The sequence below is a fragment of the Ascaphus truei genome, chromosome 1 (assembly GCF_040206685.1).
Source record: "Ascaphus truei isolate aAscTru1 chromosome 1, aAscTru1.hap1, whole genome shotgun sequence".
Lineage (NCBI taxonomy): Eukaryota > Metazoa > Chordata > Amphibia > Anura > Ascaphidae > Ascaphus > Ascaphus truei.
Window position 1 is genome coordinate 86,353,853 of NC_134483.1, and position 141,526 is coordinate 86,495,378.

General features: G+C 42.6%; 1 protein-coding gene across 1 annotated transcript; it reads left to right on the plus strand.

The window, feature by feature from the left end:
- The first annotated feature begins 51,625 nt into the window (after nucleotides 1-51,625).
- TBCA (tubulin folding cofactor A) lies at nucleotides 51,626-116,507 on the plus strand. The gene is made up of 4 exons (XM_075591072.1): nucleotides 51,626-51,788; nucleotides 103,341-103,446; nucleotides 114,335-114,421; nucleotides 116,262-116,507. Exons 1-4 carry the CDS (start codon nucleotides 51,736-51,738, stop codon nucleotides 116,340-116,342), a joined length of 327 nt encoding a protein of 108 aa, XP_075447187.1. The 5' UTR covers nucleotides 51,626-51,735; the 3' UTR covers nucleotides 116,343-116,507.
- Nucleotides 116,508-141,526: the final 25,019 nt, after the last annotated feature.

The window sequence follows — 141,526 nt, forward strand, 5'->3', positions numbered from 1 at the left end:
TTCAAGTTTTTGCTGCATTTTCACAATAGTTCACATTGCTCAGAATTTCACCAATTTCGACAGAATTTCACCAATGTTGCCAGACATTCATTAGAATTTTGCAGAAATTGTAGTAAATCGTAGAATATAAAGTACCAGGTGATCTTGCACATTGGATTTCCATTTTTGTGTGCAGCTTGCCGATTTTCACGTAATTGTTTGCACATAAAAAAAACACACACATTTCGCCTGGTTGGTGAAATTCAGCAACAAGCCTGCCAATGTCTAGGTTAGTGCACATTAGTGAAAATATATTAATGGTATTGTGCTTTAAAGTGCCAGTCCACATGTAGTGAGTACTTGCTTTCCTCTTTTCCTCCTGTGAAATGATTCCTCCGTGTTTGGAGAAATATTGATGTCAAACATTGTTTGTACTACAAAAGAGAGGGGGAAAAAAGCACCTGAGCAGATTTGCCACAATGTTGACTTTAGCTCCAGATTATTTCCCCCTTTGGTATCTTCAACTGGATTCATTGTTTGCGCTCTTGCCATTTTGGCTCTACCCAGTGTTTAAACATTTTACACAGTAATGATTTTGGCATGAACTAATGTACAAAGGACAAAATCAGCCCAACAAAAATAAAACGTCAATCAGTAGTTAACTGAGTTCCCAACATTGTACATATGTATTTTGTGAATGACCTTTCACGTATTGATGTAGCATATTGTATTCCAGTTTATTCATGCTGAGGTCCTTGAAAATATCTTCTTGAATTATCCTGGTGCTTTGTCCAGTAACAGTTATCCCTTACCCAGCCCTCCTCTTCCTTATCTGCCACCTCTAAACCACAAAACTAAGAGCATGATGCCTTATGCATAAAGCAAAAGCCATAATTCTCACAGAAACATGGCTAACCCCTAAAACTCCCGATGCAAATATCGCCATTCAGGGATGCTCAATTTCTAGGACAGATAGGTCAAAGAGAGGAGGAGGGGTGTTATTTTATATTGCAGACACCTTACAATTTACACTGTTAAATTGCCCCCCCAAGTCCACCCTCTTTTGAAATGCTAGTTGGCAGAATCTGCCACCCCTTTTCTAAGCCCATCTTGCTTGCTGGCATCTACCGCCCCCCTAAAGTCCCTCTTCAATCCCTGACTGATATCACCCAATTTCTTGGCTCCATTTTCTCTCTGAATGAGAAGAGTGAGCTGCTAGTTCAATTGGCTTGACCCTAAAAAACACAAAATCCAGATACAAATCTTAACCTATCGCAACTCATTTCCCAATCCACACGGACAAAACTGAAATCGCGCAACCATTCCTTACTAGACTGGATACTCTCCTCAAATCCCAGCAGAATCCAATCCTCTGGCATCCTTCCTAACATTCTCAGTGACCATGCAATAGTGTACTGTGTAAGGAAAATTAAACCTCCCCAATCAAGCCCTAAAGTTCTCCTCACTAGAAAATGTAGAAACTTTAACCCACAACAGTTTCTGGATGACCTTACCAACTGCCCTTGGCACAGATTCGATTTAATTCCCGACCCTGATTCTGCGCTTGACTATTTTCAATCCGAGTTCTTAAAACTCTGTCATACCCATGCTCCACTGCGCAGAATAAAGGTAAGAGGGGCCCACCTTCCATGGGTTACACCTGACCTTATAGCACTCTACCAGTTCAGGGATGCCTTGTGGAAAAGCTACAAAGTAACTGGCACTACCAAGGATCTCAATCACTACAGATGCCTGCGGAACATGTGCAAAAGGCAAACAAGGCATGCAAAAGCACAATATTACTCTGACAATCTCGTCCAGAATACATCAAACCCAGCTAACTTCTGGAAGGTTATCAACAATATATTCCAGCCTTCTAACCATCAACAACCAAGTTATATCACAAAGGGGGATATTACTCTGACAAACCCCACTGACATTGCAAATGCATTCAATGATTAATTTGTGGGGTGTGCTACTAACTTATTAGTGAAACGCAACCCAAACCACAAACATGAATCTCATCCTGGGAGTACCCATATAGCCCCACCCCATCCCAAACCTGCAAACAATTTTCAATTTGGCCCAGTATCAGAAGAGGAGATTACACAAGCGCTCCTCAAATTAAAACTAAGCAGCCAATGTGGACCTGACTTACTACAATCTAAGTTCCTAAGACTTGGTGCCCCCGCCATTGCCAAACCAATTGTTTCCACAGTCAACTCTATCCTGTCTGCAGGCCATATCCCCAAGACATGGAAAACTGCCAGAGTTGTCCCAATCTTCAAAAGTGGGGAAAAAAAACACTGTCTCAAACTACAGACCAATCTCTCTTCTCCGAATACTATCCAAAGTCATGGAAAAATGTGTCCACTCCCAATTAAGCGATTACTATACCAAGACAAATTTCCCTAGCCAATTCCAATCTGGCTTCCGCCCCAAACACTCCACCGTAACTACCCTGCTAAACGTTTGCAATGAAATCCAGTGTGGAATCGGGACAACTCACTGGTGCAGTATTCCTAGATTTTGCAAAGGCTTTTGATACTGTTGATCATGCTATCTTGCTTAACAAACTCCAGAACTCTGGAATAGGGAAGCATGCTTTAAACTGGTTTCAGTCCTACCTATCAGGTAGATCTCAACATGTGTCCATCTCAGGCTCTATCTCCAACCCCTTGGATATCACCTGTGGTGTCCAGCAAGGCTCTGTTCTGGGGCCCCTACTCTTCTCAGTGTTCATCAATGATCTTCCCACAGCTTGTAAGGAAGCTTCTATACACATGTATGCAGATGACACAATCCTATATGCACACAGCCATAGCCTCTCCGACCTTCTACACATACTTCAGTCTGACTTTTTGAGACTCGAAAACTGGATTTCCCAAAACAAACTGTTTTTAAACACTGACAAGACTGTAACAATGGTATTTGGGACCAAGACTACATTTTTAAAGCTTCCAGTGACTGAGCTCCATATCAGAACCAACGCTAACACCACCCTAACACCTGTTACTAGTTTTAAATACCTGGGCATATGGTTTGACTCCCACTTAACATTCGGGATACACATTGATACCCGACATCCAAAACCTATGCCAAACTAGATGTACTTTACAGGAACAAATCCTCCCTAAGTCTGCTGGTCAGAACGCGTATCGCACAGCAGATGCTAATGCCAATTATCGACTATGGAGACATAGTATATGGATCGGCACCCCAAACCCACCTTAGCAAACTTGACACCCTCTACAATTCAATATGCTGTTTTGTTCTCCAATGCAACTACAACACACACCACAGCGAAATGCTCAAAGAACTAGATTGGTCAACACTAGAGTCTAGGCGCAAAGTTCACCTTTCCTGTCTTGCCTTCAAATACTTTCTGGGCAAACTGCCCATCTATCTGAACAAGCTCCTCACCCCTACCACATGCAGCACTTATCATCTGAGATCAGACTCCAAAAGACTGTTCATGGTCCCAAGGCTCAACAAAGTATCCGTCCATTCCTCCTTCTTTTACTGTGCACCACAAAACTGGAACAACCTACTGGAGACTCTCACATCCACCACCAGTTTAAGTTCTTTCAAAACCAAGGCTGTCTCACATTTTAATCTGGTCTGTAACTGTTACATACACCTATTATATATTTTTTCTTTAACTGTGCATGCAATGTCTTGTATATAATGTATACACTGTTCACTTAATTAGATTGTAAGCTCCTCGGAGTAGGGACTCCTCTTAATGTTACTTTCATGTCTGAAGCACTTATTACCATGACCTGTTATTTATTTTATTTGTTATTTATATGATTACAACATGTATTACTACTGTGAAGCGCTATGTACATTTATGGCGCTATATAAATAAAGACATACAATACAATACTTATGTAACTGTATTTGTAACCATGTATTATTTGTCTTAACTCTATGCCCAGGACATACTTGAAAACGAGAGGTAACTCTCAATGTATTACTTCCTTGTAAAATATTTTATAAATAAATAACAGTTGACTGGGATTTAACTGCACTTGTCTTCTCTATTGCCCACATAGCATTCCCTCTGGACAATCATCTGAGGTCATTGGCTTCTCTCCATTTAGGCCTCCCAAAATATCATATTTACTGACCTTAGCAAGATTGGCAAAAGGCTAGTTAATTCATGTTCCAAAAAGGTTTACCCTGCCTGTGGACTATTTGCTTTCAAACAAAATCTACTAAGAATGTGAGGTCTACTATTGTTCATAGTTATCAACATCTACTGAATATCTCTCAGAGTTGTCAGAATGGGAATCATTTACATTCTTTGTTTTAATTACTCTTTATTTGTACTTTTGTAATATAACAGTCGTTTGAAACCTAAACCGTGGTACAGGATTACACAGTAGAGATGCAAAAGGTAACACAAGTCAAACTCATCATAAATGAAAACACAGCTAACAATAATCAGAGTTAAATAAAAGAATAAAAAGGGGTGGGGGAAGGGGGCAAAGGGGCATGTTATGAGATTGCGTTTGACTGGCAGCTATAGTTAGAGGTTATACTAATTATGGCAAGATAAATATATAATTAAGAGAAGGCATCTTTAGAGAAAGTAATTTCAAGACATTATTGGCGACCTGAAGTGCAAGACCAAAGGCTCCCCCCATACAGTATGTCTATAAATCTATTTTTTCTTCTTCTAGATAAACAAAGAGATTTACATCTTAATGAGAAGTTCACTATTATAGTAGCTGGATTTGTAGGGGCACCTGGTTGTAGGTTGTTGTGATACCATTTATAGAGTCAACTTAAGAAATTTTTCATAGCTGAATTTATACTGTACAGAGTTTATCATACCTCACTAGCCTCTTCTTCGTGTGTTCCCCCCTCCAAAAAATACATGATAAAAGTTTAGAACGGAACCAGGTTCTAAAATAATAATTTGTTTTAATACCCAAACCACTAAAGAGTTTGCTTGCCTTTGACATAGCATCAGACAGTTTTCTCCTCCTTCCTATGGAATATACTTGATAAGATGTTAATGATGTGTGAAGGTGGGCTGCAGTGTCTAATATAGGGTGCACCACATCCATTTATGACTGAAATCACTGGGGTTTGCATTGCAAGCAATTTGTCAGGTTTCTTGACAACATGTCTATGGTTCAAAAAAGGTAGCAATCCTGAGTATGAAAGTTTTCCTATGTGTCCCGGTGAAGATGTATTGAGATACCAAAACGTTGACACGCTAATAAAGTTTGGATTTTGTTTTAAGACTAGTGTGTGATACCCTTTACTCATATATTCTGCATTTCCTACATGCGAATGGTGTCTCTCCCTTTCATACTGTAGCACAGGTCCCTTGGTTATTTGTAGTTGTCCACCCAAACTATTTACTTTGATTGCGACTTCAGCAACTGCAGTTTCTTCCACCTGAACAGCAGATGAAGCAGCTTAAAATAATAACAAATGTCCCATTATTATTTTCTTCATTTTAATTGTAGGTTTTGTATTTTAAAAAAAATTCTATTTGCCCTTTTCAGCCTAAACACGTACCTCCAGTAGTTTTCTATTGTATAGAGATACATACTTGAGACATTTTATTCTGGGCCCAAAATGTGTTTTTCTTAAAACAGGTTATCATCAAGACACTGTAAAATGCTGTTACAGTATATTCTTTGATTAGTATACTAGCCCCTAATGTAAGCAACAGTTCCTGTGACCCATATGACTAAACTGTTATAAAACGCTTTATGCCTTTCACGTGAATGGACTGTAAGGTGACATACAGCTTAGAAAATATGGATTTTCATTCTTTGTGACATTTTGTGACATTTGTCGTTTTTTGGCAGTCAAGAGTGTGAGCCCAAAGTTGAGCAGTACAATCATGAAGCAACTGTTACAATGGTGGAGAAGGTTGGGTCCAGTGCTTGTATAGCCAATACATTTTGCTAATTGACACTCAGGATTCAAAATTGCCTCTCAAAAGAATTGCTTCCCTTGTATAAAAGGACTATGCTGCTTACTTGCATTTTGCTGAGTACCACTGCTTTATTTGAATAGAGCTTTGCCAATGTATCTGCTGAGATCAATGACATACAAAAAACCCCAATAGAATAAAGTGTCTGGGGAAGAATGACACAACTCCATCCTATATCAGAAAAATATAGTGCAGCCTAAACATAATTTATTTTAAAAGATGTGTATTTGGACTCCCTTTATACCACTGTAATTGTCAGCAGTCAATTATTTACTCCTTTCATTCAGAACTTTGCTCAGAGGTCAATCAATTAATTAAAAGAATAATAATATTTGTCATGAAACTAAAATATCCACAACTATGCAGAGTTATATGAAATTAAACTGTGGAAAGTAGAATGGTAAAGTAAAATATTTACATAATATATATGCAAATATATATTATTATATTATTATATATAATGTAAATATAAATATATATAATATATTTGCAAAACAAGGAAGAAAAAAATAAATAATTAAATATTAAGGTAGTACTATTCAGCTGAAACTAAACAACATTGAGACTAAAAAGACTAAAAAAAAAAAGATTATTCCAAATGTGTTGCAAACATGTGTGTGTGTGGGGGGGGGGGAGGAGGGGGGGCATCAAGGAGCCTTTGTGATATCCTAAATTCTTTAACCCTTTCCCTGGTTAATGAACATGTAATATATGCCACAGACTAAAAGTTCAGATAATAAAGGCATGACAATACAAAAGCATGGATGAGTGACCCAGAAGAGGATGGGTCAAGAATGTGACAGATGTGGCTTGTGTCATGGAGATGTGTTGTCTTCTAATAGGACCTCACTAGTGTCAAACGAGATAATTGAGGAGCAATGAAACTAGAAAGGGTGCTCTCATCTTTACTTGCACAGTGTTTCGCCTTAATTCTTAATTAGAATACATAAATATGAATGATCTGTTGTCTAAAGCTCACTATCTGTAAAAGCTGCTTATTGAGTAGTAAATAAGAGATCTCTGAAAGGCATCCTTTCATCATAATGATTTCTTAATGCCATCAAATAACGAATGTCTTTTTATGACACTCCACTTAAATGTTCTTGTAGTGTAGACATATTTAGTAAACAAGGAACATAGCAATGACAAGTGAGAATGAGTATAAACTGACAATAACCGAGGCTACTGATCTGTCCTCGTATCCTTTTCATTTTCTAGTAGGAGTGCAAACTTTCAAAGGGAGTGTTTTAAGCCTTATATTATTATTATATAGGTTATATATATTTTTATATATATTTAGGTTCAGTAAAATCTGGTTATCACTGGAAGGTTTCAGCTATATATATCTTTGGCATTACTTGGAGATAACCGAAAACCTATTTTTAAAACATTCTTTGACAAAATAAATATATATATATATAGAATGTTTTAAAAATAGTTTTTTGGTTATCTCCAAGTAACATCAAAGTGATAACACCAAACGACAGAGAAGCCCAATGCTACGTCCAATATGACAAAAATACACAGTAAAATACTTATATTTTCTCTTGAAAAAGGGTCATTTAGTTTAATCCTTTGGCCAAAGCGTTGTAAGCTTGCGAGCCACGTCAAGGCAGACACCTGTTCGCAAGTCCTAACACTACCAGACCAGATATAATACTAATATATCTCTATTAGGATTAAAATTCTCATTTACCTCTATTAGGCGGGAGAAAGACCACCATTGGATCTGTATCCAGTAGAATGAAAGGACCTACTCACTTGGGAAGTGGGGAGGGGCGGGCTTAAAACCTGGGAAGTAGGAGCCACTAACCTCCAACAGCTGAGACAGCTGAAAATATAATACAATTCTCATTTACCTCTATTAGGAGGGAGAAAGACCACCATTGGATCTGTATCCAGTAATTGAGGTAAATGAGAATTTTAATCTTAATAGAGATATATTAGTATTTTATCTGGTAGTGTTAGGACTTGCGAACAGGTGTCTGCCTTGTCGTGGCTCGCAAGCTTACAACGCTTTGGCCAAAGGGTTAAACTAGATGACCCTTTTTCAAGAGAATATATAAGTATTTTACTGTGTATTATTGTCATATTGGACGTAGCATTGGGCTTCTCTGTCATTTGTTGTATACATATGCCACGCTCAATAGCTCTCCTTTTTGACACTTATATACATATATATTTTGTGGGGGCTCAGGGGTTTCCAAAAAGAGCTTGCTGGGGTTTTGTGTACCTTCCAGTGATAACCAAATTTTACCGAACCTAAAGTCTCTAATTATACAGATGCAGCGGCCGTTATTCGAACATTTCACGGAGCCGTTTTCGTGAACTCTGCTGTATTCCATGTGACATTTACTCATTATTCTTCTGTGAATGCCGCCAATCACACAAGTCACACCTGTGTTTACCGTTGTTGATTTCTTTGAATTACCTGGATTCTGATTTCTTTGGGTGCAGTTCTTCGCATATCGGCCAGATGGCAAAAATGAATTCCCTTTGCACTCTCCAGTGGATAGTACTGTACAGTTATGTACTGTACTACGGTGTCAATTTGCAGGTGTTTAAAAACCAGATAAAAACCAAGTCTACCACAGTGATCCATTGTGAATCGACCTTGGTCGTTGAAGACGCTGAAGACATTATCAAATGTAGGCGTTTCATTATAAAAAGCTCTAAAACACAATGCTGTGGGCTTTTTCTACATTGTTACCCCTGCACAATTGCTGACTGGACACCATGTCAACTCCGTACATGTATACCAAACTGTAGTTATGCATTTTTAATATTTTCTGCAACTAATGCTGGAACAGATAAGAAGGCTACTTTAGCAGAAATATCTGAATATTTCATTTGGAACTATGATTTTTTCAAATTTTCACCGACCGTTCGTGGGTGGAAGCATTCTGTAAAGCAAACCTTAACTAATGAGGATTGCTTTTTTCGCACTGCCCCTCCTCCGGGAGATAGAAGAGGGTATTGGTCTGTGATCCCACTTTTTGACAGTATATTTGCTCATGGCTACTACAAAAGGAGAATGGTCAGGTTTAATCCATTTAACATTTGTCTTTGTACCAAAGCAATGTACCAGCTCCGGCTTACAATAACAGTCCAACCGTCAGTGAAAACCTGGTGAACCACAATCCTTGCTACCTGGCCCTGCCAGATTACCAGAAAGATTTCCAGCCTGATTCCCAACATGATTACCAGCTTCAGCCGTTTCAGCAGGCACCTGTCAACTATAATGCAGACTACAGGAGTGACCCCAGCTTGTACGCACAATACACCTCTGACATTGGCTCATCTCCACACGTTTGGCAAAGTTTATAATGAAGTTAAATATAATGTACTACAGAATACTGTATTACACTATAGAGTGCAGTATTAACTTTAATTCCAAATGACACTACAGTAGTGTTTGCCTGCCATACAGTATCATTGCTTGTACTGTACTCATGCACACTACAGCGCAACTTGACGCATGCGCAATACCGGAAATAATAACATAATTTTTCCCCCCAGAACATAAACTTTGACATTGAGCGTCAAAAGATAAGGAGGAAGTTCGTTGGAACTCTAATATCGCTTTTTTAAAACTTTGCTTTTTTTTACTTTTATACAGTCAGTATTACCAGCTTCACGATTTTAAAACTTTGCCACACTATTATTTTGGACAACATACTATGCACTGTACAGTACTGTACATGATCAATTCAATTACGTCATAACCTGTACTAAAATTTCACGAGACGTTTCTTGTTTACACACAGTGTAGTGTAGGAACTGCATTTTTGGTTATACCTTGACGTTTGGTATGCAGGCTTATGACGCTTTGGCCAAAGGGTTAAACTAAATAACCAAGTTATTATTATTATTATTGAAGTATTTAAACTTTATACTATTTACCATATATGTTTTGTCAATTGGATGGAGCATTGGTCACCCCTGTCTTTTGTTGTATACATTTGCCACGCCCAGTAGCACTCTTTTTGACATAAATATATATTCATGATGTGGTGGGTGTAGAAGTTTGAGCTAGCTGGGAATGTGTGTTAATCAATTTCTGACTAGTAACAGTTGTAATGGAGGAAGGTGGCACCTCCCCCCAGAGCTCACTCCTCCTCACCTTTTTAACTTGGGAGGTCTTTCACTCTGCTGCAAGAACAGGACTTACTATGGTTCTTTCCCCTCATACAGAGGTAAAAGGAAGGGTTCACAGTGTAGTGTAGGACCTGCATTTTTGGTTATACCTTGACGTTTGGTATGCAGGCTTACGATGCTTTGGCCAAAGGGTTAAACTTAATAACCAAGTTATTATTATTATTATTGAAGTATTTAAACTTTATACTATTGACCATATATGTTTTGTCAATTGAACGGAGCATTGGGCACCCCTGTCTTTTGTTGTATTAACTCTATTACATTCTAAAACAGTTCCATGGATTCAAGGACGCACACATTAGACAAAGATGGACTAATTTAGTTGCAAAAGACATTCGAGTCGTTATCCTTAACTCCCCCGGGCCATGTGAGCTTCCTTAAATAACAAAAACACATTATCTTTGAGCCTAGGTTATTGGCTGAGTAATTACTTTGCCTGCTTTGACACGCATGCGCATCACAGCATTACACCCAGACTGGCAAAGTTGCACCTTTCCCCCTCACAAAACCTAGCAAAAGGGCATTCAACTGCTTATCGACACCTCCCCCAGAGCGACACAGGAGATTCACACATTCTCATTCTTTTTCAGGCTGCATTGCATTCTGTAGTTCTTTTGTCATTGAGAGAGGGGGGATTAGGACAAACTATTGACTGTTATTATGCACACATTACAATACATTTGGACACCCCCCCCCTTCCTGTAGTGCTGCATCTCTCTGCTGTGAAATAATTTTTTTTTCATCAGGATTAGTGCATTGAAGGCCTTGACTGTTTAACAATATTGGACTAGAATTACTGTATAACTATATATACTGTAACTGTATAACTATATACAGTATATAATGATATAACTCTAATAGGTAAGACAGAACACACGTCTAATACAAATGTACTGTACATACTGTATATAATATATAGAAAGTGGAGAGTAAGCGCAGACATAAAACGGTTATTTTGCGTGCCATACTTACCTGTACTATACTTACTGTACCTACGTTACTACAGTACAGTGCAGTACCTTACTACATTCCGGTGGCACTCCCATTACGCTGTAAAATAACAGGCAACACTCTGGCAATATTGTCTATATAGTTGTTGCATCTGTGTACTGTGAGTATGTCGTTCCAGAAACTAATTATTCCTTGTATTAATTCCTAATTTTTGAATGGTTTCACGACCTTTCGTATATGATCCTTCATCACATGCTATACCAGTTCTATGAGATTCAAATCTGGTGATCTGGAATGGGAGGTGGGAAAAATGGCAAATTAGTTGAACATATAAAAACAGTTTAAAACAATGAGAAAAAGGTTCATGTACAGTACCGTAAACTGGAGAACTTTCTCCGGTGGCGTCTTAACCCAGTTGATCCTGCTCGCAAAAATATAGGCAAGAAAGGGGGTATGTTTAGGTTCACTGTCCTGGAAGAAACGGTGACCACCAGATGGGAAATCATGCCTAATGTATTCAACAATATGGGTGACAATTTGCTCTTGGAAAAATACTTTATCCATGATTCCTGGAACAATAGAAGAAAAATTTAACATTAGGGTTCAAAATACACTACAGTTGTATAGTGCATAAGGCTACAGCATGTAACTTTGTACATTATTATACCCTCAAAGATGATTATGCATCCTGGTCCACGTCTAGAGATTGCACCCCACACATGCATCTTCAGTGGGTGCTTGGGCCGCGTCTTCAGAGATAGGCGTCCTTTTTTGTGGAATGCAAAAGTGGCAAATCTCTCAAGAGCTACAGTTGTCTCATCAGAAAAGATGACATCCTGAAAAGTCTCACCACTTTCGATCCATGCCCGTGCTTGGTCCACTCTTTTGATCTTGTTGGCCTCCCTTATCATAGGATATGCTCTGTAATGAGAAGGAAGAATTTTACAGGTACAATAAAACCACACGTTTACCTACTGTACAGTACATTATTGTACTGTACAACACTTTACCTGTACTGTCCTAACTACGGCACATTGCTCTGCATATAGTACTATTGCAATATACAGAACTTTATTACTATACTGTACTATAAAGTATTCGCAGGGGTATACTGTATACTGTACTTTATTTAGTACTATATGTAATATACAGTACTGTACTTTGTTACAGTAAGACACTTACTTTACTTGTCCATATTTCCATCCCAATTGGCGTCTCATCACCCTGATGCTGGTCTTAGATGCTGTGATATTGTGACTGTTCTCTAGAACAGTCTTGACTTTTGCTGCCCAGCGCTCATCATTAGCCCCGCTGATTTCGTCCAACAGACGCTTTGTCGTACTACAGTGTAAAGGGAAAGTGAAAAATGTGTTACAGTAGGCCCAAAATTAAGTCAACACAAATACATGACACAGTACAGTACTGCATACAGTATACTGTATACAGTATTCTACATTACTGTATAAGCATTAAGAGCCCAAAAATACATTTTATATTTTCTTCTAAAAGTAGTACAGTAATTTTTTGCCTCTAAAATACTTGCAAAGAAATCAAGTAAACATACAAATGCATTTGAATAGGCAACAAGCTTATACACCTAACACAGTAATTACATACAGTAATGAAAACAAAAATACAGGCGGTCCTCGGTTATCCGACGCAATGCATTACTCAAAATGGCGTCGGATAGCGAAGCGTCGTAAAGCGAAACCCGTTTTCCCATAGGAACACTGTTTAAATTAAACGTTCCGTTCTTGAAGGCATTTTTAATGCTAAAATACACAGAAAATGTTACTCAAGCAATAAGATATGCAGCACACACATAGATTATGATGGAAACATTATATTTATTGATTCCAGAACTGTAAAATAAAACTATAAAAATAAAACTATGCTGTATTCTGTACAGAAATGTACATGAGCAAAAAAAAAAACACATCAGTTATTGTAGGAAGATGATTGGGGGTGGGGGGTGGGGGGTGGGTCTTCAACAGACAACAGACTTTTTGGAGGTGATGTAGGTGGAGTTGAATGTTTCGGCCTCTTGAAGAACCTCTTCATTGAAGTCTGGACAGATCCTTTCCTTTTCTGCGTGTAGATCTCTCTATAGCAGCTGATTTGGTTAGACACCCCACGACTGACTGTTGAACTCCGTTCAATGTTAGGGTCATTGTCCTCAAATATGGCCAGTACGCTATCAATGTGCTTGAATGTCGCAGCCAACATTTTGCTTGACAATGATTTACATGGCTGTGGCTGTGCCACATCAGAAGATTGGTGGGCCTCCTCTTCAGCAATTTTGTGCTCTTCTAATTGCATGAGGTCTTCATTGCTCAACTCGTTAGAATGTGAGGCGAGCAACTCCTCAATATCCTCGGTTTCCACCTCCAAGTTGAGATCTCTGGCCATTTGCACAACAGTTTCTGTAACTTCTGCAACAGTCTCTGTAAGGCCTTGGACATCAGACACAAAATCCGGGCACAAATTATGCCAAACTCCATTTAAATTGGATTGTTTCACCTCATTCCATGCCTCTCCGATGTTTCTCACTGCATGGAGAATGTTATAACCCTTCCAAAATTCTTTTAAGGTTGGACCACCTTCCACACCGGTTGCTCTGATGGCCTGGGCAAATGTTCGCCTAAGATAGTAGGCCTTGAAGGAAGCGATAACCCCTGGTCCATCGGCTGTATCAGTGAGGTGGTGTTGGGGGGCATGAACACAACCATGATGTTTGGATGATGGTCATCCAGGTACACGGGATGGCCAGGAGCATTGTCCAGGAGCAGTAATGCTTTGAAATCGAGGTTCTGGTTCATGCAATATAATTGCACAGCTGGAATAAATTGATGCTGGAACCTGTCCTCAAAAAGGCTCCCTGTTACCCATGCCTTACGGTTGGACTTCCAAATCACTGGAAGTGTGCTCTTTGCATAACCCTTGAATGCCCTAGGGTTTTCTGCATGATAAACAAGCAAAGGTTTTAGCTTGAAATCACCTGCAGCATTTGATCCAAGCAGAAGAGTCAGCCTGTCCTTTGCAACTTTAAACCCGGGCATAGATTTTTCCTCTTTTGCAATGTATCTTCTACTGGGCATTTTCTTCCAGTAGAGCCCAGTCTCATCAACATTGAACACTTGACATGCGCAATAGCCACCGTCCTCTATAATTTTGGCCAATGTAACAGGGAAGGTTTTAGCTGACTCCTCATCCGCACTAGCAGCTTCCCCGGTCACTTTAATGTTATGCAAGTTTGCCCTCTCTTTAAACCGCATAAACCAGCCCTTACTTGCAGTGAACGTTTCCTCAGTGGTCCCTTCTCCATGCTGTTGCTTAATGTCCTCATACAGACTCAAAGCCTTGGCCTGAATTAAGGCTAAACTAATGGGCACATGATGCTGGGATTGATCTTCCAGCCATATGATGAGGAGTTTTTCCACCTCAGCAATATGCCCAGCACGTTGCCTTATTGTTGTACCTTGTATAGGTGCTGAGCCCTTGATCTGTTCCAGGATTCTTGCCTTGTCTTTGATTATTGTCACAATAGTTGTGCGAGGTATATCCAAGGCATGTCCAATTTCTGTGTTCGTCTCTCCTTTCTCAGAGCGCTTTATTATGTTTTGCTTGGTCTCCAAAGTTATAGATTTTTTATTCCTTTTTGGAGTAACAGCACTTTGCTTTTTGCTTTGATCAGCCATGGTTTAGGGCCTAAAATACACCACCAAACCTTCACACAGACTGTTCAGAATGATTTCCCTAGCCTGCAGCCGTCTGGTTGTTCATTTGTAGCAATTTTTTAAAGCGTCGTAAGAGCGTCGGATAAGCCGTTCGGGCGTCGTAAAACGGGCCATAGGGATGCATTGACAAGCGTCAGATAAGCCGTTCGTCGTAAAACGAAACGACGTAAAACGAGGACCGCCTGTACTTACTGTTGTGACTGTGGGACTCCGCTTTACACTTTTTGCATTACCATGGGCATGATAACTAACAGTGCTTTTTGCTAAAATGAGGCCTGAAGAACGTTACCAGCGCTGGATCTGTAAAATTCTGTGTCTTTCTTGTACCTATCCTGTATTCTCATGCTGAGATCCTTTGAAACAAGTTTCCTCGACATCTGTGCTTTAGGAAAGAAATCAAGCATAGAGGACAGTATATTCAATGTGTATTTGATGTATATTCAATGTGCATTGAATCAACAGAAGTAATGGTGTATTTACACAATGTGATTGACCTCGCATGACAGGTTAAGCACTGTACACCCACTTTTAACACTTGCAGCTCGTGTCCATGCCCACCCAAAAATTCAAATAGGGACTCAGTGCATAAAAGGTAACACAAATTGCCTAGCCTCCCACACGCTGATCTCTATCTGAACGAGTCAGGTCCAGTTCTGGAGTCAAGGCAGGTGGCAGGCAAAGGTTGTTAGATACAAGCAGGAGTCCAAACACAGGCAAGGCAAAAACAGAATCAAAGGCAGGGCTAGGCAGGAACAAGGTACAGCAAAGACAGGGAGCAACTGCCTGCTATTTAAAGCCCAGCAGAAGCTTCTGGCAATTGTGGGTCAGAGAGAGGCTGACTTCCTGCCAGCAACCACCTTAGGTGAGCCATGATAGTGAACTGGTCCGTCGGCCATCTTGATATTCTGATAGAACCTTTATACCTGACATACATATAAAATGCATCTCTTTGCCTCAATCTAATGTAAAAATAAAAAAAAAAAGGTTTTTTTGAGCTAGAGACATACAGATGCAGCGGCCGTTATTGAAACAAATCACGGCGCCGTTTTCATGTGCACTGCTGTACTCCACGTTGCATGTACGCCACCAATCGCCCCAGGCACACGTGTTTAGCGCGGTTGCTTTGTTTGAATTTCATGGATTGTGTGCAATTAAATGCAATGAAATGAATGAATTGTAATGTGTACAGTACTGTGCTACTTTGTCAATTTCAGGTGTTTAATAGCCAGAACACTAAAATGCCATTTTCTGCACTCGCCTGCACTCGTGTCTTAAGGCGGTACAGTTGGAAGTAATCCCGCGCCATCACATGGGTATTCCGAGGTATACACCGCGTGATTTGTTAAAATAATGGCTGCTGCATCTGTACAACATTTCTTATGCGTCCAAGGGCCTTATTCTATAAAGAATGATAGCCTGATATGGCCCTAACCCATGTAAAGCCCCATCGATCTCAATAGAGCTTTCCGTGCAGTAGTGCCTCGATGTATTGCAAAGCGTTGCAGGCTCCTTTAGCAGCCACATGGTTAAAATACTGAGTCTCATTTTATGTGTAGATTGGGTTTCTTTTTGGATTTACCTCGTTACTGGCTTCAACTCTATGTATCAGTAACATAAACAGTAAAAAATGAGTATAAATGAGCAGCTGCTTTAATTCACTTCTGCACTTTTGCAGGTGATTTTAGCCACTACGACTGCAGCACGGGCTTATTAAACAATTCTGATTCTAATTTTTTGACTATGCCCATGACATTTGCTTCGCACTTACGGTTATTAAAAACTTGGCTCTTGAGCTTTTAAATTACAATGAAGGGCTATTGTAAAATGAGGATAATTACATACCTTAACATTACCTTCAACAAAATGTAAATTATGACTAAGAAATCATGTATGAGACATGTAGATAGTACCCATGCCTCTTTTCCAACTAAGTATTGCGTTTCAAAGTTGTCTTGAATGGGTGATTCCTGGTAAGTTTAAAAGCTTAATACGTGGAAAAGTTCACATTAGCAACATAAACTACACATTTAATTCAAATTTAGATTGTGTGGTGTAATTGAGAAATATGGAAACATCTTTTTCATTAATGTATCTTTCTGATTAAATGAACAGCATCAGAAATTAGATACAAAATGCACAAAAGTGTGGTAAATGAGCATGCTGCAATGTGCAAATAGCAGAGAATGGCTATTCATTTGTCATTTTTACTAATACACAATACTTAGGGGGCTATGCACTAAGCAGTGAGCTTTTGCCCCCGATTGGGAATTTTTGACTTGCCGTTATAAAGTGAAGCCAAACGCGGGATTCACTAACAAGTGAAGCGCATTTTGGCCCGTGCGGTGAAAAATATACCCGATTGCGCAAGCTGTTTTATTCCCCCTGCTATCGCACTTAAACTTTCAGCCTCGGGGACACCCTACTTCATGAGATACAGGCTCCGTTATGGGGTGCTGGTATCCCCTGTGCTTTTAAAGCTCCCGCGTCACGTGACCTTGGGATTTAAATCCTGCAGAAGAATACCGGCACCCCATAACGGGACCTGTATCTCATGAACTAGGGGGTCCCCGAGGCTGAAACCAATGCGGTTCAGCTCAGGAGACAACCTGCTCATCTACACTAGTATCAAAACACACATCACAATAACAAATAATTAATTACCGTAGCGGCTATCCGCTATAGTAATGAAGTTGCTTTAATATAATTTTTATTAATAGTGTGCGGGAGCAGGGGGTCTCCTGAGCTGAACAGCATTGATTTCAGCCTCGGGGACCCCTTGCTTCCTGAGTTACAGGCCCAGATATGGGGTGCCGGAATCTCCTTCATTATTTACGGGGTGAGTGCAAGATTTATTTACTTTATGCTGTTGTTTAATGTTGTATTTTAAATGGACAAATGCACTATTATCCATATGTGGATAATAGTAATTTTGATAATTATTGTACTGTATGTGCTAGGGGATGGGGGGCTGGAGGGGGGTGTATTTATTTAAAAGTATTATTTTTGGGGGGTACACGATTGGTACTGCAGGCCAGCGAGGACCCCCGGACTCCTGCGGGGATCATCCGAGGGCCCCGGAACTCCCATGGGGATCACCCGAGGGCCCGCGGACTCCCGCGGGGATCACCCGGGGACACCCGCCGGCCTGTTGTATTAATGGTGTGCTGACAAAAAGGTAAACAAAGATTTTTTGACTGTCTGTAGCTCTTTTGCGCCAGCTTTCAGCTGGTGCAAAAATCTAGCGTGCTTTTAAAGCACAATTGACTTATCACTGCTTTGTGGATCCCGCTGACTGGCAAAAAACGGAACATTTTTCATTTTTGCTTGATCGGACGTATTTTTTTCCATGCCTGAAAAAATGCCTTTTAAGGCCGATAAAGCACTATTATCACTGCTTAGTGAATCGCGCAGTAGGCATTACCAGTCTTAAAAGCAGTTATCACTGCTTAGTGCATAGCCCCCTTAGTATCAGTCATTAAGGAGAGATAATGGTTATTACAGTTTAATGAATATATTGGAGATAGGCAAAATATTTCCTGAAGTTTGTGAGCTAAGCGAAAATGTGCCTATTTTATAGTGCAAAATTTCGCAAAAATCAAAAACTTTTGGCAATTATTAAAAGTCACTGTGCAAGGTTACGTGACTCTTTATAAACCGCCATTCTTCACTATATTCTGGCAAAAGTGAAACACTGGTGAAATTCTGGCAACATTTATGAAATTCTGATGAAATTCCTGCAAAATATATGAAGGTCCGAGCAAGGAATACTTCTGTAAAAACTGCGAAATTAAAAAAAAATGTGAAGCACTTTGTGAAGCAAGTAGAGAGAGAAAACAGAAAGCGCACAAAACACAACTTAATTAAAAATAAAAATCTTAAAACAAGTGGTATCCAACTCACAATATCCCATAGTAAAAAAGCTTTCATACTTTTAATGGGAAGTGTGGCGCCCGCTGAGAAAGTCCTGTGTGGCGCCCGCTGAGAAAGTCCTGTGTGGCGCCCGCTGAGAAAGTCCTGTGTGGCGCCCGCTGAGAAAGTCCTGTGTGGCGCCCGCTGAGAAAGTCCTGTGTGGCGCCCGCTGAGAAAGTCCTGTGTGGCGCCCGCTGAGAAAGTCCTGTGTGGCGCCCGCTGAGAAAGTCCTGTGTGGCGCCCGCTGAGAAAGTCCTGTGTGGCGCCCGCTGAGAAAGTCCTGTGTGTCTGTCTCCTTGTCTCTGCGTGACTATTTACATTTTTTTTTTGTTGCTTCTTTTGATCTGACCTTCCACTTTTGTTCTAGTATGTAAGAAAACTATACTGTCAAGACTTTTTATTAATATTTAGAGGTAGCTCAAGGGGTTCAAAGATTTACCATAAAGCCAAATTGTATTTGAAATAGATACACAACAAAAGATACTAAAGGTACTTCACAAGACAATAATATAAACAAAACATATGGATAATGATAAAAGGATTGCAATAGAAAGTAAGATCAAGTCTAAAAAGTTCTTCAAGTACCTTAATAACAAAAACATTAGAAAATAAAATATAGGGCCCTGTCAGTGTGAGATGGGAAGGCAGATTATTTATAGATAAGGAAAAAGCAGAAGTATTAAACAAATTCTTTGCCTCTGTGTTTGGCCTCGGCCATGCTTACTGATTGCTGGCGGAGGAGCGCTCCCGCTCAGCACTGAGCCCCTAAAGCCGCAAGCGCGCGGAAGCGTAGGTCTTAGGGAAATTTAAAATTTCCCTGCTTGCCGGCGCGCAGGGCCGGTCACGTGAGCAGTTCGCCCAATGAGGGCGAACCAGCTCCGTGATGCCACGGGCCCGCCCCCGGCCCGCCCCCGGCCCGCCCCCGGCCCGCAGGGAAAGCACCCGCAAGGCCAGGGAAAGCACCCGCTTTCCCTGAGCCTCAGCGGGCCTCAGCACGCCAGCGGGAGCCTGGCCGAGGCCTTTACCAGGAAGAATCAATTGCAATAGTAGTGCCGCAGGAGGAAGCGACAACCTCTATATTAATGAACAATTGGTTAACTGAGGAAGAAGTTCATAGGCGGCTTGATAAAATTAAAGTAAATAACGTACCTGGCCAATGATGGCATACATCCAAAAGTTCTTAAGGAGTTAAATGCAGTAATAGCAAACCACTACATTTAATATTCAAGGACTCAATTTCCACAGGCGCAGTACCACAAGATTGGCGTAAATCAGACATTGTGCCTATATTTAAAAAGGGAGCTAGATCACAATCTGTGAATTACAGACCTGTAAGCTTGACATAAATAGTGGGGAAGTTACTTGAAGGTTTAAAAAGGATAATATTCAGAAATACCTAATGGAAAACAAAATTCTTAGTAATAGTCAGCATGGATTTATTAAGGATAGATCAGGGACGCCAACAGGGGGGGTCTGCCGGAGTTGGCGTCAGGGCCGCCAAGAGGGGGGGACAAAAGGTAATGGTGTCCCGGGCCGGAGGCTGGGGGGGCTTGGCAGCCGGTGCTGCAATTGGCCTCGACCTCTGGCCAGGTCTGGTTGCCAGTCGCGCCCAGGCCCCGGCTCTCCATCAGATGCAGGCCTTCCTGTCCCATGCTGAGCTTCCAACCTCTGATGCCCACACGCCGGGCCCCTTTGACGTCAGCGCGCCTCAGCTTCCGGTGTACTCTGAGTGGAAGCTCGGCGTGGGACACAGAGAGCGGAGGTCTGCAGCTGATGGAGAGTTGGGGCCCGGTCGCGACCGGTCGCATGTCCCCGCAGCCACCGGTCCCGACCATCCCCAAGGTATGTCTACTTTTTCATATGTATTGGGGGCGGGCGTGGGGTCTTTTGTATTTATTTATTTATAAAATATTTTACCAGGAAGTAATACACTGAGAGTTACCTCTCGTTTTCAAGTATGTCCTGGGCACTGAGTTAAGACAAATAATACATGGTTACAAATACAGTTACATAAATGAACAGGGTATACATTATATACAAGACATTGCATGCACAGTTAAAGAAAATATATATTATGGGCGTATGAAACGGTTACAGACCAGATTAAAATGTGAGACAGCCTTAGATTTGAAAGAACTTAAACTGGTGGTGGATGTGAGAGTCTCTGGTAGGTTGTTCCAGTTTTGGGGTGCACGGTAAGAGAAGGAGGAGCGGCCGGATACTTTGTTGAGCCTTGGAACCATGAACAGTCTTTTGGAGTCTGATCTCAGGTGATAGGTGCTGCTTGTGTTAGGGGTGAGGAGCTTGTTCAGATAGCTGGGATGTGGGATGCTACAACTCTGGGGGTCAGTAGATGAAGATGTGTTTGAGACACTGAACTGAAGCAGAAAAAAAAAAGCGTTATTTTGCTGGAGCATTGAATTTACAGCTAGCAAGTGCTGAGTGTAAAGTTTGCCCCATCGGGTATGAAAGGATTGCTGTGTAAAGCTAATGCCTTTTGCTGAAGCGAGTGAATTTGCAGCTAGCAAGTGCTGTGTGTAAAATTTGCCCTGTCTGGTATAAAAGAAACTGAAAATGGATTTTGGCAAAGATGTTGCCCTAAGAAGAACCCAGAAGGTTCAAAGATTGTAAAGCACGTTCAACTTATGTGTGTTGTGCAAAGTTTGCCTCGTTGGGTGTGGGGAAAAAAACGGGGTTTTAAAATGGTCAGTTTTGCAATGCGCATAACCATACAAAACAGTGTCCCTTCAGGCCATATGATGATTATGATGACGTTGCATATGTGGCCCCGAGAAGAGGGACGTACCCGCAGATGAAAGCTGCAAAAATGACCAGTGTCCAGAGCACAGGACCCCATAACCTTGGAATCGGTGACCAGGAGTTCGGAGCCGTGCCGGCTAGAAGGAAACCAGGTGACTTTCTAAAGGATTCAGTATGCTGGGCCTGTCATGAACCAGGACAACAGGCGTCAGCAAGGCACCGAGATGTGCTGCAGACCAGAGTGATGGGCAGAATTGTCACAGGAACGGTGGCAAAGGAAAAGGAGGAGCAAAGGGAAGCTGAATCCTTGATCCAGGAAAAGGAGGCCTTAATTTCTGCACTCCAAACTGCCCACCGTGATTATGATGTCTTGCAGGAGCAATTGAATAGGGAGCGAGAAGCGAACGCTGAGGTACAGAGGTGTATACTCCCAGCTATACAAGAGTATGAAGCTTTAAAGAAAACAGAGCGTCTCTTACGGAGTGAGTTGGAGGAGCTGATGACAAGTTTGGATAAGGCCAACACCACAATTGCTACCATGGAATCAGAGAGAGCAAGTCCTGACTGGAAACTATGCTATAAGATGTCCCAGAGAGATGTGCAAAACTTCATCAAAGACTTAGAAGTTTCTCACCAAGAGGCATGCGCGCTCAAAACAGAGCTGGAGCTCTCACGCCAGGAGGGCCACGGTCTAACTACAGAGCTGGGTACTTTGAAGAAAGCCAATGAGACGGTCCTAAGGGATATAGAGACTGTGAAAATGGATAATATAAACCTGAAGGAAGAGGTTTTAAACCTAACTGGTCAGGTCAGTGATGGGACTGAGAAGCTTCATCAAGCACAGAAAGTGAAGACGCAATTGGAGCAAGAAAAATTTGAAGTACAGGCTGCACTGCAGAATGCAGAGAAAATGCTGGAAAAAGAATGCCTCACCCTGGAGCAGCTGAAGATCACGTTGAGCGCCACAAGAGCATCGCTGGAGGCGGAGCTTAGAAGCCAGGTGACTCTGTGTGAGAGGGAACATGAGAAGATCCAAAGACTGAAGCAAGAGCTGGAGAAGCAGAGGGACAGCGCCATTCCAATGAGTCAGTATACCAAGGAGAAAGAGGCCTGGAAAACAGAAGCAGCAGCGAACCTAGCGACAAAAACTGCAGAGCTCCAAAAGATGAAGGAGGCGCTGATGCGAACCCTGAGCAAGCACCGGGAAGAGTTGCAGATGCAGATGGCTGAGTGCGAGATACAGCGCGCCAAGAGGGAGGAGGTGTCCGTCCATCAGGTGGCCTGTCTGACATTGCACCATGAAACAGAGATGGCCGATATCCACAAGCAGCTGGTCCAGATGGCCAATGAGGGGGCCCGGCTACAGCTGGAGCTGGACAAGGTCCAGGAGGAGCACCAGCAGCTGCATGTCCAAGATAAAGAAACAGAGACAGATTTAAGCCTTGCTCTGACTCTGCTAGGAGATGTAGAATCGCAACTCAACTCTAAAGAAGCTGAACATGCAGCTGCACTTGTGAAAGAAGAAAGGCAGAAGGACAGCTTCAAGACCTGAGGAAGGACCTGGAGTCTGAGCGTGCTGGCCGCAAGATGGCGGAGAAACAAAAGTGTGACCTAGGCAAGGAGCTCGAGGCTCTGAAGATTAAGCGGGACGCTACGTTGGACTCTACGGCTACCCAGCAGGAGTTTTCTCAGATGAAGCTGGAGGAAAAGCTTACAACCCCAAGACAGACGTTTGGGTCACTGAAGCAGTCCAGGGAAAAGGTGGTGGTAGAGATAAAGCAAGGGAGACGCACCAGGAAGCATGACCATGATACCGTTGCAGTACTACAGTCTACTTCCCACAAGGCACGGAAGGCGAAGGCCAAGTGGCGATACAGTAGAACAGTAAGAATCCAATTATACTACATGGCCCAGGGGACCCAAAGCGGATTCCTTGCCATGAGGGCAGCCAATGTGAAGAGACAGTCGCGAATGAGATGGAAGTGTGCCTGTGATCGTAAGAGGCGAAAGACTGCATAGATTGTTCAGCGACTCTCTCTACAGAGTAAGTTAAAGAGTCAAGACAGAAAGGCCCATGCCTATAAGTCTGCTGACGGTAAAAGAGAGGTGCCATGGGGTGCACTTCCGGTTAATAAGAATCCCGACCAAGTTGAAGTACTAAGGATAAATAGTGTGGAACCCAACACTGATGGTACGCTGAGGGAGAAAGGTCCAAAAGCCATCACCGCTAAAACAGAGTTGCTGTCATCACAAGAGAAGGCCAAACAGTCACTGGCGAGTGTATGTAATGAACAGACCGAGGTCAAGGCTCTTCTACAGGGTAAGGGAGACTCTGAGCACAAGAGAATGATGAATCTTCAGGATTTGCAGATCAAGGTCATAACGTGGCATAGAGTCCTGGCAGAGCGAGCTAATAGACAGCAGGATGCTCAGGAACCTTTGCAAGAAGAGACACAACAAAAGCAGAGCATCAACCTTAAACTGGCACAATACAAGGAGATAGTGAGGTACCAGTCCTCAGGCCCAGATGGCCTGGTAATTACCCCAAAAAGAAAATGCCTAAATTGGAAGGCAAGAAAAAAAAAGGGGGAGGGAAGGGCCGATGTCGGACATTTTTGACAAAGATGCTGGTGCACGGGAATGGTGCACGGGCCGCTCCACAGGACAATGTTTCGCTGGGGAGAGGGATATGTGACAGTCACTGACTTAGTAGGCTGGAATAGTGAATGGAGAGACGCTGCAGCCAGTACACAGAGTGTTAATCTCCTCAGAGAAAGAAGCACAGCTTAAGACTGATTAAACAGGGGCTGAACTCATCAGTGAAACAAGTGCTTTAAAAAGCAGAAAGTTGCTCACAGAAGGTGAGCTTGTTTTTCCACGTGAGGGTGGAGAGAATTCTCCCGGCTAGGAAGCCGTAGCTGTTGCTCTGGTCCCCCAGTCCTGCGAGGAGCTTTGCTGCTGGGACCAGCTGGGACCCCAACCCAGGATAAAGATTAGATAAAGATTGCTGCGAGCTGGACACAGCCTGCTCCCCGGAACCGTGTTCCTGTTTGCTGTTGGAGTTGCAACACAGATAAGACTTTATTATTATACTTATTGGTTATCCTTTGTGTAGCATATGTTTTGGGCATAACCAGATTAGCTGGCTGCCCTGTTAGTAAGGGCTCAAGAAGTGAGTTAGTTTCCCTAACGGGACTAGGCTTTAATTTCTAGAAAGTAGTTTCTTAAAGGGACAGTGCACCCATACTTTATTTTGGTTGTGGCTAATAAACCACTATAGTTTAACGTTTCCCATCGGGACTAGCGTCTTACTGACCCCGCCGCGAGGCCATCCTGCCACATAAGCCACAAGTACAGTACATCATTTACAGTAAACAATAATAGATAGATATACTGTATTATAAAGTAATATAAATAAACAGAAATAACTATAATATTAGATAGATCTATACTATATAGTTATATTAATATGCAGCAATATAAACAATAATAGATAGATATGCTGTATTATATAGTAATATAAATATACAGAAATAACTATATCAGATAGATCTATACTATATAGTTATATTAATATGCAGCAATATAAACAATAATAGATAGATATACTGTATTATATTGTAATATAAATAAACAGAAATAACTGTAATATTAGATAGATCTATACTATATAGTTATATTAATATGCAGCAATATAAGCAATAATAGATAGATATACTGTATTATATAGTTATATAAATATACAGTAATAACCATAATATTAGATAGATCTATACTATATAGTAATAGTAATATGCAGCAATACTGTATAAACAATAATAGACAGATATACTGTATTATATAGTTATATAAATATACTTACGCGTTAGTTACCATTGGTGTCCTCGTGCGTTGTTTGGTCTTACCGTGTGCATGATAGCACATGGTGGTTGTTGGTACAACGAGGCCAGAAGCAGCTAACCAGCGTTGGATATCGGCAATTCGTTGTCCGCTCGTGTACATCTCCTTAATTCTCATGCTGAGATCCTTTGAAATCTTTTTAACAGGCATTGCTGCGAGTAGAAATAAGTACAAGAATGTATATTCGATGTTTAGTCGATGTGTATTCAATGTGCAGTGAATCCACAAAATGGATGGTGTATTTATACGTTAATGACTTACATTAGAGTACGCCCACTTTTAACACCTGTATGTCTTTGCCATGCATAAAAGGTTACACACTTTGCATAGCCCACCACTCGATGATCTGTATCTGAACTTTCCCTTGTCCAGATACTGCATTGTGCCATCTGCTTCCATGGATCAACACTGATTCTACAGACGCAGGAACCCACTCGCTTCTGCCATGCCTGTCATGCAGAAAAAGCGAAAGGCGGGAGCCATTTCCAAGCCAAAGCGAAAGGCTAAGGCTAATAAAGAAAACCTTCTGCTGACCCCAAAGGCTAAGGGTTTAAATACACATAAGCCTTATTATGTCAAGAAGAAATTCGGTGATGTACACTCAAAGCAAAACAAATGGCAGCCAACCCATCGAACCCGCATGCCACTTCCTCGATTACGCTTCGACGACTCTGCCGCTGCTCTCCCGGGAATCCACAGCCCATCTTCTCCACTACTCGTCCACGACGCTGCCGCTGGTCTCCCGGAAATCCACAGGTCACTTTCTCCATTATACTTAGACGACTCTGCCGCTTCTCTCCCGGAAATTCATAGGTCACTTTCTCCATCCCTCTTCGACGACGCTGCCGCTTCTCTCCCGGAAATCCACAGGTCACCTCCTCCATCCTTCTTCGACGACGATGCCACTTCTCTCCAGGGAACCCCCATCTCATCCTCCGTAGCACCCATCCACCCAGATGTCCACAGCACCCCATGCACAAGATCCAGCTCATTAGACCGCATGCTGAATGGGTTAAGTGTCGATATCCCCGGGAACTCTACTATGCTGGTAGAGATAGATCTTCTTTTAGAGACCATGCTAAATATGGATCAACGGATGGAGAAGATGGATCAACGGATGGAGAAGATGGATCAACGGATGGAGAAAATAGAGACTGACATAGCGGGGATACATAATTTGCTCGGAGTTAATGCCCCTGTATCTCCGATGCCGGAGCAGGAGGGTGACATGGATGGGATATATGGGACCCTCGACCGCCTTTCATCACCAAGCGCACCCCCTCCACCAGAAGAATATGTGTACATGTATGCTGTTGACGAGGATGACATGACAACCCCGTCAAGACCACGCCAGGAGAAAACACGGAGACCAAGACAGGAGGAAAGCATCCTCCCAGACAACCTACCCTCGCCCGCCGCCACAAGCACACCCGCTCCCAGAAGAACACTCACTCCTAGAATCCAACCCACATACGCTTGCATCGATACGGTGCCCGACATCATTCTGCGCGAGCTGCCCAATCCACTCAGGGAGAAGTATAGGGTGATGAGTGCTGGTTTACCCCAGAAGTATGCCATGTTAATTTTCAAGCACCATGTGTCCTACTTGGTGTACTGCGGTTGGGCCAACAATGTAAACTACGAAGGAAATCGCAAAAAAGGGCGCTTCTTGAAAATTTAAGAAGGACTATTGTGGAGGAATTGCGGCGCTATTTTTCAATTACAGATCCTGTAATGAAAATCGTGAGAGACGCCATTAATGGCATTTTGCGTCATACAAGGCATCGGCCCTGGAAGGACAATCTGGTGGGGATCGAATTTGCGTTTCTGTTCAAATGTTGTTTATTTTTTGACTTGTTGCTTCTTTTAACTTGTATTAATAAAGAAATGTTTTTACTTACACAAGACCTGCACAACTCCAGTCCTCGAGGGCTGCAAACAGACCCGGTTTTCAGGATATCCTGAAAACCGGGCCTGTTTGCGGCCCTTGAGGACTGGAGTTGTGCAGGCCTGTCTTACTGTACTGTACACCATCCTACTTTAAATGTTTTGACTTTCTGTACATAAATGTTTTTACTAGCAGTACACCATACACCTGTAAATGTTTTGAATTGCTGTACACTTTAAATGTTTTTAAATTGTATTTGTAAATAAATGTTTTACTTACTCCATAAATGTTTTTGTACTTACTCCACCAATAAAAGAAAATGTTGATTTGTTTTAAATTGTTCCATTGTCTCCTTTTATACTGTAACAAAATACAGTGTTTCTAGATCATACAGTACAGTACTGTCCAGGCATACTGTACAGTACTGTACTGTATACTGTAGGCATGCTCAGTACATCACAAGAGTATTAAAACAAAACATGCTGTATGGGTATAGAATACACATATGTACTGGAATACATGTAGAATAAATGCATACTTTTTATTTTTCGGGTTTATTATACAGTATATATATAAAAAAGTATTGTATACGGTCTGAAAACAACAGCATACTGTTTCAGGTTTTCTATGAAGCGCTCAGTTACAGTATTCTATCCTAATCAATAACAACGGCCACTAAACTGTTGACTCCGGTACGTGTTTTTTCTTACAAAAAGCGATATTATCCATCGAAATCCCTCCATTTGCCGTTTTCCGCATGAGATGACAAAGTTTTCTTTTCTGAGGAAAAACAAAAGTACAAGTTTTACTGTAATGGTCAGTCAGTCCCCTAAAGAAGTTCCCACAGTCAGTCCCACCAATAATTTTCTCGGGGGGCGTCTCCTGTTCACATGCGCATGCGCCTACTGTCGATGTGATGACACGCATATGCGTTTCAAGAAGGTTCCAATGCGCATACGTCTAGCGCTCCACCAATTGTGCAGTATCTACTGTAGAAGCTGCTCAGCCAATTATATTGCTTACAGGAGAATCGCTTGACTGTGCATTGATATTGATATTTCAAAAACAAAATAAAATACAGCAACATTACTCACCATAGACTTTGCCAATCAGCTGGCGCCGAGCCATTGCCAGTCCCGTATTCTTGATAATACACGTAGTTGACAGGTAACAGCGGGACTATTACACCTGTAGTCAGCTGATGAGGCTGGAAATCGCTTTGGTACATGCAAGCTTGCTGGAATCTGTACGCGAAATCCGGTTCATGCTGCAGGTATCCGGGCGGGGACAGACAGCAAGGGTTGCCGGTCACCAGGTTTTCACTGACGGTCGGACCGTTATTAGAAGCCGGTGCTGGCGCTGGCGCATTTCTTGCCTGCGACTGACGTTAACATGACCTTTCACCTTTTGAAGCCTCCATGATCAAAGATACGGGAAACATCTGGTGCTATATACCAATACCCTCCTTTAACACCGTGTGCGGGATCAATACGAAAAAAACACGAAATCGATACATAACGTTTTCCTTATTGCACGCTTCCACACATGAGCATCTGGTGAAAATTTGTAAAAGTCATAGTTTTTGATAAAATACTGATAAATTTGACCAACTGTTGCCATCTTATCATCTGTTGCATTAATCGCGGTCCATATTAAATAAGCGTACGTTATGTCGGGTTTTGGAACACGGAACGCAGTGGCGCACTCATGTCGGGACTCGCAGGACAATAAAACAACACCAGACACTGCGCATGTATTTTTTAATATGAAAAGCCTAAATTGATACATTATTGTAACTTCTTCAGCACCAAGGTCAATTTACAATGGGCCACAGTGGTATTTTTTTTAAACACCTGCAAGTCGACATGAATATCTGCCACCTGGCGAAGAATTGCAACCAATTAAATCCGAACCATTATCAATAAACAAATCAATAAACACATCAACCGCGGGTGACGCCGGCATGAATGCAACATGAATGCGGCATGAACGCGGTGAAGTGCGTGGCATTCGGAAAAAATCCCCGAAAAAAAATCGGAGATATCGGAGAATAAAAGGGGCCGCGGCTGTATTGGGGAGGTGGGGGGTTTGTATGTATTTGGGGTTTTGTATATATTTGGGGAGGTGGGAGGTTGTATATATTTGGGGGTTGATGAATTTTTTGTATGTATTTGAGGGTGGGAAGTTTTTTGCATTGGGGTGGTTTTTTTTGGTATATATTTTGTGTGGGGGAATTATGTGAGGGGGGGGATTTTGTGAGAGTGGTGTAATTGACGGAAAGGGGAGAGGAGAAAGGGGGGAGAGGGAGTGAGGAAAATAGGGAATAGGGGAGAGAAATACATGTGAGGCGGGGGGTCAAGGATTGAGGGAGAGTGGGGTAATTGATGGAGGGGGGGAGAGTGAGAGGTGAGACAGAGGGGAGAGAAATACATGGGAAAGGGAGGGAAATAGAGGGGGCTTGCGAGCTGTAAAATGGGGGGGCTCACGAGGTGTGAAATATGGCTCGCAACACTGCCATTTAAGTAAAAGTTGCTCTGTAGACGGACGTTCACAGAGGTACACACTTGGAGTCATTTATAATGTGAAATTATAATAAGGCTTTATTGTGCCTTTTCCTTTTCATCAGGAAATTCATCCAAACACAGGGGGGAACAAAGCTTCTAATCACTTGGGAGTATTTCTAGTGAAACACTATGCAATAATTCACATCTCCCTTAGTCAAGCAGTTCTCGCAGCCCCAAAACATATAACATGAAATAAGCAGATATAAGCAGTCTCTTAAGAATAAAAGTCTTATCTGTTTCTTGGAGGGAAAATCTCACTTCCTGGTTCAGCTTCAGGTGCAGTAGTTTTCCCTGTGTCAACTCCAGAGATGGGTGTTCTTTTAGTCAGTCTCTCCTGTGAGACTCAAAAACACTGCTCTGTCTCCAAAGGTCAGCTCACACGTGAGCAAAGGAGTCCCTTCCTGTCTGAACAGACAGATTTTTGTAAACAATCTAAATCGGGCAGGTGGTGTTTAGTAATTAACTACCAGAGGTTAACCACCACACTGCTGGATTAAAGGCACATTACTGAACAGGGATAAGTCCCCTGTTACATGCTCCCTAATCAAAAATGTAATGGTAGGTGTGCTGTGGGTGGGGGGGAAGGGGGCTGTTCCTTGCATTTTTCCTGGGCCCCAAGATTTCTGTTGGCGGCCCTGGGATAGATCATGCCAAACTAACCTTATTAGTTTCTTTGAGGAGGTAAGTAAGAATTTAGACAAGGTGACATCACCACCTCTACAAGCATGAGCGCTCGGCTGTCCTTCACAAATTCGAGAGCAGGAGTGGGGTTGGGAGGGGGCGGGGTATTAAAGGAGGGGGATTGTAATTGGCTGGATCGGGGGTGTGAGGGGGATCGTGTGTGTGTGTGTATGGATCAGATTCACATTTGCCCCCAGGCTGATTGGTTGCTGAAGGGTCATGTGACCCTTCTCAGCGCTTGCAAATCAAATTTCCATGTCTCTCCAAGCGCTGAGCTTTGGAGAGCGTACGTGCACGAGCGTGAGTTGGCTGTCCTAATTGGGAATCCCTGAAGTGAGCGCGCCAAGCACCAAGCGCGCTCTATGGCAGCGTGGCTGCAGCCTAATGCAGTTGATGTTGTCTACTTAGATTTTGCAAAGGCTTTTCATACGGTTCCACACAAGTGGTTAGTGTACAAAATAAAGCAAATTGGACTCGGATAAAAAATTGACAATCAATTTATTAACATTCATATAAAATCATCACAATCTAAAAACATATTAAATATAAGTGTACATAGGATAACAAGGACCTGATATCAATTAGGAGTTGCTTCAGATAAAATTGCTACAAATTCAATCAAAACTAGCTAATTGTATATACATGAATCACATCAATGCATATATAAAATAACACAGAACCAATATCAATTAAGAATTGCTTCAGATATAAAATACATATGTTTAATACAAATTACATAATGGCAAGCTAATTGTATATATACTCTCATGTCAGATTGAATAATAGTATAAATAACTCAGACAAACAGTGTAAATATTTCATATGGGAAAAGAAAAGGGAGATAAGAATAATATAAAAAACATAACTAATATAACAAACTTTAAAATAGAAACTCTAAATATAGATACATATATAGTTAAAAAGGATAAACAGGATTAAATTCATTCAAAAGTTTAAAAAATACAGTTTCAATTTTATGAGTGTTTTTAATTTAAAAATACAAAAGGTTAATATAAAAAACATAATTAATATCACAAACATAAACATTTTACATTGTCACGAATCCCCCATTCTCCTAACAAATTTTCCACTGCAGAGGCCTGGCACTCTCCAGAACAAGATTCCAATTTAGGTAAACCAAGCAGCTGATCAATGCCAAGACCAGACACAATTACAGTCAGATGATCAACGTTTTCACTTCTTGTAATATCTGGAAAAAGCTTTCCATCCCAATGGACCACCAAAGGTACGGAGACCTGGAATTCTTTCTATAAATTTGTTATAAGGTGTGCTCGAATCTGTTGTCGTTGCCTTCGAATCCATGATCTGTTGATATTGAACTCTGTTACAGTATGTCTTGTCAAAGGCTTTTTGCTGTAGTTGCCAAGATACAGTATAGGTACAGCAGAATTTCTGTCGCTTATCTTTGTCCTGTCAAGTACTGATGCCAAATCCGGAGTCACAATATACCACTGTGCCCTTTTCTTACCGCTACGTGTTGATGCAACTGGTTCATCAGTTCTGGTCTGTTCAGCATCGGTAACTTCATTGTCATCACTTGAAGTTTCTATGTTAGCAGCTGAATCCTGAGCTGCAGATTTAGCTTGCTCTTCATAACGCTGACTGTGACGATATTATTCTGCTTTCCTTTTACATTCTTCATGTTTGTTTTCCTTTTTGGAAAGAACATTGTCAAACAGACCTAAGCCGTCCAAGCAATATCCTGCAAAAATATAAGTGGCATGACTACTGAACAACTGAAGTTTAAAAGGAAGGAACTCTTACCCTAATGGATCTTATCCTTCTTCTCTCCTCAGGTAAAATCCATATCTAAATCCTCTGCTGTGTGTATTATATAGTATATGCAAGTGATCCAATGCTAGGTAAAATCCATCTCTAAATCCTCTGCTGTGTGTATTATATAGTATATGCAAGTGATCCAATGCTAGGTAAAAACCATATTTGAATGCTGTTTTCTGTCTACCCCTAATCAAATTAAGTGTTGCCACATAGGCAGGGAACACCCTGTGTAGAAAACCATTTGTTTGAATGTGCCTCAGATGTGCTAATTAAGCAGACAGAACAACATTGTCAGGTGACTTTTTAGGCCTATATAAACCCAGTCAGAACAGCTAGTTTGCCTGCAGTCCATATCCAAGTGGCCCATTATAAGTGGCATGACTACTGAACAACTGAAGTTTAAAAGGAAGTTCAAAAGAAGTGAGGAATAAGTGGACACCCCATCTGGCCCTGATTCCTGCATTTGACCTACGCTGGAAAGGAGGATTTCATCATTACCAGACTGCACCATTACTGCTGTGATGCTGCCTTTACCATTTATATTTGCTGTGACTTCACTTCTTCTCAAATTATGCACTTCTTTCTACCAGCCTCAGTATGTCTCAAACTCTATTCATATATCTCCATCTCTCCTTTCGTCACCACTTCTCAGTTCACATGAACTCCTTTCTTACCTGCGTCCTCTGACACCACACAGCTATATCCCCTGCACTAAAAAACACCCTTACAAATCATCCTCACACATCCTCTTTCTATCCATGCTTCTCCTCCTTGCTTCTGGGGATATCTCTCCCAATCCTGGTCCCTGTCTTATTTCAACTTGCTCTCGTCCTCGCCTCCCACATGCAACTTCTACTCCTTCTGGTGTCAACCCCTCTAACCTCATACCCATCCCCTGCCACCCTCCCTCCTCTCTCCCTTTCTCCTGTGCCCTTTGGAACGCACGCTCTCTTTCTAACAAGTTCCTCTCTGTACATGACTTCTTTCTCTCTCACTCCCTGCTTCTCTTTGCTATAACTCAGTCTGACTCTGCTCTTGAAGCTGCCCTCTGCTATGGTGGCCTTTCCTTCTCCCACACTCCGCGCCTTGATGGCAGGGGTGGAGGCGTGGGGCTCCTGCTCTCCTCTGTCTGCCATTACCGAACCCTTCCTATTCCCCCCTCTCTTGCTTTTCCCACCTTTGAGGCTCACACTGTCCAGATCTTCTCTCCTCTCCCTGTTCATGTGGCGGTCATCTATCGCCCACCTACCTCTACTCATCCCCCTTCTGCCTTTCTCTCTCACTTTGAATCCTGGCTCTCTTTCTTCCTCTCCTCAGACTCCCCTGTTCTTCTCCTTGGGGACTTCAATTGCCACATTGATGACCCCTCTTTCTCTTGGGCTTCCCGCTTTCTTTCTCTTACCTCTTCTTTTGGCCTTCAACAGTGGACTGCAGCAAGCACCCACAAGGATGGCCACTACTTAGACCTGGTTTTCACTAAAAACTTCTCTCTCTCTGATTTCTCCATTTCCCCTTTTCCTCTCTCTGACCATCATCTCATCTCATTCTCTTTATCTCGCTTCTCCCCTTCTCCACCTCCATCTACCCCCCGGTTCTGCAGAAACCTGCGCTCTATTCACTTACCTGACTTTGAGTCCACTTTACGCTCCTCCCTCTCCTCTCTCAGCTCTGCTACAGACCCTGACAACCTGGTCAGAAAGTACAACTCTGTCTTGTCCTCGTCTCTTGATCTACATGCCCCGCTTTCTCTCTGCCGCCCTCGCCCTTCTAACCCTAGACCCTGGCTAAATTCCCACACGCGCATGCTGCGTTCCTCCACTCGTTCCTCTGAACGCCTCTGGAGGAAGTCTCACACTCTCGCAGACTTCCTTCACTACAAATTTATGCTATCCTGTTTCAACTCTGCCCTCTCGCAAGCTAAACAAGCCTACTTTTCTGCACTAATCAACATGCACAAGTCTAACCCACGCCGACTGTTCTCTGTCTTTGATACTCTACTCAAACCACCCTCAGCGGCCTCTCCTTCCTCCATCTCCGCTCAGGACTTTGCTGACTACTTTAAGGAAAAGGTGGAATCCATACGGCAGAACATCCCCTCTGTTTCTTCCCCCCATCCTACACCTCTTCCTAACTCTCCTCCTGCCTTCCTTGAGTCTTTTTCCACTGTCTCAGAGGAGGATGTGTCGCTGTTGATCTCCTCTTCTCCCTCTACCACTTGCCCTCTTGACCCCATTCCCTCCCATCTCCTAAAACCTCTAGCTCCTACTATAATCCCTACGCTTACACACATTTTTAACTCCTCCCTCTGCTCTGGAACCTTTCCATCCTCCTTCAAACATGCAACAGTCATACCATTACTCAAAAACAGCAAGCTTGACCCTACCTGTCTTTCTAACTATCGACCTGTCTCCCTCCTGCCTTTTGCCTCTAAACTACTTGAACGTCTTGTATTCTCTCGCTTGCTCCATTTTCTCAACACCTATTCTCTCCTAGACCCTCTACAATCTGGCTTCCGCACTGCTCACTCCACGGAAACAGCCCTCACTAAAATAACTGACGACCTCCATGCTGCCAAAGACAGAGGTCATTACACTCTGCTCATATTACTCGACCTCTCTGCAGCATTTGACACCGTGGACCACCCTCTTCTCCTCCACATTCTCCATACTCTAGTTATTCGGAACAAAGCTCTATCCTGGATCTCATCCTACCTCTCCCATCGTACTTTTAGTGTCTCTTCTGCTAACACCTCCTCCTCCTCTATTGATCCCTCTGTGGGGGTACCCCAGGGCTCTGTCCTGGGACCTCTTCTCTTTTCTCTGTACACACTCTCTCTAGTTGACCTAATAACATCTTTTGGGTTTAATTATCATCTCTATGCCGACGACACACAAATATACTTTTCAACACCTGACCTTACACCTGCTGTACAAACCAAAGTTTCTGAATGTCTCTCTGCTATATCATCCTGGATGGCCCTCCGACGCCTTAAACTCAACATGGCTAAAACAGAGCTCCTCATACTTCCTCCCAAACCTGGCCCTACTACCTCCTTCCACATTACTGTTGGAACTACAATCAATCACCCAGTAGCCCAAGCACGCTGCCTATGGGTCACATTCGACTCCTCTCTCACATTCGCCCCTCACATTCAAAACATTTCTAAAACTTGTCGCTTTTTCCTCCGCAATATAACTAAGATACGCCCTTTCCTCTGTTGTTCGACTGCTAAAACTCTGACTCAGGCCCTCATTCTCTCCCGTCTTGATTACTGTAACCTCCTGCTGTCCGGCCTTCCTGCCTCTCACCTGTCTCCCCTACAATCTATCCTAAATGCTGCTGCCAGAATCACTCTACTCTTTCCTAGATCTGTCTCAGCATCTCCCCTCATGAAATCCCTCTCCTGGCTTCCGATCAAATCCCGCATCTCACACTCCATTCTTCTCCTCACTTTTAAAGCTTTACATTCTTCTGCCCCTCCTTACATCTCATCCCTAATTTCTCGGTATGCACCATCCAGACTCTTGCGTTCTTCTCAAGGATGTCTTCTTTCTACCCCCTTTGTATCTAAAGCCCTCTCCCATAACAGAAAAAGACGGTGTAAACAGCGCTAACAATAAATAATTACTATTAAAATAATCACTGGCAGCCAGGTAAAAACTAAGTGAACTTAAAGTGATTTGTTACCGGCGCTAACCACACCCAATCTGTGATAAAATAGTGCACAAAATTAAAATTCAAAATAAAATGTGTCAAGGGGCTGTTGTTCCTGAAGATCCTGACACCTTTCTACCTGCTGTGTAGATCAATGCTTTTTACCTTTTGACCTGCTGTAAGTAGGCATTGCTATAGAGCCAAGACATACATGTTTTATCCAGATTGAAAAGAACTTATTACACTATTGTATGCATTTATTTTTTATTTTTCATGGTGTATCCCTGCTATCTTCGCTCCCTTCCCATCCCGGACAAGCCAGGTAAAAACTGACAGTACAGTCAGTGAAAGAACACAAGAAAAAAAGAAAATACCGGCGCCACAAACCAATATAAAAAGTCCAAACCATGTGGTATAAAGTCCAAATGAATCCTAATAAGGCTGGTGAATGAAGGATCTCATGTCCATGGAGTGCAATACATCAAATAAAAAAAAGAGAAACAAATTATGGTGCAGTATGCCAACAATGACAGCTAAAAACAGACAAACAAACTACACAAGACGAACAAGACAAACAAACAAAGACACTTTAGCAAGGCTCAGTAAAAGTCAAAGCTAATTTATTACTGGCTATTAAAGTGGATAAAATCACGCCTCCGGAGGGGTAAAATTTAAACCCTACTCACAGAAAACTGGAAGGAAAACGGCGCTACTGCGCATGTCCGGAAAAAAGCTCCCAGAGTAATCTTCACACAACTTTATTGAACACACACAGGGCTACACCAGCATCTCCCCCTCTACGCGTTTCACCCTTTCACAGAGGGCTTCGTCTGCAAGCCAGTATACGTGAAGCATTCTGGATATATGAATTGAAAACTCTCTCCCCCAAAGGGTTAAATATAGACTTTGAATACGCCGGTATTTTCTTTTTTTCTTAAAGCCCTCTCCCGCCTTAAACCTTTTTCACTGACTGCCCCACACCTCTGGAATGCCCTTCCCCTCAGTACCCGACTAGCACCCTCTCTATCCACCTTTAAGACCCACCTTAAGACACACTTGCTTAATGAAGCATATGAATAGCACTGTGGATATTCTAAACACGATACATAAAGCTTGGCCCCCTGCAGACGCACTTACCAGAACTCCCTCCTACTGTCTCTGTACGTTCTCCCTACCTACCAATTAGACTGTAAGCTCCTCGGGGCAGGGACTCCTCTTCCGAAATGTTACTTTTATGTCTAAAGCACTTATTCCCATGATCTGTTATTTATATTATCTGTTATTTATTTGATTACCACATGTATTACTACTGTGAAGCGCTATGTACACTAATGGCGCTATATAAATAAAGACATACAATACAATACAATACAATCCTACATGTATTTAAAAAAAAAAAAATCAGTTCTGTACTATGAGAAAATACTTGTAGCATTTGTTTAAAAACAACTCTGAATGACATTTTTAATGTATTATAATGTAACACGCATTTTTTGTTTCTATAGCAACCATTTACAAAGTCACATCCACTTCCTCCTCTTAAACAGTCTATGGCACACCCCTTTTTGAGCCCTGCTCTCCCTCTCTAGCAGTGCACCAATTGTATCTAGTGACTGCCTGGTCACCTGATCTTTCCCACAGAACTTCGCATCTTTGGTCCTCTTCTACTGCACTGACAGCCATTTAGTGAATCCCCGAGCTGAATCTTTGCCAATCCATCACAGCAGAATGGTTTGATCAACAACTTAGCTAATTACTTATCATTGTGTGGAATTTATTTATAAAAATGTTTTACCAAGAAGTAATACATTGAGATTTACCTCTCGTTTTCAAGTATGTCCTGGGCACAGAGTTATAAAAATATATGGTTACATTAAAAAAACAGCATTAAACAGTCTATTGAATGTATTGATGTACATATTAAAGGGTAAAAATGTAATTGAAAAAAAAAATGGCAGCTTGGACTGCTCCTTTAATGAGAAAGTTTTCTTATAAAATCAATCCTATTGAACTACCCCTTAATGTTGTTTGATTTCTCTAAAATTTGGTCAAAGGTCACACATAGAAAAGAAAATATTTAGAGGGTCAGAGATAAAAATGTACAACTTTAAAATGTAAGGACCACCCTTAGTTTTTATACCTTATTGATAATGATTGCACTTACTGGATAATTATTATCCCTTATTTTTACACGATACAGGCAGTCCTCGGTTATCCAACGGAGTCCGTTCTGGAAGTAGTGTTGGATAGTGAAACCATTGTCAAGTGAGTCCCATGTTAATCAGTGGCGGTGAGCGTTGGATAACGCATTCCGGCGTCAGATAACGCATTCTGGCGTCGAGAAACAGCCCATAGGGAAGCATTGTAAAGCATTGTATATGTCATTCGTTGTAAAGTGAAATGTTGGATAGGGAGGACTACCTGTACTATTGAATATACACCACTGCTTTGTAGCGCACTATTCTCTTTCGCCCCACATACTTTGTGAAGCAAATCTAAAGACATTATCTAATGAATATTCTTGGCGTCAGGGCGGCCGACAGATTTCATGGGGCCCAGGACTAGAGTTAAGACCGGGGCAAACGTGTCGGCGGCCTTGCGAGCCCCCGCCGTTCACACCTTCGTGAGCCACCTCCTCTATTTCCCTTCTCCACATGTATTTCTCTCACTCTCCCCCATCCCCCCACCTCCTATTTCCACCCCCTCTCTCCACTATTACTTAATTACCCCCTTTCATTCAATCCCGCTCCCTCAATGTCCCCCACAATAATTACCCACTCCCACACACACAAAATGCAACAAACACAATATGAAACACACACAATATGCAACACACACAAAATGCAATACACTCAAAATGCAATACACACAATGGATCACATGCATACACACAAAGCAACACACACACACACACATACAATGCAACACACACACACACACCATTGTACCTCACATCGCCTCCCCCACTTGTACCTCACATCACCTCCCCCTCCTTGTACTTCACATCACCACCCCCTTGTACCTCACATCACCTCCCACCTTGTACCTCACACCACCTCCCCCCTTGTACTTCACATCATCTCCTCCCCCTCTTGTACCTCACATCACCTCCCCCACTTGTACCTCACATCACCTCCCCCCCCTTGTACCTCACTTTTCCCCTTGTACCTCATCCCCCCCCCCCCACTTGTACCTCACATCACCTCCTCCACTGCACATCGCGTGCGCGCATTCTGTGCACTGCCTACAGGCCGTGAACTTCCAGCACGGGGGCAGGGCCTGCACGGCAGGACACAACAACAGTGGAGAGAGGCGCCTGCTGCAGCGGGGGAGGAAATCTGGGGCCCAGCAACCGGGCACTGAGCAGCACCGGGACAGCTGGGGTCCGGCAAGGGGTCAGGTCCAACTGTCAACGCTGGACGGCCGGGCCCCTCGCAGACTTCGGGCCCAGGAAACTGCCCCGGCTCTCTCCCACTGTCGGCAGCCCTGCTTGGCATAAAGCAGATGTGGTGTCTATATTTAAAAAGGTCACAACCTGGAAATTACAGACCTGTAATCCTAACAATAGTCGTGAAGATAATGTAGGTTAAGTACGGGATAATATTCAGGAATCCCTATTGGAAAACAAAATTATTAGTACAGTAATAGTCAGCATGGATTTTTGAAGGATAGGTCGTGCAAAACTAACCATATTCGTTTCTTTGAGGAGGTAAGTAGGAATTTAGACCAGGGTAATGCAGTTGATGTGGTTTACTTAGATTTTGCAAACGCTTTTGATACAGTGCCACATGAGGTTACTGTACAAAATAAAATAAATTGGACTCGGTAATAATATTTGCACCTGGATTGAAAACTGTTTAAAGGATAGACAACAATGGGGCCAATGCACAAAGCTGTGATAAGTGCTGTAATGGTCGGTAAATGTCCTTATAGCGCGATACTGCCTACTTTGCTATTCACAAATCAGTGATAACACTGCAGTATCGCGCAATAATGGCTTTTTAACGACCATTAACAGCCAGAGCCACAAAAGTCTTCCGAAAGGCTAAAAAAAGCCAAAATCGCTTTTTTTTTGCCAGTATTAGCTATTCACAAAGCAGTGATAAGCTTATCGACCTTTACAATCTCTCAATATTTTAGCACCAGCTAAAGGCTGGTGTTAAAAATATTGCAAGATGCAGAAAAGCATTTTTTTTTCTGCACAGGATTGATACCAGAGGTCTGCAGATGTCTCCGTGGGTGTCCGGGGGCCTCCAGGTAGTCTCAGCAGGTGTCCAGGGGGCACGCGGTTGTCCAGGTGTCTCTGGGTGGTCCCTGCATATCCCCGCTGGCCTGCAGTATCAATCCTGTGCAGAAAAAAAATTACATTGAGGTTTTGCCTCCTTTCCTGGTTCTCCAGATCATCGACGGTATCATTCAGGTTCCTGATTTCGTCGTTAAGCCTGAATAGCTCGTCTTCCATTGAACCCTGGCTCTGCAAAGATTCTTCAAGTTAGTTTTCCAGCTGCACTGTTCATTCTGTCAGAGAGGTCAACCCTGCCTTAAATTCAGCAACAGCCTTATCAAGAACCACTTGAAACACACCTTGCATCTCTTTAAATAGATCTTTTAAGGCATTTGGGGAGATTGGGGTATTTTCTTCTATTCCTTTAGTTCTTTATCCATAAAGTTTCCTCCTTGTTGTTGTGGTTGCTCCTGTTCCTGTGGATGCGCGTGCACGGGCGCCACCTTGGATTTTGGGAACCGGAGAGGCAGCTTTCTGGAGGTAACGGGAGACAGAGGGGGTCGCTGGCTTGCGGTCTTTCTTGGGGGGAGGCATCCCTGAGGGTTCCACTGATGGGGGGAGTTGTTTTTAGGTCATTTTCTGCGGTTTGGAGGGCTAAGTTTTCCACGATCTCAGTGGAGTCCACAGAGCTGTTTTAGAATGCTCCAATCCTCCTCGATGCTGTGTGCGGGCCCTCACTTTATTTCTTTTAAATGTAATTTTGTTGTTTGCTTTTATTTTTTTCTGTTTTTTGTGTTTTGATTTTTAATTATGGGATTTTTTTTGGTGTTTTCTATTTTTTATTTCTATTTTTTGGTGTTTGCTTTTTAATTGTGGTTTATATTTAGTGTGTTTCTTTTGGTGATAATTTTTTTTTAGGTTGACCATTGACTGTCATAGTGGTTAATCATGCCCATATGTGCCAAGTAATGGGTTTCTTCGCATTTGAAATGTGTATATTTTTAATGTAATGTGTTTTATTTTGTGCCTGCTTTGGGATAGCTTCCCCATTTATTGCTATAGTGGGAAAGCATGCCCATATAATATATAATATGGGCATACTTTAACACTATGCCAATCAATGGGTAGCGGGGGTGGAGGGGGGGTAGTTGCCTTTGGTAGGGTGGTTAGGCCTCCTGGTGGATAGCAGGGAAGGGTGGGTTAACCCCTTTATTACTATAGCAGTTACTAACCGCTAAGGTGATTAAGGGGTTAGGAGCCATTCGATTGTATTTTTGATTGTATTGTTGCTGCCAACAGAGGACATGGACAGTGATGAGGGTGTTGACGCCCTTCGTCCTGGCAGGCTGGCAGGGGTAAGTGCAAATTTTTTCCACTTTATGTGTCCTGGTTTTATTTTAAATGGGCAAATGAATTATTACCCATAGCTGGATAATATGCATTTTGCCCATTACTGTACTGCATGTGTTGGGGGGGGGGGGGAAGGGTGAGTGGGTATTGTAATGTTTATTGGGGGTAGAGGGGTGAGTGAAGGGGTTACTTGGCCCAGGGTGGGTGGATAGGCTTACCGGGTGGGTCGCGGGCGGTTAACCCCTTCATTATCATTGTTGTTACTACCGCTAAGGTAATGAAGGGGTTAACTTCTCCCACAACCTTCCTGGTAGGCCTAACCACCCACCCTGGGCCAAGTACCCCTTCGCTCACCCATTCTGCCCCCAATAAACCTGCTATTGTGCCTTAACCCCTTCATTGCCTTAGCTGCTAGCCGCTAAGGTAATGAAGCTACTTTAAAGTAATTTTTAATACTGGTGTATGGGAGCAGGGGGTCTCCTGACCTGAACCGCTTTGATTTCTGCCTCAAGGACCCCCTGCTTCCCGTGTTACAGACTTTGGTATGGGGTGCCGGTATCGCCACCATTTTTAAATCCTCCACATCACGTGACCGGGGGATGTAAATAATGGAGGAGATAACTCTACCCCATACCAGGGCCTGTAACTTGTGAAGCAAGGGGGCCCGGACCTGAAATTATTGCGTTTCTGCCCCGGAGGAGACCCCCTGCTCCCGCACACTAGTATTTAAAGTTAAATAAAAACACTGCGATTGCCTGCGAGAGCTGAGCAGGGAGAGGCAGCTCTTTCTGTGCAGCTGAGAGCGATAAAATCACAGGGGGAGAACTTAGGCTGCGTCCATTGAACAGGAGACGGAGTGACTGCCGAAAACAAACACTAGGACGCCAATGTGCACTTGCGCGAGCACGTGCACAAGCGCGACGGGCAATCGGTGCTTTGCCCAACAACCAAGTTTGAATTTGCCGCGCGACAGCCGGGGCACGTGAGAGGTTCGCCAAATGAGGGCAAACCAGCTCCGTGACGTAACGGACGCGCCCCCTAATACGCCTCCGACACGCCTCCCCGTCGCCTCTGCCTGCAGGACTGAAATCTCTGCTGCTTGGGGCGAGCGTGATGCGGCGCCAACGCGCGCACGCTACCACTATGGCAGAGGCCTTAGAAAAAAGCTGAGATTACTTTGCTGCTACACCGTACGGTTTTGGCATTTTCCTACCTTACGGTTTCAGAGGGTTACAGATTCTTTCTGAAATCCGTGATAACACAAATAACAAACCATTAGGCGGGAACATGCCAAACCTTGTGAGATAGCAGCAAACTCATCGAAGCTACTAGAATTGGCCCCATCGAATTGTTTAATATAAACCCTATTGAATATTTAAGAAAAGACTAGTTTTGATTCAAGAAGGTTATGATGGAAAACTTCAAGTCAATTGTGGAGCTCTCTTTTTTCCAGAGTAGTAAGCGCAACTCTGCTACTATTGCCTATATCCTTGGTTAAAGCCTCCAAATTCCGCGTTCCCCCTGGGAACATTGCATTGTTACAGTAGCCCTCCTCCCACGTGCCCTTTCCTACCTCCAGGATAATCCCGATTTGCAAAGCCCCTCTTTACTTGCTGTACCCATCTAAATTCTAGGTTATGTTGGAAATAGCAAATCCCTCACCTCAGTCTCCCCCTCCTCTCCTCAGAGCACGTTACAATCCTCCTGGTCCTCTCAGTGCATGTCTCCAGTAGCTTAAGTGCAATAATAAAATCGCTATTCACTTAAATATTACAGAATCATACACATTTTTTTTTTTTTTTTTTTAAACTAGTCTCTGGTATTCGATATGTCCTTTTCTTAATATCTTATTGGCCTTGCTTATGTTACTTGAAATACTTGCATTCCTTATGCTTTTTTAGATATATAGGGACATAGTGGGGAAGAATATATATATATGATTCGCCCCTCTCCCTTACCACATATGTGTTACTATAGAGAGGAAATATATATGTAGCCAGGTCACCTGATGGCTACTATTCTGCCCTTGGGCTGGCAGTAAACCCGGGTACATTCAGGTTGCAGGTAGTTATTACGGTAACTACCCTGCTAAAAGTTTGCAATAAAATCCAGTGTGGAATTGAACAACTCACTGGTGCAATATTCCTAGATTTTGCAAAGGCTTTTGATACTGTCGATCATATTATCTTGCTTAACAAACTCCAGTGCTTTGGAATAGGGAAGCATGCTTTAAACTGTTTCATTCCTACCTACTGGATCAGGTAGATCCCAACATGAGTCTATCTCAGGCTTTAACTCCAACCCCTTGGATATCACCTGTGGTGTCCCGCAAGACTCTGTTCTGGGGCCCCTACTCTTCTCGGTGTTCATCAATGATCTTCCTACAGCTTGTAAGGTCGCTTCAATACACATGTACGCAGATGACACAACTTTATATGCACACAGCCCTAGCCTCTCCGACCTTGAACACATACTTCAATCTGACTTTTTGAGACTTGAAAATTGGATTTCCCAAAACAAACTGTTTTTAAACACTGACAAGACTGTAACAATGGTATTTGGGTTCAAGGCTAAATTTTTAAAGCTTCCAATGACTGAGCTCCACATCAGAACCAACGTTAATACCATCCTAATTCCTGGTTTGACTCCCATTTAACATTTGGGATGCACCTTGATACACTGACATCCAAATCCTATGCCAAACTAGGTGTACTATATAGGAACAAATCTGCTGGTCAGAAAGCGTATCGCACAGCAGATGCTAATGCCAATTATCGACTATGGGGACATAGTATACGGCTCGGCACCCCAAACCCACCTGAGCAAACTTGATACCCTCAACAATTCAATATGCCGTTTTGTTCTCCAATGCAACTACAACTCACATCACTGCGAAATGCTCAAAGAACTAGATTGGTCAGGAGCGGAGGGCATGGCTACTAAGGGAGGGGGCGTGTCTTTGCCTGGATCGGGGCTGCGTGTGAGTGTGATGTGAGATGTGCGGGGGAGATGTGCCAGCGTGGGGGAGGAGGGAAGATGTGCCAGCTAGCGGGGAGAGATGTGCCAGCTAGCGGGGTGAGATGTACCAGCAGGGGGGGGGGAATGTTCCAGCCTCTAGCGGGGGGAGAAGCGGGGTGGGGGGGCATGTGCTTGCAGCGGGGGGGAGATGTACCAACGGGGGGGGGGGGCGGAGAGATGTTCCGGCAGCGAGGGGACATGCCACAGCGGCGCGAGGAGATCGCCAGCAGGGGGGAGGGGGGACGACAAAGACATGTTCCGGCAGCGGGGGGACACACACACACAGACAGACACACACATATACACACACACAGACAGACACACACACACACACACACACAGACAAATCTCACCCTGTACTACATCCAGCAGCAGGTGGGGAGGGGGAACCCGGGGAGATGTGCCGGCAGCAGGGGGGGGGGAGGGGAAACATGTATTCTATATTACATTCCTCGGTCAAAGCCGGGCACAAAATCTAATATATATTTATATTAGATAATACATATATTATCTTTAACTGTGCATGCAATGTCGTGTATATAATGTATACCCTGTTCACTTATGTAACTATGTATTTGTAACCATGAATTATTTGTCATCATCACTCTATGCCCAGGACATACTTGAAAAAGAGAGGTAACTCTCAATGTATTACTTCCTGGTAAAACATTTTATAAATAAATATAATAAAATAAAGTCCCATAGAATATGGTAATAAATCTTATCTGTAATGAAAGAAATAGTTACAAAATTGAAGTAGAATCAGTGCATGTGGGGAAAGAAAAAAAGAGAAAGGCATTAAACGCCCATAGAGAAGTACAGTTTTAATTTAAAAAAAAAATCTTAAAAACACATATGGTTTTGCATTCACATGGTGTCCATAAATAAAAGCCTTCATACTTTTAAGGGAAAGTGTGGCACCCACTCAGAGGGTCCTGTAGTATCTGGATCCTTATGTTTGTCTGCTGCTGTGCACTCAGTCAGTGCAGTTGGTGCAGGTGCTGCTGTAACGTCATCAGCTTTGTGATCTACCACTGCAGCGCTTTTTTTAAGCCAACCGGAGGGACCAGCACTTCTCCTCAGGAGTTGGGCTACCGGCCAAACCTCAAAATTAACCGCCAACCCCATGTGTTTCGTGATATTAATCACATCATCATCACCTGATAAAGCTCAACCGCGTTATAGCACGATCCACTACAACGTGGATCCGCTTATAACGCGGTCTGAGCGTGGCTCCCAACTTAAAAATATCTCTGAGTTTGTTTTTTTAGCGAAATGGCCGCTGTGCGAGGACGTACCTGGTATCTGCAGCTCTCTCCTCTCTGCAGCTCTCTCCTCTCTGATCAGGCTGCGTCCACGTGCGCGGAACACATCTCCAAGATTTTTTTTTTTTTTATAACATTCAATGCTTTATTGCTAACGGACACACACACACCTCCCCCTACACTAATAATTTTAGCATACTATGCAGGAATCGAACCCATGACACTTCATGTACTGGTAGCGATTCTTTACCTGCTACACCATAATTATTAGTGTAGGGGTAGGTCGCACGTGGACGCAGCCTGATGAAGCAGGAAAAGAGGAGAGAGCTGCAGATGCCGGGTAAGTCCTCGCGATGCGGCCATTTCACAATCCCGGTTATAACGCTGTCTCATTACGTGGACACTGAGCACTGTGTTATAACAGGATTCAGCTGTATGTACTAGTTAGTCAGAATCATTTATATAAGAACACACAAAGGAGTGACTGAAAGGGGTCACCCAAGCCAACTAATAGCTGCACTCATGATATGAAAGTAAGGAACAAGTTATACTAAAAGTAATAGTATACAGTAATTAGCTACTACCAAAAGTTGGGGGGAAACAGACCACCAAAGGTACCGCAATTCAATTTAAATCAAGATGCAAAAGAATAAACTTTAACTGTAAAACACGACGAAAATACGTGACAAAATATATACAGTGTAGTTAAAAAAAAACTCCATGGACGAGACGGAGCAACTGGTTCATGCACGTAGGGACTCTAGATCCCAGTGTGAGGTATAGTTGTAAGGTATAATAACCACACTTAAACAGGTCCTGTTGATGTACACACAGGATCTGATACAGCTATATATACCCCAAATAAGTGTTCACTAAAGGGAGAAGTCCAAAACAGATAGTAGCCTTGCCCACATATGGAGCAATAGCAGCATAAGGCTATACAAGCAGGATCCCAGTTGGCAGTGGTACTGCCCTTAAGTCATAGCTAGATACTTAAACTATAATATAGAGTATTGCACTGCCTGACTAAATTGCCATAGGAGAAGTCACTGCTAAACACAATGCATAATGCCTAAATAGCAGAGGGAAATGCACCTTAGGGTAGCACAGGGATTCTAACTAGTTGCTGCATCAATAGCATAGAGCAATACAACCTGACACGTAGAATCGCTGATACCGTCACTGTGACAGTCAGGAGGACTGACGTCACTCTACCTGACAGCTGTTTTGCGCGTCTCGGCGCGCTTCTTAACAGGGGGAGGAGTCTCCCTGTGACGAGCGGAGCCGGTGAATGTAGCAGTGTGTAGATACTAATTACATAGACTGCTTCTTGAAACAAAACACAAGCGGTGCATTGGAAGTACACTACCGATCATTGGTATCAGCGATTCTACGTGTCAGGTTGTATTGCTCTATACTATTGATGCAGCAACTAGTAGGATCCCTGTGCTAACCTGAGGTGCATTTCCCTCTGCTATTCAGGCAATATGCATTAAGTAACACACAAAAAGAGTAGCGCTATTAAGTACTGTGAATAACTATAAAATAACAATATAAACACCTAAAGTGTGAGCGTGATAATCTAATAATAGAGGTAACCAACAAAAAAATTCAATAGCAATATAATGTCCAAAGAAAAAAGGATAAAGTCCAAATGTCTCCACTTTGTGATGATTTGGAGGAGAAGAGAATCCCAACGATACACTGACCACAGGAGCTCCTTGCTGCTTCAAAAGAAAGTGGTATAGCCACCCACCATAGATCTAAAAAAACAAAACACAAAAAAGTGCAAGCTCCATAGCGCGTAACTGTGTACAATAAGGGTACATTTATTAAGGAGAGTGTCCCTAGGAGATAGGAGATACACTTACAAATGGTTAAATTAACATGTACATTGGAGAGAATCTGTATGGGGCGTCATCTACAGGAGGGGGGGGGAGGTTCCGATCGTGATACTGAGCACCTGGTTTATCTGCTTCTGACTCCTGCCACGAGTCCTGCAGCATTTCAACTTTCAATGCTCAAAAGAGCTTCCTTCTGTGATGCAATGTTGGAAACACAGGTAGAACAGCTGAAAGAAGTGCCGGAAAACACAGGACCTCCTCCCACACGTCCGTCTATGATGACGTCACCCCGTCTCTACGCGTTTCGTCACGTTGGGTGACTTCCTCAGGATGTCCTGAGGAAGTCACCCAACGTGACGAAACGCGTAGAGACGGGGTGACGTCATATCAGACGGACGTGTGGGAGGAGGTCCTGTGTTCTCTGGCACTTCTTTCAGCTGTTCTACCTGTGTTTCCAACATTGCATCACAGAAGAAAGCTCTTTTGAGCATTGGAGACGCTGAAACGCTGCAGGACTCGTGGCAGGCGTATGAAGCAGCTAAACCAGGTGCTCAGTATCACGATCGGACCCCCCCCCCCCCCCGCTCCTGTAGATGACGCCCCATTCAGATTCTCTCCAATGTACATGTTAATTTAACCTTTTGTAAGTGTATCTCCTAGGGACACTCTCCTTAATAAATTTACCCTTATTGTACACAGTTACGCTCTATGGAGCTTGCGTTTTTTTGTGTTTTGTTTTTTTATTATGCATTAAGTGTTTAGCAGTGACTTCCCCTATGGCAATTTAGTCAGGCAGTGCCCTACTCTATATTATAGTTTAAGTATCTAGCTATGACTTAAGGGCAGTACCACTGCCAACTGAGATCCTGCTTGTATAGCCTTATGCTGCTATTGCTCCATATGTGGGCAAGGCTACTATCTGTTTTGGACTTCTCCCTTTAGAGAACACTTATTTGGGGTATATATAGCTGTATCAGATCCTGTGTGTACATCAACAGGACCTGTTTAAAGCTGCAGTTCAGTCAATATCCTGCATGTGTGTTTTTTTTAATAAATCTGTTCTGTAGTAAGAAAAAATACTTTTAGCATTTTCTGTTTTTAAAAAAACAACTTTGAAAGACCAATTTTCTTGTATTCTATTTTAACAACCATTTGCTAAGGCACTGCCCCTTCATGTCCTGTCACAAGCCCTGGCACACCCCTTTGTCAGCTCTGCCCTCCCTGAAAAACATATGCCATCTCTAAAGATCTTGCCAAATTTTGCCGATCAATACATGGAGAACGAATTGACCGGAAGCTATACAGTTCTTTAGATAGTTAGAGATTGCCCACATGAAACTATTGAAGTAAAAAAATTAATTAAAAAAAAAAAAGACTGAACTGCAGCTTTAAGTGTAGTTATTATACTTTACAACTATACCTCACACTGGGATCCAGAGTCCCTATGTTTTTTAACTACACTGTATATATTTTGTCATGTATTTTCGTCGTGTTTTACAGTTAAAGTTTATTATTTGCGTCTTGAGTTAAATGGTATTGCGGTACCTTTGGTGGTCTGTTTCCCCCCCTCTTTTGGTAGTAGCTAATTATACTACTACTTTTAGTATAACTTGTCCCTTACTTTCATATCATGAGTGCAGTTATTAGGTGGCTTGGGTGACCCCTTTGGGTCACTCCTTTGTGTGTTCTTATGTACTTATTTCCCCTATGCACCAGATATTTCAGTGTTTGTATGGTGAGCGGAGTGTTTTTGTGTATCAGAATCATTTATATATAAAGTAATTGTAACAATCGTGTTCAATGCACGAGTATATGTTAATCTAAACCACAATGCTTTGAGGCCTCTCTTGCAGTGAAGGTGTTAAAGAAAATGATAGGCTAAAGCTGTAAAATTCCAGGTATTATTGAAATCCCTGCTCTCTGATTGGTTAAAATTCCAGGCATTATTCATTCAGTAATGCCTGGAATTGTTGCAGCTTGCAATGTGTTTATTTCCAGCCAATCAGCTTTCAGAACAGTTCTGATAAAGGGCAGGGGCTTGGTCAGGAGGCAGGAACAGCTCTCAGACAGGGCAGGGGATTGGCCAGACAGCAGCAGGCATTGACTCCTCTCCCTCCCTCTGTGAACACAGCTTCATTTTGAATTGAGGAGCGAGTGTTTGTGTAGCTGTAAAGTAAAAAAAATCTAACTACACAAAAGTGTCTATTATTTATGAAAAAAACCTACATTTAGCCTATAATAGTAATAATCCCCTCAGAACAGGGCATTACTGGCCAATAATGCCGCTCTGAGGGGATTATTACTTAAATATTCATGGATATCCACTGTGTCTTATTTAGTTTTTGGTTTATCTTACTGATTAACCCCATGTCTCCCTGACTCCTCTTAAACACAAACCACCCTGACACTCTTCTTAACCTCTCGCACACCAGTCATCCTCATCTCCCAGATAACCCTTATTCCCCTCGACACCTCTCCAAACCCGTATCCCGCCGTCACCACTTTGAACCCCTAATGCACCATTAAATCCCACAAACAAGAATACTTGTCCGGGAGAGCAATATGACAACAGGGGTTGCCATCACCGGACGTTTCCTGGAGCTAGGAGCATTCTGGTTGAGCTTCTGAGTCTCTGTAACATGTGAAAACACTGGAACTTTTCCTACTTTCACAAGATGTCAAACTATTGTATTTATCTGAATTAGAAACATGGGGGCCTATGCAGAGAGCAGCGAATTTTAAAAATGGCGAATTTAGTAAAAAGTAGCTTTTTTGGAGAGTTTTATTCTCCATATGCAGAAAAGTGCGAATTCTGCTATGTTTAACATGGATGCGTGTGGCGAGTTTAAATTGGCGAGATGCGCGCTTCAGAAACGTGTAAAAACAAATTCGCGCCTTTTTTTCCCATTGCAATGGCCGCGAGCGGCAGCTTCTTGCCAATTTTTTCTGGCGAGGCAAAAAGGAGACAATCGCGCCATTTTATTGGCGCGAACAGCCGCTAGATGCCGTTCGCGGCTCTCTGCATTAGGATATTTTTAAAACTGGCGAGATTGAGGTTCTCGCCAGCCGCGAGGCGAGTTTTACAAATAGAAAAGAAAAATTGGCGCGTTTTTTGGAACTCGCCATTTTCTGCTGTTTTCTGCGCGATTTTCTCCAAAAAATGGCGAATTTCGAAATAGCGCTGCTCTCTGCATAGGCCCCATGGTGTCTAACACTTTCACTGCCAGAGCAAAAGGGTCTGACCATTCCAGAAGATCCTGCTCTGCATGCATTGCATGACCCTCTGGTACTAAGTTAAACTCAGAGGTCAAGAGTAATCTTCAGTCTTAAAGTGGGTTTTTTTTTGGAGGGGGTGGTTGATGCCAAAAAGTGCATTTAATAGCAGCTTCTATGCTGATCGTCATTGGTCTCACCCTTCGCAATATTTTTAAAAAAATTGGTTTATAGTTATATACACATCAGAAGCATATCACAGGACCTCTATACATGTGCATTATACAGAATGTGGTATATGAAACTGTATATCAAATGTCCGAGAGGTTAAAATGGAGCTCATCCATTGCCCAGTGCAGGCTAAAGGTTACCATGGTAACCTCAAACTGGAAATTAAGAAAATAGTTTTTTTTTGTTGTTTGTTTTTTAGAACAAGATAGTGGGGGAAGATACTAACAGTATCAGTTAAACTTATATAAACTCTATATCAGTTAAATTTATATAGGCTTCGGGGGGGGGTGGGCAGATTGCTGCTTCAAATGATAAGTACAGATCTATGTATGCTAACAAAATGAACGCAGAGTTCTCATGGCTGAGGTTAGGGCGGTCATTGGTTCACTGCAGGGACTAGAGCTCCTGGTGCAGAAGTTTAGCAGATGCTGCACTGGTGGGAAATTCCCGCCAATGCTGCAGTCCCAGCACGCGCACAACAACCCTGCACGGCCGCGCGCACTGTTTCCCTTCCAGTGTCTCCACGGCAACCACCACTTTTCCTGCGTCACGCTTTGCCTTCTCCTCTTCCGCCCTTCTCTCTCGCGCACCAGTGACGTTGAGCGTTACTGTTTTCGATCTCTCTCTCGCGCCCCCCTCGGTAAACATGGCGGACCCACGCGTCAGGCAGATCAAGATCAAGACCGGAGTGGTGAAGCGGTGAGTGGCGAGGGAGGGGAGGGTAGGGGGAAAGCTGTGACGGAGGGGCGATAGCTGTGCCGGAGTGGCGAGGGAGGGTAGGGGGGAGAGCTGTGCCGGAGGGGCGATAGCTGTGCCGGAGGGGCGAGAGCTGTGCCGGAGGGGCCCGGGGGTCTTGAGTGCGCAGGAGGCCTCGGTGCGCAGGTAAGCGGGGTTGCTGGTAGAGGTATGACCGGGCCCTATTTAAGTGCTGGGAGGAAGCCAAGGTGTGGCCGCCCGGAGGCCTGACCGGCTGCGACATCCCCGGGCAGCTCACCTGGGGAGATTAATATATAGGGAGCGGGGTGTGGGTTGTCACCTGGGGAGATTCACATATATGGGGAAGGGGTAGGGGGTTGTTACCTGGGGAGATTCACACATACGGAGGGGTTGTCACTGAGATGCAGGTTTGATGTTGGCAGCCTGACCAGGAGGCGGCTCCCATGTTAACCTCGTGGCTGCCACAGCCGCGTGGCCTTGCACTGGGCGACTAAAGGAATTTGCCTCTTGTTGCACTTTTTTTTTCTTCTTGTCACTCAATGTGGTGTTGGCCGGTCTGGCAAAACATGGGTTAATCTGGACTTCCTTTTATATAGGTTAGTTTTTACTGCATTATACGTTGTTGCAGGGTATGTAGGTGGTCATATAAATAATTACATACATGAGTGGGGTGGGGGAATCCATGTACAGGTTGCACCAAAATGTGACGTTTCTAAATTTAACAGATCATTTTCTAAACGAGGCCTTGGGAAACCTGTCCTATTAGAATGATGTGGCTGTCGTGTGCCTCGGCAGCCACCTGAGCTCCTTTTACCTCTGTTAGGCTGCGCTTATAGTGACAGCAACGCCGCGTCAAAATAAATGCATTGCCGCCGTCGCGTGCGCTTATAGTAAGTAGTGCGATGGCTTGGTCGCGATCGCTGGAAGTCATCTCAATTGTTTTTTTCCAGCGACCGTAGCCTGACGTTGCCATCGCCGGGACTATAAACGTAGCCTTACAAAACAAGTTTCCACGTTTTGAAAGGAAAGAGTTACGTACAATAAAAGAAAAGTATAGCAACTTGAATATTTCAGATCAACATCAATAGCATTGAGAGACTTAATATGAGATTTACAAAGGCTGATCTGAAGGGACTCCAGTTTACTCCCTTGAGGTTGTTCCATGCTACATTAGGTGCTTTGGGGCATACGTATGTGAGTCGGCACATCAAAGGGGTCTTTGCACACTGGGGTTTTATCTGATTTATATTTTTTAGTTCAACCTACAGTTTGTTTGCAGACTTCAGCAGTGCTGAAAGGACAGCACCATATTACTCAGCAGGGGGCCCTGCAGTTTGCAAATTTATTTGGCACTGCAAGAGTTAATTGTTGCGTGAATGTCTTTTATCAAGACTAAAATGTGTCAGAGAAAGAAGTGTACTCAACTAGAGATGAGCGAAGCTGTCCAAATCTGTTTCCCAGAATTATGAGGATTGTTTACACCAAATCCACCCCCCCCCCAACTAAAATCCTTTCTGCGGATTATGTACTGTACTAAAGCATATCAGATTAATTCAAATCTGCCATTGAATACAATCCTGACATATTTTTAAGAATCCGAACTTGGATTTCGTATTCAATCTGAAATCCATGGACCTGTCAGAAATGATGACAAGCAGAGCTCAATGGGGAATGCTGGCTGTTTAAAGATTGCTGGCAACTATTTGACATTACTGCAAGACCAGGAGGAAGAAGTAATCAATGAATACACACATTGTGTTATGCGGGGATTCAAGACATAAGCAAATGAAGCAATACTAAGGCCATGTTCCCAATACGGGGCTGGACACACTACGTAACTTGGTGCGCATTTGGCAGCCACTCTACGACCAGTTTTTGCAAATACAACAAAATTATATTTACAACTTAAGACAGAGGGGTGGCCACGCCCCCTCATTCAGCCAATGAGGGCGGATTAGCCGTGTGAGGTCTTGGCCACGCCCCTGCAAAACCCCCACCACGCCCATGTCGCAATCACAAGCATCTCACCGTAGACAGCGGTTTCCATGCGTGCTCGCTCCGCCCCCCCCCGGGCGCGCTTGCTACAGTGCAGACTGGGACCGCGGCATAACCCAAGAGGCCTAGATCAATTGCATATTTTTTTTTTATCACAAGTCCTAAGTGTTTTTTTTTTTGTTTTGTGTGTGTGATCTTCAGAAATATTTTAGCTAAAATAAACAATCTTATTCATTAGCTAGACCATTAAAGGTATAACTTCTACCTTACTGTGGTTATGCCTAAACAAATGAAACAACATACTAGTATAACAGGTTTCTATAATTATCCATAAGGCAAACATTTTTCACTTTTTGGAGTTCAAAATTAAACCTAAGGCCTCGGCCATGCTCCCTGCTGGCGTGCTGAGGCGCAGGGAAAGCGGGTACTTTCCCTGGCCTTGCGGTTGCTTACCGCACGCACTGTCAGCAGCCGTCAGGGGGCGGGTGCGTCACTGGCCGGGGGCGGGCCAGTGACATCACAAAGCTGGTTCACCCTCATTGGGCGAAGTGCTCACGTGACCGGCCTGTCGCGCCGGCAAGCGGGGGAATTTAAAATTCCCCTAAGACCTGCGCAGGTGAGCCCCTACTAAAGCCGCTCTAATTGCGGCTGTAGGGGCTCAGTTCTGAGCGGGAGCGCGCGTCAGCTCGCTTCCGCCAGCAAGCGCTAAACATGGCCAAGGCCTAATTTTTCAATTTAACCCTGATATTGTTCCCTCCATCTTTGACTCATTTGACCCAAGACCCTTAACAATTCTATATTGTGTGCACATGTTTGTATCTTTCCAAGGGCTAAACAGGAAAAAGGGCACTATGTGGAAATGCAGTTATGTGATGCAAAATGTATTAGCTAAATGTCAGATTTCTGAAAAATATTTCAACATCTGTAGATGACATTTTTTCTTTTCCCATTACGCAGACTTAACGCCCTAAACCAGTGCTTCCCAACCTTTTTTTACATAGTGCACCTTCTGCTAGAACATATTTGTTCCGCAATACCATATTTAAGAAATGTTATTGCCTACTTATCAGACTATTGCTAAAAAAAATACTGACTGATCCCAGCCGATATTGTGTCCGGGGCTCGTGAGGGAGAAAACACGTTTAATAAGGCCCCAAACTGTACCCCATGTGTGCAGGAAACATGGGTCGTAGCTGTCAATTACTGTGGGAGCTTCCGAAGTCAGCTCAGGAACCAATTGGATTGCCTGGGATCCGCTATTGCATATTTAATATTTTTGCCGAACCACTTAGAGGCACCTTTTTTACCCCCTGTTGGGAATGGCTGCCCTAAAGATTTCACTGCAATTGATTCAGTTTGCTGTTAATAGAGGCTCTGCATTTTGATTCCCTTTCGTGCTGTCGCATCTTGCAAAAAATTCTAATGTGACATTATTGAAATATTGCTGTCAAGCCTTTTCATGCTATGTCTAGTGGGCTAAAGATGCTTGTGGCTCATGATCATGTGAATATTGTTACGTCACATGGCCCTGAGCCTTTGTCCCCTCTGTTGTGAATGGAGGAAGTTGTCTTTGCTTCTGCAGCAGTTGGTGATTCCAGACTGGCAGAAAATCTTGTAGCATTCCAGTACAGCCACAAGGTGTGTATGTGTCGACTCTTGAGCTGTTCCTGGAAGAGCACTTCAGCACTATAGATACTAAATTAACATTGCGCAGTATTGCAGTACATGATCAAATGAAGCCTATAGCGGTATAACATTAAGATATTACAATAGGTTAAACAGTTTGGGGCTATGTACTAACATTTATCTTTTTAATTTATGTTGCATCAAGATTGTAGTGCTAAAAAGTAGTACAAACATTAACCCTTTATGCTGTACCTGGTACATCATGGGCCCGGGCACGTCAGAGGCCCTGTTGAAGTACTAGGCATGGCACAAATACTAATTTTCTAGTGGATGATTGGGTTAAATAGTATTCTGTAACTGGTACCAGTGACGATAATTTATTATTTTAATATACTTTATAGTATATTGTGAAAATATAAAATGTACCAGTGACTATCATTTATTAGTTTAATATATTTTATAGTATATTGTGAAAATATAAAATGTTAAGAATCTTCAATTCTGTGCTAACAATATAAACACGTTTTGTAGGATGTGTGCCAGATATACAGTAACTTGGTGTACAATTTTGACGTACATGCCATTTACATATGGGAATCACTACACCTCTGCCTCTTTTAACATCTGCTTACTGTGCATATTGGGGGCGGAAGTATTGGTACATAGACGCACACAAACGCAATATGATTTTTGTTTTTCTTGCGTCAATTGAACACCAAAGCTACATATATAGATCCTCATATTATTTTCAATTTAATAACCCCATCCGCTTACCCCAATGCCATTAGCCTTAAACCATCACTCTGCGATACACTGACACTTAGAAACTTAACTTGAGCATCTTTTACAGAAAATTTCCTTCAGAAAAGTGTCTGTCATGTTTTCTGACTGCTATTGCCCCATCAGATTGTAATGCTGGGTTCTTACAGCAATTTTGTACAGGGCCCTTTTTGGCCACAATTGAGCAATTTTTCATATTCATTATTTGGAAGTTAACATCAATGATATGTACCTGCTACCCTGCGTTTGCTGTCCAAAAAAACCTTAGTACCCATCTTAACTTGCCATCATCAGTAATTCCTTTTTTGGAAGAACTGATTTAATGTAAAATGTGCTTCTAGGATAAACTTAGTTGTTGGGGAGTGGGAACATCACTAGGAAAGCAGGAAACCTCTCAGCCACCTATGCGGTATATACTGGACTCCGCACAAACCTGCGTTCTGTTACATTGCACCTCTACGAATCTTTAGGTGAATTCAACCTATTTTGGTATAAGTTCCAAAGGGTAAGCAAATCTTATAAACACTTGAATACATTTTTTTAACCACCTTCTTATTCTATTCTCAAAAAGTGGTTTTGGGGGAATAACATACAAGTGACCACACAACCGCCACATTCATCATTAACTCCCATTGACTTGAGTAGGAGATGACACTTGTTCGGGTGTGTTATTCCGTTGCGGAGTTTGATAAATCTGCCCTTAATTGTCACTTTTTAGCTTTATAGCGATATTAAATATGGCTGTTTCCATACAGCTGTTGGCTGTTGCATTACATATTTCATAAAAAAGATAAAACATGTAAATAATGTAATGTTGCCTTACGCTTGTATAATATGTCTACTTGAGAAATGGCATATTGCTCCACTGCCATGCGGCATACAAAAATAGAATAGTCTAGATGAGTACTTATTGCTTTTAATGTACTACTTCTTGGATCCATCAAAGTTGCAGGTAAAAAGCAGACATCTTGTTTTAAAATGGTGGGACCAATATCATTGTCAGTCATTCTTTTTACTTCCTAAATTGTAACGAGTGGCTTTAGTTATCCTGTTGTGTTTCCAAATAATACACTATTACAGATTCTAAATAATGTTACAGGGCAGACTTGGTTTATAAAAGTGGTGCCATTTATTCAAATGCATAATATATGCCCAGACCACTATAGATAATTGTGTGATTGGTTGAGAGATGGTGCTCAAAAAATCAGATGAATACTCTATCCAAGTATTGATATTAAATCCATAAATATCCGGAGTGCTATGCAGATATCCCAAAAGGCATTCCATATAGTATACAACCAAGGAGAGATAAGGACCTAATGGTGTCCACTTGACAACCACAATAATTGACCACAATGCTTTCCTCCATAAGGGATAATGTAAGGAATATTCAGCAAGGCTAATATAATACAGGGCTAAATCCTATTACTTGCCAACATCCTGCTAGGGTAATCCAGACACTCCAGGTCGTGCAGTCCGTTGATGAGTAGTCAATAGGTTGTACCGTATGATAATGCAGGGGCACAGCCAAAGTCCACAGATGAAAAAATGAAATTTTCCAAAACAACTCCAAATAAAGATACATTTATTGTGTTAGCTCACAAAATGTAAGGGTGAAAAACCGCACCTACGCGTTTCATGCGCTAGCACTTTATCAAGGTGTAGGGTACAAACATAGAGCACACATCTTTATAATGATGCCATTCATTGCAGGGAATGACTTAATCACCCCGTGCCTCGGAACATAGTCGCGCTGACCAAACGTCCCTCCCCATTGGCCCTGAATGTCACCTTACTAAGATTCAATATGAAATACTTTATTCGTTGACAAAAACAAACAATACTAAAAAAGTAAATACAACATATAAAACAAGTTTAAAAACTTATGCATATCCATGCCAGAGCATTAATCAAATGTAAATTAATTGTAAGCTGCAAAAAATGGTAAAGAAAATGAACATGAATATATATAAATAAACCATTGCTGTGGCAAACAAGTATTCACATTATTCTGGCAAAGGATAAAGAGTAACTCTTGATTTCACCGCTAAAAGGTAAGAAAATAGAGATTAAAAGAGGTCTTATGTAGAAATAAAAAAGTACAAATATACAGAAAATATATCCAACGGGAATAATTGTAAACCACTAATTGATATGCAAAGATCATTAAAAATCTACATATAAATTGATACCCAACGATCAATGAACAGGGTCAGTGCATGAAAAATGCATTAAAAAAAAATCCTAATTTCAGATAAAGGCGTTAAATATACAGTGAACAAACATTCACATGCGTGTCAGAGAGCAGAAATATGTTGAAACATGAATGAAATCATAATCCCCATATTAATAATAATGCTCAAACTCAGAGCTAAGGTATAGAAATTAACCACATTAAATATTTGCAATCCCCCATATATCACACTTAATAATTACACAGAACACCTAATAGATATGAAAGGTCCAATAAAGACATACAGTAGATAGTGACCATGTAACTAAGTCAGACAGAGGACAGCTAATAGTGATATTTCAACTGATAATAATCTATAATATAAGTGACTAGCTGAGAGACCCGGCGTTGCCCGGGATGTTTGTGGTGTGGGTGTGGCATTTGGGTGGGGAGTGGTCCACACGGTGATTGTATCGGTGTGCTGATTTGGGAGGGTTTGGTGCTGATGTGGGGGTGCGGATGTGGGTGTGCCGATGGGGGAGGTGCGAAGGTGGCGATGTGTGGGTGCTGATGGTGTTGATGGGGGCTGGGTGAAGGGGAGGTGAAGGGGGGGTGGAGGGAGGTGAGGGGTGGGTGAGGGGAGGTGAAGGGGGGTGAAGGCCGCTCCCTCAGCCGTCCGGCCGCTCCCTCAGCCGTCCGGCCGCTCCCTCAGCCGTCCGGCCGCTCCCTCAGCCGTCCGGCCGCTCCCTCAGCCGTCCGGCCGCTCCCACGTGGATCTGAGGCGGGAGGCAGCTTGTTGTGGCCGCTCACCCGCTGTGTCCCGGGCGCTCGCTCCCCCGCTGACTGTAGCGGCGCCGGGGGGGAAGGGGGTGGAGGGGAGGTGAAGGGAGGTGAGGGGTGGGTGAGGGGAGGTGAAGGGGGGGTGAAGGGGGGTGAAGGGGGGTGAGGGGAGGTGAAGGCCGCTCACTCACCTGTCCGGAAGCTCCCACGTGGATCTGAGGCGGGAGGCAGCGTGTTGTGGCCGCTCCCCCGCTGTGTCCCGGGCACTCGCTCCCCCGCTGACTGTAGCGGCGCCGGGGGGGGGGGGGGGCTGAAAGCGCGGGAAACAGGGAGACACGGGGAGAGGAGGAGGTGCGCGCGGGTGTGGAGGCTGATGTTCGGGGAGGAAGAGGCGGAGGCTCCGGGACCGTCGGGTATGTGAGCCCCACCCCCCGGGTTATACATGCTGCTAATGTACACCCCCCCTACTCTGTGTGTGTGTGTGTGTGTGTGTGTCCCTGTGTGTGTGTGTGTTTGTGTCCCTGTGTGTCCTTTGGCCCGTCACTCCGCCTCAGGCCAATGAGAGGTGTGCGGGGCGGGCCAAGGGACCAATGAGATTTCCCCTAGGGACACCGGACAGGCAGGCAGGCAGGCATACAGTGCTTTCACTAATATAGTATAAGATTACATAAACCAATAGGAAAAACTGTCTTGCCGTCGGAACAAAATACTATAGAACAGTGGTGTGCAAACTCCATGCGCCCCCCCCTTACCTGCTGTCTCCTCGGTCGCGCCCCCCCTCGCCTCTAATGATGCGTCAAATGATGCGGGATCACGTGACCCGCGGCGTCATTTGCCGTCACGTCTCCATGGTAACGGGTGTCATTTGATGCCGCGTTGCCATGGAAACGCGTGGGCAAGAAGCCGGTAAGTAAATTTACAGAGTCCTCGCGCTCTTAGCGCGGGGCATCTAACCGCCACATGGCCCCTCAATAAAGTCTTGCGCCCCCCAGTTTGCGCACTGCTGCTATAGAAAATGAGTGATTTCCCAGTCTATATTCAGACTACGGTAAAGATCCAGAAAGCTTCACACTGATCTAGAACTGTAGTTCTATTCCCTTCTCTGGGTAAGGATGGTACAAATTCAGTACTTTGGAATGTGAAATTCTCAACACCTCCCCTTGGGCAATTAGAGAAGTGTTTAGGGACACGATGATTAAGATTCTTCTTTGAGATAAGACAAAGGTGTTCCATAATCCTGATTTTTAGGCAACGAGTGGTCCGTCCAATATATTGTTGGCCACATCCACACGTTATTAAGTAGATAATAAACAAAGTATTACAATGAATAAATGTGTGTATTTTGTGAATTTCTCGTGTCCTTGTAGAAGTAAATGTTCCTTTAGAGTTCATCTTGACACAGATCTTACATTTCTTACATTAAAGGTCCCCTTAGGAAGATCGAATCTAGTCTGAACTTTAGATGTAAAAAGACTAGGAGAAAAAGAATTACCCACCGTTTTGGCCTTTTTTAAAGACCATATTGGGGCCTGAGGAGATAAATGGTTTTAGGGCTGGATCAAGGGATAACACTCCCCAGTGTTTCTTGAAAACAGACCTAATTTTTCCGGCTTGTGAGCTCTACCGCGTAATAAATAGCAGAGTGTCATTCATTGAAGTCTTTTTTTGGATAACGTTTCAACAAGGTTGCTCTGTCCATAACGGTTCCAGTGTACCATCTCCCAAAGATTCATAAGACGCTGATCTCCCCTCCAGGGAGACCTATTATAGCCAGCATTGAATCTTTGGGAGCTGGTGTCTCGCTGTACGTGGGCCACTTCCTCCAACCCTTGGTACGGCAATTGCCCTCGTATATTCTTGATAGCGGTGAGTTGCTGACACAGATTCTGGGAAGGTTACACTCGATGTTACCTCCTTATATACGGTAATCTCACATCAGTAGGGATTGACAGCTGCCAGTCAATTCTTGGCACATTCTGATATTGCCCCAGCACATATCACGTTAATTTGGGATTCTATTCACTTACTCACAATTTCTTTTTGTTTGATGGGGTTCACTATCTCCAAACACGTGGAACGACGATGGGAACAAGTTTTGCTCCCTCCTACGCCAACTCTTTATGGGGTAGTGAGAGTCGTTCCACGTGTTTGGAGATGGGAACATATACAGGGAGCACATTTCCTTCTTTTTTTTTTAAATTTTATTATTGGCGCTTTATAGATCTTTTCATTTGGGAGAGTGATGTTTCCACACTCTTTGCTTTATTGATACACTTAATCACAATGATTACAATTTTCAATTCACTTAAGTTTATCATTATATTCACTTTCTTGATTTACTTCTATATATAGACACTACACTAAGTATACATACCGATATTTATCGTAAAACCAATTCTCGTAATACCTTTCTCAGGGCGAGCAGCTGCCACCCTAAATCCCCACTCAAGGGGACAGTTTATGCGTGTGAGACACAACTGTTCCAGTGGGGATGATTTTGCAATACAATCAAAAGATCTATATGATAGATTTCTAAATAGGGGTTATAACAGAAGTGATTTAGATAAATCATTACAGGAAGTTGCCCTTATGGACAGAGCAACCCTGTTAAAACGTTCACCAAAAAAGCCTTCAATGAATGACACTTCGCTATTTATTACGTGGTACAGCTCACAAGCCGGACAAATTAGGTCTGTTTTCAAGAAATATTGGGGAGTGTTATCCCTTGATCCAGCCCTAAAACCATTTCTGAGGCCCCAATATGGTCTTTAAAAGGGCCAAAACGGTGGGTAATTCTCTTTCCCCTACTCTATTTACATCTAAAGTTCAGATTAGATTAGATCTTCCTAAAGGGACTTTTAAATGTAAGATCTGTGTCAAGATGAACTCTAAAGGAACATTTACTTCTACAACGACACAAGATATTCACAAAATACACACATTTATTCATTATAATACTTAGTTTGTTATCTACTTAATAACGTGTGGATGTGGCCAACAATATATTGGACGGACCACTCATTGCCTAAAAATCAGGATTATGGAACACCTTTTGTCTTATCTCAAAGAAGAATCTTAATCATCTTGTCCCTAAACACTTCTCTAATTGCCCAAGGGGAGGCATTGAATTTGTACCACCCTTACCCAGAGGAGTAAAGCGTGAAGCTTTCTGGATCTTTACCTTGAGGACCAGAACTCCCCCTGGTCTGAATATAGATTGGGACCTCATTTTCTATAGTATTTTGTTCGACGGCAAGACAGTTTTTCCTATTGGTTTATTTAATCACTTATATTATAGATTATTGTTAGTTGAAATATCACTATTAGCTGTCCTCTGTCTGACTTAGTTACATGAGGTCACTATCTATGTCTTTATTGGACCTTTCATATCTATTAGGTGTTCTGAGTAATATATGGGGGATTGCAAATATTTAATGTAGTTATTTTCTATACCTTTAGCTCTTTGAGTTTTGGAGCATTATTATTAATATGGGGATTATGATTCCATTCATGTTTCAACATATTTCTTCTGACACACTTTAATGTTTGTTCACTGTATATTTACACCTTTATCTGAAATTAGGATTTTTTTAAATGCATTTTTCATGCACTGGCCCTGTTCATTGATCTTTGGGTATCAATTTATATGTAGATTTTTTTTATTGATCTTTGCATATCAATTAGTGGTTTACAATTATTCCACTGTTGAATATATTTTCTATTTTCTGTATATTTTGTACATTTTTATTTCTACATAAGACCTCTTTTGGTTACTATTTTCTTACCTTTTTAGGGGTGAAACCAAGAGTTACTCTTTATCCTTTGCCAGAATAATGTGAATACTTGTTTGCTACAGCAATGGGTTATTTATGATTATATATTCATGTTCATTTTCTTTACCATTTTTTGCAGCTTACAATTAATTTATATTTGATTAATTGCTCTGGCATGGATATGCATACACTTTTAAACTTGTTTTATATGTTGTATTTACTTTTTTAGTATTGTTTTTTCATCAATGAATAATGTTTTTCATATTGAATCTTAGTTTGGTGAGATTCCATGCCAATGGGGAGGGACATTGCGTCAGCGACTCTGTTCTGAGTCGGGGGATGATAACGTCATTCCCAGCAATGAATGGCATCATTATAAAGGTGTGTGCTCTATGTTTGTACCCTACACCTTGATAAAGTGCTAGAGCATGAAACGCTTAGGTGTGTTTTTTCACCCTTACATTTATTGTGTTAGCTCACAAAATGTATCTTTTATTTGGAGTTATTTTGGAAAACTTCATTTTTTTCATCTGTGGACTTTGGTTGTGCATTATCGTACAACCTACTCACTATAGATAATTACTGTTTAAGATCACAGCTAAAACTAAACGTAACTACTAATATAGGATTTCTGCAAAGCGAATAAAATAGTGGGTGTGTGTGGAGGTGTGTGTGTGTGTAACCCAGTGGGAAACAAAAACAGCACTCAAGGTAATGATGCAAAAGACAAATGTATTAAAGAAAAACAGGCACAAAAATCCAACGTTTCGGTCCTGTATAGGACCTTCCTCAGGGGCGTTTATTAAAAAAAAAACCAATCTAAATGTTAGTGTATTGTGTGCATATTATAAGAGCAAACGAGTGGTTACATAACAAACGTTTCCAAACATACATAATATTTTTTTTTTTAAAGTGGTAGCTGTTTGTAATACTGTATTATGTGTATTTTAATACTAATTAGTCATTGGTAAAATGGTAACATTGCCTATAGATAAAACCCAAAAGAAAAGGCAGGCCATCATTGCTTTGATCTGTTCCTTTGTTAACATAAGAGAAACACATTCCTAGTATTCCAATATTACTGGCCCCTTCATAAGCTAGCCTTTAATTGCATAAAACATCCTTAAATATGTCTTTTTCTATCCATTTGAAACTAATAATGGCTTGCAATTTAAAGTGAATAAAGAGTGTTAGGGCCATGCAAAAACAGCACTACCACTGTCCTATTCCTTCCTTCTGGTTAAATGAAAGTGACACCAGTAGATTAGAATGAGACTAAGACAATTCACATTGCAATTGTGTTAGTTTAACTTTAACAATCTTTTAACACTCTTGTTTAAATGTAGCTGACATACCATAATTACAAATCTACAAGCCTTGATTAAAGAATTTTACATCTGAACCTATGGGGATCCTGTATTGATTTTTTTTTTCTCTTCAAAGAAACCATTTTCCACTTTCCAAAAATTGGAAGCAGTTCCTGTCACCTGAGAATCATATATGTGCACCTTTTTGCACATTACAATCATTAGGTGTCTTATTTTACTTTGGTACAATTGGTGAATATTATAAGATGCTCTCTGACTGACCAATTGATAATGATTATGTTTAATGTTCTCTTTTTAAAGGTTTTGTCTCTGCAACAAATACTTAGTTTATATATAGAGCAAAATCACTTGGCGGTAAAACAGTCTCTACCATTTTAACCATTTGTTTCAAAACAAGTTTTTCAAGTTGAACCCCAGCCTCGTGTGTCCTGTGCACGCCAAAGAGATGCTTAATAAGCTACTGTAAAAAAACTCTTTGTTCCATTGAATAGGCGATCCCTTTAGGACCGACGTGTATTAAGGTTCGATCAGGGTAATGGATGCATTCCCGCCCCCCCCCCCCAACTTCAATTTTTTTGTTTGCAGTTTACACATCATGAACATTGCTCTGAACAACATCTATGAGTCAAGTATATAGTGTCCATTGTGTTAGAACTAACAAGCCAATAAACATAAAGAGAACTTAAAGGCATTATAATAAAGAAAAAGAAACACAACCTAGGGGCAGGGAGGGGGTGGGGGTGATCTCCGCTTCCGTCTTGTATTTGTGTAGTTTGTACCATAACTCTCTATCTCGTTATCTCTTCTCTGTGCGACTCCGCGACCACCCTCGCGAAGGGTGGACCCTGGCCTAACCAGTGCCAAAATCCAGTCACTGGTCCCTAGTCCCGTCTGACGAGAATGCACCTGATACTATTATAGCAAGATTGTGGCCATGCTCACCCCTGGGATGTCAGAATGTGCTAACCATGGTAGCCAAACTTTTTGAAATTTAGTGCCTGTATTTTTTAGCAGGCTTGTGAGCTTCTCCATCTGACAGATAACCCAAATTGTATTCCTGATTTTAGGTAACGATGGAGAATCCTTCTGTTTCCGTAATGCTGCGATCTCACACCTCGTTGCTGTCGCAAAGTGAGCGATTAATTTATTTTCATCTCTGGACAACTCGTGTGCTGGTCTGTTCAAAAGGAACAGCCCGAGGTCCAATATCCCGAGTAACAAATTCTGAATTTTTACCCAAGTGGGAGATATTAGAGGGCAAGACCTCAGCATGTGCGACAGGTCCGCTTCCTCTCCGCATTATTTAGGACACAATGGGGAGTAGCCTTTCACACATTTTTGACAATTTTAATGAGGTGAGTTACCACCTCCATCATCACTTTATATCCATTCTCCTTCACCGAGGTACAAATTGAACTTTTTGCAGCTGCCAGAAATATTTCATCCCACTCCTTATCTTCTAATATCTCTCCTAAGTACGTCTCCCATTGAGATATGGAAGATGGTCTCTGTACCCTGGGCCGGAACAGATCACTTTCTTGTACATTTGAGATGTTAGTCCCTGCGTATCTGTCTTGATTGAACAGAGTTTTTCAAAATTTGTTAATGGGGGGAATGGTGATAATTTCAGAGTAGAAAGCTCTGATCTGGACGTATCTAAAGAATTCAGAGTGGGAAATTTCTTTTTCAGATCTGATTTGCTCAAAAGTTTTTATATTTTTCCTCGCCTCCAGAAAATCTTTACCGATCAGACCTGGAGCAAAATCGATGTTGTCGAATATGGGTGTCATCAGCATCCCCTAGAGCAGGGGGGTGCAAACTTTTTTCCCTGCGCCCCCCTGCCGGCTGTCCCCTCACTCCCGCGCCCCCCTCCCAACCCCAACTTACCCGCGCTCCGGCGTAATGACGTCACGTTGCCATAGCAACGTGACATCACATGACCTCGCAGCGTCATTTTGACGCCGCGTTGCCATGGCGACACAGGGAGGAAGCCGCCGGAGCCACGGTAAGTTAGGTTTACAGAGGGCCTGCAGCTCCCCCGGCACTTAATTCAAGTGCCTTCGGGAAGCGCGCGGGGCCTCTGTAAACCCCGCGCCCCCCGTCGGCAGTGTCGCGCCCCCCCTGGGGGTCGCGCCCCACAGTTTGCGCACCGCTGCCCTAGAGGTTAATCCACACTTGAATTTTGTGGTTTCCCAGACCTCCACCGAGTTGGTCATCGAGGAGAGCGGCGCATTGATGGATTCAAATATTGGCTTTTTTGACCAGATTAAATTGAATGTCACAAGGAGCGCATATCTCCTGTACCAATTCGACCCATCTTTTCCGCTTGGGTTTGGAATGCCATTGCGAAATTTGGCATAGTAGCACCGCCTTATAATACGATATCAAGCAAGGTACTGCTAGGCCACCCGCTAATATAGGTCTTTTGATGATCCCTCTCTTGATTCTTGTTTTTTTTTTAAAGTTTCAACTGAATTTAGTAATTATGGATTGTAGAGAGAGGATCTCTTTTGACCTTAGTGGGACTGGGAGCGTCCGGAGCAAATACAACATACGTGGAAGAAAAATGAATCTTGATGCAATGAATTCTACCTATCCAGGAAATATTGTATGTGGTGCAAGTTTTTATATTCTCCCGTAAGACTGGAATTAATTTGGTATAGAGACTTGTAGTTCCTAGTGAGGGAAACACCTAGATTCTTAATAGCATGCGGCTGTCGCTTGAAATTGAAGTTAATTGATATCAGCTTCTCCTGATCATTTAGGATACTTCTGTTTAGTGCCTCTGATTTTATCATTATTCATTTTGAACCCTGAAATTTGTTGAAAGGAACCTAATAAGCTAAATAGAATGGGTAAGTAGGTGAGGGGCCTCGACAAGATCAGGAATACATCTGCATATAGGGCAATTTTATGCGTTTGTTCCTTCATTTGGAGCCCTGAAATGTCCAGCCTTTTCCGAATTTGTGCGGCCAGGGGCTCCATGCACATAGCGAATAGCAGAGGTGAGAGCGGGCATCCCTGCCTCGTGCCGATCCTTATCTTAAAGAGGTCTGACGGCAATTCCTGATGAACCACCTTTGCCGGCGGGTTTTTATGTAGTGCTACAATAGCCTGCGTAAATTCTATTCCCAAATTCAAATGCTCTGAGCGTGGCGTTAAAATACGTCCAATCTATTCTATCGAACGCTTTTTCCGTGTCCAGGCTTAAGATCAAAGCAGGAATCTGTTCAATGTTTGCCAACTCAGTTAAGTCTATGATGCGCCTAGTGTTATCTGCTGCTTGCCGTCCTGCTATGAAGCGAACCTGATCCGGGTGAATCAATCTGGACAGAATCTTGCCTATTCTATTATCCAATCATTTTGAATATATTTTGATGTCCGACTTAATGAGGGAGATTGACCGGTAGTTCTTGCAATTAGACGTGTTTTTTACCCTTCTTATGGATCAGGGATATTGACGCCTGGAGCATTTGTTCTGAGACGGAGGCTCCGACTAATAATGTGTTATAAATACAGAGTACTTGTGGGGCTAGAAGGTCAACAACTTTTTATAATATAGATTTGAGAAACCATCCGGTCCTGGAGCCTTTGATGACTTCAATTCCTTGATTGCTTGGATGACTTCTTCTCGTTTGAACTCCCCTGTCAGTGATTCCCTCATCTCCCCAAGTCTCGGCAAGTCTGCTTCTGCCAAAAAATCCTCTACGGCCATGTTTGTTTTGATGTTGTGGGTAACTTTTTTTCTCCATCATATAATTGTTCGTAGAATTTTTTTAATTTGTCTATTAGTTTGGGATTCGAGCTTAATCCTCCCCCTTTGCAACGGATATTTTGGATATTAAAATGTAGTTGTCTATTTCTGAGTTTTGTTGCCAATAAGGTATCTAGCCTGTTTTTGTTTTTCGTAAAATTACTTTTGCACCAACTGCATTTTCCGCCTGGGAGGTTAGGAGTAAATGTAACTCAATTTTGATATCTTTTTTTTTCATTTCTCAAGAGTTTCAGGTTTCCCTCCTTTTTTAATGTTTCTTTGAGAGATCCGGTAATTTTGCTTGCAATTCTAGATTTTTTTTTTTAGCTTTCTTTTTTTCTTCTCCCAGCTACAATGCTGACGAGGGAAACCTATGGGTCGCTTTGTAAGCCTCCCATAGTATCGTCTGAGAATTCACACTTCCCTTATTAAGTTTAAGGAATTGATCTGTCAGGGGAGTGCAAACTTTTAGTGCCGCGCCCCCCTGTCTCTCTCCCCCCGGCTCTTGCGCCCCCCGCCTATCTTCGACCACGTCAGATGATGCTGCGGGGTCATGTGATGTCACGTGACCCGCGGTGTCATTTGACTCGTGTGACATCACGGCATCATTTGACGCTGCGTTACCGTGGCGACGCGTCACAGAGCTGCTGAATCCTGGTAAGTAAACTGTTACAGAGGCCCCACATGATCCCCCGGCATTAAATAAAATGCCTGGGGGAAGAGCAAATGAAATAACTACCATCTTTATCTTTCCATGTCTGCTCTATCACTAGTGGGAATCTATTATTAATCAAAATTGCTACTCCTTTCTTTTTAGTCAGGGCTGAAGCCAGATAGAATTGTCAAACTTTTTATCAAAATATTTTGGTGCGCTGGTCTTACTAAAAAGAGTCACCTGGGGTAATATCAAATCTGCTTTCTTCCTTTTATAATCGGACATGGCCAGCTGTCTTTTGATGCGATTATTAAAGCCCTTTACATTGTGCGATAGTATTGTTACTGACATATTGTACAACTTGAGAAACCGTTTCTCCCCTCTGTTGGAACTATCTGGTAACCGCACGGAAAGCAACCCTGTTCACTTGACAGGGAGATACCTGAACACTCCCTCCCCCCCCCCCCTTTTGGGCTCAGGATGGGAGGGGAGAAACGTTCTCTGGAACTCCAGAGTCTAACCAAATTTTGGAAACCATAACAATCCTCGGCTCTTTGTAGTTCTGCTGAACCCTCAACCCGATTGCCCTTGGGTAAGACCTGTCTACAGGCCCATCAAAATTAGTGGGCTGGTGTCCTGGGCCAGCTGTATGCCCAGGGTCCCAAGGGACTTTACCTGTGACAGGGACTGCCCTCTCCCCGCCACTACGAGGTTGCATGTTGGCGGTAGGGAAGATGACTCCTCCCCATTCCTTCCTTAACAAATTTCATTAATCAATGAAAACACAGTCAAATATATTCTTAACCTAGTGACGGCAAAGCAAACAAGCAAACTTCAAAATAACAACAAAAATAGCACTGATATCAACAACACTCCCCTCTTGTGTGACTCTAAGCATTAAAGAACCAAGAGAGGAGAAGCTAAATTTATTATGGCCTACCCCATGTCAATGTGCATCAACCATCTTTATTATAATAAACTGTAATCTACATCTATAGAGTTCCTTGTAGCTCAGTCCAGGGTCCCATATTTAGTTATCCCATTATAATGTCCCTTATGTATGAACCCCGTCAGCCCTGTGGGCCGTATACTATTATAATTGTATGTTGACCAGAGTCTACTCTAGACTTTTTCCTCTAATGTAGTTTCATCCAGTCCCGCCGATTTCGAACCCGTGTATCAATTGCAGACCCGTTATGTCTCATTCATTCTGTAGCCCCCACTGTCCCGCCGGAGTACTATAATCTCAACCCTGTATCCAAAGTTCATGGCCTCCCCAGTACCCCCAAAAGGGCCCCAGTCTGTTTGCGTACCTTTAGACCCTGTTGCGACAGTCTGCTAGGGTCCATCGCATATTGTACGTCTGGTAAATGTATCCGTTCCCCTCCTCTACTTACCAGCTCGTGCTGGTCTCTCCGTAACCGTAATCTCAACCTTTAATGGGTTAGTTCAATTCATCCTGCCCTGGCCTCCTTTCCCTCCAACTGGGGGCCGTTCTGCAGTTTCTGGGATGCTACGGTCATCTTGACCACTGGGGGCAGGTTTGGGCCTTCTTTCGTTGCAGGAACTGGACTGGAGCACAGGGTAAGTCTTTAAGTGAATGAATAAAGGCTGCTGGTGTCTTGAAATGTTTGTGACTGTTGCTAATCAATACAGTTTCTCCAATAAGGGCACAGGCAGGCTTAATTGGCAACCATGTCCTGGCTGCCACGCTGGGATCTTCTCACTTCACGCCACGACTGCTCCAGAACAGGCTCCTCATCTGTTTCTTGGTGAGTAGCTATTGTTGCGGCTGCAACGTCAATTTTCTTTAAAAATTCCTCACCCTCGGACAACTCTCAGCACATTGGCCCTGCCATTTTTAATAACCAGGAGGCCGAAAGGGAACATCCAACGATATTGCACTCCCTTGTCTCTTAAGATTTTTGAAATGGGATGCAGCATGCGACGCCTATTAAGAGTTGTAGGAGAGAGATTCTGAAACACCTGGATATTTATTTTTTCAAAGGTGATGGCTTTTGAATTACGGGTGATGTTGCTAAGGGTTTCCTTAGTTTTGTAATGGTGGAATCGGAGGATAATATCCCTCCGGGGGGGGGGGGGAGAGATCTCCCTGTTGTGGCCTACTTCTCAGAGCTCTATGGCAACGATCCATCTCCAACTCAGATTTGTCTGGCATCATGGATGTCAGCCAATTTGAGATGAACTCGTCGACATCCGTGATTGACTCTGGGACCCCTATTATTCTAATATTATTGTGTCTGTCCCTATTCTCTGAGTCCTCCTGCTGCTCTGTCAATTCCGTGATCTGTTTTTTTAAGAGTGTTGTAGTTTTAATAATTTTTATTGAGGGCTTTGATGGCCCCATACAGTTTATTTTCAAGATCATCCATTCTGCCGCCGATGCTGGCGATATCTTTCCTCATCTCGTGTACTGCCTGGAAAAATGTTTTTAGTACACTAAGGAGGTTTTTAATATTGGTTTTAGTGACCATATTTTTAAACAGGTCTGCCTGCCCCTCTACCAATAGTTCCCGTTCGGAGTCTGAGCCTCCGCCATTTGCTGTTTCTGACATGGCAGCTGGTCTCTCTGATCCCTGTTTGCTGAAATAGCTTACCAGGTCTGGTGATTTCTTCTTCACCTGGTGGTCATTGCAGATGGTTTAGTTATCTGTATTTATGTTCGCTCTGTCACTTAGGTTGCTTTTAACTGTATTTTCTTTTAGTTATGTTTATATGGGCATACGGAGCTGTCAGGTTAGACGTCCATCTCTGTCACACATGCACCTCTAATTTTTTTTTTTTTTTTAGAAAATAGGGGTAATCTACATACTTTTTAGCTTCCTCCCCTGTATGTGAGATTTTGTGGTGTGGATTTAGATTTAGTGCTCTAATGGCATTGGCTCACAGACCCCCAGGCTAGGGAGGGACATGAAGGGGTTAATGGTCACTGTATCTCTCCCCCCCCTCTCAAGGCCTGTAACTTTTTGACTGGTGTCTGATCACCAGCTCCCTTTCTCTCCACCAGGTCCTGACAGTCTGCTGGCTCTCAGGGAATCACTTGGCTCTGAGCCGTCAAGGGGATCCTACCTTCTGCTGTATGCTCTCTGCAGATTGCTCTCACCAACCTCCCCTCTTCTCTTCCCTGGAGCAGCAGATGTTTCTCTCTTCCCTGCGCTTCCTCTCCTCATCAGGCAGTGGCGGCCATTTTGTATTTGTAGCATGCTGAGGGGCCGTGCTGAACGGAACACTTGCTCTTCCTCAGCCCTCCAGTGGAAATCTCTCCTACCTGGGGGGGCTCCGTCGAGTTCGCACAGCACCTCGGTGAGGTCAGATTCCCCTGGGAAGTAGCGCTGACCTCAGTATCGTCGCCGCTCTAGCAGCAACCAGCGGGACAATGAAAGTAAAATGGCTGCCTCCCCGTGCCCCCCACGAGCCGGTCAGGCCCAGGTTCTGTCTTACTGGCCATGTGACTGCGTAATGCTAAAGACCCCAACAGTAGGATAAATGAATGAATAACCAGATACTTGTAGGGGGGACCCCTAAACATAAACTTGATAGAAGACAGGTACTGGGTTGCAGTCCTGGATGGTAAGCTCACTAATACGTGACGCTGTTGTTAACAATAACACCAGGAAGATTGAGCATAATAACACCCTATAACGTACCAATTGTCTAAATAAAGTCCTGAACAGGAAACCATGTAGCGAGCGATTGAGTCACTCTGAGTGCTGCACAGTCCATGCGATCCAAAGGTGAGGGGTCCCCAGGTGTGCCTCCGTCCAAGGGGTAGGCTAGTAGAGAAGGAGAAAAACTGGAAGAGCACTACTGTAGGTATCAAAAGAGTAGAAAGGAGGGTGCGTATCCCATAAAAATATTATTTATTGGTCATGGAAAAACAGGGCAATGGAGAGCCCTACCAACGTTTCACGCTTCACAGAGCGCTTTCTCAAGGTATACATATCACAACTTTATTAAATATATAAATATATATATATATATATATATAACACAACAAAAGAAAAAATCGGCGCCAACCTAACACTATATATAACCTCTATAAAAATAAAAATAAAAACCTATGCTATGCACAGTGGAATGAATAAAAATAAAAAACTAATGTAATAAAACAATAAAATGCATATAAAATACACCAAAAAAGAAAATGTCCAGAAAAAAATATATATAAAAAATATATACAAATCCCAAAATATTCCAATTGCTATCCAAAAGAGTCTCTGCAGCCCGAATGAAGGGAACACCACTTCCTTGAAGATATCTACAAAAACACAGAAAAAACAGGCGCACTCATAGCGTAAAATTGTATAACAATAAATTTATGGAATAAGGGATTAAAAATACACACTCACAAACAAAGCTGAATAAAAAGCATTTTAAAAATGCTTTTTATTCAGCTTTGTTTGTGAGTGTGTATTTTTAATCCCTTATTCCATAAATTTATTGTTATACAATTTTACGCTTTGAGTGCGCCTGTTTTTTCTGTGTTTTTGTAGATATAGATATATATATACATACACACACATACACATACACATACACATACACATATATATGTATATATACAGTGGTTGACAAATCACCAAAAAATCTACTTGCAACACAAAAAAATCTACTCGCCACCTAGTACCAAACGTGTGCTGCTTGGGCCAATATTTACTCGCCCGGGGGTTAAATCCTATATATATATATATATATACAGTGTTCGACAAACCTATACATTTGCTCGCCCCGAGCGAGTGGATTTAACCCCCGGGCGAGTAAATATTGGCCCAAGCAGCACACGTTTGGTACTAGGTGGCGAGTAGATTTTTTTGTGTGGCGAGTAGATTTTTTGGTGATTTGTCAACCACTGTGTGTGTGTATGTATATATATATTAGTGTTCGACAAATCACCCAAAAACCTACTCGCCCCCTAGTCCCGCCCCCAACCCTAGTCCCGCCCCAACCCCGCTTTAAAATAAAATATATAAATAAAATACATTTAATAAATTCCTAGTCAGAACAACATTCATTTTTGACATAAATGTATTTATTGTATTACATTATACTACAATTAGGCCTTGTTACGTGTGTGTGTGTGTGTGTGTGTGTGTGTGTGTGTGTGTGTGTGTGTGTGTGTGTATGTGTAAATGTCAGATCTAGAAATAAAAGCCAGGTGTGAATGACTAGTTTCCGGAACCTCTTAACCAGTGTCTGGATGTCCCCGCTTCATAATATCTAAAGCAGCAATCCCGCCTGGGATCTTACCTGATCCGCAGTCCCTCAATGTCCAGGTACCCTCATTCCTGCAATGTTATACATTGGAGGGACGGTGTTCCCTACCTGTCTTCTGGGTTAGGGGGGATTCCGATGTCTTCCGTGTGAAGCTTGAGTCAGATCTGGAAGACAGCAGTATAGGTTATTTCGGTGTAGTATAGGGCAAGTAAGATTATATAGGGTAAATAAGAGATCCAGAGTGGGGGGGGGGGGAGAGAGAGTGGGGGGGGGGGGAGAGAGAGTGGGGGGGGGGAGAGAGAGAGTGGGGGGGGGGAGAGAGAGAGTGGGGGGGGGAGAGAGAGTGGGGGGGGGGGGGGAGAGAGAGAGTGGGGGGGGGGGAGAGAGAGAGTGGGGGGGGGGGGGAGAGAGAGAGGGGGGAGAGAGAGAGAGTGGGGGGAGAGAGAGAGAGTGGGGGGAGAGAGAGAGAGAGAGTGGGGGGAGAGAGAGAGAGTGGGGGGGGGAGAGAGAGAGAGTGGGGGGGGAGACAGAGAGAGTGGGGGGAGAGAGACAGAGAGAGTGGGGGGGGGAAGAGAGAGAGAGAGTGGGGGGGGAGAGAGAGAGAGAGTGGGGGGGGGAAAGAGTGGGGGGGGGAGAGAGTGGGGGGGGGAGTGAGAGGGGGGGGGGAGTGAGAGGGGGGGGGGAGTGAGAGAGAGTGTGGGGGGTGTGAGAGAGAGAGAGAGTGTGGGGGGAGTGAGAGAGAGAGAGAGAGTGTGGGGGGAGTGAGAGAGAGAGAGAGAGTGTGGGGGGAGTGAGAGAGAGAGAGAGTGTGGGGGGAGTGAGAGAGAGAGAGAGTGTGGGGGGAGTGAGAGAGAGAGAGAGAGTGTGGGGGGAGAGAGAGAGAGAGAGAGAGTGTGGGGGGAGTGAGAGAGAGAGAGAGTGTGGGGGGAGTGAGAGAGAGAGAGAGTGTGGGGGGAGTGAGAGAGAGAGAGTGTGGGGGGAGTGAGAGAGAGAGAGAGTGTGGGGGAGTGAGAGAGAGAGAGAGTGTGGGGGGAGTGAGAGAGAGAGAGAGTGTGGGGGGAGTGAGAGAGAGAGAGAGTGTGGGGGGAGAGAGAGAGAGAGTGTGGGGGAGATAGAGAGAGTGTGTGTGGGGGGAGAGAGAGAGAGTGTGTGTGGGGGGAGAGAGAGAGAGTGTGTGTGGGGGGAGAGAGAGAGAGTGTGTGTGGGGGGAGAGAGAGAGAGTGTGTGTGGGGGGAGAGAGAGAGAGTGTGTGTGGGGGGAGAGAGAGAGAGAGTGTGTGGGGGGGAGAGAGAGAGAGAGTGTGTGGGGGGAGAGAGAGAGAGTGTGTGGGGGGAGAGAGAGAGAGAGTGTGTGGGGGGAGAGAGAGAGAGAGTGTGTGGGGGGAGAGAGAGAGAGAGTGTGTGGGGGGAGAGAGAGAGTGTGTGGGGGGAGAGAGAGAGAGAGTGTGGGGGGAGAGAGAGAGAGAGTGTGGGGGGAGAGAGAGTGGAGAGACAGAGGTGGGAGACACACAGAGTGTGGGTGATACACAGAGAGAGAGGTTGGGTGACTGACTGGGGCGACGGGGTGACTGACTGGGGCGACAGGGTGACTGACTGGGGCGACGGGGTGACTGACTGGGGTGACTGACTGGGGCGACGGGGTGACTGACTGGGGTGACTGACTGGGGCGACGGGGTGACTGACTGGGGCGACGGGGTGACTGACTGGGGTGACGGGGTGACTGGGTGGTGGGGTGACGGGGTGATTGGGGGGTGGGGTGACGGGACGATTGGGGGGTGGGGTGACGGGACACTTCTGGTATCCTACCCACACACACTCTCCCATGCATGCACGCACACTCTCCCATGCATGCACGCACACTCTCCCATGCATACACACACAAACACACACCCATGCATGCATACACACGCACACGCACACACACTCCCATGCACACACACTCCCATGCACACACACTCCCATGCACACACACTCCCATGCACACACACTCCCATGCACACACACTCCCATGCACACACACTCCCATGCACACACACTCCCATGCACACACACTCCCATGCACACACACTCCCATGCACACACACTCCCATGCACACACACTCCCATGCACACACACTCCCATGCACACACACTCCCATGCACACACACTCCCATGCACACACACTCCCATGCACACACACTCCCATGCACACACACTCCCATGCACACACACTCCCATGCACACACACTCCCATGCACACACACTCCCATGCACACACACTCCCATGCACACACACTCCCATGCACACACACTCCCATGCACACACACTCCCATGCACACACACTCACACACACTCACACACACTCACACTCACACACACTCACACACACTCACACACACTCACACTCCCATGTATGCATATGTACACACACACACTCTCTCTCCCATGCATACACACACACACACACTCTCCCATGCATGCATACACACACACTCCCATGTATATAAATATACACACACACACACACACACACACACGACAGGAGGAAAAAGATGAAAGGCCGCGCGACCGAGCACCACCACCACTGCCCCGCTCGCGGGCCCCCCCCCCACCCCCCCCCCCCCGCGACCATCTCCAGCCCCACGCGGGATCAGGAAGTGGCGCGGGAAGCCGGGGGGGGGAGAGAAGGGGGGGCACCTCCGTCCCGCGTGGGAAGCCGGGGGGGGGGACCTCCGTCCTGCGCGGGAAGCCGGGGTAAGCGGGGAACAGCCCCAACCAGCCCCGCGCGGGGATCAGGAAGTGGCGCGGGAAGCCAGGGAGGGAGAAGGGGGGGGGGACACATCCGTCCCGCGCGGAAAGCCAGGGTAAGCGGGGAACACCCCCAGTACCATCACCAGGGGAACGGGGGAAGCGGGAAGTGGCGCGGGAAGTGGCGCGGTAAGCCGGGGGGGGATGAAGGGGGGGAATGAAGGGGGGGACACCTCCGTCCCGCGCGGGAAGCCAGGGTAAGCGGGTGCCGGGGAGAGAAGGGGGAACACCCACGCTACCATCTCCGGGGGGAAGCGGGGAGTAAGGGGGAACTGCAGGAGGCAGGGAAGGAGCAGAGGGGATGGAGGATTGGAGAGTACTTAACTCTCGTCCCCTGGCAGAAAAAATGGCCGTTCGTTGGGGGCGGGCTCATATAGAGCCTGGCTGCGCGCCCACAAAGCCTGGGAGCGCGCGCCAATCAGCTGGCAGGTAGGGGAGTTTTTTTTTTGTTTGTTTCAGCGCGAGCGCGGGAAAAACAGCAGCGCGAGCGGGGGAAATTTAAAAAAACAAACGTGTTCTGCATGGGCCAATATTTACTCGCCCGGGGATTAAATCCACCCGCCCCGGGCGTGTAAATGTATAGGATTGTCGAACACTGACCTGCCTAAGACATGCAGATGAGCATACAGTTATATTTGCATATATATATATATATATATATATATATATATATATATATATATATATATATATATATATATATATATGACACAGAATGACATAACCAGCCAATGCTCACATGCGATCCACCCACTTTGATTGCTAATGGTCTTCTGATGTGTATACACCTATTCAGTATATTCAGAGACGACAGTGACAAACTCCGCCTCCCACTAACAATCCGGAGACATGCGTGGTCTAGCAACCCCCAGTACTACGCACTTGCGCAGTAACCAACTGAGGCAGAGTCCTCAATGTCAATGTGGGGCGTGGGGAGAGCGCGTCATCAAATGGCCCTGACTATATACACCTCACTGGGGCTCTAAGTGCGCGCGCAACTACGCTCTGCAAGACACTAGTCCCTCCCCGCAGTGGGAGCAGACACAGTGAGCTCCGGACCATAGGCAGAGTGCGCTTGCGCAATACCAACCGTCGCGTCAGAAGCTCACTCCGCACTTGGGGTATTCTGTGAGCCTCTGACGCGACGGTTGGTATTGCGCAAGCGCACTCCGCCGATGGTCCGGAGCTCACTGTGTCTGCTCCCACTGCGGGGAGGGACTAGTGTCTTGCAGAGCGTAGTTGCTTAGAGTCCCAGTGAGGTATATAGTCAGGGCCATTTGATGACGCGCTCTCCCCACGCCCCACGGCCTCCATTGACATTGAGGACTCTCCCTCAGTTGCTAGACCACGCATGTCTCCGGATTGGTAGTTGGGGGCGGAGTTAGTCACTGTCGTCTCTGTGTCTGAATATACTGATTAGGTGTATACACATCAGAAGACCATTAGCAATCAAAGTGGGTGGATCGCATGTGAGCTGTGAGTATTGGCTGGTTATGTCATTCTATGTCTATATATGCATGTATATATGTGTATATATGTGTATATATGTGTATATGTATGTGTGTGTATGTATGTATATGTTAATAAAGTTGTGATATGTATACCTTGAGAAAGTGCTCTGTGAAGCGTGAAACGTTGGTAGGGCTCTCCATTGCCCTGTTTTTCCATGACCAATCAATAATCTTTTTTATGGGATACGCACCCACCTTTCTACTTTTTTGATACCTACCGTAGTTCTCTTCCAGTTTTTCTCCTTCTCTGTCTTACTGGGACTGATTCAGATCGGGGCTCAGGTCGGCTGCTCGCGCTCCGTTCAACCTCCCCGTCGGAGGCCCTGCTCGCTCACGGAGGGCTTTTCCTAGCTCCCCTGAACCCCGCTGCGACTCCAGGCCTCCGGATAAGTCGACCTCCCTAGCTGCTCCAGCATCCCTGCAGCCACGGATGCATTTTTAAACTAAAATCTGACACAATTCAGAGTCCAAAGAAAAAGGAAAGTAATTCTTCCTGTTTTTTAATATTTTTTTTATTGTATTCTGTTCCCTCTGGTGTTTGGCTCATAAAGGTGTCATACTTACATGCAGGAGATGGAGAAGAAGGAAACCATTATGCGGTGATGGAAGTGCCTTAAACATTTGTATAATTGTATAAAAGCTGCAGATTGATCAGTTCCCCTGTGATCGATCAGCAAAGATCCTGCTTCCTCGGGTTCACAATATGGCTGCCTATTTCAAAAGAGGAAGTGTTGTGCTTTTCTAAATGGTGCTGTAGCGACCCAAGGAAGCTTGATACATTAGAACTCGTTAGAAAGGGCATAAAAAGTGGGATATTTAAAAAAAAATAAAAAAAATCCAGTAATTATTATCTACTAGTACACAACTGGTTAAAATAAAACACACACAGGATTTTGAATGTGTGGCTGTGTTAAGTTTCAGCAAATGTCTAATACCTTTTAAAATATGGTAGTCACTTAGGTATAGCCCGTTAAACATATCCCTATCGTTAATTTTTTTTTAATTGTTACGTTGGCTATCATGCTTACTCGGCAACTTTCTGTTAAGTTGCTGAGTACATAGAGCGGCCTTGTATCTCGATGATGGGCCATTCGGTTATTTATAGAAATATGCTGCTAAAGACCAGAAAGTCTTTAACCCTCCATTTAACTACGGATATAAGGCACTCAAAATGTGTGCAGGTTCAAGTGCAAACAAGGCTGGTGTTTTAGCTAGGTTCTAGTACTTCACTTATTTTTTAAATGCTGCTTCTTTAACCCTGCTGGAGTTTGAAAGCATATTGCTTTATTTTACATTACAATTAATTGCTGTTTTTCCTCCAGCACTGAAAATGTTCAATAGTGGATAAAATGTCTGGGTCTTCCATTTTTGCATCATTAGGAGACATTAACAAAAAGCCTCTTGAATAGAACTGGTGTCTATTCTGTTGAAACCACAATAGAGGCGCTGAGCAAACAGGTGGCTTCTACAAACATGTGTTGGCGTGTGTAGGGAGGAAGGTGGAATAGCAGTCTGTTATATCCTAATTCTATTTTGGATCTCGTCAAGGCTTGTGCATCTCTGACTAATTGAATGTTTTTATACCTCTATATGCCAGGAGGGAGTAAATGATAAAGAAATACAAGGTGATTCATTTGGTCTCTGGCTTAGAAAACATAAGAAAATACAATTGGGGACTAATGTGAATAAGGCTAGGAAAAGGTAATAAATATAGATTTACATCGCTTATACACAAAAGAAAGGCAATTACTGAGACTCTTTTCTAGGTGCCAATGTTGGTAATTTTTCTGTCTCTCTATCTCACATTAGAAAGGGTGGCGTTCCCAAGCAAGCCATAATCAAAAACACAAAAGAAGTGACTTGTCTACACTGGCTCTAAAGACACAACGTATCAATTTATTCTGGAGACGTGTACTTGCAACTTGCCCTAATGCGTAATTACATTTATTATGCTATCCATGACACCAATATGGTGGTGCAGGGATATATTATGCCCCTTTCATTTTATTTATATATATATATATTAATATATATATATATATATATATATATAAAGATATATATATATTTATTAATATATATATATATATATATTTATTAATATATATATATTATTATTATTATTATTTTTGCATTTCATGGATAAATTCGGGTTAAAGCAGTTTTCTTGATAGGGTAGTCCTTTTACAGATTATAAATTGCATAGAGTTCACTGCAGTCACAGTTTAAAATGGATGTGTCATTTAGTCCCAAAGTTGAGCATTCTTCTTTCCAAGACGGGCATCTTATATCCAATTTGCTAGAAACAAGCATACACCCAACTGTATCCATTGGCTGTTCTGGCTCAGGCTTTTAGAACGTTTCATTTGTAAAATGGCTTAAAACCAATTTGTTGTTTTGGTAAAAGTATTGTATTTGCCAGGCTTGAGGAAGATTTGGAGTGGTATGCTTTTGAGTATTGAAAAAGGCGATTGGGTCAAACATGTAATGGTTTATTCATTCATTGATATGCATTTTTATTTAAAGTAAAATAAAAGGGGTATGCTGCACTCAACAATGAAAAAATATACATACAGTTTTACCGGTGCTGCTGGTTTAAGGATAACCTGTCAGGCATATTCCAGGGCAATACTAAGGAAAAGAAGGATCCAACACTACGGTTTTCTAAATAAAGCTAATTTTTAGTGTGGCACAATAAATTGGCTTTATTTAGAAAACCGTAGAGCGTTGGATCCTTCTTTTCCTTTTTATTTAAAGAAGCAGTCCAAGCTGCAGTTTTTTATTTATTTAATTTCCCTTTAATATGTGCATCAATACAATCCACACAATGATAAGCAAGTAGCTAAGTTGCCGATCAATCCGTTCTCCTGTGATTGATTGGCGATGGTTCGGCTCGGGGGTTCACTAAATGGCTACCAGTGCAGCAGAAGAGGACCAAAGATCCAAAGGCAGTCACTAGATACAATTGGTGTTCTGCTAGAGAGGTTAGCAGTGTGCCAGAGCCTGTTTCAGAAGAGGAAGGGTATGTGACTGTCAATGGTTGCAATAGAAACAAAACGCTTGTTGCATTATAATACATTAAAAATGTCATTCAGAGTTGTTTGAGAAAATACTTATAGCATTTTTATTATAGTACAGAACTGATTTTTTTTTTTTTTTAATATAAAAGCACACGTAGAATATTGCTTGGACTGCAGCTATAAATTGCTTTAATACACTAAGCATAAAACACAAATCACATACAGAGACACACACACACACACACACACAGAGACACACACACAGAGACACACACACAGAGACACACACACAGAGACACACACACAGAGACACACACACAGAGACACACACACAGAGACACACACACAGAGACACACACACAGAGACACACACACAGAGACACACACACAGAGACACACACACACAGACACACACACACAGACACACACACACACACAGACACACACAGACACAGACACACACAGACACACACACACACACAGACACACACACACACACAGACACAGACACACACACACAGACACAGACACACACACACAGACACACACACACAGACACACACACACAGACACACACACACAGACACACACACACAGACACACACACACAGACACACACACAGACACAGACACACACACAGACACACAGACACACAGACACACAGACACACAGACACACACACACACAGACACACACACACACACACACACACACACACACACACACACACACACACACACAGACACACACACACACAGACACACACACACAGACACACACACACAGACACACACACACAGACACACACACACACACACACACACACACACACACACACACACACACATAGACACACACAGACACACATAGACACACATAGACACACATAGACACACACACACACATACACATACACACATACATACATACACACACACATAAATACACACACACACACACATATCCATACACACACACACACACACATATCCATACACACACACACACACATATCCATACACACACACACACATATCCATACACACACACACACACACATATCCATACACACACACACACACACACACACACACATATCCATATACACACACACATATATACATATACACACACACACACATATCCATACACACACACACACACACATATCCATACACACACACACACACACACATATCCATACACACACACACACACACACACACACACACATATCCATATACACACACACATATATACATATACACACACACATACATATACATACATATCCATACATACACACATACATTTAATCGGCGGTAGCGGTGCGACATCTTTATTTTCTGGTCTTTCCCACTGTCTGTCGGCTCCCCGCTCCTTGCCGTGCGTGCGCGGGTCCCTTGAATAGAAGGGCTAACTAACCTCGGCCATCTATAACTGCCGTGCGCGCGCACTGCGAAGCACGCGGCCGCACTATAGAACAGCCCTAAGTCTTGCAGTGTTGTACCTGTTTTTCATACAATCTAGGATAGCTTATTGACTTTTGCACTTGCATTTAGACATTTCGCTAATCTATTTAAAACATTTTTTTAATTTTTAGCAACGTTGGCTGTTAAGAAAAAAACAGTTTGCTGTTTCCTCTGATAGTAGCATGAGGCTTGAGTGATTAAATACTGATTTCTGGAGATAATTACAATCCAGAGGTGAAGGGATTGTATATTGAAGAGCTTCATATAATCGGTTTGGGCCCCTTAAGTGTTTAGGGGTTCTTCCATTCATTGGCTGACATGGGGTTGATTACATGGATAGTTGGGAAAGGCGGCAAAACACATTTTATCAGCTTTGCCGTTCTGGAATGTGCTAATTCTCCTTATTGGAAGTATTTTACAATTCCTCTATTTGCAGTACATCAATATCGCCTTAAAGGTGTTACATTTTCCCTTATGAAACACATGCTGCATTTTGAAACCAATGTGATTGCATTATGAATGTTTCTTCAATAAATGGTTTCATTGTATACCTTAAAAATATATGGCTAAGCACTAGTGCTCATTTTGCACATGGGAGAACATACAAAGTACAAGAAAATAGTATGACTTTTTCTATTGCTGGTATGTCTCATACTGTGGCATGGACAGTTTTTAAAGATGGGGGCGGCAATTCTAATAAGTGTAGAAATAAAAAGGTGTGGTGGTATAGCAGGGAATTACGCACTGTTTATAAGTGTATAATTGTGAGATGGCAGCCAGCATGTGTTCATGCAGAAAATATCATGCTTGACACATTTGCTGGAATTCTTTTAGTGGATTAACAAATTGGCAGGCGAGCATGAGCATTGGAGAACAGCACGTTTTTAATAAAGTGCCTTTGCTTCGGATGATAAGGGGTCTGCTAAGGATGTTTTCTTATGTGATACATTTCAGCTTTAAGTGATGATCAGACAAAGACTCAGCTGGAAATATACAATTTCGTAGTACAGATGCAGCCTTTGCAGCAACTGGTAAGTGTAGAAAAATATGCTCTGATAATTATCCATGATGTTTTTGCCATTAGATGAAACGCCTCTAATCTAATCTGTGTATATGGAAATGTTCTGATCATTTCCCCCTTTTTTTTTATATTTCTCCATTGGGTTAGCAGAATTCAGCAGTTGTAACTTTTTGGAATATATTGGAAGTTTTCCACATTTTTACACAGAAGTCTATTGAATTCATGCAAATGGACATGATCTAAAGGCAAAATATGTATTTATGGTCATTACCACATATTCTGATCATAATCACCTGGTACTATCATGTACAGCTGCTCTAGTATAAAATTTTCTGTGGGTCAGAAAAGCAATATGCTTAAAAAAAAGTTAATCTTTGCAATGCATTGAGCTTTTGCATTAACAAAGTGTTAGGGCAGGGCGCGCAAACTTTTTTTTGCTGCGCCCCCCCTGCCTGCTCTCCTCCATTGTGCGCTCCCCCCCCCCTCCTTACCTCGCACGGCATCAAATGACGCCACGGGGTCGTGTGGCAACCGTGACGTCACATGACCCCGTGGCATTTGATGCCGCGTTGCCATTGTCACGCGTCCTGAAACCGACTGAATCCCGGTAAGTAGAGGTTGCAGAGGCCTCGCGCTGTCCATCCCCCACCCTCCCCGGCATTTCATTTAAATGCTTTGGGGAAGAGCACGGGACCTCTACAACCGCCCGCGCCCCTCCCCCAATCTCTAGGTGCGTGCCTCCCAGTTTCCACACTGCTGTGTTAGGGCATATTTCAATATACATGCTTGTCCATTCAACTGGAAAATACATCAACCAGCACAAAAGTCCTAATGCGCTGCTCACTAAAATGCCAATGTGGCCAACATAACTAATTATAGAAATTCTGGTGTCATGGTACTGTCTTAATATTTTAATTTCCCCAATCTAGAATAGATCTACTACTGCACCTGGTCACCCTGTTATAATCTGCTGTCCCGTTATTACACGGGCGTAAACATGCCGTGACATGAATGCTGCCCCATCAGAGTAAAGCTCTTTTAAAATATGTTGCATGTACAGATATGCTGAGAAAAAGGTAGTGAAAAATAGTCTATAATTACCTTGTGTGGTATCTCAAATACCTTCCTAAGGCTGCAGCCACGCTAGCACTAAGCGCGCGGCGCTTGGCGAGTTTAGTTCTTGGAATATGAATCCTAACATAAGCTCTCCCAAGCTTGGTGCTTGCGGAGACACTTCAATTTGATTTTCGAGCGCAGAGCAGGGAAAATGGGGCGGGGGGTGCCTGAGGGGAGAGAGGTAGGGGGGAGGGGGGGCTGAGCGGAGAGAGAGGAGGGGAAGGGGGGGGTTGAGAATGGAGGGGAGGGAGAGAATGGAGGGGAGGGGGAAAGGAGAGAATGGAGGGGAGGGGGAAGGGAGAGAACGGAAAGACACAGACACACACAGCCCCGATCCAGCCAAGGAGATGCCCCCTCCCTTAGTAGCCACACCCCGCTCCTGCTGTAAATTTATTGCAGGACAGCTGATTGCTCATGCTTGGAGAGCTGGTGACGTCACCGCTCTCAAGCATGAGCGTGCTCAGCGGCAGCATGGCCGCAGCCTAAGCAGAGTTAGCATCTTAAAGCTGCAGTTCAAACAATATCCTTCATGTGTGTTTTTTTTGTACTATGAGAAAACACGTTTAGCTTTAAAAAAATAAATAGTAAACATTTTTAAAGACATTTTTTTATGTGTTTTTAATTTATTCTAATGTAGCAAGCATTTTTGTTTCTATAGAAACCATTTACAACGTCACATCCCCTTCCTCTTCTGATACAGGCTCTGGCTCTTGAGCCCGGCCCTCTCTAGCAGTACACCAATTATATCTAGTGCCTGCCTAGTCACATGATCTTCTGCACACAACTTTGCATCCTGGGTACTCTTGTGCAGCTCTAACAGTGAATTAAATAACCCCCGATTCGACGATTGATACCAGGAGAACGGATCGATCAGCAACTTAGCTAATCACTTGTCAGTATGCCGATTGTATTGATGCACATATTTAATTGGGAAAAATTTAAATAAATTTAAATAGCAGCTTGAACTGCAGCTTTAATGTTGGTCTGTTTCTGATCTGTTTTGTGCTTGCAAAGACCCAGATTCACTCCAAAAGATTCTTCCACTAGTTTTCCAAAGGGGTAAAGCCTGAACACATTTAGAAGGGCAACAAGAATATTATAATTCCATTTTGGATACATTCAAAGACATATAAATGCTTACAAAATGTTTACATGTATAATCATTTGAAACACCTGTAACATACAGTATATATTGACATTGTTGGCTTACAAGTGAGATTCATTGTGAAAGAAGCCACTTAATGGACAATGAAATCAGCGGGACAGTTCAGGAGACCCTTAATTACCCTCTGCAGGCTGGATTTGAAGAGCCCTACACTACACCTTTCCTCCTATTCATTGTGTATGTTGGTTTTGGAGTCCTAAAGCTTAGCACCCTTCAATAAATCTGGGCCAAAATCTGTTCAACGCTGCAGTGTTAGGCTGCGTCCATAGGACTGCAGCCGTGCGGAGGCGCGCGGAGGCTGAGGGAAAGCGGGTGCTTTCCCTGGCCTTGGTCCGCGTGTCGGGGGGGGGGGGGCTGTGATGTCACGGAGCTGGTTCGCCCTCATTGGGTGAACCGCTCACGTGACCGGCCCTGCGCTCCCGCGAGCGCGAAAATCTATCTTTTGAAAAAGACCTACGCTTGCGGAAGCGTGCGCGAGCCCCTGCTAAATCCGCTCTCATTGCGGCTGCTGGGGCTCACTGAGAAGCGTCAGCGCGCCTCAGCACGGGTCAGCGCCTAAGCGCTGACCCTGGACGCAGCCTTAGAAGATAAAGGACATTTCTGAGCAAAATATAAAAAGTATTCAATCAGTAAAAAAAACTACACATAAATATGATCCAATAGTATAATTTATTGTCTGATTTACAGCAGGGGTGCAAAGTCAGTAGTGGTGGGAGGGGGAAAGGAGGGGGTAGAGGTGTGTGATGGCTGGGGGACGGAACTAGTTGGCTTCAGTAATCTGCCTACCCCTGCTCTCAATGCGGCTTGCTGGAGTGTCTGTGTGATGGGGTGTCACAGACACATGCACACATACATTCACACAGTTATACAGTGGGAGGGTAGAGGTACTAGCTGGTACGCCCCTTCCCACCCCTCTCCCTCCTCTCCTCCCCCCTCTTCCTGGTGCTTAACAAACACTGGCTCCTAAGTATTTAATAGTTTTGTCCACTCACTTTAAGTACACGTGTAAGGACATATCGCCCAATAGGCAAACGGCAGCTCGCGCATGTGCCTGTCAGCAAGTCCTGAAAGCAATACCGTCTCCCTACCTGTACCGAAGCTGTGCGCAAGCCGGGAGACTATAGAGCCTGTCACAAATGCGTTATTTACATCAGTTACGCACGTATATGACGATTGCAGTACAGTACATGCATCAATAAGTGGAAAAAGGTAGTGCTTCACTTTAAGTACATTTTCGCTTTACATACATGCTCCGGTCCCATTGCGTACGTTAATACGGGGTATGCCTGCATACCTTTACAACTAATTGCAACTGCTCTGTAGATAACTTCCCTTTAGAAACAAGTTGTAAAAAGCAGCCAGTTTAAGCTCACACTTGGTATTGCTTTTCTCACTGGAAGCCATGGGACGATTTGGCAATACTCGGCTCACTGAACTTAGGCTGCGGTCCCAGTCATGACTGTGACACGCGCGCCTGGCGGGGGGGGCGCGACGCGTGCACAGGCTAACCGCGATCTGCGGTCTCCAGGAGAGAGGGAGCTTGCGACAGGAGGGGGCATGGTCGGGGATTTGCGGGGGTGTGGCCATCACGTCACGCGGCTGGTTCGCCCTCATTGGGTGAATTGCCGGTGGGGGCGTGGCCAAGCCTCCGTCGCAAGGTTTAAACTCCATTTTATTGAGTTGTAAAAAACCTTGCAGTACGGCGCGGCTGCACCTTCAGCGTGAAGGGGACTACTGGCCCCAGCCCCATTGAGGGGCGGTGCTTACACGCACAGCGCACGCCGCGCCGTGCGCTGTGGCAGTTACTGGGACCGCAGCCATACAACTCAGCGACTGCTACAACCATGTGCGAAGGATGCATGTTGTCATTTAAAAAAAAAAAATATTGTGAGGAAGTTGCTTGCATGAATTTAAAATTCTGGTGGACTGTATAAGAAAATCAACTTATCAGCAGAACAGAAGAAAAGAACAGTTTAAACATTTAGCATTTTTTCCGATGCCTACAATATTATAAAGTCTCAAGATACAGCTCAACCCTGTTATAACGCGATCCGTTACAACACGAATCCGCTTATAACGCGATGCAAGTGTGGCTCCCAATTTTCGTATTTATGAATACTTTACAACACGATTATTGGCAACTTAAATACTTTATTGTGCAATGCACACAATTGTACATTATTTCTAACGTGTTCCGCTTATAGCGCGATGTGATTCTTTGGACCCCAAGCACAGCGTTATAAGGGGGTTGAGCTGTTCTTCAAATTCTTTATCAAAAGTTCTCAGATCAAGTAATGGGGCTAATGAACATGAGAGAATCTTCATTCATTTATATGCTACACGTTGATCTTTTGGTTTCTACACAATCCGTTGACAGTTAAACTGCCTGAAAAGACAGATTATGATTAATTTCTTGCCCCATAATAAAGAAATCTGTTTTAGTCAGTGGCAGCATATTCCGTTACTGAAATAGAATAGAAATTCAGTGAACAGTGGCCTCTATTCTGTATCATTTATAATTCTGCAACGGTGCTGGGTGTACATTTACGAAAGTGTGACCTTGGGCAAGACCTGCAGTCAGAGACTAAAGTAAAATGAAGCATCGCCAGTGCTTTCCTTCTCTCTGGAAGTTGGAAACACTGCATGGCTTTTATACAGTTTTGCACATTTGAGTTAGCTCCTTGCACAGCGGATACCCTTAATAAAATGACAACAGTAATTTCGTTTTGTCATTTGAACTGGCACTAGCTACATGGCTCAAAAATACAGTATTAGGGTAGCTGAATGTGTGTCGGGTCTAATTCTTTTTTCCATTTTCCAGAGAGCGGCTTTTCCATTAACTTTGGGAAAACACACTGGCAGATTCGTTTAAAACCCGCTCGGCTCCACCCTTTCTGTAAGTGGCTTAGCCTGTGCAATCAGAAATTAAGATCAAGGGACATTTTTCTCATTAGACTGTCGTTTTTGTTATTTGCATTCCAGCGATGGCATTGTGAATCGCAACCATATCTGCAGTATAACTCATCTCAAGGAGTCTTAAGACACTTACTGTAGCATATGTTAACTATTACAAGATGCCTTGATGGAAGGATATTAAAATTACTGGTAATTGACATAAAATATGACAAAGTGTTTTAGGCTTTCTGAGCAAAGCAACACACATTACGGAGGAGCAGCCCCATAATGTAACTGATTAATGAAGGATTGCTGAGGCATACGCTGCTGATGTTATGAAAAATGAATTCTTTGTTGTCGTGCCGACAACCCAGGAACTGCAGCCGGAAAAAGACTATTAGCGAGAATCATTATCAATAGCGATATTTTCAAACTCTATTATAGCAATCAGGTTAGAATTTATTCAATAGATTTAGTTCATTTGGTGGTAATTGATAAATAATCAAAATTTATCAATGTGCTTGCACACATTTCACTAACAATCAAGTAAAAATGGTCCATTTACCACCTGACTTAGTCCAAATTAGGATTAAATTGATGATCAATTAATCTTAGAAGGGGCAGTGTTGTATTTTGTAAAGGAGCAGCAGCAGCAAAAATGGCAAATAAATGGAGTAAAGACAGTAGATTAGTAAAATGAACAGAAATGAGCTGAGCTGCTACGGTTCGCAGCTAATAAGCACGCAGCTGGATTACAAATGGCTGAATTTATAGTGTTGGTTCAAAAAATAGAAACAGTTTATATTGCTGGCTGTTATATAGGGCAAACAGTGAAATTAATATTAATCTATGAGCATGTAGAAACAGATAATAAGTTTAACTTCTGACTATACTGCTGTAGCAAACAAGTTATCAAAAATATATTTAAAGAGGTATATTAACAAACCACTAATTGCACTAAACAAATGTTTTATTAATTCACATCTGTAATAAATTGTTTTGAAAATAGCATGTTTTCCATTTTATCATCATGTTCTTATATGCATTTAAAGGATTAAGAGTGAATCATTTCTAGATGAATCTGGTTCTCTAGCCCTACTCCATATAACAATACCCTTGACATGCTGAAACAATGCTGCTGTGAGTCAAATGTTAAAGTGATAATAGCTTTTAAGTTAACCTCTCATTGTTAGTATAAAAGCACTCTTTTATCTAATAAATGTTCTTCTATTTTGTCATGCTTGTTTAAGATCTTTTTAATAGAGATTCCAAGTGTAGATTTGTTTCTAAGGTGAAGAAAGCTATGTGTCCCTGGCATACAGTCACATTTGGTTACTCAAGGCAGAGTTTGCCCCTTGTCAGTGACTGATCTACGTAGATCTTGAAGTTACAATGCTGTGGGGCCCAAAAGCCTGGTCCCAAGGCTCAACAAAGTATCCGGCCGCTCCTCCTTCTCTTACCGTGCACCCCAAAACTGGAACAACCTACCGGAGACTCTCACATCCACCACCAGTTTAAGTTCTTTCAAATCTAAGGCTGTCTCACATTTTAATCTGGTCTGTAACAGTTTCATTCGCCTTAAATATATATTTTCTTTAACTGTGCATGCAATGTCTTGTATATAATGTATACCCGGTTCACTTATGTAACTGTATTTGTAACCATGTATTATTTGTCTTAACTCTGTGCCCAGGACATACTTGAAAACGAGAGGTAACTCTCAATGTATTACTTCATGGTAGGCTTTTTATTTATAAAAATAGTTTCTCTATAAACCTCATGGTACATATATAATATCTCACACACCTTTATTTCATTAAGGGGTGACACACAGTTAATGTATTAACTTTCATTAATTTGAGGTTATGATCATATATTGTGGGGTATTTGTATTTATAATGTTTAAAATTATATCCATGTTTTAAGACCATATATAACGTATACTTGAACTTAGAAATACTAATGAGCGCTCCTGCTTAAACATAAATACAACTAATAACTCTGGCTCAATCAGCCATGGCTAGGTATAAGTTACAGCTAAGACTTTTTAATTCATCACTAACTCTCAACTCATTCATGGCAGTAAAATCCTTTCCCTACTATTGGTTGTTTAAACTTTCTTCTTTGTTGATCTTAAGACCAACTCATGAATTATTTACTGAAAAGTTTTTAGTATATTGCAACAAGACATTTGTCATTTCTTCTGTAATATTGCCAAGATTCGCCATTTACTCTATCCATCTAATACATTCCCTCATCTTCTCCCGTCTAGATTACTGTAATATACTGCTAAATGGCCTCACAACTTTCTCCTTTGCAATCTATCCAACATACTTCTTCTAGAATAATTTAACTTTCTCCCAAAACAGTCTCTGCTCATCTCCTCCTTATATCTCTCTTATGGCTTCCTATCACCTTTCAGATAACCTACAAAGTTCTCCTCACCTTTTTTGAAGCCTCTCCACACATCTGCTTCTAACTTTTTCTCACACTCCGTATATGCCAAGCACCTTCTCTCCCTACATTTAAGTCGAGCCTAGACTCATGACTACTGTCCCACACCCACAGTCACTCCTACCAACCATTGTGACCAAGCACAGCCATCTACTGCACTTCTTCCCTCATCTGTTGTCATTTGAAGTCCCCCATCATGCGACTTAGATTGTTAGCTCCCCGGGGCAGGGATTTCCTTTCCTTTGGCTGATTTTGTTTGTACTTACTGTATTATTTCTTGTGATGTATTGTCTATTTTGAGCCGAGTACATTGTGGACACTATTTAATGCTATACATATGCATATACAACAGACAAGTTTTGGTTCCAAACAGGTCTTTTCTTAGAATGTAGTAAAAATAAAGCATATGTTCACATTATTACATTGTCATGCATCCCATGTAATTAATAATTTAGTGCGGTTGTGGTTACCAGTATTGAACTCTTTCAGTACCCTATGTCCTAAAAAGTGCCACCCTGGGGGCCCTTATGACGTACGCTGTTCTTTTAGGAGTTGTCTGCGACAGGAGCGCTGATCACAGCCGCAGCATTCTTCTAATTCATTGGAATTTGGTAGAAGATAATAAAATTGATGCTCAGATTTCAGACTCATTACATTTGGTTTCTGGAGTTTAGGCTCAAACAAATTCTGTTTGGATGAGGCTTTTACTTCTAATGAAAAGAGAACATCGGTAAATAGAGAGAAAGATTCCAATATTCAAAAATGTAATGGTTCCTCAAGAGTGAGGGGGGAGGGAACTACAGTACTAAGTACAGTACTATGAAAACTGATGGCTAGCTTAATAATTTCCAATTCAATGAACATCCAATGATATCTAATCTGAGCGGGCATCTGATTACTTCCAGGGTCCAGTAGTTGGACCGGAAGTGAATGAGGTGGTCCACCGCTTCAGTAGCATTTGTATTTATTCTTGCCACCCCCCCTCCACCTCTTTTTCACTGGTGAAGTAACTATGTTTTTAAATCTTGCCGTGTATACTGTAAGCATGTAAGTGTACACCCATGCAAGGCTACAGAAATTTACTGTATGCACCTATCTCATTCCTGTTATCCAAAATATCTATCTTTTTTATATAGGCTACTTTCAATGCTGGTGTTTTTGATTCTTGTGAAAATGCTTTGACAGCTCAGACAAAGTGATAGGCTAATGGATGCTAGCCTCCATTTGCTGTAAAGAATTGAAGAACCAGAGCTGATATGTAGAAGCTGCCTAGCAGCTACAAGAAGCCAGGATTGCTTTGCATATTACAGATGCTAAAGATAAGGTTCGGAATATAACAAGAAATCGCACAGTAGTAATGAAAGAGACTAAGCTGTTATATCATGTTACTTTTCTGTCATACACTTTTTTCTGCAAAAATGGTAGTATATCGGTTCTGTCCTCTATTACATAAAAACTATCTGTACTTGAAAGTGCTGTTACTTTGCTCGAACATTTTCTGATTTTGCTCAGTCCCTTTGTATGCTATTGTAACATGCGCTTGATCTCTCAATGGCAGGAGTTTTTTGTTAAAAATGTAATATTTCCTGCATTATGTAGAAGTTATGTTCCAGAAAAAGATCTGAAATGATGGGCAGGTAAACCTGATGAATGTAGTTTAGAACTGATGCATTGTGAGTATGTAATAAAAGTATTTAAAGCTTTGTATGTGAGTGAGGAGTAGGTCTGCAATACTTGACTCATATTAATCATTCACAATGAGTTTTCGCTGTTACAGCACATTATATTTTCTTTGTTTTCTTTCTATGCTGATTTTTATGGATTTTTAAATACAAGGCTCTGCTGTATTAACTGTGAAACGAGGAGATACAATCAGCAAGTTTTCAACTGAATTGTTCCAGTTCCCCCTATCCAAGCTGGATTTGAATTATTTCATAAACATGCACTCCAACTTTTGACTTGAAACCTAAAAATGCCAGCGGTTGCCGTCCTCTACAATGGTTTTGTTTGTTTTCTAATTGGTCCATTTTTATCCATTTTGAAGCTTGCTGCCTGAACCATGACTGGGCCGGCTTGTTGGTGCCTGTGCACGAAGCCCCGTGCTCTTCCGAAATAACAGTTAAACTAATTGTTGGGAGAGAGCGAAGGGCCTATGTAAGTGCATCTTACCTTTTTTATCCGGCTTCTCTCCGCAATCTCCTCTTCTCTGCAACATTACGTCGTGACATTGCGATGTCGGCGAGATGCCAGAGCAAGTAAGGGACTCCTGCTCTCTCCCGGCCCGAGTCCCGCTATGTTGCAAACCGGCTATGTTTGCAAGTCTTAATTTCACCGAAAGGGCTGAACTGCCTTTAAAATATAATTTTTAAAGAGTTTTTTTTCATGTTGATGCGTTATTCTGACTACGGCTGAGATTATAGTCCGCACGATGTGAACAACAGTCCGATTCCCTATGAGGCCACCCATAGTGCGCGTGACTGCTTGCGATGCGGCGGCTGCATCACGTGAGCGGTTCAGCTAATGAAGGCGAACCAGCCAGGTGACGCGTCTGCCACGACTCGCATCGTCTTCCCCAATCGCTGGAAGCTGAGTTAACCCATCACTCGGGCGAGAGGCGCGCACTGTAATCTCGGCCTAATGCTCTTGCCTCTCCACCAAATTATTTATTTAAATAGCTGAAAATCATAATTTGCAATCAATGTGTATATTATAACTTATTAAAATATATCCTAATTGACCTAATAGAATATCTCCATTTTTTTTAAATTTGTTTAGTGCTGTAATAGTATTTTTAATTCCAATTAGAATAATAAAATGTAATTTAATGTTTACATGATCATAAATTAAATCGTATAACAGTTCAAATCAGTGTTTGGGTATTCTCTGGTAAATACACTCTTATGTAGATTATTTATCCTTTTTTCTTTTTTTAACGTATTGCAAACCAACTTTTGGCAGGGAAAAAGATGGATGTTGGATATTTCTGGGATTTTCATTTGTATTTGTAACTTATTTCCCAAAAAAGTTTCACCTAGAAACTCAGTACTAGAGCGCATGTTGGAAGTTAGGGAGGACACCCCCATCCCAGACCTACAACGGGACCTATCGAAAACATGTAGGGGAACGAGGAGGAAGACCAACAAAGGGCGGGAGACACAAATGGGAGCAGGAAAGCTGGCTGCAAGGGTATTGGGGTCGGTTTGCAAGGTTTTGTTTAAAGTGGAAGGTCTTTAATTCTTTTCTGAATGGAAGTAAAGCTTCCTGATTTCTTAAAGCCGCAGGGAGCTTTTCCAAGGTCTTGGGGCGGTTCTTGAAAAATCTCGCCCTCCAGCTTTATTGACCTTTTAAACCGAGGCTCAATCAGTTGAGGGGCAATTGGGGGTGTTACTCATTTGGCATTTCTGAAGGTAAGGATGGGGGCGGGCCTAGTCCATGGATAGCCTTAAAGGCAAGGGTCAAGATCTTAAAATTAATGCTTTGCTCCACCGGGAGCCAGTGCAGATCTCGTAATACTGTCGAGATGTGGTCTCGCCTTGCTTGCTTTGACAGGCAGTGGCATTTTGCAGCAACTGCAGGGCTTTGATATTATGCTTTTGGAGACCCATCAGTAGAGAATTTGCAAAATCCACTCTGGAGAGGACCAAGGCCTGTGCTACTATCTGTAGATTGGTTTTTGAGAGACACTTTAATTTGTCTGTCGATGGATTTGGAAGTAACGTTTTTTTTCTTTCTTTTCACAATCTATGCAATATGAGGTTGATCAATGATGGTTTTGTCAATAATATCTCCAAGGCTTCTCACATTCTCTTTCCTTGGGATGGTGGAGTTATTGATTTTTAGATCGTTGAAGGCGTTCCTCATAGCATCTGTTTGGGCTTTAGGGCCTATCAGGACCAGCTCGGATTTAGAGGCATTAAGTTGTAGCCAATTCAATGTCATCCAATTAGAGATGTCACTAAGCAATTATTCAGACTGTTCACTGTGATAGGCTCATTTAAGATGCCCAATATCAACTGGATATCATTCACGTACTGATGGTACTGAATTTGTTTTAGACGAATAATGTCAACAAGGTGTTTCACATATATATATTGAATAGAACCCTGAGGGACGCCACAAATCAGCAGGATTGTGTTTGAGGAATACTTTTTGAGTTTGATTGTCTCACTACGGTCATTAAGAAAGAACCAGTCTAGCACTTTACCTCTCAACCCAACATCCGATTTTAGGTCTGGTCAGCAAAAGTGTGATCGATTTATTTTGAAAGCCGTGCTCGGGTCGAAGTATCAGAGCATCGGCGCCCCTTTGTATACTGTGTTAAGGAGAAAGTCGGTGACACCTAGTGGGGTCGTCTCAGTGCTGTAATGGTTTCAAAATCCAGATTTGTGGGAGTCCAACAGATTAAATCAGGTTAGGTGGTTCACGAACTGTTTTAGGGCTACATTTTCAATGATTTTAGCAAAAAATTGAATATTAGAAACTGGTCGTTTTGTTATCTGTTTTAAGTGGATCGATGCAGGGTTTCTTTAATAAAAGTGAAATAAATGCTTCCTTTAGTGAGGTTAGTAAAAAGCCAGAAGACAAAGAAAAGTTTGCAATTTTGAGAATAAATGGGGCCAGATCTAACATAGCTTCCTTTATTAGCCAGACCGGTCGGACAAGGATCCCCTGGACAGCTAGATGGTTTGACCCCTCTGATCGTGACAAGGAGCTCGTCCATAGTGATAAATTGGAAGGTGCTCCATGTAGCTTTAGTCGGTTCGACTGGAAATATCAGGTTTTTGAATTGACAGTTGTGTGACTAACATTTGATTCCGAATTTTTGAGACTTTGGAAAAGAAAGCCTGTTGAAAAGTATGTGGTGGAATTTCTACAGGACTTGAGGTTTTGCTTAACAGGCCGGCTCAAGTAAAGAGTCGACTACTGTGAACTGTTTTAAAACCAGAGACAGAACATAAAACACAGACAAAGCTCAGTTTTTAGCACATCCAGTGAGACTCATACACGGTACAGTGCCTAAATATATATGTATAAATATCTAATAAGTAAAATGGTCTTTTAGTTTGAAATTTTTGGCCAAAATTGTTGTAAGCCCCTGAGCCAACGCCAAGGCAGACCACATATCAGGGGTCCCTAACGCTAATATAAATTCTTAATAACCTGTGTAATAACAGGAAGAATGATTTATAGTAAATCTGTCAATATTAGTTGCAAAGTTCTGAGTCTGACTGAAGCTTTTATTAACCTGTACATTACCAGGAAAAGCACTCTGTATTAGAGATGTCACAGCCAAACTGCAAGCAGGCAAGTTCCCCTGAGTGGAAGATGCTATGGAGTGAGCCCATAACCATTTAAATGTGGGAGGGGGTGATCTTAAATTAGGAAGGAGGTTGCCACCCTCCAATCGGCCATGACTAGCTGGACAAGAATTGTAAAACATACTGGACACCTAACAAGCTCCTATTGAACCCCCAAAATGACCACAACATATATATAAGCATATGAGTGTCACAGAGGAGTGCTACTGAGCATGGCAATATATATTTTAAAACCAGAGACAGAACATAAAACACATTAGATATTTATACATATATATTTAGGCACTGTACCGTGTATGAGTCTCACTGGATGTGCTAAAAACTGAGCTTTGTCTGTGTTTTATGTTCTGTCTCTGGTTTTAAAATATATATTGCCATGCTCAGTAGCACTCCTCTGTGACACTCATATGCTTATATATATGTTGTGGTCATTTTGGGGGTTCAATAGGAGCTTGTTAGGTGTCCAGTATGTTTTACAATTCTTGTCCAGCTAGTCATGGCTGATTGGAGGGTGGCAACCTCCTTCCTAATTTAAGCTCACCCCCTCCCACATTTAAATGGTTATGGGCTCACTCCATAGCATCTTCCACTCAGGGGAACTTGCCTGCTTGCAGTTTGGCTGTGACATCTCTAATACAGAGTGCTTTTCCTGGTAATGTACAGGTTAATAAAAGCTTCAGTCAGACTCAGAACTTTGCAACTAATATTGACAGATTTACTATAAATCATTCTTCCTGTTATTACACAGGTTATTAAGAATTTATATTAGCGTTAGGGACCCCTGATATGTGGTCTGCCTTGGCGTTGGCTCAGGGGCTTACAACAATTTTGGCCAAAAATTTCAAACTAAAAGACCATTTTACTTATTAGATATTTATACATATATATTTAGGCACTGTACCGTGTATGAGTCTCACTGGATGTGCTAAAAACTGAGCTTTGTCTGTGTTTTATGTTCTGTCTCTGGTTTTAAAATATATATTGCCATGCTCAGTAGCACTCCTCTGTGACACTCATATGCTTATATATATGTTGTGGTCATTTTGGGGGTTCAATAGGAGCTTGTTAGGTGTCCAGTATGTTTTACAATTCTTGTCCAGCTAGTCATGGCTGATTGGAGGGTGGCAACCTCCTTCCTAATTTAAGCTCACCCCCTCCCACATTTAAATGGTTATGGGCTCACTCCATAGCATCTTCCACTCAGGGGAACTTGCCTGCTTGCAGTTTGGCTGTGACATCTCTAATACAGAGTGCTTTTCCTGGTAATGTACAGGTTAATAAAAGCTTCAGTCAGACTCAGAACTTTGCAACTAATATTGACAGATTTACTATAAATCATTCTTCCTGTTATTACACAGGTTATTAAGAATTTATATTAGCGTTAGGGACCCCTGATATGTGGTCTGCCTTGGCGTTGGCTCAGGGGCTTACAACAATTTTGGCCAAAAATTTCATACTAAAAGACCATTTTACTTATTAGATATTTATACATATATATTTAGGCACTGTACCGTGTATGAGTCTCACTGGATGTGCTAAAAACTGAGCTTTGTCTGTGTTTTATGTTCTGTCTCTGGTTTTAAAATATATATTGCCATGCTCAGTAGCACTCCTCTGTGACACTCATATGCTTATATATATGTTGTGGTCATTTTGGGGGTTCAATAGGAGCTTGTTAGGTGTCCAGTATGTTTTACTGTGAACTGTTCCCACAAATTATTACTGTAATTTTTAATCTGTGAGGCCAAATAATGTTTTTTGGCCTCTATAACGGCTTTGAAAATATTTTTCCTTTTAAAATATGTGCACTTTTTATGTTTCTATGTTGTTTTTCAGCCACCAAAATGTAAATTTCTACAGTCGCATTAGTTGCTCTTACTTGTCTGTCTTAATCATATGCTTCCTTGTGAAAAACTGGGCTGCTTTTTGTGTTAGAGAAATATTGGTTCAATTTGATGTTCTCTGGGCTTTTAGAAAATTGTGAATTGTTTTAAACATTAACAACTGCAGCTCTGAAAGTGGTCCTGCCTTCCGTCAATTGAGTGTGAGCCTGAAACCAAAGCAGTATAGAGTACAGTATACATATTTTGGGTTGTGTACTTTTTTTTAAAGCAGTAGTAGCTAGCATTGAGATATAGTGGAGCAGATACACCTATTGCTAAAAAGACAATATTTTGAGAGCATTATGTTTTTAATATTGCGTTAAGCTAAGTAACTGCTTGTAACTTGTTTGGTCCGCATATCCTAGAGTAACACGTTTTAGTAATTTATTCATATAAAGCTAGCAATTTGCTATATATCTTCCTCCTCCCCTCCACCCCCCCCCCCCCTCCGTTTCCGCTTATCCAAAGGGTATAGAGGAAAATAGAGTGGGACAAGGCAGAGGTGATAGTCATCTTACCTGATTGGCGAAGACGAACATGGTACGCTCAGGCGGTACGCATGGCATTAGACAGACCATAGAAACTACCACACATGCACAACCTTCTGGAGCACTGGCCAATAAAACACTGAAACTCGCAGAGATTGGCACTAGCAGCCTGGCGATTGAGCATTAGCAGTTGAAAGCAAAGGGCCTTTCGGAAAATTCAATTAAAACATTTATTCTTGCTAGAAAGTAGTAAACGTCCAAGGTATACTACCGGGTCTGGTTAAGATTCCTGCAATGGAGCAAGGAAAAAGATCAGAACTGCACTAACCTTCTGCAGTAACCCTTCTTCTGCAGTATTAGAGTTTCTCCAGGCAGATTTTGATAAAGGATTTGGCGTCGCTCCCTCAAGGTCCAAGAATTGACTTTTAACAGCACTGTTAGAAAGAGATGTGGCCAGTGAGAGGCTTGTTAACTGATTTTTACAAGTGGTAAACAGATTGAGACCTCAAATTCACAATGTACTACCTGCATGGGATCTATCGCTAGTCCTTCAAGCAATGGTAGAACCTCCATTTGACAACCTATCACTTACTATGGTAATGCAGAAGACTGTGTTCCTTATCACCATTACATCGGCGAGAAGAATGGGAGAATTGCAGGCATTATCCTGTAAGGAGCTGTTCCTTGTTGTACATCAGCACAAATTGTTCAAGGATCTGTGACCCATTTCCTACCTAAAGTAGTGTCTGTTTCATCGAAGTCTCGATTGTCCTGCCTTTCTTTGTTCCACAACCAAAGAATCCAAAGGAAGAACAGCTGCACAAGCTGGATTTGATGAGATATATGAAGCATGATATAAAGCGGGTGCAGGACTTCAGGAAGTTGTATAGACTCTTGGTCCTTCCACAAGGTACCAAAAAGGGGTAGGCCGCATCAAAGGCTATTATTGCTCATTGGATCACCACATGTGTCTGCGACATATACAATGGAAACTGGTTCCTGAAGGGTTGAGAGCTCACTCTCCCAGAGCAATGGCTACGTTGTGGGCTCTTGGAGCACAAGAATTTCTCTCGGGAGTTGTGTAAAGCAGCAGTGTGGTCATCTTTTCTTCACATTGATGATGCATTATAAGCTTGACATCCAGTCCTCGGGTGACGCAAGCTTTGAATGGAGGGTGTTACAAGCGGTGGTGCAATAAAATGTAAATAACATGATTACTGTTATCTGTGTTTGCCTTTTTCTCTCGATTATGACCTTATTTTTGTCACCCTCATTATGACTACTTGGGTATTTCCCATACGTGTCATCGCCATGAACGAGGAACGAGAAAAGACAAAATGTATTCCTTACCATCATTTTATTTATATTTTCAAAATGATCAAGAAATGATCAAAAAAGACACCCTAATGTTGCACTCTGCCTAATCATAAAATTGCCAGACACAACAATGTGTGTCAACCACTATACATGTCAAGTGCTCACGCCAGGGGGGAAAAAGGGAAAAGATATTGTATGACGAAAAACAATAAAATTTTATTTAAACTCTTCCATAATAAAATGTTCTAAAAAAGCAGCAGTATGCGTTTTATTGATGTACTAGGTTTCCAGACCCATGTGTAATGATTCAGTGTTCTAATGAGTATCACCTGTTAGTTAAACCTTGTGTGTCTAGGTATCAGGGTACAAATAATACTGAATAGTTTCGGGTCTAAAACACAATGCCTCTGCATAAATCATACATCAATAACTCTTACTCACAAAATGCAGTCAAACAGATCTTACTAACGGTTGTATATTTCAAAACTATCTTGCAGTGTGTATCCACACCCTCAATCCATATATATAGAAATCAGTGGTAATGTGTATTCACTCCCGCAATATCGTTGGTAAAATGAATTAGAAAGTGTGTAGTGTCGACACTCTAGAGTAGGCAGAATAGTTTGCACACTTTAAACCCAATGTGTATATATATATATTGTAGCCGTAAATGTGGCTGTTTAGGCATAAATGTTACTATCGTGTGTTCACCTTAGTCTGCAATATCAATACACTAAGGGTATAGTCAGAAAGACTTTTAGTTCGGTCATAATGTATTCATCTGAATCTTTAAATCATGACCAGGGCCGGTCATACATCTATGCCAGGGTAAGTATGGAGAGATACAATCGTGTTTCCGTTGCTGTTTGTCTATGCGGTGTTCAGCATACTCTGCTCTGTGTCGCGCTCCGACCTGGCTGACGTCATTAGTTGGAGCGTCGCCAGCTTGCCCGACAGCTGTTTCGCGCCGTAAACCGGCGCTTCATCAAGGGGCCGGTTTACGGCGCGAAACAGCTGTCGGGCAAGCTGGCGACGCTCCAACTAATGACGTCAGCCAGGTCGGAGCGCGACACAGAGCAGAGTATGCTGAACACCGCATAGACAAACAGCAACGGAAACACGGTTGTATCTCTCCATACTTACCCTGGCATAGATGTATGACCGGCCCTGGTCATGATTTAAAGATTCAGATGAATACATTATGACCGAACTAAAAGTCTTTCTGACTATACCCTTAGTGTATTGATATTGCAGACTAAGGTGAACACACGATAGTAACATTTATGCCTAAACAGCCACATTTACGGCTACAATATATATATATACACATTGGGTTTAAAGTGTGCAAACTATTCTGCCTACTCTAGAGTGTCGACACTACACACTTTCTAATTCATTTTACCAACGATATTGCGGGAGTGAATACACAGTACCACTGATTTCTATATATATGGATTGAGGGTGTGGATACACACTGCAAGATAGAGTTTTGAAATATACAACCGTTAGTAAGATCTGTTTGACTGCATTTTGCGAGTAAGAGTTATTGATGTATGATTTATGTAGAGGCATTGTGTCTTAGACCCGAAACTATTCAGTATTATTTGTACCCTGATACCTAGACACACAAGGTTTAACTAACAGGTGATACTCATTAGAACACTGAATCATTACACATGGATCTGGAAACCTAGTACATCAATAAAAAGCATACTGCTGCTATTTTAGAACATTTTATTATAGAAGAGTTTAAATAAAATGTTATTGTTTTTCGTCATACAATATCTTTTCCCTTTTTCCCCCCTGGCGTGAGCACTAGACATGTATAGTGGTTGACACACATTGTTGTGTCTGGCAATTTTATGATTAGGCAGAGTGCAACATTAGGGTGTCTTTTTTGATAATTTCTTGATCATTTTGAAAATATATATTCTTTACTCCCTATGCACCGCCACCCATTTACAATCATGAATATTAAGGTAGAGCTGATATGACACCCCCCCCCCCCCCTACCCCATCATTTTATTTACCGAGAATCTGTTCATGGCAGTGAGTATTTTACCTTCCCTACTATTAAGAGAACTTGTTTTTAGTTTGGGGAAATCCTAAGACTGTCTGTCTGTAGGTGAAAGGAAGAGCCTTTTAGTCTGATGGGCGGAGCTACCTATGTCATGATTTTACCCTTTCATCTGCCACGAGCATTTTTTTGTGATTTTAGAAAAAAATGAAAAATTGCAAGTTAGGAGAAAATATTAGTTATTTAATTTGCTTATTAAAGCAATGCCAAAATAATAAAACGCTAATCAGTGCCCACTTGCTTTCTAAGGTATCATACACTCGTCACTTTGCCCTCATAAGGACATGAAAACCATTCTTTGCTCAGGTGACTGCGAACAGGGAGCGAGCGCTGGCACTCATGCACGGTGACGTCACGCTCCCTGCTTAGCCGGGAGATTTGTGGCCGACTTGGTGCGCGTGTGGGTGGGGCACGGAGCTGGTTCGCCCTCATTGGGCGAACCGCTCATGTGACGCGCTTGCGGGTGACAAATTCAAATTTGCTTGCTCACGCTGGCCACACACATTGCCTCAATGTGTTTTATAGTGGCCAGCGTGAGCGCGCCCGCTCAGCGCCACTGAGGCCTAAGATGACAGAATGAGGAGCGACGCTAGGTCTCCTGGAGGCCGGCATGTGGCTTTGTCACTGGACTTGCATATCTGGGAGGTGGAAAGACAGAATGGCCTGCATGTGATTGTAATTGACTGACAAGTGGCAGGCTGCTGGTTCATGGCCTGATTTTAGCATTTTACTATTGACGTAGCAAGAAAGAAAATGTATTGCTCCAAAACACTACTGTGTATTGATGAAAAATCGATATTTGTTTTGTTGTTTAACTCTTAAAGCAAAATTGTTTTCAGGATTCTCTTAAGTATTCCAAATGCTTTTTCAGTCCACTCAAGATTTCTAATCCTTTTGTCTTACTGACAGGTTAGCCAAAGAAAAACTTATGTATGAAATAGAAGCCAAACAACAGGAAAATAAGGTTGAGAAAATGAAAAGTGACGGAGGAGATGAATATGTTATTAAAAAACAGGCACGTATTTATTTTTCTTTCTCAAATTATTTATTTATTTTTTAGTACAAATTGTTACAAAATGAACCTTATGTTTTTGATTTGTACCCAGTGTTTAAATTATTTGTGTCTTTTCTTATTTATTTTACTTTGTTTACTAGAATCCTTTGGGAGGGTGTCGGTATCGCAAAATTAAGCCGTTTAAACAAAAAGAAATTAAAAATGAAGAAATTAAAACACGAAAAGAATTGTGGCTTTGTTGCAAATGAGTGAGCTCTGTGTGCAGTAGGGAGTCTTCCCTGCTGTAACAAGCAACTTAAACAGAACCGAGACCTCTGGGAAGTACTTCTTCCGCGGTCAGAACGCATCTACCATGCCCTCCAAACCAAAAAAGACCCCCCTCCAGAAGGTTTCACAATTCTCTTAGGAAGAAACCGGTGAGACTGCTGTAACATAGCAGCTGAATCTACAACCCACTTACAAGCTACTCACTCCAAGGAAATTGCTCACTTTTTTGAGAACAAGTTAACTCTATCTTTGGCAGTTTGTAGGAAACTGAAAATCGATCTAGAAAAAATATTTGAATTAGAAACGTGCCTGAAGAGTTAAGCAATCATCAGCTTGACTCGTACCTTCCTCGTCCCGAACCTCATGGAGGAACCGTTGCAAACTGATAGAACACTGAAATTTGAGCAGTGATAAACCCAGAGACCTTTATTGTCTGACTCTACTATTTTCAGAGCAACGAAGAGATTCTGTGTGCCTCCAGATCTCGGGTAGATTTTGACGGATCCACTTTACAACCTTTTCCAGACCTAGCTCAGGCTACACTAGCCAGAATGCAGGAGTTTGCCTCATAACCGCTGTTTTACGGGAAAATTAGATTAACTACAGATGGGGTTTTCCCTGTAAAATGCTACAATCTCATACTGCTTCCATGGCATCACCTCGCCTAAGGGAGGGCAGGTCAGTCCTGGAATCATGGTCTTTGAGCTGACGACGCGGATACTGTATCCTGGAGTCCTGCTGAGGCCTCTCCTAAATCCCATGGTTCTTCCTGGTCAAATGTTGTTGCATTGTAAACAGAACATCACTTAAGATTCCTCTCAACTTTCCTAAATTAAGGTTTTTTTTTTTTTTTTTTAAATGACCTACCAGTTTTCCCGTGGCACCATTTGGTCTTTCCCCTGCTAAATAAGCCTCGCGCTAGATGTGTTGTGGACTGCTACTTTTTGATCTGCTCTCCCCTATGCAGAACTTTAGGCCCTCGACTCTTGATGGACTCGGTTTATCTGTTTTTTCATTCATCTAGGAGTTCTCTAATAGAGGGTTTTAGCTATCGTGACTCATCCAGTCATCTATGTCTAACCAAAATACCATGGAGGAAGGGTTTTGGCCTCAGCTGGACAACACATTCGTCTGCTGTTAACTTTGGGACTATTTTTGAGCACTTTATATAAGCCTTTTTATAATACTTTTTATATTTACTCACGGATCGGTTATGCTGGAGATAACCAAGGTTCCCTGGGGGAAGTTATGGTGGTTAAGTCACTTACTGTTTACCTTACCCCAGGCCTGCACAACACGCGGCCCGCCCGCACTCACTGTGCGGCCAGCGGCGCCTTCCCCCTCCTCCTTCCTCCCGAGTCCGCTCTTCCTACCGCCTATGGAGTCCGCTCTCCTCTCCCCCCTCCCCCCCGAGTCCTGTCTCCCTTCCGCTTCTGTTGTCCGCTCCACCCCCCCCCCTCCCAAGTCCTGTCTCCCTTCCGCCTCCGGAGTAAACCGCTTCTCCCCCAACCCCCCCGAATCCGCTCTTAGGACTGCAGGGTAGGAGCGCGCTCTAGCAGGCACGGAACGTTCCTGCAGTCCTGCCTGCTCTACCGCCGTGAGATGATGTGAGGTACAGGGGTGGGGGGGTTATTTGAGGTACAGGGGGGAGGGGGGTTATTTGAGGTACGGGGGGGGGGGTTATTTGAGGTACATGGGGGGGTTATTTGAGGTACATGGGGGGGTTATTTGAGGTACATGGGGGGGTTATTTGAGGTACATGGGGGGGTTATTTGAGCTACAGGGGGGGTTATTTGAGCTACAGGGGGGCTTGATGTGTGGTGCAGGGGGGCTTGATATGTGGTGCAGGGGGGCTTGATGTGTGGTGCAGGGGGGCTTGATGTGTGGTGCAGGGGGGCTTGATGTGTGGTGCAGGGGGGCTTGATGTGTGGTGCAGGGGGGCTTGATGTGTGGTGCAGGGGGGCTTGATGTGTGGTGCAGGGGGGCTTGATGTGTGGTGCAGGGGGGCTTGATGTGTGGTGCAGGGGGGCTTGATGTGTGGTGCAGGAGGGTTAATGTGTGGTGCAGGGGGGTTGATGTGAGGTGCAGGGGGGTTGATGTGAGGTGCAGGGGGGTTGATGTGAGGTGCTGGGGGGTTAATGTGAGGTGCTGGGGGGTTGATGTTAGATGCAGGGGGGGAGAGGGATGTGTGTGGTGTGCATGAGGCTATTGTGTGTTTTGTTGAGGGGGAGTATTGTGTGTGGGTGAGGGGGAGAGATGGGGGTATGAGGAGGAGAGATGGGGGTATGAGAGATAGATGGGGAGTTTCGCAAAGGTTGATGAGGGGTGCTATATGAAGATGATGATGATGGGTGCTGGGGGAGATATATTAAGATGATGGGGGATGCTGGGGGAGATATGATGATGGGTGCTGGGAGAGATTGATGATGAGGGATGCTGGGGGAGATATATGAAGATGAGGGGTGCTGGAGGAGAGATGATGATTTTACCCATGCGGCCCAAATCTGTTTTCCTTGGAGCAGTTCGGCCCTTCTCGCTTAACAAGTTGTGCAGGCCTGCCTTACCCCCTTTCGTTGCACTCTTAAAAATTATGTTCTGTTTCCTAATCTTCCGTTTTCCCCTGTTTTATTATTATTATTTTTTTTTAATGTTTCTCTACACTTGTCTTCAGCTAGCCTTTCCCAGGCTGTTGTTTTGTCACCTCTTTCCATAAACTTTATCTGTGGGAATTTTCCATGCAGCCAGAGTCCTTTTAGGCCTCCCAATATCTAGGTTTTAAGGCTCTAATTCTTCTCCCATTATGTTACACACTCATACCCCCAAATCCCCATCCTTTTGATTTGGGAGTAGGTGGTATGATACCTTTTATTGGACCAACAAGTAGTTATGTTAGAAGCTTTCGAATCTCTATGGGTCCTTCATCGGGTACGGCAGAAATACATAAACGGGGAATATTATATACAGTGTTGTAAGAGGGCTATCTGGTTGCAATGAATGTTGAGCGAAGGTGGGGCATCCCTCTTCCTCTCAACATCCATTGCAACCAGATATCCCTCTTGCAACACTGTATATAATAATTTCTGTATTTGTCATACTAGCTTTCAAACACCTCCGGATTCTTTATCAGGTGAATATCAACTACTTGTCAGTCGAATAAAAGGTGATCATACCACCTACTTTCTCCCCCTCCTTTATTTTACTACATGGAAGGAAGGACTAAGACGAATACCCACCCTTCTTTGTCAGACTTTTGATTTTTACTCTCATTGCCATTGGATAATCCTATGTGTTTCCCCCTCCTTCCCCCTGACAATGAGATCTTATCCATTTAGTTGTGTTTTCAATATTCTACCCTGTATGTATGTAAAATCCTCAACATTCTTTGATTTAAAAAATGCCATTTAATGTCTCACAAAATACAAAAGGTTTTTTTTTTTTTTTAATTACTACAAAGTGGCGACTAGCCCTAGACGAGGTTAAGAGATTACACGGAGACATGGCTTTCTTTCAGCAAACCTACTTTACGAAAAGGGATCAACATCTCCTTTTTTGCAAACGATAACCACATTTTTAATCTCATCAAACAATAAAAATATTTTAGCAGTTCTTCGCAATTGATCACAAAGATAGTTGAGGCAGATTCCTCTTTGTGGGAACCTTTAACTAAACAATCGTTAATGTTTATGCTCCTAACAATACATATATTTTTTGAAAATTTGATTAAAAAGTTTGAAAGTGTGCAACTTGGAATGTAGATACTAGAATGTGACATTAATTCAGTTTTTAACCCATCCTTGGACAAATCAACCCCTTAATCTCTATCAATCACGGTGGTGTATACTTGATCATCTTTTTGTTGCTATAGCAATCATTTGGAAAGTCACATCCACTTCCCCTTTTGAAACAGGCTCTCGCACATAACTTTTGTAGCTCTGCCCTTTGACAACAAAGTATCACAAACAGATATGTTATGGTTCTTCCAGCATTGCCAAGCTGAGAGCTGTAACAATGTGTTCTACCTATTAATATAATGTTACATTGCTGCTGCAGAATTTCATACTGTAGCGTAGCACACAGTCAGAAGGCGGCCATTTCGATAGCCCCACACAGCAGGATATTGGTCGATCGATCACATGAGAACGGATCAGTCGGTAGCTTAGGTAATTATTTCTTATTAAAGCTACTCGCATGCATATAGTAAAACAGAAAAACAAAAAAAGTGAATGCAGGACTTTGCTGCTTTAATTGAGTATTAATCAACCAAACCTGACACAAGAACAGAAATTTCAGAGGAGATCCACCATTTAAAAAAAAAATTCTAACTATTCTCCAAACATCCCACATTCTATCATCTGGGAAGCTCACAATGCTGTAGTCCGAGGCAAATTTATTGCACTCTCTTCCTGGAAAAAGAAAATAGGAAACAAATTGAAAAATTTACAAAAAATTTAGAACGAGTCAATTAATAAATTTACCCCGAAAACTCTAATTTCTAGTCAAATTGTAGAAGCCAGAGGACAATTCAGAACCAATTGTTGGTTTATAATTCTGAGAAAGCTATGCGCTGGATGATAAAAGTAATAAGGTTGAGAGAATGTTGGCAAACAAACTGAAATCTAAAGAGATTAATTCCAGAATGTTATAGTATTTGTTTGAAGAATGGCACAATGTTATACACCCTAAATTTATTTGCCACGAGTTTTGAGACTTCTCTGCATTTCTGTGCAGTCTGTCTTTCCTCAAAGTCCTGTTTATCTACCACTATTGGATCCTTTCTTTCCAAATTCAATCGCCCTAAAATTTCTCATGAAAACATCATATCCTTAAAATTTCCAATGACTTCCCTGGAAATATCCGAGGCAATTGATATTTTTTTAAATTTTTTTTTAACCTTTTATTATAAGAATTTTGCCATCATTCTTATTCCCCAACTCCTATATTGTTCAATGACCATTCCCTCGGGTCAGTCCCCTTCAAAATCTATGCTCCAGGCATCCATAGTAGTAAGACCGGTAAGCTGTCCTAACTACAGACATTCTCCTCCCCCAACCCCCATATCCTTACTAAATACAGACATATCCAAACACAAGGAGTGGAAAAGGGGAAGTGGAGGGGGAAGGAATACCCTCGCTACTGCTTGCTGGATGTGGCTATGTGGAGGTGCTACTATCAGGGGTAATGTCAAATAGAAAAAACAGAGAGAGGTAGAACCCCAAGGAGAGCACTCTACCAATGTGTAGCCAAAATGTATCAGAACCTAGTAAGGTGGGTGAGTAATGAATTAATTAAAACCAGAAACTTTAATTGAGTCTTAACTCTAAATATAAAATAATATGGGGAACACTATAGGTCACGTAAAATACTAATGATAGCCAGTGTACAGTGAATTAATATTAAAAATGAGCAAAGCAGACCACAATAATCTCTGTACTGTAAACCCAGAGTCTGGGATATGGCCGCACGATAACACTAGTGGTGTAGAGTAGATCCAAAGGATGGTTATAGGTCAAAACAGGTAACGGTAAGTGTCTAGTTTGTACTATGTCGTATGGCATAAATCAGCATGTCGATATCAACGCTGACTGTAGCAGTATACAGGTATAGCTGGTTACTTGTACAGGTTAGTGGTATTGTACCTATATCAGTAACACAGCCCACAGAGTCAGTTATCTGTGTAAACAATGCCAAAAAGCCGTGCCTGTTTATGGTGGTTCTCTGTATGTATAAGCCACCTGGTGTTAGTGCGGTGCGTGAGTGTTGTACACACACATACACGTAGCAGTATACAGGTATAGCTGGTTACTTGTACAGGTTGGTGGTATTGTACCTATATCAGTAACACAGCACACAGTCAGTTTATCTGTGTAATTAATGCCAAAAGCCATGCCTGTTGGTGGTGGATCTCTATGTACAAAAACCACTGATGTTAGTATGGTGCGTGAGTATTGTACACACAAGTTAGTGGTATTGTGCCTATATCGGTAACACAGCCCACAGTCAGTTATCTGTGTAAACAATGCCAAAAGCCGTGCCTGTTCATGGTGGTTCTCTATATGTATAAGCCACTTGGTGTTAGTGCGGTGCATGAGTGTTGTACACACACATACACACCATATCAGTGTCAGTATTAATCTAAAACAGTGCACAAGTAGTGCCTGTTAACATGGATTGTGGTAGATTCGCGAAATTCATACACTCACACACATGTCAGAGAAAATATTGACTGAATCAGTATTAATCTAAAACAGTGCACAAGTAGTGCCTGTTAACATGGAGTGGAATCACGCAATGCTTTGCTCATAACACACCAGACATACCTCCTATGTGGGGGGCTGGGCGCCTTTGGCAGCATGCCAGGAGCTCTCTAGTATCAGCCTCGGTGCGTCTGGTGATAGCTAAAAGTTAAGTTGATACCATCGGTAGCACAGCCATGCAGCTGAAGCTACTGGGTGCAGGAGGCGCTCCGACCGCCAGCGCATATCCCGCCCCTTTGACGCGATGACGTCATAACCTACCGACGTACGTGCCGTACGTTTCACTCGTACTGCTTTCTCAAGGCTGGGGAAAGCAGTACAAGTGAAACGTACGGCACGTACGTCGGTAGGTTATGACGTCATCGCGTCAAAGGGGCGGGATATGCGCTGGCGGTCGGAGCGCCTCCTGCACCCAGTAGCTTCAGCTGCATGGCTGTGCTACCGATTGTATCAACTTAACTTTTAGCTATCACCAGACGCACCGAGGCTGATACTAGAGAGCTCCTGGCATGCTGCCAAAGGCGCCCAGCCCCCCACATAGGAGGTATGTCTGGTGTGTTATGAGCAAAGCATTGCGTGATTCCACTCCATGTTAACAGGCACTACTTGTGCACTGTTTTAGATTAATACTGATTCAGTCAATATATTCTCTGACATGTGTGTGAGTGTATGAATTTCGCGAATCTACCACAATCCATGTTAACAGGCACTACTTGTGCACTGTTTTAGATTAATACTGACACTGATATGGTGTGTGTGTACAACACTCACGCACCGCACTAACACCAGGTGGCTTATACATACAGAGAACCACCATAAACAGGCACGGCTTTTTGGCATTGTTTACACAGATAACTGACTCTGTGGGCTGTGCTAGCGATATAGGTACAATACCACTAACTTGTGTGTACAATACTCACGCACCATACTAACATCAAGTGGCTTTTGTACATAGAGATCCACCACCAACAGGCACGGCTTTTGGCATTATTTACACAGATAACTGACTCTGTGTGCTGTGTTACTGATATAGGTACAATACCACTAACCTGTACAAGTAACCAGCTATACCTGTATACTGCTACAGTCAGCGTTGATATCGACATGCTGATTTATGCCATACGACATAGTACAAACTAGACACTTACCGTTACCTGTTTTGACCTATAACCATCCTTTGGATCTACTCTACACCACTAGTGTTATCGTGCGGCCATATCCCAGACTCTGGGTTTACAGTACAGAGATTATTGTGGTCTGCTTTGCTCATTTTTAATATTAATTCACTGTACACTGGCTATCATTAGTATTTTACTTGACCTATAGTGTTCCCCATATTATTTTATATTTAGAGTTAAGACTCAATTAAAGTTTCTGGTTTTAATTAATTCATTACTCACCCACCTTACTAGGTTCTGATACATTTTGGCTACACATTGGTAGAGTGCTCTCCTTGGGGTTCTACCTCTCTCTGTTTTTTCTAAATACAGACATAAAACTATATGCTAAGATTATCGCAAACAGATTTAACTAAATCTTGCTGATTCATCCCCATCAGGTGGGCTTTATCAAGAAGAGGCAAGTCTTAGACAACACTAGGCGTATCATCAGTCTCCTTCATATTGCAAAACATTTAAATTCACCAGGGTCCCAGTTATCCGTACATGCAGAAAATGAATTTGACCGCTTTAACTGGCAATTCATGTTTTCTACTGTAGCAAAGATGGGGCACGGCAATAAATTCAGAGAGTATTAGGACTCTTTACGGCTCCCGTCAGGACCAATGTAAAAAATTCACCCCCCTTCTCTATAATGGACTCGCCACAGGGTCCCCCTTTCCCCTGTTCTTTTTGCAATATCTATTGAGCCATTGGCATGTTTTATTAGGAGTGATCCCAATGCCTCCAAGTAAGAAATCGGGAGTTTAAAATTGTAATTTTATCTCTCCAATCCCCTAATTTATTTAAAATACCGGGTTAATTTGGCCACTTATAGAATTGATTATTTTGTACTCTCTCTGTTGCTTTTAACCTAAATTTACTTGAACAAACAGGCTTATTCAAATACATTTTGATTTTTAATGGGACTACCAGCAGACCAAATATCTTGGATTTCAGCTTGCAAAAGATGACTCCTCCCTATACAATTCTAATTATACCCCACTTTTTAAACCGTTATCTAGAGATTTAGCCAGTTGGGATCCCTATCCAATTTGTTTATTATTATTTTTAGTACAGAATGAGCAAATGTATCAACATACCCTTTACCCATATATTTCTACAGCTATATATGCATGTAATGTTGCACATGACACATTCCCTTTCTGTAAAAAGCTCAATTTATTCATTATTACACACCTACTCTGCCACTACATAAAAAATATGAATACTGCAATACAGCTGAAGAGTGGATAAAGGGAAGAAATATCAGGTGTGCATGGTAATAATACACAATCAAATACATTGTTTTGGACCAGCAGAAGGCAAGCCAATAACGCCAACAGTGAGAAAAATACAGCAAACAGGTCAGAAAATAACTGCTGCTTCAATTTGCTGTTGCCTTAATTGGTGGTCGAATTCAAACCTTTTCTTTCTGCTTCATGTATTCCAATTGCCAGGGAATGCCCAGTATGCAGCAGAGCACCGATGGCAGCAGCAAGTTTGGCTTTGCCTTGAGTGGCAACAAAAATCGCTGCTCTTCCCTCCATCTGTTTTCCAGTTTGGCATGTTAAAAGTTGAACAAGATTTGGACAGGAGGATTGGTATTTCTTTGCGCGGTGGCTCAAATATGAAGCACAATATGGCAATTGAAAGGTGATTTCTGGCATGTCCTCAAGTGTGCATGTTGGCACCATGGATTAAAAGTGGCACATACTGCGTAAAAATATACATGTGATATATTTGCATGCGCACACGCATCTAAATATATCAATCCAGACACTGTCCCACAATCGTCACACATTCTCTGTTCAATTGGTCAGGAATGGACGCGTCTCCTGCTCATCTGCAATCATTTGGTCAACGGGTACGTGTTGCTCGTCCTTTAGAGCTTGTATCAACTACAATTTAACTTTATTTTTTTGTTTCAAATGTTGTATTTTTTTTTTTAATTAGTCACCAACCAAGCCAGTTAATTGTAAAGCCTATGTTTATTATACTCTTAATGTAGGTATGTAAATTATACAAGGTATGCTAAAACCAGCCTAGTGTAGAACCTGACCGTTCTCTTAACTGTTCCTCCAGGGAGTAGATGCAGATAATGTATAAATAACAAAATTGTGTACCAAGGAAATCATTTGAGTACTTGCAACATCTCCTTTTCCACCATTTGGATAAGATTTCAAAATGTCAATACTACATTTGAATGGTTATTTTCTGTTTGCTTCTCTGATGCATTAACTAGTTTGTTCATCCTGAATAATTGTATATTAATATACCTATAACCTTTTTAATTTAAACGTCTGAAGAGATTTGGTATGTGGATTGCATTTTTTTTAAAATTATATATGTATAATTTATTTATATTTTTTTAAACCCTGGGATTTGCACAAAACTGTGTACTCCTTTAAGAGTCTGTAGACGGGGGAAAAAATGTGTACACACCTCGGGGTGCCCAGTAATTTTACTCCAACCGCATGGTGAGAATTTCATCTCTCCCAAAATGAAGTGCGGGGATAAGTAATAACTTTTTATGCATGATAAGCATCAAAATACAAACCTGCTGGTTTCTGCTTTTCATTTTCTTTACCTCTCTCTTTCACTTAGAATCTCCTGCAGTGGCCTCACAATATGATCAATATACTCTTAACTTTTTTGTCATGCAGTAATTATCTCACTGTGTTATTATCTGAGTGCAGTATTACTTTATCACCCAAAGCATGCAGAAGATTGTTATACAACCAGCTGATCCCATTCTAGATGCTGCCTAAAAAACTGCTTTTTTCCATCAAAGTCCAATGGAAAACATATGATTGTTTCTTTAATTGGTCAAATATGAAGGGATTGTCGATTTTTTTGCAGCACATTTTTGTAATAAACTGTTTTTTGTTCATAATAGTGTACTGAACACAACATTATTGATTTGAAGTAGAAAGTGGTCAATTTATTTAAAGCCCTTTCATGGTTTCAAGGTAAAAATATAAAAATAATTTTAATACTGATGCTTACTGGGTCCAGGTTTACAGATGCAGTTCATCTGATCCTGATTTTTAATCAAACTTTCAATAGGAACGAAACATATATTACTTTGAGAAATTAATTGGGAAAAATTATTTCATTAAAAAAATAATAAAAATATATACGCACACTATAGCTCTCATCTTTATATGTTTACAGTATACTGTATTTGATATAAATGTTTCCTTTCAGATTGAGGTACTGCAGGAATCCCGCATGATGATCCCAGATTGCCACCGAAGATTAGAAGCAGCTCATACAGACCTTACACAACTCTTAGTAAGTGTTGGACACCTTGGATAAGATTAGTAGGGAACTGAAAGCTTTAATGGGTAGTGATGTGCTACTTTTTGATTAGTTATTTTATGCTTACTTCTGTCACTCATGGAGGCTAGTCTATCTGGTTCCTTCCATGTGCCAAATCTTCATGTGCTTGTGACTCTTAACACTTTCAACACAGTAATTTAGTATATTGAAGGAAATCAGATTATGGGTCCATCAGCCTTTGTGCTCATGTTATGCTAATGAAGGTTTAAAAACAAAAAAAAACCACCTGCCTAGGAACCAAATGAATAAGACGCCAAAAATGCCTTCCAGATTGTCCAATATGAATGATTTGGTTGTGCTCTATTCTTTTCCGAATCATTTGGGAGATGAGACCACAATCTGGTTTGAAAAAAGGAGTCCACCCTTGTAATATGGGTTCATGGTATCGCCTTATCTCCTTCCAAAACCAATAGAAATGCCCACTCTATTTCTAGAGTTTAGTTTATCCCTCCACTACAGACAGAGGTGAGGCATATTTAGAAATCTTCCAAGGTTTTCTGATCTTACAGTGCAGTAAATTGCCAATAACTAGACCATAGTGTAAGTTGTATTTATAAGGAGTTACCACCTTATCTTCATATGTATCCTTACACGTTCTACCATGTCAAACGCAGGAAGGGATTCTCACGGTTTTGTACAATTTGTTTTCTGTGTTTGTTTCTCAAGGCCACTGTTTTAGCTGGAGCTCATTTTAAATGTGTTCTGATGGGGTAGCTGTAAAGATATTGAACAAAATATGGTGCAGAATTAATATGATATATGCATTTTACTTCACATTTCTTCTGTAATTTCTGTTTAAATATTTGAAATTTAGTTTTTTATGTGGGGTTAGAAACGCCTTCCTTATAGTTTTTAGCATGTGCTAAATTATGTAAATTCTGTTTACTGGCATTGGAAATATAAACCTGGTAGCCTGGTTACAAAAAGCAGTACATTAATAGAGTAGTGGTTTAGTTAAGGGGAAAGCTTGGGGGTCATACCTGAGCAAGGAGTACTGCTGCAATCCCAGAGACCGTGCTCAATGAAGAGTTCTAAAGTAGGTAACCAGTGCAGATTTTTAGGAACCCTTGTACCATCCACTCGCCCTGCCCCCCACCCAAAAAAAATCACTTTAATATTCCCCCAATATTTAAACCTATGGATAATTCCACAGTAAGTTATGTTAAGTAAAAATAAACTACTTTGAACAGATCTGTTTTAACGAAGTAATAAAACTGCATCACTTGCAGACAGGGAGTCAAAGTGTTACATGGGATATTACGCCTGTTCTGGAGTTAATTGCCTTTGATATTGAAGGGTAGTAACTGCTAGATTGGGTGATGACTTTGACTCCTGGTTATAGGGGTGAATACTTGGCAAAACATGTATTTGTCGGGTCATTCGATATAAAGGTCCCAAAAATTAACCATGATTTTTTTTTTTTTTTAAATGATCCTTAATTTTAATATTTCATATGGTTTTACCACCCACTTTTTTATTTTATTTATTTTTTTAACACTAGCTATATTTAACAAAATAAAAAGTACTTAAATGGCTGATGGAGAACACTTTTAAAGGTAATAATACTGTACATTTGAATCAACCAAAATAAGTTCTTCATAGATATTTTGTGCATGATGGAGAAAAAATTTACTTTTTGAAAGCACATATGCAAATGTAACCTATAAAGTACTGTAGTGTTTGGCCATTACAAGGTGTCGTTGCCTACAGAAGGATTGGGTTGTAGAGGTATTTTGGTTGTTTTTGCTATTTTGTTTGAAAATTACATTTAAATACTTTATTCTAATTTTAGGAGAATGAACCTGACTTGGAAGAAGCACAGGAATATAAAGAGGCACGTGCCATGTTGGACTCTGTGAAATTAGAGCCATGAATGCTATCCAGCCCTTTGTTTTTATGCGTTAACACCATTCTGCAAACATTTGTTTGACTATTTGGAAAAACCTGACCTTTTCTGAGTAAGTTAACATAGTATAAAAACATCAAGATTCCCATTATGTAATTGCAATGATGGGACAAATAAAGGCCTTTGCACAGATGTATAGTTGTGTACTTATTCTTATGTAACCAAAGAAAACTCTTAAACAACTTTGTTTTTCAATTGGTGAAAAGTTCGTTATCAGTGTACCTTTTTGTTGTAATCCCTGATGTCATTTTGCCTTTGGTTGATGGCAAAAGATCTGCTTTTGAGGTAAATTACATATTTAACATCACTACATTTTAGTTACATAGTAGATGAGGTTGAAAAAATACGTATCTGTCCATCGAGTTCAACCTATGCTAAATTTAGAGGACAGATACTTGTCCTATATTTGTATTTATAGTATAGTGATCGAGAGGCAGGCAAATTGGATTTCTCCTTTGGTCAATATCCTTCCCACGTTTTGGTATATTCCGGTATACTTTTCCTTTGTAGAAAGATGTCCAAACTTTCTTGAATATATCTATTGTCCACAGTCTCCATGGATAATGAATTGCACATTTGAATTGCCCTTACTGTAAAGAATCCTTTGCTGCTGGTGAAATCTCATTTTGTCCAAACTTAAAGTATGGCCCATGTCATTTCTACTGCCCTTGGGATGAATACTGTACTTCTTTTCAATGTTTCTTGTATTGACTCTGAATATATTTGTAGAAAAGTTATCATATCCCCTTAGACGCCTCTTTTCTAATGTAAACAAATCTAATTTGGCTAGCCTCGCCTCAGAAGTCAGATCCTCCGTACTAATTTGCTGGTTCTTCTAATTCCATAATTTATTATTTATGGAGATGTGTGGTCTTACAAATGATTTATACAGTCGCATAATTATGCTTTTTCCCTTCCTTCAGTTCCCTATTTTTATGCACGATAAGATCTTGTTTGCCTTTGCAGCCTGACATTGAGCACTATTGCTAAGCCTGCTGTCTACAAGCACTAATAAAACCTTCAAGGATTGACCTAATTTTGTCTCATTTAATTTGTAAGTAGTCTGTTTATTCTTGCTTCCCACGTGCAAAGAAATATAAAATAAAAAAAAAACTCAATATTGAGGTGATAGTACAGCTGCATGACTGTCACTATCACTATCACCTGTAGCCTCACTGAGAAGGATTTGAGAAATCAAGAATGTGCAATCACAATGGTTAATACTTTTAATAGCCTTGTATACCTGGGTACAGAGTTCATGTAATTACTGTCTAACAAACCAGTCTGGACTTTTGGCTGCGACCAATTTGGCACCGCTGGGACAACTCACCCCCGTCGCCCGACATATTTAAATGTTCTGCGGTGTGCCCGTCCGTTCCCTCGTCCGATAACGCCATTTTTAACTGACACTACCTTTTTGAAATGTCCTGAGTTGCTGCTGGCAACCGCCACCATTTTTAAATGTTCTTTTCTCGCCCCTTTCAATGTCCTGATGTCCTAAGGTGCACCTGATGATCCTGTCCAATGCTGCCATTTCTAGTGTGCTCCCGTTCAAAGTCGTTATTAAATGTTATGTAGCATGCCGACACCAAAATCAGACGCCATCTCTACATTTCCTGTGCGCTGTCGCATTTACAAAATGTCGCTTTCCCGCGTGCAGCACACATTAAATTTCCTGTGCGAAATGAGTAGCAGCATGTTAATTTCCCCACCACCAATTTCCCAAACTTCAACTTTTTCCGCACAAAAGGAAGTTGAACAAATGAATCTCCATTTCCTTGCAATAAGGGTAGTGGGGCAGGAGAGACAATAGGGGCAGGGGCATTTGACAATTTAACTATAATTCATTACATTAATATAGGTATAGTTTAACTTCATCAAATTCAAGTCATGAAATGCGGTCACTATACAACAGGGTCCTCAACAGAGAAGACACGGCCAACAGCCACGTGGAGGAGTACAAGCTGAATTAGGAATGGCTCATCCAACAATATGGAAAATCTTAGATGGCCTCAAAAGTTCAACATGTGCATACTGTCCCAGAACCGATTCCTGAGGCACTCCACTCACAACTTTATCCGAACCTGAGAAGGTTTCATTTATCCACCTCAGAGTATCCCAGTTATTTGGGATGATAGGCACTCACTTGTAAATTCACATCTCCTGCTAGTCTCTGAGACCAAGACTAGCTATGAACCAAAAATAATCTGTGGTGCTCTGATCGGGATCAGTTTACATACTTTCCTGGCCTCCATTTGAAATTATGGAAGACTTGATGCCGACCAATAAGTGAAGAGATTGTCTTTGCTGGCCAATCGGAAACAGTGCTTGCCTGAGCTGGATCATTCAGGGCCATGGGAGGTGACGATGCTTTAGGACAGCCCACAGAGGTGGGTTTAAGGAGAGTGGGAAATTCAAATTGACCAATGGAAATTGAGCCAGGCACCTCGGAGTTGGGGATGAATAATGGCTCCGCTTTAGGAATACATGTTCCCCCGACCTGAGTCCACACACCTCACCCAACCCAAATTAGCTTTTAGACGAAAACTTCATTGTGTGCTGGCCGGACTGAGTAGATTACCAGCCCCCCCACACAATGGAGCCTTACAAATCACATACACAGAATAGACTTTTCATGGGGGAAAACATACTATACACAGCCATTTTGGCTACATTACGATGGACATATGAGCCTATACTTACGACCCCATCTTGATGGGTAGGGGCATACTTGAAAACGAGAGGTAACTCTAAATGTATTACTTCCTGGTAAAATATTATATAAATAAATAAACCATGGAGCGTAACCTTTAATATGCTTGCCAGGCTGTCCCTACTGTCACATGCAACTTCATTGCCCTGCTTTATAGAAATACCTCCATAAAGAAACTAATAAGGTTTGACAGAACCTGTCCTTCATAAATCAATGCTGACTTTTACTAAAAATTTAGTTATTTATTCGGTATTCCTAATTACTATTCCATACTAAACCTTCAAATAGCTTACCCACTATTGATGTCAAGCTTGCAGGTCTGTAATTCTTGTTGGGATCTAGTTGGCTTTTTTTTTTAAATATAGGCACCATGTCTGCTTAATACCAATTTTGTGGTACTGTGCCTGTTGAAATGGAGTCTTAGTACTGAACTTAGGTCCCTAAGGGCCCTTGAGTGCATGCTAGTGGGGCCTGGTGCTTTAGTTACCTTAATTTTATCAAGCCACCTTTGCACTTCTTCCTCACCAGTTGTTTGTTAATATAGAGTTTGTGGCTTCCTCCTGTTGGAATATGTTTGCAATTGACTCCTCCTTGGTAAATACAGAGGCAAATCATTTATTTAATACCCTTGTCTTCTCCTTATCTCCAATAATTTGCGTGCCCATCTCGCAATGAAAAGGATCCTAGATTCTCTTTTCTAATCTTTTTGTTAATGTACGTGAATACATTTTTAGGGTTGATCTTACTTTCTATTGCAATCATTTTTTCGTTGTCAATTCTTGCTAATCAAATTGCCCCTTTGTAGCTTTTGTTGCATTCTTTATCATTCTGATATGATGCCTCTGTCCCTTGCAACTTTAAGAATCTAAATACCTGCCTCTTTCTTTCCCTGCATGTTTATTTAGCCATATTGGTTTATTTTATATTTATTTGTTATTTTATATTGGTTTATTTTATATTTATTACCCAAGAGTATACACTGATAAGTACACTTATCTAATAATGGTTTAAATACTGCCCATTTATCTTGAAAAAGATATCTATCTTTTACCTTCAAAAATGTCTTCCCAATTTATTACATGTAGATTATTGCTTAGTTTATTAAAATCTGCCTTTCTAAAATGTAGTCTTTTTTTTTTTTTAGCCCGTATAATAAATTTTTTGATAATGTATTTGAAATGAGATCGTGTTATGATCACGGTTTCCCAAATGCTCCTGGTTTTGAATATTTGCTATCACTTCTGCATTGTTTGATATTACAAAATCCATCAATGCCCCTCTCCCAGTTGGTTCCTCAATAATTTGGGTCATGTAGTAATTTTTGGGTGTGCTTAAAACCGTTTCCTTTAGTTGTACTGCTAATCTCATTGTTCCAGCCTATAGCTGCATAATTAAAATCAACCATTATTAAAAAAAATGACCTAGGTTTTGCAGCCTTCTCCATTTCCAAAACAATGTTGGCATCCTCGATCTCACAGCTATGTGGTTATTTATACGGCAGGGGAGAGCAATCTAAACCCCGCGCCCCCTGCAGCGACGGGCACACCACCCACTTTGCTCACCCCTGGTTTAAAGCATATACCAACAAATATTTTTTTTTTTGTACTTTTACCTCCACTACTAATTTCTATCAACAAAGTCTCTACGTTTTCCTCAATCCCTTCATTCACATCTTCCCTTATATGTTTTAAATCTGGTTTAACATATGAACCTACGCTCTTCTATTTGCTCGATCCCTCTGAAAAAGGGAATAACTCTCTCAATTAACTGCCCAGTCACCAGTTTCTTCCCCCCCATGTTTCAGTAATGCCTTTGATAAGATATGACACTGCACCTTTCTAGCTGCAATAAATTCAATTTCTCCCATTTCATCTGCTAGACTTCTTGCATTAGCAAGCATGCATTTAAGGTTGCTACTAGTCTGTGTTATTTTTGGTTTATCTGCACCTGCCTTTCTCCCATTTAATTTTAGAATTTAGACGTTTACAAGCATTGTCTGTATTTAATATGAGTGATTGTGCTAAACTTTCCTTTCCGGCAACTTCACTCCTATGCCCCACAGCGATTTCACCATTCCAATCTATTCTGTCTAGTCCATTTCCTCTTGCTTGTCCGTCACCCCTCCTTCCTAGTTTAAAACCTCCAACCTTTTTAACATCCCCCATCCCCCCAGCACAGATTCTATATTGAAGTGCAATCCCTATCAACTATAAAGATAGCGCCTCTCAGAGAAGGACTTCCAGTGCTCTAAAGACCCAAACCCCTCCTTCACCACTTTTCTTAGCCATGCATAACCTCCTCCCTCGTCTTTACTTTAGGCTTGGTCCCCGCTGGCTGCTGCAGCGTCCGCTACGGCGGGGACAAGAGCCGCCCCTCAATGGGGCCTGGCCCGCTGCAAAGGGTGGCTGCCGTGCTGCGCGCTCCGTTTTTCTTGCAGTCTGGAAAATTGTGAGCAAAACTAGCGACGGAGCGCTAGGCCATGCCCCCCGGTGGTTCAGCCAATGATGGCGAAGTTGCCGGGTGAAGTCATGGCCGTGCCTCCCGTCACTCCCCCATCACGCCCCCCTGTCTTTCCCCCTGCAGCTCACTGCAGACTGGGGAACTCTGCTGCACGCGCCGCCAACCTGGCAGGCATGCGTGCAGCGTAGACAGCGGGGCCGTAGCCTAAGGCAGTAAAAAAAGTTTGCTACCAGCTCCCAATTACCACACAATCAAAGAATTAACCCACTGTACACTCTAACCTCATAAATATAGCAATGCCAGCAATATACACAGTACACCACTTTTCTTCTGGTTATAACTCCACAATTAATCCAATTTACATTTGAACCAAACTGCAATTCAGTGACACAGCTTAGTGAATATTGATGCAGTGAAAAAGCAAAAGTAGTTAAACTTTTACAAATTAAAATCATGTTTCCTATACTGTAACTACAGTCTCTTGTTCCGGCACACTACTGTCTCATCAAGCTTCCTGTAGCATGTCACAGTCAAGACTATAGAAGAAATACAGAAGTGCCTCTGTCTCAGGAACATATTGAAATAAACCTTAATTGATCAAGTAGCATTAGTTCTCTTTTTATATTACAAAAATATGCATGAGTGTGCACATATAGGCTAGTGATGAGGAACATGACACTATGGAATCCTGTGATTTAAGCAGTAAAGGAGGTTGGTTTTGACAAAGTAACAGATGACATTTGCTCATTTGTTTCTGTTTTTACACACATTAAAATTTAGAAAAATGCATTATTATGCAAAAAGTACGTATTCAAAAGAAGACCTGTTTGAATCCTGTGAATATAGATCAGTACTATAGAGAGATATAATTGTTTTATTTAAATTGTTGATTTTTTATTTTTATATATATATGTGTATATATATATATGTTGTACTGCTATAAATCCAGGTTATGGGTTCATTCTGTTTTTTTGTGTTGGTTAACATCAGATTTCCAGTTTTTGCTAAATAAAAATGGAGTATCATATTTTTAACTACAGTAGAGTCCTCCATTATCCGACCTTCCATTTTATCTGTCGTCTCGCTTACCGGCGCCAGAAGAAGAGGACTGCAGACCACAGGAGGGGCACCGGAGGAAGACAGCTGGCGCCCAGAGAAGTGGGCTGCAGCCGCAGCGCCCTGCACACCATCAGGCTGAGTGACACTACGCCTTTCCGAGAACGTTCTCGTCGCATTGCCCCTCGGGGGTGGACAATGTAAGGGATGTCTTGCAAGAGATGGAGACGGCAAGGATTGTGACCAAATCCCCGAGTCCCTACGCCTCGCCCATCGTGGTGGTGTGAGAGAAGAATGGATCGGTAAGATTGTGTGTTGACCACTGGACACTGAACAACCGTACCGTACCTGATCAGTACACTCTTGCCCGCATTGAAGATATTCTCAACGCGCTAACTGGGAGCCAGTAGTTCAGTGTTCTGGACATGCGATCTGGGTACTACCAGGTACCGATGAGTGAAGAAGACCAGGAGAAGCCTGCCTTCATCTGTCCCCTGGGCTTCTACCAATTTACGCACATGCCCCATGACATCTGCAAGGCTCCAGCAACATTTCAGTGCCTAATGGAGAAAACCATTGGAGACATGAATACTCGGGAATGCTTGGTCTACCTGGACGATATTGTCTTTGGTAAAACCTTGGAAGAACATGAACGGCTGCTTAAAGTGCTGAACCGTCTGGGCCGAGAGGGTCTGAAACGGTCACTCAACAAATGCCGGTTCTATCACACCTTGGTGATCTACGTGGGACACATTGTGTCTGCCAATGGAATCGCCACTGATCCGGCCAAAGTAGAAGCTGTGGTGAATTGGCCGCGACCTAACAACGTTATGGAGCTACGCTCTTTCCTCTGCTTCTGTGGCAACTACCATCGCTTTATGGAGGGGTATTCCAGTAAGGCTAATACTCTTAATAATCTCAAGATATACCCCGAGGACACCGGGCGAAAGGCCTCCTGTGAGCCACCAGGTATTGCACCCTACACACACCGTAGCTACACATCTCCCAGGGGGTGGCGGAAAGTGCGCTACATGTGAATACTAATATACATGCATACATGCTTTATGGAAAGCAAATATACAAATCCTTTGCTCCTCCCAAATTGGCTTGAAATGTGATATTCTACATTTTGATCTTAAGGCCTGGATGCATCAAACTCTGTTAAAGTGGCGTTAATATCGCACCCCGTAAAAAAATAAAAATAACGGGTCTTCTTCCTTGTAATTTTATGATATCCATCAACATTACTGCAATATTGATGTATATAATCTTAAAATTAGAGTAAGAAAGTTGTTGTTAAATTGACCCCATCAATACTGTTCAAATTTGACTGAAAGGTTGGCTAGATTTGCCTGTCTGTTATTTAATGAGATAACTGCTAGATGCGTTCCTGAATGTTCCCTTTTTATTTTCTGTATCCCATTGAAAACTGCAAATAAAATGAAGTTAAAAAAAAAAAATTACAATAGGAAGACCTGTTATTTAAAAAAAAATTAGAGTGGATATTTAAAGCTGCAGTTCAGGCAATATCCTGCAGGTGTTTTTTTTTTAATAAATCAGTTCTGTAGTAAGAAAAAATACTTTTAGCATTTTCTGTTTTAAAAAAACAACAACTTTGAAAGACCAATTTTCTTGTATTCTATTTTAACAACCATTTGCTAAGGCACTGCCCCTTCATGTCCTGTCACAAGCCCTGGCACACCCCTTTGTCAGCCCTGCCCTCCCTCTAGCACATGTCAGTGTAGGAGTGCTCATGAATATTCATGAGCTTCCACTGAGAGACAGAAGCAGAAGAAAAACAGATCCCTTCACTAATTATGTCCCCAAATTTCGCCTATCAATACATGGAGAACGAATTGACCTGCAGCTATACAGTTCTTTAGGTGATTAGAGATTTAAAAAAAAGACTGAACTGCAGCTTTAACCCCAAATCACGGTGCGTTATTTGATATATTCCTATCATAGACTTCTGTAGATATTACAGAACCTATTATCAAAATAACATTAACCCGTTAGGTGCCTGTAGTTACCAAGGTATATCACATGCACCAAAGAGTTTAATACATGAAACAAATACACTACCTAATCCCTTTGGCGGCTTTAGTGGATAGTAAAGAAATGCCATTCAATGCTTTACGAACCACTATGCAACCAATGGGTCATCCCTTCCTGCCGTCCCCCCACAAGACCTAACCACCCTCCCCGGGGCAACTACCCCCATACAAAACTACCTCCCCCCTCTAGACTAATGTAGGGCATTATAAAACAAAAACACGTCTATAAAATAAACCCCATCATAAATCTGAACAGGGTTCCCAGGGTATGGGTCCACCAGGCACGGCAGGGAAGGTAGAACATCGATGCCATAGTTTGGGAGGGATGTCCCCTGACCATAGCCGCCTTCGGGGAGGGATGGAGACCAAAGTGGGAGGTATGAGGAGTAGGCCTTAAAATATAACAGGAGTTGTTATTAAAGCAGTTTTAAAAAAAATAAGTTAGGTTGCCTTACAGGCCTCCCCATAAAGGTATTCACCCGTCTAAATTACTTTATAAAAAAAAAAAAAGGAGAATACCAGACAAATACACAAGTTTAGTGGTACACCATTTATTGAAAATAACCAAAAAACTGTTACGGACTCATGAAAACTTTGTAAAGTGACTATTTTATTGTGGGGGCACTAGGCTGGTCTTGAGGCCTCGTGCCCCTCCCCCCTCTACCCTCTTATGCTCCTAATAGAGCCTGGGTAAGCTCAAAATTAGGGTGAAGGAGGGAGGAAACTGTGGACTTGACAGGTGCCCGCCTGCCCCCCAGTAGTGGTGAAGCACTACTTGTTGTGGACTCTTTCTGCCCATGAGATGTTTACCAAATCTGTGGTGCCTATTGCACTGCACCCCTTTCCCAATAGTTTACCCTCACCTTTTGTCTTAAACCCGCTACACTCAAACTACAAGAGGAGGATAGCTTTGGCAGACCTCAAGAGATTGAACGGCGACAGGGATACTGACAAAGGGGGGGGGAAGCAGGTGGAGGGGGAATTGAGGGAAAGCTGTGACAGATGTCCAACATCCACGCCCAGCTGCCAGGTCTCTGTTCGCAGCTCTTCTCCCTCCCCCCCCACCCCCACCCCCTTCAGCGGGCCTCACTCCCCTGCTACGGCCATGCCTCCTGTATAGGCCCCAACCCTGCACCAGAAGTTCGACCCAACTTCTGCTTCCCCCCAAGGGGTGGGGGGGTGGACACCAAGGTGTGTGGTTGTTGTGGGTGAGAGAGTTTTGTTTCCTTTAGTGTAACAAGAAACCTTGTCAGTTTTTACTTATTTCGTTCTCCTGTGGGTTCCCATGTTACCTCCAAGGGTTCCATACATCCTAATATGCCGGCAATAAGACACGGAGGTATTGTCCACATCACATGGTCGGATCAATCCAGTTGTGGCTGACGTTACCCTTAATAACCTAAAAGCAATGCATGTGGAGATTCAACGAGTCACTCCTAAACTACCCCCAGAGACAAACGTGATTGATTCCCTAGGAGACTATTTTGAGCATAATCTGGGTAGTGTGAGCTCACCTGCCTCTCTATGGGAAGCGCACAAAGGGCATATCGGAGGCAAATTAATTTCAATAGCCTCACATAGGAAGAAAATGAGACCTCATACATAGTTACATAGTAGATGAGGTTGGAAAAAGACGTAGGTCCATCAAGTTCAACCTATGCTAAATTTAGACAACAGATACTTTATCCTATATCTATACTTACTTATTGATCCAGAGGAAGGCAAACAAAAAACCCCATTAAGGGGAAAAATTAATTCCTTCCTGACCCATATATACTTATTTGGTATATCCCTGTATACCTTTCCCATCTAAAAAGATGTCCAACCTTTTTTTGAACAAATCTATTGTATCTGCCATCACAGTCTCCATGGTTAATGAATTCCACATTTTAACTGCCCTTACTGTAAAGAACCCTTTCCTTTGTTGCTGGTGACATTTCCTTTCCTCCAACCTTAAGGGATGGCCCTGAGTCCTTTGTACTGCCCATGGGATGAATAGTTCTTTTGAAAGCTCCTTGTATTGTCCCAGAATATATTTGTATATAGTTATCATATCCCCTCTTAGACGCCTCTTTTCTAATGTAAATAAATCTTAAATAAATAAATTTAGCTAGCCTCTCCTCATAAGTTAGAATGTCCATCCCCTTTATTAATTTGGTGGCTCTTCTCTGCACTCTCTCTAGTTCCATAATGTCTTTTCTTAGGATTGGTGCCCAAAATTGTACTCCATATTCAAGGTGTGGTCTTACTAATGCTTTGTAAAGGGGCATAATTATGTTTACTTCCCTTCCATCCATTGTCTGTTTGTGACAAGATAAGATCTTGTTTGCCTTTGCAGCTACTGCATGACATTGGGCACTATTGCTAAGCCTACTGTCTACAAGCACTCCTAAATCCTTCTCCATCAAGGATTCCCCCAATATATCTCCATTTAATTTGTAAGTCGCCTTTTTATTCTTGCATCCTAAATGCATAACCTTACATTTATCTTTATTAAACCTCATCTGCCATTTACCTGCCCACGTTTCCAGTCTCTCCAAGTCCTTCTGAAGAGAAATTACATCCTGCTCTGATTCTATTACCATACACAATTTAGTATCATCAGCAAAGATGGAGACTTTGCTCTCGATCCAAACCTCAAGGTCATTAATAAACAAGTTAAAAAGCAGGGGTCCCAGTACCAATCCCTGAGGTACTCCACTCACGACTTTAGCCTAACCTGATAAAGTTCCATTTATGACAACCCTCTGTTGTCTGTCCTTTAACCAGTTTTCAATCCAGGTGCATATATTATTACCGAATCCAATTTTATTTATTTTGTACACCAACCTCTTGTGTGAAACCGTATGAAAAGCCTTTGCAAAATCTAAGTAGACCACATCAACTGCATTTCCCTGGTCTAAATTCCTATTTACTTCATGAGTGACTAACAAAAGATATAACCAAACTAGAACTGATGCACAAAATGTCCCCTTGTATAACTGTTTATAGGAAGCACCAAAATCCATACAGGTATCTTAAAACATTGAAATGGAGGAATTAGATAAAGTTTTGAAGTGGACAAAGTAAAAACAGTCTGCAACAAAGCTGATAGCTTATTGTCCAGAAAACAGAGGTATGAAGGCCAAATCAAATATCACATCTATAAAGTAAAGATCTGGTCAGGTATCCTTCGACCCTGAGGTGATAGCCAGGGAATTTACAAACTACTATTCCTCACTATATAATCTGGAGAACAAAATAACACTCCCAGATAAACACAAAAACATAAGTACACCCTACCGACCCTGACTCGCGATGAGCTCATGTCCCTAAATACCAAAATCTCTGGTCTACCTACTTGACCTATATTGTAGTTATGTGCACAAAGGTAATTAAAGCAAGGATTAAACAGAGGTATCCCAAAGTAAGAGGGAAGAAAAAGACCCATTCGCTCGCACTCTAAATTACAAATAAATATAAACTAATGAGGCTGGCGAGAGGAAGATATAGCTGTAGATGTGTGGAGTTGAAAGGAATACTGTTAAATCACTATGACCTCTGTAGTAATATGTGGTTGAGAAGGGTAAAAATCAAATGTATTAAAAATCACTAAATGCAAAAATGAAAAGAAATGGGACGAGAGGGAAACATATGCAGTAAAAACATGAGCTGTTAGTAATGCCTGATCTTGGTAGGTATAATACCTGGATAGTTATAGTCCTCTATTTGAAGATTGTCCTTTGGATCAAAACAAAACATTACCAGTGCTCAACCAACAGTTCTTAATAATTCAAGATGAAGAGGGTCTAGTGTTGTAGTCTTCAAACGGCTTGGTTCCTCAGCCCTTCAAGGTTCTGCCAAGGAACCTCCAAATATGTGTATAAACGAAAAGAAGACAAACGCAGACCTCTTTAAGTAAGTTTGAAAGGTAAATGTATTAGGCCACAAGCCCCTATTCTTACTTACAAGTAAGGTAATTGAAGTGCAGCATCAGAGGAATAAACAGGTAAGTAAGCACCACGGTAAGGACACTGTTTCATCAATTCAGAAATCCGTGACACACAACACGTGGATACCATTCTCGTAGGGGTCACGTTATGATATCCAGTCGTCCTTCCTGGTTAGTTGCTTATCAGGGGTTACCGGTCTAGGATCTGCGTCTCAGGAACACTGCCGTTGCCTGCAATAGCAGGCCTCCCCGCGCTGTGATCCCCTAATTCCTTCCGGGTTGTTGGTCCCAACACTGAGAACTTGCAACTGATGACAACAGCATCATCTTTGGCTGTATGCCAGCAAGAAACAGCTTACAGTTCTTGGACACCTCTGCATTAAAAAAAAGGACAGCGCCACCTAGCAGACCCTACTACTTTCGCTTATTCATTGGGATCATTCAAGACTAAGGCAGGTGTCTTTGTTTCAATAATCGTTTATTCTTCAGAGAGAGAAAATAGAAAATTGTTTCATAATCTTACCGTAATTTAAGGCGGTGTGCACCAAAGGGCTAAGTCTCACCGTCTAGTTGGGATAGGACAAATTTAAGACTTATACCTGTAGGAGGTCTTACATATATGTCTTGCGTATAACCCTGCTTACTTAACGAAACCATGTATTTGTAACCATCTATTTGTCATCATAACTCTATGCCCAGGACATACTTGAAAACGAGAGGTAACTCTCAATGTATTACTTCCTGGTAAAACATTTTATATAAATAAATAAATAATATTGGCACTCCTCCTCCTCACAGATAGTCTTGTATTTCATAGCTGAAACCTATAACACACATGAATACTCCCTTAAATCTTTGGGTCGGGCGCTTGGTGCGCACTGCCATGGAATATTACTCAGGAAAAGATATCGGTAAGATTGTGAAACAATTTTCTATTTTCCTGAGCATCTTCATGGCAGTGGGCACCAAAGGGCAATGTCCTAGCAATATTTACTGGGGTGGGTAACACATTAATCATACAATCAATGGATAATGCATAAATCTTTCAATTTTCTAATGCACAATCGCTTGCAGTACTTTACGGCGAAAGCATGCATCTGCTGATGCTTGGATGTCTAAATGATAGAACTTAATGAACGTGTTTATGGAATTCCATACTGCTGCTCTGCAAAGTTCTAGAATAGAAGCTTAGTAGGATCTGGTGGAATGTGCTTTTAGTGCTTCTGGAGGTTGCCTGCCTTGCACTATGTAAGACTTTCTGATAGCTGTCGTGATCCATCAACTGAGGCCTTTGAAGAGCTTGTCCTTTTCTTTTCCCTACAGGAAGAATGAACATACTGTCTGATTTTTTTTTTATGGTTCTGTTCTGGCCAGATACATCTTTAGACATGTGACAACATCCAATCAGTGTTAAAGTTGGTCGTTTCGGACAAAATGAAGGAAGGATAATTCCTTGGATACCACCTTTGGCAAAAACTGAGGTCCTGGCCTGAGTAGTACTTTGTCCTGATGGAACACCACGAATGGTTTCTTTCTTTAAAGAGCTTGTAGTTCATTTATTCTAGGAGTTGAAATAACTGCTACCAACAAAATCGGTTTCCACGTTAAGTTTGTAAGAGAGACCTGCTTGAGAGGATCGTCTTCGGAGCCTTCTGCTTCCTTGGGTTTTGGGGTTGACACCGCTTTGTGCTCGTCCTTGCGGGGCTCTTTAGCTTTCTTGGGGGTGTGGAAATGTACTTGAACCTCCTGTTCCCATATGTGGCTCATCAACGCCATAAAGTTGGGGGGTTGTGTAGTTCGAGGGGCGCCTCGCATCAGAAGGGGATGGGGTGTAACGGCAGAGATCCTTTTCAGGAGTTGTTTGAATCTATACTCTGCTATATTAGCAAACAGGAAAAAAGGTTTAAATCAAATGTCACAAAGAAAGAATATCCAAACAGGTCTTATATTGATTGCCATACATGTTATGTTATATACCTACTGCAGTGTCCTTGCGGCCTACAATATGTAGGAAGGACAGGCAGAACATATCAAAAGCGGGTATATGAACATTTATACAACATCAAAAAGGGATTAGTGACTCATAGCGTATCCCACCACTTCCTCACACATCATAACAAAAACCCCACTGGACTAAAATGCCAGGCGATTGAGGCTATTCCAGCCAGCCCAAGGGGTGGGAACAGGTTACAAAGATCAAGTATGCGTGAGGCATACTGGATCTATGAGTTCAGACCCTTTCCCCTAAAGGTCTCAATATAGATTTTGAGTTGGGAGCATTTCTGTGATTATTTAAAGATCATTTTTGATTATGCATTTTCCTTATTAGGTACAACCAATAATGTTATGTTCTACATGCCATTTCATTTATGTTTGATGTATTTTTATGTTTTTATGTTTCATGTATATGTTAGGTCATTGTTGTTTACAAATTGCAAAGCTTATCAAGTGTCTAGTGATTTTTATCTTGCCGAGTAGGTATTGCTTTAAGGCCGCCATGATTGATAGACCAATCAAATTGGGGGCGGGAGCTTAAATACCGGGCACCACTGGCATAATTTTATATCCCCTGAAGAAGTGTGTGTACGCACACGAAACGCGTAGGGCTGTTTTATTTATTGCTGGACATTGCAGGACATTGCGAGAGAATTTTTACTAGTGCCCAATATTCCCACATTTGAGAGAAGCAGCAGAGGAGTTACGATCGCCGTCCCTTCCACATTGCCAGAAGGTCCCGCCTGCTTGTGACGCACGTCCGGTAAAGTCACTACCGGTCCAGAATACAAGGGACGCGGAGAAACGCACCTGATACTATCCTTTCAGGTCTGAGGAATCAAGGCATACGGGAGAGGTTACGGTGAACTGGAAGCCCTGCTAATTCCTTTCCTGTGGCAGAGAGAATCTACAAGCATATTGGATGCACATTGCTTTTAACTTTCAGCCGTCCTGTGAGTGTTATTCGGGTTTTACCCAACCAGATGCTGTTCCTGCTATTATCCACAACCTTTTATCTATCTAGTTATATTAAACTAATTTTACTTATAGCTTTGCTTTTGTAGTTGTTAGTCCTGTTTGCTGTTTGCCTGTCCTGTCTGTGTTGTTGGTATGTCCTGTGAGTCTCTGTCTGTGTAATGTAATAGCTGTGTTGCACTAAATATATTTTTATTTCATTACATGTTCGACATCCAACGCATGAGGTTGCATCTGGTCATCACAAAATCAACAGTTTGCTGATCATTCCGAAATTTGAACTATCTGCATTGGATCAAGGAATCCACCTAATTGGACACATTAGGCGCCGGTATCCCTTTATTGTTATACTCTTACACTGGCGACACACTTTATTCGAGCTCGGCTAGTCCCACGAATTCGGGTATACTCTGGTGTATTGAGGTTTGTGACTGTTTTCTGCCCGAGTGCATTGGGTTATTTTCCAGGCAGGGATTGAAGCATTTTATTCCCGCTGGCTGCAATACTGCACAGTATATATATATATATATATACTGAATTACAATTCATGAATTTATGCCATCTGGTAGACACGCGAAGCATTGCAGCCTATTAAATCCTAATCATTATCATTTAACAGATCAGCCGCCCGTCAGCCAGGCATGAACCCAGGCTGGGAAGGCAAACGCAACGGGGCTTGTCAGAGGTGAGGAGCGGCGCATTCCAGGTATCTGCCAGGTACATACTGGGTATTTGCTCGAATAAAGTGTGTCGGTGCAGTATGTTCTGATTGTACCATCAGATTGTCATCAGGCTGCCTAGCTTGCCACTAGGGCCACCCTCATAATAGGGTTGTATTTATTATCTCCGTTAGCGCTAATATACATCACCCCCTTTTTTTTTAATCTATACTCGTTCACCACTGTGGCCGGGATGATCTTTTTAGAGAGTAACCTCTATAAGAATAGCTGTAGTCATTGGGTAAATGCTGACACCTCTTCTCCCTCCTTTTGGCGGAGAGCCCGAAACTGAGCCAACAGATCATCCTCGTCGTCCTTACTAGTGTAGGTTTGAGTGAGAAGGTCAACCAGCTCGGGAGCAGTAACCTTTTCCTCGGTCTCCTGGTGCATTTGCACAATTTGAGCTGCGGGGGGTCGCAGACACTCGACTACCCTCTGCCTCTTAGCGGGCTTTCAGCAGGTCCACTCCTTGACTACTTGCAAAGCATGTTCGTTCCATGCCTCGAATCCCTCTTCTCCCATGGGCGTGGAGATTATCCAGGAGAAGGCCTTGAGCTTCCTATAGTTCTGGGACTGAGAAGACATCATTAGGGCCTCCACTAGTTGTGACAGGGTTACTCCCAACTCAGAGTCACCAGTGGACAGACGACTGTATCATGCTGACCCTGGTGTAGGGGCTTGTATGGGGCTGTTCGCATACTGGTTGGAGAAAGGGGACAGGTGTGGAGTCGCAGCTTGGCGGGGTGACTCTAGCAGGGAACTTGGGGTGAATGTCACTCTGGGTAGAGGTAAATCTCCCCGGATGGGGGTACTTGAGACCGGAGTGTTAGCCTTCCATCCTCCAGGGATGTAGGAGGAGGTTGATGCTTCAGCTTGATAGAAGACCTCTGAGGAGTGTCTCGGAGGGGAGGGTGCCAAAGAAGCTGGTAGGCCAGGGTAGATAAATGGGCAACCCTCAACCGGGACCTCCAGCAGATGGAAGAATTGGGGGCCATCTTCCTCACATATGTCATGGCCTATGTCCATTATTAGGGCACTCCATTGGAGGGTGGAGTCAAACCTTTGCCCTATGACCCAGGCGCGAGCTAGGCTAGGGAGTTTTCTGGCGTGCTCCTGGACGTCCAACAAGGACGTGCGAGCGGGGACTCCGCCCATGGCAACCACGGGCAACCATGGGAGTCTCGCAGAGTTTCAAGGCCCATGCGTGGACCTCCTGTCTTGAGGGCACAAACATTTTCGGAAATTGGTTTTCTCTAATTTACTATTAACTCGGGCACCCCAGGTCTGAAATCTCAGCAGTGCCTCCAAATGTAGCATTTGTTCTCCCGTACCTGGGAAGAAACTACAAATGCTGCTATTACCTGTGGGCAACCAGGAGGCCTGAGCCTCCACCACTGGTAGCCTGGGGTGATTCTGGTTCATCTTGGTGCAGCGCCGCCACCTGTAAGGGATCCCAACATGGTGGGATAGACCCCTTACAGGAACAATAACAATAATACACACAGGCAGGTATATAACAACAACCTTTACTGAACTCAGACCACAGTACCGTCTACCCCACAGTATAACAATACCCCAACCTGATACCACCAGTGAGTGGCCCCCAAAGTACATAGGGTGCTTGGCACTGATGGCACTGATGTCCTTTTCCCCCAATGTCAGGGCTCACCCAAAAGTGTAGGAGATAGCGCTATCCCGTGGAGTGTTGATGCACTTAGGGGAGGTACCTTCGGAGTACCCCAGTACTCGGTGCTGCCGACTTAGCAACAGGGATCCGCCGATCCAGCGACGTCGTCCGCGATGGCATCCGCCTCCACATGGAGTGAATTCCGGCGTAGATAATATCACCATAAAGAGTCTCTTACACAGAGATGGTCCGGTCCCAGACCACAGGCCGCAATCACCGTGCGGCGTCCTCACTGTGTCCCTGACACTGGACAGTACAATGGGGAATCGTCCCTATCCAAGGAGCCTTCCCTGCAGTAACTACAGCTACTGTGAGTTGGGGCCTAAGAGGGAAACATTCTAGGCCTAGTCTTAGTGCCACTGGCTCTGAGACACTACCTGCTGGATCCAGCTCCCTCGTCCAACTGGCATGGTCCCTGAAACGCGCCAAATGTATCTACTTCTTCTCCCGAGATCCTAGGGACCCTTTTGGCTGTTCGCGCCATGTGATGCGCAGCCCCTGAGGCTGCTGGGAAATGTAGTTCCCCTGCGGTGTTGTCTGTAATGGCCGCCAGACTTCGGAGGCTACTGCGCATGCGCCTGAGTACCAAGATGGCCGCCGCAAGCCATACCTGTACTGCGCATGCATGAAACGTTCTGTGCATGTGCGAGCATTATCAAGATGGCGACACCCTGCAAAAGGTGCCGCCAGCAGCCTCCGGCGATCCGATTGTCTCTTCACCTGCTCTCGCAATATCCCTGCTCGCTGCTACTCCCACCGAGGCGCCCTGATAGCTGTCCCCCCTCCCACAGGTAAGAGGGGGACCTGGCTACATCGTCTAAGTTTCTTATGTAGCTAAAGCAATAGATATGAGAGACATCCTCTTCTTTCATAAAATGTTACTTATTTTTACCAGGATGAAAGCTTGTCTGGGTGGGTTGATGGAACTTAAAATAATAGGAATTTTCTTCTTATGTTTGTAAAGTACCATCCGTCTTGGCAAGCCATCATTCTTCCATAATCAGTAACATTTTATGAGAGAATAAATTGGCTCAGTAAATTATATTATTCTTGAAACTGCAGGAATGAAATGAGGCTGATGTTGGAACTGTTACTCGCATTTTTTCTGTGTCACAGCAGTGCTTTCCGTGCTGTTACAATTTCAAGACTGATTTCCATCCTGTTGTTTAGTCTATAGCAAATAATTTTGTATATGTATTAAAGTGCTTCACTGCACCACATTTACTTTCCTTTGAAATACTGTGAATTATAGTCGGACAACACATAATTTTATCTTGTTCCAAAAGATTTCCTTAGTAATATGTAAACTATTTTAGTAGATGTCTTTCTGACCCCTGTGCCACTTGGTGTGTTAAATGAAGTACATTGAAAGTAATTTTGTAACAGTTAGGGGTTTTGTATTCAATTGTCCCAGTTGCAAAACTAGGGCAAAAAACGGCACGAGATTCATTGTGTGCAAGTTATCTATTGGATTTTATTTGCCACATATGGAGCTAGTTTGTGCCCCGTTTTTGCAGCCAGTAAACCTTAATATATAAAATGCTTTATGTGGTGATCTAGTGTGTCACATTGTAAAAAAAAACAAACACATGTGGGGCTTTTGCAGCTGCATTTTAGGCTTTTTTTTTTTTTTACTTTTTATTTGTTGGCATATTTTATCAGGTACAGAAGAAAAAAGGGAAAAGGGGAACAAACATGCCTAATAAACGATACATGGAGGCAAGAGTGGGGTACCAAGAGAGGGAAAAAAGGGAAAGTCGCGTCACCAATTGCGATTCACCAAAAATCAGGAATTCATCTGAAGATTACGTGTGCTACTTCTACCATAAGCCCACATTACATTACCGTATGGTGCTCACTACATTCATACTAAAGCAGCACCCATCCTTAATCTACCTTCAGAAGCCAGTCATGGCTCTCGGACCAGAGAGAATTTGGGGCACTTTTCTCACAGAAAGGCTGTTATTCTCTTCTCCATGACAAACATATGCCAAATTTGATACTTGATATTACTGCTGCAATACTACATCGTTGAATAAATAAATTACTATTTGCATTTTTTTCCAAGTCCTGTGAGTGCTTGAAATTTTTCTATAAATATATTTACATATCCTTTTTTTTAATGTTACCCACCTCCTAAAGGGTTATTAACTTGGCTGTTGTATGTTGGGCCGCACCCTGGGTTGCTATGGGGATCCAGATGTCATGCAGGGGTATATAAGGAAGAGGGACTATTCTAGAAGGTTAGGTTCCAGGAGACCATGAGGAGAGGAGCCTCGGGGAGAGTAGACAAGTAATGTAAATATAGCCCGGTTCCTCCTCTGGGTATTCCCCCCGGCTTCCCCCTTATTTCCACTGCAGGTAAGGAGAGTGTGGCAGTGCAGGGAGGTTGCGCAGGGCGAGCTCATCGTCGGAGCTCAGTGGGGAGCGAGCACTCAGAGCGCCGCCATATTGATTATGCACGCGCAAGCACAGTGAGTTGCTCATGCGCAGATAGGTCCCTGGTGCGGTGGCCATTAGAAAGGGAGTCGCTTATGCGCAGAGAGAGCTGCAGGGCGGCCATTAGCCAGAGAGGAACAATATATATAGAGTAGACCGTACTCTCTAGAATATATAAATGAAATTGCAGGGTGCCAACGGGACTAGGGGGACCCAAACCCCCTAACCAATACTACCACACAAAAAGTCCCAGCACACACTGTCTAACGAAGAATGGTACTATGGATTATGTCACTGAAAGATATTTAATGTGAACAAAAGATAATGCAGAGAGTGATGCAACGCAGTAGTAACATAATGCAACAACAATTATAATGGGGTAAATACAATAGGGAAAAGGGAAGGGGGGTGAGAAACAGCAACAGTAACAAATAAATACACCGGGGGTAGGTTCACAAGGGGGGCAACGTAATGTTTCGGGGGGATACCCCTTTCTCAAGCCCGTTCCCTCAGGTCTGGAATGACCATGAGGTACTTCCCTTTATCCCTACTGCCCCAATGTCTAATGAAGAACTCAGAACAAAAGTCAGTGTACTGCTATAAACTAGCAAGGTAAGTCCTGGCTACACCAATAGTAATGAGCAAAAAATGAATGAAGATCAGACCATCAGGTGACACGACCCTTTCTCTCTCTGAAATCAGCTCTCCTCCTTCAGTGGAGTGCTGCTGACTGTCACAGTATGCCTGGATATAAAGGGCTCCTCTCCTGATGTGACATCATCAGTATGGGACCGCCTCAGAAGTGGTGATTGGTCTGTGTGCTGTGATTCAGAGCTCCCCAGCTGATCCGAAATTACCACCAGGGAATGTTAATCAGGACATCAGTTCCATCACAGGGGCTGTCACAGTGTGATTGGGATGAAATAAACTTGTAGTACCACAGTCTGACCAGCATTTGTGTCTTCTTCCCCAGTGATCATCAGTTAGCAGTCACCAGGTTGGTGGAGGATGAGCAGGTGTAGTCAGCCTATAGTGACACGGAGTATCTCCACAATAGAGAGAAAACACACATATGTTAGTGAAAATAACATACACACATAGTAAATATGAGTAAAAAACAGTATATAGTAATTACATATACCTTAGATTCCAATTTAGAGAAAAACATACTAAGCCAAATTAATAGCAGAGACTCTGAGTACCAGAAGGTGGTGTAAGGTGGATCACCACACACGAACTGCCACTGAAGACCACATCGGTATCTGCCACACCATTCAAGATACACGGCAACACTTGCATCACTTGATAAGGTATCTGGGCCAACCAGTAAGGAGTATAGTATCCGAGGATACGGTAACATCTTTACAGTACGCAGGGAATAGTAGAGCAGTAAATAGACCCAAAAGTACTCTTAGAAGTAACAGCTAAGGTCTAACTCTTTATTCATCCCTTTCGGGGACAGTGTATCCAGACGCCTGATCCACAGTGTCTCCTTCTGTAACAACAGTTTCTGTAGATTACCGCCCCGTCGTTTTCTCCTCAGGACATCTATGATGTGAAACCTCAGCTGACTTGCATTATGCCCAGCCTGTGTGATTTCTTTACATGCCTCTCCAAATACGTGGTATATCTCGTTAAGTGCCCATGTGGACTGGGATATGTGGGGGAGACGACCCAATGCGTAAAGGATCGGATTAGACAACACAAAGCTGCCATCCGGAGATGTGACCCAGAAGCTCCGGTTGCCCACCATTTCACACAGGCTGGGCATAACGCAAGTCAGCTGAGGTTTCAGATCATAGATGGCCTGAGGAGAAAACGACGGGGCGCTAATCTACAGAAACTGTTGTTACAGAAGGAGACACTGTGGATCAGGCGTCTGGATACACTGTCCCCGAAAGGGATGAATAAAGAGTTAGACCTTAGCTGTTACTTCTAAGAGTACTTTTGGGTCTATTTACTTCTCTACTGTTCCCTGTGTACTGTAAAGATGTTACCGTATCCTCGGATACTATACTCCTTACTGGTTGGCCCAGATACCTTATCAAGTGACGCAAGTGTTGCCGTGTATCTTGAATGGTGTGGCAGATGCTGACGTGGTCTTCAGTGGCAGTTCGTGTGTGGTGATCCATCCTCTGTATCAGCAATTACGTCTCCGCTCACCTCTATCCTTACACCACCTTCTGGTACTCAGAGTCTCTGCTATTAATTTGGCTTAGTATGTTTTTCTCTAAATTGGAATCTGTCACCCCTAAGGTATATGTAATTACTATATACTGTTTTTTACTCATATTTACTATGTGTGTATGTTATTTTCAATAACATATGTGTGCTTTCTCTCTATTGTGGAGATATTCAGTGTCACTATAGGCTGACTACACCGGCTCATCCTCCACCAACCTGGTGACTGCTAACTGATGATCACTGGGGAAGAAGACACAAATGCTGGTCAGACTGTGGTACTACAAGTTTATTTCATCCCAATCACACTTTGACAGCCCCTGTGATGGAACTGATGTCCTGATTAACATTCCCTGGTGGTAATTTCGGATCAGCTGGTGAGCTCTGAATCACAGCACACAGACCAATCACCACTTCTGAGGCGGACCCATACTGATGATGTCATCAGGAGAGGAGCCCTTTATATCCAGGCATACTGTGACAGTCAGCAGCACCCCACTGAAGGAGGAGAGCTGATTTCAGAGAGAGAACGGGTCGTGTCACCTGATGGTCTGATCTTCATTCATTTTTTAATCATTACTATTGGTGTAGCCAGGACTTACCTTGCTAGTTTATAGCTGTACACTGACTTTTGTTCTGAGTTCTTCATTAGACATTGGGGCAGTAGGGATAAAGGAAAGTACCTCATGGTCATTCCAGACCTGAGGGAACGGGCTTGAGAAAGGGGTATCCCCCCGAAAGGTTACGTTGCCCCCCTTGTAAATCTACCCCCGGTGTATTTATTTGTTACTGTTGCTGTTTCTCACCCCCCTTCCCTTTTCCCTATTGTATTTACCCCATTATAATTGTTGTTGCATTATGTTACTACTGCGTTGCATCACTCTCTGCATTATCTTTTGTTCACATTAAATATCTTTCAGTGACATAATCCATAGTACCATTATTCGTTAGACAGTGTGTGCTGGGACTTTTTGTGTGGTAGTATTAGCCAGAGAGGGCTCCGCAGGGACTACAGCCCCCAGAATGCAGCAGGGCTGACAACCATATGGCGCGACAGAGCCAATAGGGCTCTCGGATTCCCCTGCTCAGGGGATTGATACATTTGGTGCGCTGAGGAGTGCGCCAGTCGGAGCTGGGACAAGGAAGTGGTAGCTAGCTTGACCCTACCTGTCTTTCTAACTATCGACCTGTCTCCCTTCTGCCTTTTGCCTCTAAACTCCTTGAACGTCTTGTATTCTCTCGTTTACTCCATTTTCTCAACACTTATTCTCTCCTAGACCCTCTACAATCTGGCTTCCGCACTGCTCACTCCACGGAAACAGCCCTCACTAAAATAACTGACGACCTCCATGCTGCCAAAGACAGAGGTCATTACACTCTGCTCATATTACTCAAATGCTCTTAGCAGCATTTGAACTGTGGACCACCCTCTTCTCCTTCACATTCTCCATACTCTTGGTATTCGGAACAAAGCTATATCCTGGATCTCCTCTTACCTCTCCCATCATACTTTCAGTGTCTCTTCTGCTAACACCTCCTCCTCCTCTATTGATCTCTCTGTGGGGGTACTCCAAGGGCTCTGTCCTGGGGCCTCTTCTCTTTTCTCTGTATACACTCTCTCTAGGTGACCTAATAACATCTTTTGGGTTTAATTATCACCTCTATGCTGACGACACACAAATATACTTTTCAACACCTGACCTTACACCTGCTGTACAAACCAAAGTTTCTGAATGTCTCTCTGCTATATCATTCTGGATGGCCCTCCGCCGCCTTAAACTCAACATGGCTAAAACAGAGCTCCTCATACTTCCTCCCAAACCTGGCCCTACTACCTCCTTCCACATTACTGTTGGAACTACGATCATTCACCCAGTAGCCCAAGCACGCTGCCTAGGGATAACACTCGACTCCTCTCTCACATTCGCCCCTCACATTCAAAACATTTCTAAAACCTGTCGCTTTTTCCTCCGCAATATCACAAAGATACACCCTTTCCTCTGTTGCTCGACTGCTAAAACTCTGACTCAGGCCCTCATCCTCTTCCGTCTTGATTACTGTAACCTCCTGCTGTCCGGCCTTCCCGCCTCTCACCTGTCTCCCCTACAATCTATCCTAAACGCTGCTGCCAGAATCACTCTACTCTTTCCTAGATCTGTCTCAGCATCTCCCCTCATGAAATCCCTCTCCTGGCTTCCGATCAAATCCCGCATCTCACACACCATTCTTCTCCTCACTTTTAAAGCTTTACACTCTTCTGCCCCTCCTTACATCTCAGCCCTAATTTCTCGTTATGCACCACCCAGACTCTTGCGTTCTTCTCAAGGATATCTTCTTTCTACCCCCTTTGTATCTAAAGCCCTCTCCCGCCTTAAACCTTTTTCACTGACTGCCCCACACCTCTGGAATTCCCTTCCCCTCAGTACCCGACTAGCACCCTTTCTATCCACCTTTAAGACCCACTTTAAGATACACTTGCTTAAAGAAGCATTTGAATAGCACTGTGGCTATCCTGAACACATGATACATAAAGCTTGGCCCCCTGCAGATGCACTTACCAGAACTTCCTTCTGCTGTCTCTGTACATTCTCCCTACCTACCAATTAGACTGTAAGCTGCTCGGAGCAGGGACTCCTCTTCCTTAATGTTACTTTTATGTCTGAAGCACTTATTCCCATGATCTGTTATTTATATTATCTGTTATTTATTTGATTACTACATGTATTACTACTGTGAAGCGCTATGTACATTAATGGCGCTATATAAATAAAGACATACAATACAATACAGGTTGTGTGTGCAGGTGTCTGTGGCAGATATTCCCTGTTAGGCCCCAGCTAGGCCCCGAATCCCCTTTCAGCTTGTGGTTGCTGCAGGGACAGGCCCAGTAGATAGGGACACTGCCCCTGTAGCACCAGTGATAGGCACCATCCTGGCCTCA

Coding starts and splice junctions, on each gene's coding strand:
- TBCA (XM_075591072.1), top strand. CDS start 51,736: ATGGCGGACCCACGCGTCAGGCAGATCAAGATCAAGACCGGAGTGGTG. Junction 103,447..114,334: donor AATATGTTATTAAAAAACAG/GCACGTATTTAT, acceptor GTTTCCTTTCAG/ATTGAGGTACTGCAGGAATC. Junction 114,422..116,261: donor CAGACCTTACACAACTCTTA/GTAAGTGTTGGA, acceptor TTCTAATTTTAG/GAGAATGAACCTGACTTGGA.